Raw genomic sequence first — 108402 nt, forward strand, 5'->3', positions numbered from 1 at the left:
TTTTTAATATCCTCTGCGGCTGAGCAGTGGCCTCACAAAGAGTTTTGCAAAGCTTCCAAATGACTGCACATGTCTGTGTGCAGAGAAGATGGTAGAGCATTACAAACTGCAGTTCCATTTTGAAGCATCAATTCTGCCGTCGTTGAGAAATAAGAATAGTTGTTAGTCTCCAATCTCCTTTTTCACAGAAATAACTTGTCCTGAAAAGCTTTAAGTTTTTCAGAAGCGTCCGTAGTTGTAACGGCAGGGCCTTGAATCGAACGATTTACCTCATTCATAGGGAGACTGGGGTAAAGTGTGCAATGGGGTAAGATGAGCAACCCCTGTTTTTGGAAAAACGAGTTGGCGGAATTTTTTTATTTTTATTCTGGATGTATCACTCATAATGCCACTTCATTCAATGTATTTGTTATGTCCACTGAGAATTGCATTTTACAATGGCACGCAATTATATCAGATTATATTGCTTATGTCGAAAATTCGAAATTTTTATTTTTTTGCCAAAAACTGAATAAGTTTATTGTTACACTATGTAAATCAAATCTGTTTTTTTGTATTGGTAAGTATAAAGTGTGAGGATGTTCAATAAAACGTTCAGGTTGGTTAGTCTTGTAGTTTTTTAAATATTTGTAATTTGTCACAAAAATCAGGATGGGGTAAAGTGTGCAATGCTAGTTGAAGTACTGTATCTTGGATCAGTTGTTCAACTTACCCCAAAAGAAATAGCCTTAGCTTATTTAATGTTTGAACTGTTGAATTTGTGTCTTTTTAGGTTCGTATTGGATAAAAAAAACTATGTTGTGTTGTGAAGCATAATGCCTCGCAATTATACAAACAAACTGACAGGGGAATGCTTCAACTTAATCGAATTGCTCAACTTACCCCAGGTCATTGCTCAATTTACCCCATACAATTTATGCCGGGGTAAGTTGAGCAACACGCAAATAAGTATCAATATAAAAAAATATAAAAATCGCAAGGTGATAAAACTCAATCTAAAATGTAGCTGATTTACTAGTGCTTTAAGTTTACCCTATTAAAATTTTCCAAAACAAACCGTTCTTTGGTAAAAGCGACTTAAGCAAAAAGGTGCTCATCTTACCCCACCCTCCCCCAAGTAAGCTAACCCTTGAATAAACTCTTCACTGTTAAACTGCTTTAAGAGTTTAATATTTTTGTCTCTTAGAAAAAAAGAAACTTCCATTCGAAGTTCAAATAAGTGCTTCAAAACTTGTCCCCTTGACAGCCAGCGAACTTCTGTATTATAGAGGTGAACTTCATGTTCCGCTCCCATTTCTTGACATAACCTCTTGAATATTCGATGGTTCAAAGCACAAGCTCTGATAAAATTAACGATTTTCACACTACCAGACAAAATTTCTTTCAAATTTGTCGGGAGAGTTGTCGATTCTAATGCATGGCGATGTAAAAAGCAATGAGTAACGATGACTTGAGGAAAATCATCAGCGTTATTTGAACTTAATCTCTTTTCTTTTGAAAAATTTATTCCATTGTTGAAATTATACACTAAGATTTCCATTGAGCTTTCATGGTCCCCCTAAAACTAGTCCGCGGACCCCTTGGGAGTCCACAGACCCCAGTTTAAGAACCCCTGTTCTACAACATGACTGAATGAATATTTTGTTTTTGTCGTCAGTTACATTTTTTCAAAAAATAAAATCGGTGTAAAATAAATTTCTTTTGAAGTTGTCTGATCTATGATGCAGTGGCGGCTTATGGCAGTGGTCTAGAGGGCTGGGTTGGCTTTTCCCATAAAATTTTGAAAAATTACAGTTAATTTAGTGCATGCTAAGAGTATTTTCTGCTTTAAGTTGTGATAAAAAGTTAAAACAAAACTTTTGCGTTTTGAAATTTTACATGCAGACGCAACTGTAAAAAATTAAATTTTTACCGTTTGCCAACTAAAGCATAACTTACGGTATACCTATAACCAGGGTATGGGATGGAATGGAAGACGTTTTTTCCATCTTTCATCCTAGCGCAGGCCCTTAGGGGAAAAAATGAGCATCTTTAGGCTAAACGTGTTACACGTTGTTTTTTTGCATTTTTTTGTAGTTGATGAATCTAACTTCAATTTTAGTGGGTGCCGCAACTTTTTGGGTCACGTGATCACCCCCAAATCGGGGATTCCCCCCAAGTCAATTTTAAGCTCTTTTCACGGCATTTTTATGCAATTAGATACGTTATTTTTTTACATTTGGACTGACTGCCACTACAAAATACACGAGATAAAAATCACACAAAATTATGTTATTAATGACGTCATTGTGACATCATGTATTAATTTTTTGCTTGTTTTTTTCTTATTGTAGTCGCTTGTTTGTTGTTGGTGTTACTTTTTTGGTTACAATAAGTTACCAATGGTTTTTCAACTGATTTGATTAGTATTGAGTGTCAGTACTAACATATTCAAAATCTTAAGGAATCCAACTTCCGAAAAGTGGTTATTTTCAAGATAGCTTCCAAGATGGCCGCCAAACCATTGAACAAAACAGTAAATTGACCATAACTCGGTCATCATATGACCAAAACATGTAGTTTTGGTGTCTATATCTAGGTTTTTATACCCTGTGAAGTCAATGAGACTATTCTCAGAATTGTTGAATTATCTGATAGCCTATAAATTCAATATGGCCATCCAAGATGGCCGCCAAACCATTAAAATAACAGTAAATTGACCATAACTCGGTCATCCTATGACCAAAACATGTAGTTTTGGTGTCTATATCTAGGTTTTTATACCCTGTAGTCAATGAAACCATTCTCAGAATTGTTAATTCATCTGATAGCCTATAAATTCAATATGGCAATCCAAGATGGCCGCTAAACCATTAAAATAACATAGTAAATTGACCATAACTAGGTCATCATATGACCAAAACATGTAGTTTTGGTGTCTATATCAAGGTTTTTATACCCTGTGAAGTCAATGAGACTATTCTCAGAATTGTTGAATTATCTGATAGCCTATAAATTCAATATGGCAAACCAAGATGGCCGCCAAACCATTAAAATAACAGTAAATTGACCATAACTAGGTTATCATATGACCAAAACGTGTAGTTTTGGTGTCTATATCTAGGTTTTTATACCTTGTGAAGTCAATGAGACCATTCTCAGAATTGTTAAATTATCTGATAGCCTATAAATTCAATATGGCAATCCAAGATGGCTGCCAAAACAATTAAAAATGTACATTAACAATGTATTGTTTATTAAAAAACCCGGTAAATTTCTATATATATTTGGGGTAACTGAGCAGGCATAAAGAGCTCATACAATGTGGTCATGTATACTCTTGACATAATCAGCGTAAAGAAAGCAAATGGATCAAGTATTATTAATGCTCATCGCTGTCACTCTCGATGTCATCGTCTGTAATTATGTGATTGCTGTATGGACACATGAACCAGTTTGGCATGGTCCACATCCAGCATGGTATGGTAGCACATATCTCCGGCAACTACAGTGAGGTGAACACGATTCGCAATTGCAGTGATCATTTTCAGTAGGTTGTCCGGGGCAGCTTTCATGTCCGTCATGATTGGAACCATCTGATTATTGTCTACTTTCCATCCCCAGTCTAGAGCATCCATACCATCGTCAGTAGCCTACCCATCCTGACCATTATCTGGTAGTAAACTCTGAGGCAGTGGAATTTGGTAAAGGATGATGTTAGGTGGCAAACGTTCAGGGTGAACAAAGGATTTGGCTCTTTTAATTTTCTTGACCAATGTATTGTATCGCTGAGTTACTAGGTTACTACTGCCATCGTTGCCAAACATAGCGGTCATAGCTTTGTTTCCAAGATCCTTAATGATGTGGTCTGTCTGATTTGGGAGAATAAAGCATTGCAATTTGCACATTCTTTGATTATTGGTTGACTTTTCACTAGTTTCTTGAAAGCGTCTTCTTCCCGATACCAAATATCCTTGACGTTGAATCACAACCGGTGAATGCATGAATGAAGAGGAGCTGTAGCCTATTTGTAATTTATATGTCTGGTCCGATGATCGCTTTAAGTTTGTTGATGTCGTGTATCTTGGTTGCGTAAGCCTTTTTGGAGCGGAAGTAGAGGTCTTTAATGTCTGGGTCAGTGTCAGCATAGCGTAGTATCAATATTAAAAGGTCCGTGTCTTCACCAATTATAGTCGTACTATGTCAATGAGGGCTGTCCATCTGCCATCTTGACGATGTCAACATCTGCATCACCTGGAGCGTTCATCACATTGCAGCTTTCTATTCCTCAGTTGAGCAGAAATTAATCCTTCCTTGTTGGAAGCTCGAGGCAAAAACTGCTCCTTCTTTCCAATGAACTTGGTGTCTACAGTAAAGTGAACAACCGGGTAGACGTTCATGCCGCGTCTTTGATGGGTATTGTCTTTGATAGACGGACCACCATATCCATCAAAGACCACCGTTGCTAAGCGATAATGACGATGGTAAAATCTGCATACGACTGTGCAATAGATCTATGACTGTCTCCAGTTTCCATGGCACTCGATGCAACAAGAACCCTCCATCAAGGACGTAGTGATCGGTTTTCGAGGCAGATTCTTTCACTACTTCATAATCGGCTGACATCACACTGCTGGCATGTTCTGTGATGGCAGTAGCTATTTGAGGCTTATCTTCTGCAAGAAACAGGGTCTGGATGTTACGTGGCTGTCACAAGTAATACTCGTCTTCCTCTCAACTGGTCTGAGTTTTTGGGAAATGACAGCAACAAAACTGCGTTATATCAACTGGTTCAACAAGCTGTGATAACTTCAGTCGATCCAAACTTGTTTACGATTGTTGTAACATCGTTAGATACAGCTCTTAACAATCAAACATTGGACATGTCTGAGGTTTCCCCATGTGATCACGAAGAGGCAGACACCCGTATGTTTCTCCACGTGAAACATAGAAAATCCGATGCCGTAGTCAAAACAGTAGATACTGATGTGGTAATTATTGCAATTTCGTGTTTTGACAAGTTTGGTCACAACGGTAAACCATAATTCTTCGTGGGAAAATTGTAACATAAAGTTCCCGGATCCGTTTGTCTGTACGTAATGACCAAAAAATAAACACACCTTCGAAACGTCTATTCAAAGTGTATTCCAGTAAAATTAGCCCGCGGCTATCGAAATGACTGGTGCAATGCCTACACCTCTAAAACTGTCACTACGATACAGATTACTTGGATAAAAGACGGAGAATTTGTCCAGCTAGCAAGCACCAAATAAACCAGTTAAATGTGCGACCGACTTCCAACAAACAACTTCGAGAATGAATCAGAAAAATTTGTGATAACTCAAAGGCACGAGAGCAGTTCGTGACGCAATATTTCATGTCCAAACAGGTCTCAAACTGAAACAGGTTTAAACCGGTCTGACACGAGTCTTACGGACGATGGTGCAATTTTGGCTCATGTTTTAGGAATTTCCATGACGTAATATTCAGTAGACCCGAACGGTTTCTACATGACGTTTGACCAGGCGAACAACCGTCTGTAACATAGCGGCCCCTAGTTATGACAGTCTGACATGGCATAACTAAAAAAGAATTGACGACAATTGTGAGCCAATGAATAAAAACACATGATACACAAATTGTTTGAATCACTCACGTTTAAGTTAATACGCAAATACAAAGGGCATGCAAAGAATGAACAGCAATAAGAATAAACACGACGATACATGAAATTGGTACCATGGGTAGTAGGTACACGCAAAAAATGACGCTATATACCATGGTTGCGATAATAACCGACTGTTCTGGGCTCAGACAAGTGTCGGCCACCGCAGACAAAACCAGGCTCAAACCCTAACACTTAGGTGTTCTTTACGGGGGCGAGGCACGAAATATCCCTCAACACATAGTCTACTTTCACTTTCCCCGTACTCTCATCATAGTTGCAGACGGCAACTTTAGCTCTACGAACCACAGGCTTCCCTTTCCTAATTTGTGGAACTACCTCATGCACCCTCCCAAGTTGATACTTCCCACGTTTACCAATGTCCTGGAGAGAACCTACCACTACAAGTTGACCAGGCTCCAAATTCTCGGCCATTTTTAGCCATTTTTTCCGGCCCTGAAGACCTGGCAAGTAAAAATCGATCCATTTACTCCAAAACTGATGAGAAAGTGACAAATTGAACCGATAATCCCTTCTTAGTTGGTCACGATCATGTGGTTGCCCAACAGCACAGTATGGGTCTAAGTATGGGGTCAAAAGTGAGGCAGGGGTGATGACAGTAAAATCCCTAGGGTCGTCACTCAAAGGTACCAAAGGGCGTTCGTTCACAATCCGAACGGCACTGCCTGTGTACGTAAGCAGTTCAATAAAACTGGGCTTACGTATTGAAGAGTCCAAAATGTGAAAAAATGCGATTTTAAATTGTTTAACCATTGCCTCCCAGGCGCCACCTTGCGCCGGAGCATACGGAGGTATAAATTCCCAGTTTATCTCTCTCTGTCTCAGGGCGTTGTGAAATTCAGCTGATTCTATCAACTCGGGTAACTTTTTAGATGCTGCCTGAAAGGTACTTCCATTGTCGGAATAGATAGCATTAACCTGCCCACGTAAATCTGTAAACCTTGTAAAGGCAAGTAAAAAATCACTCAGCGACAATGACGTAACCAGCTCAACATGAATAGCGCGAGATGCCATACATGTGAACAAGAGTCCCCAAGCTTTTTTGTGACTTCTACCTTCAACGAAAGTTAAAGGTCCAAGATAGTCTAAGCCGCAATCAAAAAAGGGTTTCCTATGCGCAGTTGTGCGAGACAAAGGTAAATCAGACATGAGCTGCCTTATAGGTCGAGCTTTCTCAATCGCGCATACACCACAGTCATTAAGATACCTCTTCACGGAGGCATTACCATTAGCGATCCAAAACTTCTGTCGCGTAGACAACAAAGTGTGCTGTACTCCACAGTGCGCATTTCCATTATGATGCGACAGTACAACAAGCCTAGTGAAGGGGTGCTTCGAAGGCAAAACAATCGGATGCTTTGCTTCAAGAGAGATCTCGGGAGAATTACTTAAGCGCCCTTCAATGCGGATTACACCAGCGTCATCTACACAAGGTCTGTACTTTTTAAGTGAACGTAATTCTTTCAACCGTTCCTTCTCACGTTGCGAAGCGCCAACACTACCTCGCTTTATCACTTCCTCAAGGGCATCCGGCGATCGTTTGGTCATTAAATGTACCACATCGCCATACACGCTCTTCTGAACAAACTTCACAGCCAACTCTGAAGCACTGTTAAGATAAGATGCATCCAGTTTTGGCTTCACAAAGCTACGCTTTCTCGTTTTACAGCACAAAAATTCAACAAAAGCAACCAAATAAGCGATTCTCTTTTTCATAACATACAAAGAAGGTGCGGCCTCGATCAATCTGTGAAGACCACCCTGTCCAACGTCAAGCGACTCCTCTTCGTCACGAAGATATAGGCTATGGACAGGTACTGGAGTGGCATTTTCTACAGATGGAATTTCCTCACACTGGTAGAGAAGACTAGAACCATTTAACCACAACTCTCGAAATTCTTTCTTTGTAATAAGATTTGGCCTTGTGCCAACATCAGCTGGGTTCATATCGGTAGGGCAAAAACGCCAATCCTGGGCTCCAGACAACAATAAAATATGCTCAACTCGACGCGTAATAAACTTATTCAAACGTAAATCAGGGTTTTTAACCCACTGCAACACAGTACGAGAATCACACCAAAAATACTTAAGGCAGTCTGGCATCTTCAATGCCTCGTAGGCCTGCTTCACGAGTCTGGCTGTATTCAAAGCGGCAACAAGCTCTTTCCTAGCTATCGGCCAAGAAAACTGATTTTTTACAACAATGGTAGATTTACCCAGAACGAAAGACACACTCGGAACTCCGTTAACCAGTCTACGTAAGTAAACAACAGAAGAGAAAGCTTGATTCGAAGCATCACTAAACCCATGCAATTGATATGAAACAATATCATCCGGACTGCACACACCAGAGTTTGCAAAATACCATCTCGGTAACGAAAAATCCTTAAGCAGGTCCAAAGAGCGAAGCCACGACTCCCACTCTTTAACAAAGCTATCAGGGACCTCGGTGTCCCAATCAAACTTGTCTATCGCCAATTGCTGAAGTATAAGGCGTGCTTTTAGAAAAAATGGCGCTCCAAAGCCTAGCGGGTCAAAATTTTGTCCAAGCTGACTGAGCATACTTCGGCGCGTGTGTTTAGCTAAGGGCTTTAAGGAACATGCGATACGCATCTCGTCAGACTCGGTTTGCCACACACAACCCAATGTCTTCGCTGATGGCAAAGTCATATTTTCAGTCTGAAAGTCAATGTCACGAATCAAAGGTGAAAGCATCTCATTATCCAAATTTGACAAGACAATCATAGCCTCCTTGTTAGCATTCCACTTACCAAGTTTAAACCCACGGCTATCAAACAAAGCAATTGATTCATAGTGATTTGCTGAGCTTCCTCTAAGCTATCAGCCGAAAATATAAAATCATCCATGTACATATTATTTGCAATATTGCAGAGAGTCAATTCACCAGCACTGCTGGGATTCTGCTCGATCATTTTCTTTATAGCCAAGCAAGCGATATACGGGCTACTCTTTATTCCCCAAGGGTGTACACAAAAACGAAACGGCACCATCCTACCATTTTCAAGGTCATCATCTTCAAACCACAATATACGAAACAAATCCCTTTGCGACTCAGGTAACTTTATTTGAAAGAAGCATTTAGTCACATCAGCCATGAGACCAAATCTACCAAGCCGAAATCTAGCCAAGACATCTACCAGAGGGTTTAACAAGTCAGGACCCGAAAACATTACATCATTAACACAAGTTCCTCGAAATTCAGACTTGCCATCGTAAACAATGCGCTTTTTTAATTGTGACGTAACAAAGTATGGTAAATACCATTCAAATCCCTTGACATTTCCTGCTTCACCAGTACGCTCAATATAGCCATTTGATTTAAGATCTTTCATGGTGTCAGTAAGGAAATCACGAAGTTCAGGTTGTTTTAAAGCTTTCTTTCTTAAAGCAGCAGCTCTATCTGACGCCAACACAAAATTTGTTAGGTAGATCAATATCTTCCTTCAACGGAACAGGTATCTCAAATCGACCATCTTTCAACTCAATATTCGGTTCAACAAGTTCTCTAGCCAACTTATCATTGCGAGACAATTCACAGGTTTCATTTTGCAACGTCAAATCCTGAATGACTTTATTCAGGTCTGCTATTTCCATATCACGAGACTCAATTTTACGCTGAAAGCCAGAGATGACATCCGACTCTGAAGACGTCTGCACTCTGCACACTTTAGCAACGCTTTCATCTAAGGGTGACTTACCACCACAAGCCAACCAGCCGAGAGGAGTGAGCAAAGCATGTGGTTCACTACGATTTTCACCAACACGCTCTTTTTTGCACACATCAAATAAGCGTTGTCGTTGCCAATCAGTACATTTACAGTACTACAATCATTCAAATGAAACATATTCACGTCATGAAAATGACGGAAACCATTTAAATCTTGTTTATGCGGTAAAGTTTTAACATCGTCAGCCCAAGCTGGGTTAACCACCGAGGTTATATCACAAAACAGTTCATTCGTCTCTAACGACTGGATGTTGAGTTTGACAAGGTCAGCACAAGTAGCTTTCTGACCAGCCAGGGTATCCATTTTAAACGACGCTTTATCGTACGGTTTAAGATCAAGTTCACACACCAAATCACTCGAAACAAACGTCAACTGCGAACCAGGATCATGCTGACAATACACCAACTTCGATTTGCCAGTCATTGGATTCAAAACACGAGCAGCAGTAACGCGGTTAAAAGCTGCTTTAACATTTCCAATCTTAACATTACGCACAGGAACTCTGGCACGAGCATCATCTTTCCCAACCGAATCCAGAGAATCACGTGACGTCACATAAAAATCATGCAGAAGAAAATAGTGTTTCCTATCGTTGTTAGGCCCACACTTACGACAGTTATTTGCATGAACGCAATCCCTAACCATATGCTGGCGCAAACAATTCAAGCATTTGCCAGCTTTCACAATGACATCTCTCCGATCTTTAGGTGTCAAGCGCAAAAATTCTTTACAATTAGACAAAAAATGATATTCAACTTGACCACGTGACGAACAACAAATGCATGCCGGCAGGTCTTTACGTCTAGCCTCACCACCGCGCGGTGCGCCAACAACAGTCGAGTACTGCGAACTCCCTGACATCACATCATCATGGGGTTTTACGGACGTCTGCCTAACCGGACATGAAGGCAATTTTCCTTTGCCAAACTTTTTAAATTGCTGCGACTCACCAGAATCGCCCATTAGCATAATGCTAAAATCAGTCGACTTACGCGTTTCCTCCCGTACTACAAATTCAAACAAACTCTGAAAAGTAGGCTCATCAGTGCCACCATACTGATCACCTAAAAAGTCAAGATAACGCTGCTTAGCGTCAAACGGGAGTCGCTTAGCCAAATCCAAAACAAAACGTCCTTCTAATTTATCACGCTGACCATAAGCTTGCGCGTAAAGCAAACACTGCGACAATTCATCTTTAAACTCTTTCAGATCACTGGAAGAGGTCGAAGTCAATTTGCTACCATAGCGATACTTTCTAATTTCTGGTTCTGCGAAAAGACCTCCACGAACCCCAAAACGCTGGGACAAGCGAGCTAACGACATTTCTATCCTGTCTTCCTCTGACAAGCCAGGGGTGTCAGAAACCAAATTAGCAATCGTTTGCGCAGCTGTTCTAACACAAGCTGCTTGTAACAAAGTCAAACGAGTCCCCTTAAAGGGCGAAGCTGCCATTAAGGCCGTAACACGATTTTTAAAGAAGATAAATGGCATATTATTACCATCGTAACCAATCAAGGCCGCCTTATCGAAAAACGTCCTACTATTTTGGTATTCAAAAAAGCAATCCTGCTGTTGAGAACTCGATTTAGCGGGAGAAGACAAGCTATATCCCTTAAGGGGCTGAGTGGGCTCAGTCACGTGCACAGCCCGATCACGATCCTCACACACGTTAAAATCAGGAGACGCGATACGCCTCTCACAACCACCCAAATTACGTGTAGCTGGGCGATCAAAACCTAGCGGCGCAGAAAACTGTGAAGGGGGCAAACCATTACTAATGGCGGCCCCGTGACCTGTACGCTCTGGGGGAGGAGTTCGGTTGTAATTCGCAGGCCTTGGCTCTACAGCATTCGGAAGACCCTTAGCCGCGGCCCCGAGACCTCCTGAAACAGCTGGAAAACGTGTGGATTGCCCTGGTCCACTCACAGGTTGAACGGGCGTTTGGAAAAGGTTATGTAAATTAAACTGCGATTGATGTTCATTTCTGGAATGCCTAGAAGAGCCCTTCTTAGAGCTACGCCGAGAGCCCACTTCTGATCGATATTCAGCTAAAATTACCTCTTTACGTTGTTCAGCCCTCAACTGAGCGTCTTTGAGTGCGAACTCAGCAGCTCTCGCGGCTGCCTCAGCTCGAATGGCCTCAGCTCTCGCGGCAGCCTCAGTTCGTATGGCCTCAGCTCTCGCGGCAGCCTCAGCAGCTCTCGCTTCGGCCTCAGCTCTCGCGGCAGCCTCAGCTCGAATGGCCTCAGCTCTCGCGGCAGCCTCAGCAGCTCTCGCTTCGGCCTCAGCTCTCGCGGCAGCCTCAGCTCGAATGGCCTCAGCTTGTATCTGGAGCTCCTCTCGTCTTAGCTGCAGGTTAATTTGTGCCACTATCCGAGACGAAGTCCTAGACATCCCAGTGCTTACATTTGAGGCGCTATCCTCAGGATGTATGTCAGCATCCAACATATCTGAGAACTCACTTTCTTTTTGTTCAAAGTTATTTTTTAACGAGTTAAATTCGGGATCTACCCTATCACGAAGTTCTGCCAAGATTGCAGAGTTAAAGATTTTAGTCAAAAGAGCATGGAAATGCCGTAATTCCTCTTCTAAAGTAGATAACTTAGATCTAAAAATTAACAGTTCCTGCTTATCACTCAAAGAACCTAGGGCTACAGAAAGTTTCCCAATTTGAGTCAAAATATCCCGTCTAAGATGCCGGGCCTCTCGAACTGACTTAGCCTCATCGTTAATGGGTCCCTCCCCAGAATGGCCTGCCCGACCGCAAAGAACATCATCAGGCTTAAACTCAGTCGAGTCTACGGCGGTCGAGTCCTTGTCGCCACCGAGTGTAGACATATTAAATGTTGGGGCTAAATTAACAATTAAAAAAATGAAGTTACACAAACACACAAAATTATTAGGCTACAGTAGTTATAAAAAACTTAACTGCCAAGACCGTAAAAATACAAAAAAGAATTTAAATGCACGATACCGTAGCTGTACGGGTATGAAGTCCTAAAGTCCACAAAACTTGCTTGGATTCTTCCACTTGAATCTACAAGCACAGATGGATTGTCTTTTAATCTTCTTTCTTGCCAATGAATGTCAAAGTTATTTTTCTTCTGTACCAAACTGAGAAGAAATGTCTTTACTTTTCTTTGCTTCTGTAAGAGTGTAGACTACCAACCAACAAATCTTCTTTTATTATTTCTTGTACTTCTAAGTAGTTTTTCTGCACTAGCTGACAACAAACACGTCGTTTATTTTTATGCCTTCAAGTGCTTCTTGGCCTACCAGCTAACAAATTCGTTTTTTATTTTTCTTGCTTTAATTTCTTCTTGACCTACCAACTGACAAGAACTCGTCTTTTATTTTTTATGGTCACAACGGTAAACCATAATTCTTCGTGGGAAAATTGTAACATAAAGTTCCCGGATCCGTTTGTCTGTACGTAATGACCGAAAAATAAACACACCTTCGAAACGTCTATTCAAAGTGTATTCCAGTAAAATTAGCCCGCGGCTATCGAAATGACTGGTGCAATGCCTACACCTCTAAAACTGTCACTACGATACAGATTACTTGGATAAAAGACGGAGAATTTGTCCAGCTAGCAAGCACCAAATAAACCAGTTAAATGTGCGACCGACTTCCAACAAACAACTTCGAGAATGAATCAGAAAAATTTGTGATAACTCAAAGGCACAAGAGCAGTTCGTGACGCAATATTTCATGTCCAAACAGGTCTCAAACTGAAACAGGTTTAAACCGGTCTGACACGAGTCTTACGGACGATGGTGCAATTTTGGCTCATGTTTTAGGAATTTCCATGACGTAATATTCAGTAGACCCGAACGGTTTCTACATGACGTTTGACCAGGCGAACAACCGTCTGTAACAAAGTTAGAAATCTGTAAACTATGGGTTGAATTTGGAGTTGGAGAAAAAACTCGCTTCATTCCAATCCATGATATTGTTTCATCTTTACCTCAATCTCCGATGATTTGCGCTTTTTTACCTTTGTTTTATTCTATCACAATCTGTGATACTGTTTCGTTTTTGGAAAAAAAGGCTTGGGATTGTTGGATGCTTAATCTTACCGCAATGTGTGGCTTATTTAACTCTCTGAATTTCTCAAGCTCACCTAGTTCTATAAATGACATACAAAAGTATGTCATAGCTCTTTATGGCAATGGTCCTACTATCACGGATGTAGACGAATGCCGTTATATGATGTTCATCAATGGTTGCACTATTGAAAAGCTGCCACCAACGTCAGCTGCTCTGATGCAACATACACGCAGAGCGATATATCAAGCTGAAATACGGAAATCAAGCCTCGTAGATGTTCAGCAACTACCTTCTCCTTTAGATTGGGGTTGGAAACATAATGATGCAAATCAGCTTGTTCCGTTTTGTCAGTCTACTTGTGGTTCTCGATGTTCCTGTAAGAAAAAATCCATAAAATGCACAAGTCTTTGTTCATGCGAGTATGAAACATGCAATTCGACCACAAAATATCCAATCCTCTCTGATGTTTCATCTTCAATCCACATTGACGTTTCATCTCCAATCCACACTGATCATTCAAGAAATGCTTTTGACTTTCTAAACTCTATCTTGTAACTTGAAAAAACTTGTCGTACACGAATTTTTTTAACATCAAATTACGTATGGTAGGAATTTAACATCGAAAACCGCTAGTTTTTTCATCTTGAATTAACAGTGTTAAGACTCTGACATTGCATCATCTGGGGTCGTGCATTAATTTGATTTGTAGATCATAATTAGGCCTACATATTATTTTAAATTTTAAAGTGGCATGACCAAAAGAGAAATTCACCCCTGGTAGCTGCTCTTCTGGTTATTCCCTTGATGACGTCGTTATTGCGTCATACTGTACTGGAATTATTGTTATTGCTTGCAATTGTAAAATTTTAAGCATTTGCAAAACTTATAATGAGAGTATTTGATCGCTTTTTTCGGAATAAACTTACCTTTGGTTCCTGAATTTGAAGTTGTCTAGTTTTAATAATGTAATGATGACGTCATAAAAGATGCAATCATGTCGAAACTACTTTTAGGAATTGTGAAATGGTTTTAGTAACCGGTACTCCAACTAAAACCAACAGCAAACGACCAAAATAGATTAAAAAAGCAAAAAATATATGTGATGACGTCACAATGACGTCATCAATCAAAATATTTTGTGTTTATTTTGTCTCACTTATTTGTATGTGCTTTTTAAGTTAAAATATACAAAAATCAAATATGTAATTGCACAAAAATGACGTAAAAAGAGCTGAAACATGATTTCTGGGGAAATCCCCGATTTGGGGGTGATCACGTGACCCAAAAAGTTGCGGCACCCACTAAAATTAAAGTTGGGTTGATCAACTGCAAAAATATGCAAAAAAACAACGTGTAACACGTTTAGCCTAAAGATTCCCCTAAGGGCCTGCACTATCCTGAAATTTTCTTCCATTCCATCTCAGAAATCTCTTCCATACTTCACATTTTGTGATCTCCGCGTTGAATACGCCACAAATAAACCTAAAAACCATAGGCTAAATTTAAGTTAAAAATTTAACAGCAGTATTTTCCTAAGGATTACGTACCGTTTGGTGTTAGAACTAGAAGCGTAGATTGATTCCATAAATACAGAAAGAAACAACACGTAGCAAAGTTAAAGAAACTGTAGTAGTAGTCTAGGCTACGTTGGAGAAGATAAAAAAGTAACCAAAATACTTGAGAAGCATCGCGGACAATTGGTGCAATAAAAGCACAAGTTAAAGTCATCATCATCGGATGATATGGTTGAAGCTAGTACTGCGTGAGTTTCACAAACAAAAACACTAGTAACTTACTGATGGGTGGCAGCCACAAAAAGTTGCATAAGCTGCATTGCATGTATCAGAAGCTTAATGGCAACAAAAAGAAAAAACACGCAGGAAATTAAAATTGCAACGAATAAAATCATTCACCCTCATCCAAGTAAGTTGAGATAACAAAGAGATAAAACAATTACATAATATTTATTAACGTCGGCCCTGTGTTGGTAGCTCAAAGCCTCCATAAAAAATAGCCTATGCGAAACTGCCAGGAATAACCTATCAAAGGCTTTGTCAGTCCGATGACAAAGATTCAAAACCAACCAACCTATTGCACAAGTGCACAACACTACTTTTGTTCAGATTGCAAATACTTTCAAACGTTTACTTTTGAGACATTTTTGTTTTGTTTCCTTCTGTTTTCTATCAATTTTGCCATTGTAGTTTTTCGTTTCGAAATGCACAAAAATCTACTTCGTTTAACTGCCTTCTCGAAACAAAACCCACAAGAATCTCCAAACATAGATGGAATGCTGTCAAACGTCAAGAAGTTTCCTCCTTTTGGGAGAAGTGTGAATCGTTTATTGCTTGCTGATTGGTCAATTCTGCCTAACGACAGTAGGTTTGACAAATACGCGTCTGGCAACAGTCCCGTTGTTTAATATGAACCAAAAATCGAATTATTTCAGCAAGCAACGTAATATTTTGCATGTCTTGATAAAGCGTTAGAAAGTTAATGATGGAATTGGGATGGATTGATGGAAGATTGCCTTCCATCCCATCATCAAGATCTTCCATTCCTTTCCATCCTTGACATCTTCCATCCCAAAATCTGTCTTCCATTCCATCCTATCCCATTCCCTGCCTATAACTGAATCACTGCTAGGCTATTAAAATTTAGCGCCGGATAGCTCAGTTGGTGAGCGCGTGACTTCACGAACAAAGAAGCTTCAAGATCACGCGGCGCTTGTTCCGACTCTCGGGTGTGCGCTTGAACAACGCATTATAAGAAGTGTTCTCCATTCAGCATCATCTAATGGTAAAGCTTTGGTAAAGAGTTTGCTTTGTTGAATCATAGAGAAATAAAACAAAGTAACTTCAGCGGGTTTAACATGATGTATTACATAGCCTACACATTACACAAATAAGTTACAACACAATTAAAAATACACTCTAACGTTTTCGACACGTACGTGTGTCCTCATCAGGAATTACATATCTGCAATATACATAAAATAAAATTGTAAGGTAAATTTAAAACTATATTAAAATTTACCTTACAATTTTTATTTTATGTATAGCCTATTGCAGATATGTAATTCCTGATGAGGACACACGTATGTGTCGAAAACGTTAGAGTGTATTTTTAATTGTGTTATATTTGTGTAATGTGTATGTAATACATCATGTTAAACCCGCTGAAGTTACTTTGTTTTATTTCTCTATCATCTAATGGATGGAATAATTTTCCCGTTTTCCACCAACAACACTTCAAGAATTGGAAACTTCACTCTGTCAATCTTGGTGACCAGGCTTACGTCAGTGGTTCAAAGCTTTTACAAGTAGGCCTATGCCAAACTGCCAGAATTCAGCTCTCAAAGAAGCTTTCCCAGTCCGAGGATAAAGATTCAATCAATCAAGTTCTAAAAAATTTGATAACAGAAATGTTACATGTTTTCAAGGCTAATTAACGTTCCCCTTTTACTGTTGCGTGGGTCAACTGTAGCCTACTGTATCCCGTAGCTACTATAGCCTACTGTATTATTGTTTTTCGTTGTGATGGGCAAAAATATAAAACAGATTGATTAGCCAGTAGATTATGGCAAAAAAGCATAGCATACAAAAAAAAAATTGCAAAGTTTGTTGAAGATCTTTCAATTGTGACAGCACTCAATTCATAGTAAAATAGGCATACATGGAAAAAATACAGTAGGCTACGTTGTTTCGGTCTTTGGTTAGCCACCAAAGTTGTTCATCATTTGAGCTAATTATCTTTTCGTTCTATCAAGTTAGATTGTCATGCAATCAGCGAGGATGTCGGACAGCATCAAAATGAAATTTGGACAAATGATAAAACTATGTTTTATTTATGGTCTATCACTTCACTGATGTGACAGGAAATTAAACATTGGCAGTTAGCACAAAATTTCTAAATAATTTGCAAGCCACCAGATACAGCATATGAAATCAGGCCTACTTATCTTTTTGTCCGAATTTTAAGCTATCTGGCTTCAACCTTCTTTCCACACTGTTGATCTAGGGATATCTATCCGTGGGTGGAGTGGGCCAAAGCCAGGGTTGCAGTGCGCAAGGTGTCAGCACCTGCACCCCAAGTTGTGTCTGCCAAACATCTCAGCAAGGCGAACCACGCTTAATATCTGTAAAGCATAACTTCCCTTGATAAAATTGAATTTCCACAAGATGATGTTGTTTTGCTTGTTTGTTTTTACTTGTTTTGTTGTTGCTTCGTACCGTCAAATTCTAACAATCTTGTGAGTCGTGCAAGGCCTGGTGCGTTGCGATTGGTAGGATTTGGCATTGCCCGTGGTGGGATTTCTTTGTGTGGTTTTCTTTGCCTGCCTTGTTCTTTTTTGCTATGAACTAAACCAGAGGTGACGAACCTGCGGCCCGCAAAACAATTTGACAATCGCTCATGCATTAAAAACAAAAGACATCTCAAAGCTGTTTTATGCCTTCACTGGTACACCTTTCTTTTGCTACAGGTCGAGGCTGACAGATGAAAATCTTAGTGTGCAGTTGAGAATTGCCACATCGTCTGTTCGACCTAATATTAAGCGCTTAGTCAAGCAAAAAACTTTCCAAAAATCCCACTAAGCAAAAAAATTCAATGTTTCAATGTTATTTTTTAAAATTTTATGCTTCAATGCTGCATTAGATAGCTTCAGCTGTATGATTCGCATAGAGTTTTGTTTGTTGTTTGAAAAAGAAATTTCATTAACTGATTTGTTACTTCGGAGCATAATGGTCGAAACATTTCGTCAAATTGAGCAAAAAGGATAGAGCCAAAAAAAGAAGAAATCACACTCATATGAAAGCAAACGCTTAAATTGGAAAATTAAACTTTGAAAATCAAACTGTCTTCAGTGCAAATAGCAGCCTATAGGCTATTGTTGCTCTGTCCTTTTTGCTCAAGTTGATTTGTTTTTATTTTTACTGTTGTATGTTTCGATTCTGCGTAAGATAATTTCAACTGTGTGGTTTTATTACTTTCATCTGCCGTTTGTTACTTTTCATGAATAATATCTTGAGTCGCTTCTAAAAGATTTCATGGTAAGTTACGATTAAAAAGTTGTGTGGCCCGATAACTCATGTGTAGCCTAATTGACAAAGTGGCCCGCGACCGCAGAAAGGTTCGTCACCCCTGAACTAAACGCATCAAGATGTGTTCCCACCACGACCATCAGCACTCTTTATGATTCAATTCAATCCAATTTATTTTTCTTTGTCAGAATGCAAAAGAAATGATATTGTGAAAAAGAAATACAGTAACAAAACCAACAAAAGGAAAAGGTGGCAAAACCTTAATGGTTTAAGACGTGCATGAAAGGATCTAAGATTTCGGTATGTCATCGGCAAATAGCCTGTAGTTAAGCAGGGCCACCAAACCTGATACTTTAAAACAAGTAGATGGATTAGTTAAGAATCAGTCGCCTCCTCGTTCCTGGGACAACTGGAGAGCCAATTCTTAAAGCAATGAGAACACGACTGAACCCAACAACATCACAAACACAAACTAATACACATGTAGGGTTTTGCCTATCTTACTGTCGTAATTTGGTTAAAAAATAAAAGGATAATTTAAAAAGGATAATTTAAAGGGGTTTTGAGGCTCTCTGTCTCTAATTAAAAAGATAATTTAGGCTTCTGGCTGTCTAGTCTAGGGGTATGACTTCCTACAAAAAGTAAACCAATCGAATAGAATCATACATTTTATTATTTATCAATGTTACAAGTTTTAGTATTTGGGGAGTTGAGAAAATATATAACTAATTTAATTTATTGAGACGGGTGTCGGATGAGTGACATTCTCCCGGCGTGCATTTAACCTTCTCGTTCTAAAAAATTCAGTCCGTTCGTTTTGCCAGTCAAATTTCGAATGCCTGTCATTTTCAATTCCCCGCTTACTTCATAATATACCGGTAGAGCCTTTTCATCAATAACAGCTATCGTAAGAATCAAGGGAAAAGCTATACCGGTTTCATAGTTATGTCGCTTTAGAAATACAGATGTGTTGAGCTAGATTCTGTGTGAGTGGCATTTGTTACAGGAAGCTTGACTTATGTTCTGTGAGAACGCTAGGTTTTGAATTTGCAGCATTGAAATGCATTTTGCAATACTGATAATTTTCGGTTAAATGTTAAAATATAATTTTGTTAGTTAAAAACATGGTACATGTTACACACTTCCCTCCTTACGGCAAAATAACAGATAAGTAATATTACAATAACTCGGTTATACATGATGCAATAATATATAGGTGTGTGGTTATAAGATATGTTTTTTACAAAGAAAATTGACAATTGTAGGCTAACAATTGCTAGGGGAAGACACATGACCCCCCTCCTTTCGTGGGATGAGGAGATTGGACGCACACATAAGTTAACAAGTAGTCGATAACGTGATTGCAGGGATAACAGTCGTTTATCATAAGAGATAAGGCGATGTCTTAAGTTCCCTGGGAGTCATTTTGGCTTAGTAGGCTACGATACACAATAATTGCAGGACTGTAATAGGCTACAGTAATTGCGGTTACAGGGGTAACAGTCGTATATCATAAGAGATAAGGCGATGTCTTAAGTTCCCTGGGAGCCATTTTGGCTTAGTAGGCTACGATATACAATAATTGCAGGACTGTAATAGGCTACAGTAATTGCGGTTACAGGGGTAACAGTCGTATATCATAAGAGATAAGGCGATGTCTTAAGTTCCCTGGGAGCCATTTTGGCTTAGTAGGCTACGATATACAATAATTGCAGGACTGTAATAGGCTACAGTAATTGCGGTTACAGGGGTAACAGTCGTTTATCATAAGAGATAAGGCGATGTCTTAAGTTCCCTGGGAGCCATTTTGGCTTATTTAGGCAAGGCAGCAGTGGCTTAACTAATGGCTTGGGTACAGTTTTACCTCTTGTCCAGGAGGGATGCAGTTTCACCTCATGCTCAGGAGGATTTATGGGTTGCAGCTGCTACGTTGCTGCGTCATTCTTGATTAAGCATTACGAATCATTTTAAAAATAAAATACACAAATATAGTAGGCTAGGCTATATAGGCAGGTGAGTGTCCTTGATTGTTCATGCCCCGCGTCCGGGGAGATAGGCTTGACACTTCATAGAAGCAAACATAATAATAGAATAGCGGTGAGCTACGCGTGCGCGAAGGTTGTACTAGCTAGACAAAGATGGCGTTTATGAGAGTAATGTCTTTGAGGACCAGTTATGCTATACAGTTCAAGCATGTTGAGTTCGAGACTATGACAAGCAGTGCTGATGAGCAGTTCAGTTTATGTCTGTTGACGAATGATGAGCACCTAAAATTGTAATTAAAATGCAGTGAAAAACAGGTGGTGATGCGATATCAGTGAATGAACAATGTCAGTGAGACATGGCGTAGCTTAAAGTACGATATGTAAAAGCGGTAAATAATAACATAGGATCAATGGGAATACTACGTAACATGACAGTGTCATGGCGTAGGCTAAGCTTACGGCTAATAGGGTGTATGTAACAGGAAAAAGCAATGGTTCAATAGAACATACCGAAATAAAATCGGTAGGCATAAAACGTCTAGCATGTTTTGTAATGGTTAATCAACGTTTGAACGACGTGGGATGAATGTTGCTGTTTAATCGATTTTAGAACGTGGCAGCGCTCCTGCCTTATCAAGAAACAAAAGAAATTACATGGCCAAATGCCAACCAAGCTTTTGCACACAAAGTTCCATATTTAGGGTAAATAACTGTGCATATACTGCAATTCCGAACAAAAGAAAAACAGCGGCTAAAATAACTAAACAAAATTTCTCAAATCATGCTAGCTCCTAATAATACTAAAAAAAATGGGGGGAACGATAACAACCTTATGTGTCCAGGCAGCTTCGCATGATTTCCCCTTTCCTTTGCCCCAGGGAGTTGCACGAACTGATTGCTTCAGCTGAGAACGTATAAGGGTACCAAAGTGTCTCCTAGCCGGAGTAAAAAGACGCACAAAAATTACGATGGTTGCTTGGGAGCGAAACCACAACGCTTTGCAGAGCGGTGCCTGCACGTCTGTATAAAATAAGATTGGGACGGGGTGTCCTGCAATCTGCGATGCCGAGTAAGGCAAAATAAAAGGAATATTAAAATGAGCTAAAAATTCAAGTTACATTTGCCACTGCGATTTTTCAACAAAAAATTACATGGTTATGTTTCCCTGAAAAGGCAACTTGTAGGCAATTAGTAAATATAATTTGAACGTTTAAAAATATTAAAAGTGGCAAATGGCGCTTCGGTATGAAAATAAAATTTTCGACATCGGCGGCTAAATAAGCGGTCTACCGCTGAACAATTCGCTTTATTACTTCCCATGATCAAAAACAGAAATCAGTTACGTTTGACAAGCAATAAATGCCGGCGTTGCGCTTAAGAGTAGGCTACAGTAGGCTACACAAAATTTATTGTCGAACTAACGTGTGAAATGTTATCAAGTAACATGTTTTTAAAAGATATTTATGATAAAAATTGTAGCATAGGGTACTTACTTACCAGATTTTTTTATAGCTAGTTTGGAGAATATTTCTAAACTTACTTGTCTGAGTGTCACCAATGTGGTAGGCTAACATTTATAGCCTATTACATATGTCAAATTAAAGGTTTAATAAGTTAACTACATTAAGACTGTCTGACTACCTGATAAATATTCTGTCTAATTTGGTTACACTAAAAAATTTTTCACAAACTAAAAATTTTTTACTTTGTTTGGACGAGCCCCCAATGTAGGGTTTTGCCTATCTTACTGTCGTAATTTAGTTAAAAAATAAAAGGATAATTTAAAAAGGATAATTTAAAGGGGTTTTGAGGCTCTCTGTCTCTAATTAAAAAGATAATTTAGGCTTCTGGCTGTCTAGTCTAGGGGTATGACTTCCTACAAAAAGTAAACCAATCGAATAGAATCATACATTTTATTATTTATCAATGTTACAAGTTTTAGTATTTGGGGAGTTGAGAAAATATATAACTAATTTAATTTATTGAGACGGGTGTCGGATGAGTGACATTCTCCCGGCGTGCATTTAACCTTCTCGTTCTAAAAAATTCAGTCCGTTCGTTTTGCCAGTCAAATTTCGAATGCCTGTCATTTTCAATTCCCCGCTTACTTCATAATATACCGGTAGAGCCTTTTCATCAATAACAGCTATCGTAAGAATCAAGGGAAAAGCTATACCGGTTTCATAGTTATGTCGCTTTAGAAATACAGATGTGTTGAGCTAGATTCTGTGTTAGTGGCATTTGTTACAGGAAGCTTGACTTATGTTCTGTGAGAACGCTAGGTTTTGAATTTGCAGCATTGAAATGCATTTTGCAATACTGATAATTTTCGGTTAAATGTTAAAATATAATTTTGTTAGTTAAAAACATGGTACATGTTACACACACATATTGTAATTACGTAACGGACTATCAAAACAAGGACTATTTACAGATTTTATACAGAAATAAAGTGTTCGCAGCAATGATATTAAGTAGCCTATAGATTGTAGAACAAATACACAATATGGCAGCTCATTATCAAGATAAAATACTGTAGTTAAAAAAAGCTTGTTTTTTAAATTAATTTCCTGCACATGTAAGAGCGTAAGAAGTGTGATTATATAGCAGCGTGTTTTTGGTATTGCCAATAAGAGTTGAATCATCTTTTATAGCGTCAGTGAGGGATGGATTGTTTTTGGTATCGCTACTGAGAGGTGGAGACTCTTTGGTAGTGCCGATAAAGGATGACCGATCTTCAAAGCATGTGTCTATTTTAAACAAATCTAGAGAATACCAGCCAAAAGCTTTATGGGCTCATAAAGCTATAGCCTGGATATAACCCTTGTTTTTGTTTGTAATTTCTTCTCCTTTTTATCCTAAATTTTTGTGAAGGTGTTGCGACCGTGCCAATTTTGTTTTAAATTAATTACTTATTTCAGTCTCAAGCACGATAGGCCTATAACGTTTGCGTTTTGTCGCTTCTACTTTTAAACCTTTGCTATGTTGACGTGTATTGTTTTCGCTGTGATAGTCAGAAATCAGAAACAACTGAACTGAAGTATCTTGATATAGTCGGTAGGCATTTTAACATAGGACAGTTTTCCGTGCGAACCAGCTACCACCGTTGCGCCGCATTGGTTAAGAAAGGTAGGACAATTTTCCTTATAAACTCAATTGATTACAGTCATTAAGATCCTTCTTGCACTCAGTTCAGTTGCAGAAGAAAAAAGAACATTAGCAGAGGATGGGAATCGAACCCACGCAATCGAAATGACTATTCCCTGCCCTAATCTTAACCCATTCGGCCACGCTGCTTGTGGCGATACATTCACTTAATTTTCGACGTATCAAAAATCTTTCGAGTAGATCGGTCAGAATATCACGTGCTGAGTCGCATGACTGAAATCAGCTGATTCGCAAGGAAAACTGTTCTATGTCAGTGCCTACCGATATAGTCATCATGTCTTGGCTCAACGTCGCTTCTAGTGATTGCCAGTCTTTTGCAGAATGGTCAGGTCATCAGCTGCACATGAATATTTGTCAGACGTTGCAGAATGTAAATGGTTGGTCGTGCATATAAACGTTAGAAAGGAGGTGTGCCAAGACTAATCCCTGTGGGACACCGTATTCGAGGTGCCCTGGTCTATTAAGTTTTCCATTCCGGTCGGGAAGGGTAAAACTTCTAGTGTGGATGAAATCCATGATTAGGCTATTTTAACCATTTGTCTGTCATAAAGTAGGCGGAGTAGTTTGTAGACTAGGCCACGGTATCATAGGCTGCTGTTAGGTCAACAAACACAGCCCCGCTTTCTTTTTTGCCGAAAAACTCTCCTCAATGTCTTGAGTTAATAATGTGACTTGATCTACGGTTGACCTCCCGTGCGGCGATCCCGCTGTTTCTTTGAGAAGCAATGGGTCAATTTATCGGTTCGATACGAGCGTAGATCAGTTTATGGCTGCTATGAAAAATTCCATCCATTTAACACCAATCAGTGCACCAACTGCCAGATGCTCCATCGAAGCTATTTTTTCATGCAAAATATAAGCAAACCCATGGCTACCTAAAGATACGGCCTGATTTGTTACATTTTGCAGAAATTTCCAGGTTTTGCTAACTTTTGGCGAATGTTTAAACAATTTTTTCTAAAAATTATATTTTTACGCTTTCTTTACTGTTTTCCCCAGATGACACAATAGGTTTTAACATCCTCAGATGTTGAAAAACAAAGAAATTTTGATTTCGAAGATTTTGTCAGACTGTTAACTTTTCAATAACAGTCTGATTCAGCGTTTTTCAACTTACTTTTTCTCATTTGCTAGTGCTTCCCCAAGGCAACAATCCGCTTTCATATCATTAGGAGACAGCAAAAAGTAAAAATATCTCAGAAAATGTCAGTCAAACACTAGCAGTTACCGCAAAATGACTTCGAACCTTTTTGCGTACTGCAAAATTTACGCCAGTTTGTAGCTGTGCCTTTTACATCAGATCATACGACTAACATTAAGCATTATGTCAAACAATGCAAAGATTGTGAAAAATGTGAAGAAGATTTTAATAATGACAAAATATTAAGAATGGTCAATTGTTTTTATTGAAAGGTTTCATTGTATACAAAATGTTAGATTTTCTTGAAAATTTAGAAAGGTCCGAAGTCATTTTGCGGTAGCTGTAGCAGTAGCTCTAATCAAAATATGCAAAATGTGACAAATCAGGCCGCATCTCCAGATGGCCATGGCAAACCATTGGAATATTTTTGTCTGAAGACTCGCGCGTCATCACGTACTATCTCCGCCCCCGAAAATCTACTTTAGGCTATATCACGCATGAGTCGGAATAGTACTTTTTTACACCGACTCTGTTTTTCACACCGGCACCGAATCACAGCTCTGTTAAAAGTTGCCACTCTCACCTAGCGATCAGTTTCCAGGTCAATTAAATTTCCTTTGTGTGACCCTACTTTGGAGCATTTTATTGCATACAGAAATTAGATCTAAACTTGAAATCAATATAATTACCCCTTTGGACGAACTAGGTTCCGCGCAGCAACATTGATCACGCATTTACCTCAAGTCACTCGATTGTTTATTGTACAGTTTTTGAAACGAAGACTTTATTCCACTGACCATTCTGGTCAACAAGATCTGTTGTATAAAAACCATCAACTCAGATATGTTCAAAGCTTCAAACAGCGACCACTCCACCATCGCGAGGAAAGTTCAAATCAACCTGGTCTGTTGCACACATGATCAACGGAATAACAAACATAATCAAGCAATGAAAGTGAAAATACGTACGCTTGCAGAACAAGAACCTCATGGTTTCACATCAACACAAATTTGTCTCGCATTAAATCAACATAAAAACGGACGTGTCTTTGCAAAAGGAAAACAACGCTGATCAAACGAGATAAAAATATACAAAGAACGAAAAAAACATAAACATTATAAACAAAAAGGTTGGTTGTCGAAATACTATTGAGCAAACATTACATCAGTTTCTTAAACAAACTTCCGCACAATATTACGTAGAGTTCAACGGAAATAGACTTTGACGAAAATTCTTAAATGAATGCCTGGAGATGACTTGCAGTTTGCATACCGTTAAAAATGTACCTATGTAGAGCGTGACGTTTTCCGCATGACATAAATTTCAAACATTTTCATTTGTTAAACGCCGTAGAACACAACCGAATTGCTCTCCAAATTGATGAGCCCAAATGAAGACAAACTTTCACAAAGGTGGAAGGCAGCTGCTCAGTCATTTGAGCGAGGAAATGACAAAACACTGAATCCAACTTGCGGCTATTAGGTTGATAGGCAAAAATGTGAAATCGTGTTGCTACGAGAAAAGGAACATCTTTCATCATTTAAACACATCGATTAGAGAAAAAATAATACACGCTAATTGAGTGATGCTCACGTGGTGACATGATTGACCATATACGGTCGTAAGACAGCACCTGTGACGTGAAGTGAAAGAAAACAAATATTGCAACACTCTACCCTACAAAATAACACTGGATATTCTTTGCTTCTGCTGAAAAAGTTGGCGCTGTCTTGCTATTAGCTAACATCGTCTCAACGCATAATTGGCAGAGTATAAGAACGATTATTGGAGTGATTTATCACAACATTGCTACCGAAATAAATCTCTTTGCATAATTTTCAAGGCACTTCTCAACATGTGTTTAATCCGTTTTATGAAAAAGGTGGGGATACCAAAAGACAACATTTATGTCTAAGAATTTAGCCACATCTAGCAGCTATTTTGAAAGACATTTTTCCAAAGTGCTTTGTCTCATTAAAGTTTCTGGTACCGCAATAAACTAACGAGTGTGAACAAACCGTCCAATGTTAATATAAACAAAGTTCTCTAAGATTAATTTGAAACATTTTCAACCATAAAATTTATCTTATGCGTAATGGGCACACTTTTAGTGCTGGCCCAGGTAACCATATGCGTATTGCGTAAGCCTTCCACTTTCTTTAAAAGTGTGTCAAACTTTGAAAAAAAAGTTGAGAATTAATTTCAAAATTTTCTACCAAACACAAATTTGACAACTTTTAGCAATTATAGCTCAAATCATGATTATACAATTGCGGTTGGTCGCCACGCAAGGTACTTTCAGCAACAAGGCTCAGTGATAGAATTCGATAAATCAAATCTTTCAATCAAGAATCAACAAGTGGAAGAGTAAGGCAGTAAAATGAATAAAAATCAGTTCTTAATGAACCGTTTGACAACAAATAAAATTCGATTCTTTTACAATTTTTTGTATCACGAACCCCATCAAGTGTCATAGATGACCATCCGTAACTAACCCAACAATAAAACCGTTCTTTCTGACTGATTTCGTGAGCTTGGCATTATGATAAACGTATGTAACCTGAATCAAAAGGCACGACAGTGGATGATAGAGAAAAAGTGTAGGAGGGCTATGACTAATTATGTTGAAAAATTGTAAAAGATGTGTGTGGAGTTACTGGAAATAAACTATGTACATAGGAGACAACATAAGGCACTGAAATAAAATTTCATTAAACGCTAAATCTTTAACAGAGCTTTCGCTGTTTGCATAAAATTCAATGTCGATTGGAGGGTTCTACAAGGACGTGTTCAGAATGACATGGTTGATGAGAAGGTACCTGGACATTTTGCCGAAAGACATTTCGCCGAATGGACATTTTACCGAAAGGACTAAATGCCGATTGGACAAATTGCTGAAATTATACAAATGTATTATATGTATTATCATAACCTAATAACACATAAATATCATTCACAAACAGATTTCAATCACAAATTATGTGCGACAGCGCGTAAGTATCCGACAGAAGTGTTATATGTATCGATATTCTCCACAATGTGTTTTAGTCTATCGTTCACAACGTTATATTTTTTATTTGGTGGCGCCAACTGAACGCCAGCTGAAGCAATTAGTTTCAGCAATTAGTCCTTTCTGCGATTTGTCGATTCGGCAAAATGTCCTTCGGCATAATGTTCTTTCGGCATAATGTCATTTCGGCAAAATGGGTTTCGGCAAAATGTCCTTTCGGCAAAATGGGTTTCGGCAAAATGTCCGCGCACCGATGAGAATGGTCCAAATACGACTGTTTATTCAGCCCTCGTTACTCGTGGGAGGTTGATTAATAATGTGACGTTGGTCGCAATTGGGCAACAAAAAAACAAGGAAAATGGCGGCCAATACCAAAATCTAAAAAATTGCTCGATGAAACGTAACGACAGGATTTTAAAGCTTTCCGAAAAACGTGGACCCAAAGAATGTCAAACACTAATCCAAGCAGCAAATCAGTCGTTTGAATAAATGTAAAAAACGACTGCTTTGCTGCCTGCGAAACTGGTGTTGACGAAAGAAGCACATTTCACATTGAAGCGTCACACATCCATGATCGGTCGCGCGTGCACAACATGAACAACATGTACCCAAGCAGCAACCCGTATTTTGATATTGTTTCAACGTTTGTAACCGTAGAGTCAATGTTCAAAGGCGATTTTTCCGACTTGGTGAGGGCAATAATACGTATGGTAATATGAGGAAGTTCACTTTATAACGAATTGTATCTTTCACTCTGAAAAACAAAAAATGCATAATCGCTGATGGTCAGTGGGTATTGCTTTTCTCTCCCATTGTTACTTTCAACCAAAGCGACGGACACTTCTATTAGACTTGCATAGTTCACACTACTTTTGGCTTGGTATCTGATCCCAACAGGTGATGATCGACGTCCATACCCATGTGGTTCTTGTAATCTTCATTTCGATGCTGCAAATGAGGAGGAGACAGGGATGAATGTGAAGATGTTCCAGAGAGGCAAGGTTTTATGTCTTCCTGAACTCTCATGTGCATCAGATTGGGGTTCTGGGACATCTGGGGCTGTATTCCCATATGGAGAGGACTTTGCATATTTACGGGACTTGTTGGGATGTTTCCGAGAGGTACAGAAGCCGACACCATGTTTGAAGCACTGTCGTTTGCACCTGAAGGAACATATCAAAGATATGAAGATGCTCTTTATAATTCCTTACAATCAACGAGTAAACATACAAATGTGTGTCTTTATTCAGGCTGTATCCGTCACAGATATGCCTGATTCTCAATATTTTAGAACTAGATAGACCGCTTCAGTTGAAGCCAGTATATTTTTCACCTAATAATACATTCTCTTAATGTTGAGTTTCATTTGTAAGAACAGAATTTAGTACACCACCAGTTTCTCGATATGATCCAACAAGACATCGAAGCCATTTCTACCGACTCTGAAGCAGACGCTTGGTCCATTGAGCCAGCGATGCGATATGATAATTGTCGTATGCCGGCAGTGAACAATTAAACTGGTCTAAGGCAAGCGCGTTGCTCCAGATACAAACCATTCCATGAATTTCATTGAAAAAAACAAAAAGCAGAAAATATAGCTTTTTAGTTTATGGTAAGTTTTAACTATGAACCGTGACATTTTAAAACTTCAAGTATTATTATGCCTTTTAACATTACAAAAGCTTGTCCACTCACTTCCAAGTAGCATCTCTTGCAGCAAATTGTCTACTTTGGCAACACCGAAAAATTTCACAAATTGTATCTGCTCGATCATCTGCCAAGTGATGCTCTGCAAGGTGGGAAGGAACAAGAGAATCTCGCCAAACCTATTGGAAAGTTACAAAGTTAAGAGTGTGATAAAAATTAATTTTGGCACTTCAGCGCTGCAGGGGTAACAAGAACAATGTCTTATCAAGGCAGCATGTTACAAATTGAAACCATAGCGCCTTCTTCTGGTGTGTATAAGCTAACCTCCTGCAATGTATTGCAATTTGCAAGTGGTGTCAAGCCGAATCAAAGTTTGCTGACGTCTAACCCTCACAATACGGGAAACAAAGAACGGAAGCGGTGAACCAACCAACTAACATAACTATATCTGCGTTGATACCAACATGTCGAATAAGCAAAATCGACAGACCATGGAACACAGAACCGTGTGGCTCTTTCCTATGTAAAATCAGTTACCTTCCTCGCGAGTCGTACTGGCGATCGTTGATGTAATCTTCTAGGTTGCACATTACTTGAGATCGCATTGATTTGATCTTAGCCGGGTTGCTCAAGCCACGAGCATCTGTGGAACGAGATACAGTCAAACGTTGAAAAAAAACGAAAAAAAAAACACTGCGAGTAAAAGAAACTGTTACTTACCTGGGTCGAAGAAGACTATAGCTTTCAAGCAGGCGAATTCGTTGTCGTCCAAGGCGAGGTCATTAAGAGGTCTAATGAGCTCGTCCAGTACTCGAACAGCTACTCTGTTGATTTCAACTTCGGGACAGTGTCTACAAATTAAAGTAGAAACGTGTAATTAGTCGAACCAGTAGTGAGCTACGAGAACGTACACCCGGCAAAACGATGACGTATTTCGATAAAACAGTTTGAAAGTTGTCGGCAACGTAAGAAATGTAAAAACAAAAAACAGAAGCCAACACTTCTTGTGAATGGAAATCGTTGATTGTTTCAGCACTATACTTAATATCGAAACACTTACAAGTCGTCACTTAGGAATGCGAGCACAGGTACACATATATCACACATTCTATTCCTCACTTCACAGATTAAAAGAGAGTGAATTAACAGACACAAATACATGTCGAACAGCAGCAGCAGCAGCAGCAGCATACTACCTTGGGATGATGAAGTCATTTCCAAGCAGAAGAACGTCTTTGAGCGTCAGTGAGCGCTTTGCAACTCCCATAAGCAGATTTTCCCCAGCATGCGCTCTCAACAAAGCGACCTGTCAGCAAGACAAACTATCAATTCATTCTTATATTAAAAAAAGAAAGAAAATGAAAACCTCTCCGAAATACAGCATACCAATTATGCGTTGCATAACACCGGTTCAACAAAGGCACAGTTGCTTTTGCCATGAAAACGTAGTTTAAAGTTGCTAGGAGTGAGCAGGATGACATGAAATCAGTATCGTTGTTGTAGGTGTCTCCAACTTTGTAACGACCAAATCGCAAACCAATATCATTGATTAGTTTTGTTAAACTGGTTACACAATTACGAAGTAGAATTTAAATATATGTTTGCATAAGAGGAAACACGATAAGATTTCGCATTGCAAAAGTCATTAGTAATGAAGCCCTTCCATGGCTGGACGACGGCAGCTTCGCAACATTGCATGTGCAAATGACGTTTTGAAACCTTGCCCAACTTCGTACCGTCCAAACAAAACCAGCAAAATCAACAAAAGAAACTCGTTGGCTCTATTTCTCATTCTCTTACCTGGTCGTCTAACGATAGTTCTGAAAACGCGGGAATGTATTTGGCCCACTCAACCAGCACTATGAGCTGCTGCCTCATCGAGTCACATACATCATTTACCGACGCTATCTTCTTGTTTGCGATGGTCGACGAGTCGAGCGGCTCGTGAGAAGTTGAAGATGGCTGCAAACAAATCAAACATGAAAGATCAGATCTAAAGCTTTCGCGGAAGGCGAGAATTCCGCAGCGTTGACTAATTCGTTGCATTAAAGGTTGCTGCTGCGCTCTAGCTATAGTGGTCAATGGCGTTTGGTAAAACCAACCGGGCAATGGCGAGCAAGAGTCGACAAACTACGCACAACAAACAAAACGAAGCTTGCAAGACGATGCAGTGACAACATTTTGAGAAAACATTCTAAAATCCATCTCTTTAAAGTCTTGTTGGATAAGAACATAGGCAATTTTGGTTTTTCTATGATTTTTATGACTTTAACGTTAACGATCATTCTTCTTCTTTCGTTTGAGACTAGATCAAATTTCAGGGCAGGTGGTGGAGTGCCAGGTGAGTGTAGCTTCGTCCAGCGTTGCTATACCATGCGTTCCATTTGGTGCCTTGTAGATGGGACATTCGAGAACGACATGGTCAGCAGTTTGTTCCTCCGCGCCACATTCGCAGGCCGATGAGGGAGCCAGACCCCACTTGTGCATGTTGGAGTGGAAGTGACCGATTCCGGTTCGGATTCTGTTGAGCTTGACCCAAGTCGGCCGAGGCAGGTCCATACCAGGGGGGTGCAACATTGGGACTCATGTTGTCAACCGAGGAGGAGGTTGACAATATTGGGACTCATGTTGTCAACCTCCTCGCGGTGAGTCCTGGTAACTGCACAAAACAGGCTAATGACAACAAACAGAGACACATCAGGGCGTCTCTGGGGTGGTAAAAGGATAAACCCTCGGCCCTAGAGAACGAAGAAAGAAGCCAGAAAAAGTCCCAACATTCTTAATGATCATGATGTCAAGTCACTAAAAAATTTTTGCCAGATACAGGTGCTTTAGATTAAAATGTTGAAAATTTCCATAAAGCTACATTAGTTTTTGCACTGAATTTAACAAAAAACACAACTTTTAAAATCAACTGGTCAAATTTCGTCCCTTTAAAAAGTTTTTGCCGCCAGACAAGCGTAAATTTTTAAGAGCACAAAAAGGCGTTTATTAATATCGTGCATAAAGTAAGAGGAAACAATCCCGTTTATATCACATCCGCATGAGCCAGACGAAGTCGTGTCCATGTGGGCGGTAAAATGAAACTTAATTAAGAATATGCCACAACCTTTCTTGTTAATAAGGCTAAATTAAACCTTTAACGTATTAGCTGGGTAATTAATAACTTGCAAGCCATCCTGAGTACGAAAAGTTGAACCCCAAAGGCTGAAGTAATTGTTAAAAATACGAAAACGTTGAGGTTGTTAAAAATCTGCCACTAAATAGGTCACAATATGTTACGAAAAACTGAAACTCTTAAATTATTAAAACTTAAACAATGTTCATCAATCATCAACCTTGGAATATGTAATTAATGCGCAATTTACGTTTTATTTCGGTAAAGGTTAAATTGTAATAACGAAAAAGAACAGCAGACAAGTATAGTAGAGATCTGGTTCTCGTAATGAATGATGCTCAAGATTCCATGCACTAGTTTCATGAACAATAGCAAAAAGGTGCTTCTGGAGTCACGAGTCGGAGCAAAATTACTTTTTAATAATTCAACGAAGCAACAGATATTTACATTAAAAAATGTCTTGTCACAGAAAAAGAAGTTTGATAAAAGATCTTGGTCGGCAGCAGCCTTAAACAGTGGTTATTCCCATAAGTTGACAGCAGGGCTTTTTGACACCAAATTATCTTCTACATATATCTACACCAGGCAAGCACGAAAAAATATGCGAAGCCTATAAGTTAGTCAACAAATCTCACGAACACTAACAACCCTGAAATAAAATGTTCGTGGTATATTCAAACATTGTACAGTATCAAGAAACTTGTCTAAACGTCCAATACCATTAGTGTTAAAAAGTCTGGCATATATGCGTCGAAAAAATCTGTTTGTTTTTAAGGAATCCTACCTAGCAATTGCGGGCCAATTTAATCCACGAAAACTGAAACGCACCATATCATGCTGATATTGCAGATTAAGGGGCTACAGATATGGCGATCACTACGCATGAGAACAGAAGTGCTGGAGAACTGTATTTTTATATTAAAATTAAGATTGTTTCTCAACAAGAACTGTATGACCAAAGGGGTTAAAAGTGACCAATAGTTTTATTTCACCAGAAAGAGTTTTCCCTGAACACATAACCTCAGCTAAAACAAAATCATGGGCCAGTTCAACATAATAATCGGCACAATCCGATCAGAGGTGGATCATGTCCACCTGGAGATGCGGCCTGATTTGTCACATTTTGCAGATTTTAATTACAGCAACTGCTAGTGTTTGACTGGCATTTTCTGAGATTTTTTTTACTTTTTGCTGTCTCTTGATGATATAAAAGCTTTTTGTTGCCTTGGGGAAGCAGTAGCAAATGAGAAAAAGTAAGTTGAAAAATGCTGAATCAGACTGTTATTGAAAAATTAACGGTTTGACTAAAATCTTCGAAGTCAAATTTTCTTTGTGTTTCAAAATGTGAAAATGTTAAAACCTATTGTGTCACCTGGGGAAAACAGTAAAGAAGGCGTATAATTTTTTATATATATAATTTAATATAATTTTTAAACATTCGCCCAAAGTTAGCAAAATGTGGAAATTTCTGCAAAATGTGACAAATCAGGCCGTATCTTTAGGTAGCCATGGGTGGATCTGATGGGGTAACGAACTCATGATTACCGAATCGGAAACATGTTTTGATTTAGTGGACTGTCAATCAATTCGCTCTTATTGGTTACAGTGTACAGAGTACACCCAAAATAAAAACGTGACCTTGAGCTCCACGTCTTGAGAAAAGGCTGAGCCGAACACCAGCACCATTTAAACTTGAACAAAACAAATATCTCAAGAGAAAAAATGATCTAAAAATGAGAACATTATAATTGGATCATGTGATTGCAAGAAAGTCGTGCTGAAAAATACGTCAAACTCAAAGACTCACATCACGTCTCTTCAGCAGATGGAGAACTAGATAAATGAATCCAATCTCGGAAAACTTGGTTTATTTCACATTATTTTAACGTTTGAAGACGTTGAATCAATGCAAAAAAAACAATTTTGCTAGTGAGGATGGAAGATAGAATTCGCCCATAGCTAAGGAAAAGCTACATATGCTTATCAACGTTTTCAATACTTCCTATTAGCGGAGCAGCATGTTTGGTTTTCAATATTATGACCTCAATATCGCCACAGACTGCGACGTAAACGATTAAATTTTGATATCTCGCAATATAAAATCAGACCGGTGAAAATGTGTTGGCGTTAATTTCTTAGCTGACATGCCAGTGTCGAACAGGGAAGACACTAGAAAGAGGGAGTGTGCTTTGGTGAGAAAAGTGACACCAGAAAATGGTAACGGCTGATGGACAAACTATTTTGCACGGATCTTAAACGTGAAACCAATGCCTACGCCGGGTGATACCGGTGCACAAAAATATGATACCGATGAACAAGGATCGTTTACAAAAAATCCACGTCGATCCAACGTCGTTCAAAAGGCATGAGACGCATGTTAGCTTCGGCAAGCTTCATTCTCTTCATGCATCACGTTATTGCTTGAAAAAGCTTAGTCAGAATATACTACCATTAGACGTTGGTAAAGCAACCTACCTGTTTAGACATGGTGTCAGCATTGAGCAATGTGGTAACAGACAAAGAGGCCGAGTCATCCACACTTGTCTTCTTTGTGCTTATTCGATCTCGCTCATTTTGGACAGCTAGATGAAGGGGAAAAATGTAGTAAAACAGGAGTTTGAAATTTTTGCGTGACTGCTTTCATAAAATATCTTCTTTTGTTTTATAATCCAAATAATTGAGCATTGAGCAGTGTAATAAATTAAAAATAAAGAAATGGAGAGTACCACACTAAAATGCTAAATCCAAATTTAATGTAGAGCATTTGACACACTAGTGTGACTTCATCAGTATATATTTTTCTTATTCAAAATATATCTGAATACGAATGCTGTGTACTGACGAGGCCACCCTTGTGTGACAAAAGCTCTTCAATGAGTTGAATTTTTCAATTTAATGTGATACTCTCTATTTCTTAACCATTTGTATAAATTCGCACAAATCATGAATGAGATGTTGGTTGGGTAGCTACAAGAAGTGAAGTCGCGGGATAGAAAGGATTCGGTTTTTCAGCTTCAGAAAATTCGCCGGGTTGGGGATCATTTTCAGACATGACAGGCCAGATAACTACACTTGAACTGTCATGAGGCGACAACTAATTGTATAGACATTACACACATAGCACAATGTTGATTTTCAGAAAAATATTTACATGATCAGAAGCAAATAAAAGAAAAAGAAAGCTGGTCATTCATTATGATTAATAAACGATAGTGACCAATAATACTCCACAAAACCATACCTTCTTTTTTCATGCCTGCTCGAAAACACTTTCTTAATCTGCAATATCTACATTGATTTCGCTTGTCTTTGTCCACCGTGCAGTTGCGATTGAACCTGTGACAATATCGTGTTTCTTTTACTTTTCTGTTGTTTTTGTTAAAAAAATACAGCGACAAAAAGTTAACAATAGTGCTTGGCTGTTACGTTGAAACAAACAGAATAATAAACAAATCTTCACTTCAGGAACTTCCTTGAATGAAATGGTCACGGCAGCAACACTCGGCACAACAGATCAACGTCTCTTAATTGGATTGACAAGCACTAAATTTGAAAAAAAAGTGTAGGATTTGATGCTTTGATGCTAGGGCTAACAGTATAAATTGTGCAACGTGAATGCTCAAATGTACAGTAATGGTAACTGTTGGCTGTTTGATTCAAGTTCCGCTTAATTAACCTCATTATCTAGTTTGAAGACATAAAAATTGCACAATTTGCAAGCTAAATAGTAACACAGGGTTAATTGGACGTTTTGCAGAATAATGACTCACAAGCTAAAAGTGAATTAAAAAAATTCACGAATAAAACTTCTTCCTTAAAGTCATCATTGAAATCAAAAACAAAGTATTGTCCAGTCATTTCAAAACGTACAGATCACAAAGCATTAGCAAAAAATAAAAGGTATTTGCACACAAGCTAACCTGCATTGGTATTGGTGGTTTTTCCGCACGCTTCTCCGGAAAAATCCTTTGCATCCGTCACAACTGCTAGCTCCGTAATGTTTCCCCGTCGCCTTGTCACCGCAAATGGAACAAACTGGAAAGTAACTGACATATTAACATGTGTTTTAAAACTAAATGTACCTTTGGCTTTAATAAGTAGTTTCACGATACTTTCAAGGTAAATTAACGTGTAAACAGCAATTTTCTGTATTGAACGATTGTGGATGATAGTTCCGAGTGCGATCGATTGAAGTTGCGCATTTTTCTCAAAAGATCAGCAAGCAGACGAACACTGTATAAAAGTAGAAAAATCTGTTTGTTTCTGTTTCTATCCAGATCAAGCAAAAGGAAACTAAGCAGAAAAAACCTTGTCACAAAAAAACTGATATTTGAAGGTGTAATTTTATTTAAGCTTGCAACTAAACAATCTCACATGCACGTTTTTGTCCTGCAAGCGCTTCTGCAGCGAAATTCTTTGGATCAAAACATGCAACTTTATGAGTCGAGTTGTGCCATGGATTCAATGCTAGCCATGTTCTAATTCAAACGGTGTTAAAAATTACTCAACTGCAAGTCGAAACAAGTAAACACGCGGTCGGCGATTACACCGAGCAGTTACGAACGAAGCAACCTTAACTGAATAAACACTTTGCTTTATCGAGCTCTTCTGATTACAATATCGTGCTGTTTGTTGAGCGTACAAAGAGTTGGTGTGCTGAACATTTACGTCAATTGCCAACAAAAATCCAGAAAATTGGTTCTTTTTGACGTCAATTCAACGTCTGCAGACGCTGTGGAATCAATGTCAAAAATTACAGAATTAATGCAAAAGAGGACTAATTTGTTAGCAGAGAAACTCTGTCATCCAGTTTGGTGTGAAAGGGTCAAGTGGATCATAGCAGTGTGTGATCATACCTGTGATTGAAAACCCTTCGTGTACAGGCTGTCAACTTATAGCAAGAGATTAAAACAAGGCTAGACAGGGCACAAGATACGAAAATCACATTGCGTGACAATAAATAATAAAATCAGTGAGAAATTATTAACTTTTTAAACCGTTTGTTTGACAAAGATTGAGTACCGGTTTCGAATTCTTCAAGGCTCTACGCTCAGAAAGCAAAGAGACGGGTATCTCTTATAAAGCGTACCACACAATGTGCAAAAAACAAAAACTCGTTTGTTCGGTTGATTTGATTGTGAGAATCTTTATTATCAGACAGAGAAAGCCTCCTTGGAAGCTTAATCCAAGCAGTTTCGCATACTTCTGAAGATTTGAGGCTAGGTTTTATTCAATCTAACAGGGGATAGAATATGAAACACCCGTTCTGCTTAAACAGTGCTGCAAGTGGGGCGTACTCACACCAATTCAAACGCAGGCAATACACAACCTTGTACACAGCACACTTACATGTACGAAGACCGTCTCCGCCGTCTGGCATCAAGACATGTGATGTCATATCGACATCATGGCCGCTAACCATTGGTTGCATGGGGTGTCCTCTCTCTGGCGACATTGAGTGAGCGGAAGGTGATCCTCCATTGACCATTCCGTTGTTCAACATGTGGGTGGGGCTGAGAGAGTTCTCGAAGCCGTAGCCGGGAACAGGTGGGTTGATTTCTCCGTTCACAGACGATGGCGAGTCTGTTCAAAAAAAGATACTGTTTAGTTGCAGGTTTTTTTCAATCATAAAAGTGGAAAAATGTTAAATGAGTCTTCTCTTATTGAAGAGAAAGCAGGAGAGTAATGTTACGGCGATTAACATCTGATAAAACGGAGCTTTTCTGAAACATGTTGGGATTATCACGTATTGTTACTGGAACATTGGCAAATCGCGTATCCATTCATATTTCACAACAGGTATCTCGTTTTTCATAATAGCCAATTACAATAAAACAACATACAATGCTGTTCAAACAATAAATTTCCGAAAACATTAACTAACAAATATAGCATTTACAGATTTGCATTCATTTACATGAGTCAATGAGTAGGTCAGTATATCACAATTAAAACAAACAACCGAAAAAATTGACATAGCCATTAACAATGCGAAGAAAAGTATATCGGCCCTCAGGACTTGTAATACACGATGCAGTAGTTAGTCTTCGCTTGAGCCAGCTCACTTTGTTCATAAATAGCGTTGATCTAAATTCTAAATCACCTTTAACTCATTGAAACAAAATTTTAAAAAAAAATGCAAAACATTGGTAGTTTTCTAATCAAAACTATTATTTGAAAATAGTCAAACAACATTTCTTCGATAACATATCCCATTGCATATTTCGCGAAAAGTATGGTGAGTTAGTATTGATACACTATACGGGAAAGTCATCGTTGCTAATGTTTGCAATAAGATCGTGACGTATTGTAGTTAACGCAACCGCCTTATGCACAATTATTATCAACAGCACAATATCTCTTTAGAAATCCTTCTTCGGCTACGCTTCATTAAGCTGAGCCTGGGGGCAGGCCTTCTACAGTACGTATACATATTTTAAAAATGTAATATCCAGAAAACCTGAGCAAACTGACTGTCTACAATCCACAAATTTAGGTACCTTTCTTTGCTCCAATCATAGAACATAGCACTGAGATAAAAATAAAGATATTTCAATTTGCTATAAACATATCGCAGCAGATTGGAATTCCATAAATCGAATGAAAGCATCTCGACCGCAGAAAAGATTCCCTAACCTACTCAAACCTGTCACGTTCGCAGACGATGGATCAAGGCAAAAAGGATCGATTTTTCTCATCAGATATGTTGAAGAAAATCGACAACTAACTTTTACAAGTCGTGTCATTGATCCAATCAAGCTGTTTAATTAATGGCTTGATTGTGAAGAAAAATATGGGGACTTGTGGAAAAAGTTGAACAATACACGGCGTAGATAGAAGCCACAAGCACCAAAATATTTCACTGGCTTCAAATACAGGATTTCAAGCTTTTAGGTGAAGATTAAAAGGTGAAATTCCAACGCGGGTGATGAGAAACAAACACACTGTGGCAGGCACGACAACAGATTTGGATGAAGATTCACAATCACTGCCACAGGCAGTACGAGAAACCACAGGCTCTTTACTAAATATTTCTAATCCATTATTATTGAAGATTTTTTTCTGTATTTTATCACAACAAAACCTTTGCAACACGCGGAAATTATGATGTAAATCCAGCTAAAGAAATGATGTCATTAGCACCGTAGTGAGAGTAGATAACTTGTCAGTTCGTTAATAAAACTTTTGCATTGTTTAAAAAAAAATAGGCGTTAAAGCGACATGCAAAGTTTTTTGGTTTTTTTAATCAAATTGTGTCACCCGGAAATTCAGCGAATGTTCAGATTACTAATAAGACGATTTTAAAAGAAACTTGGTCTACACTAAAATTTCCATCATACACATGCCGCGAGTCATAAGGAAGGAGTCATATTACAATGGTATAAAAATAGGACATTTGTACAAAACGTTCAAGTTAAAACATTTCCTTAAAATGAAAAACTATTTAAAAACCCGCTTCCTCTCTGCAAACAAAATGCAGAGGATAAAACTATTTCGTTGACATCTAAATTCATCATGTAAGCTATCACATTATTAGCACTACTAATTTATACTTCCACCGTCCAGTAAATCGCAATTACAGGGGCCTAAAAGGCTGGACAGATAAGATTTTTATGTTCTAGCCTTTTACGAGCGATCTACTTTCTTGATACAACTTGTACAATACCATACCTTCGAATCTTGGGTCGATCCAAAATCCAAATTGCATGCGCTTAAAATGAGTGTGTGTAGATCTATAGCTTGTCATGGTGCCGTTTAACATACGATATTTACTTGTACAAAATGTTCAAAAATCTAAACGAAGCAATAAAAAATCGTAAATAGCAACTTATTCTTCGGCTTTTTAATTAGTTAGGTTATACAAGAAAATTGAGGTAATTCAACACTGTTGCCAAATACGCAACCTTCATGAGCCATATAGAGTGAAAAAAACAAGGTCAAAATTCATCAACAAAAGGAGTAAAAAACCTCTTGTTCATCCAACTTACAATATTGCTACAAACTGAGATTTTTTTTGGAAGAACCTTGCATTACTTATATATATCCAACAAATTTAATTAAATTTATTCACTATCTCACTTATATGCAGTGTCACGCTGTTACGCGTGATGGGGCAAAACTGTTGAAATGCTCATAATTCAACTTGTATGGGAGCCACAAGCCAAAGCGAAAAAACATTTAATATTTTTAAAATATTGCTAATGATCTTGTGTGTTTACTGTTTATTGGTCTTGTCAATGTGAGGTAAAGTAAAAAATAGTTTATTGTGCGGTCTACCATTGGAGATTTTCTTTGTATAGGCTATCATTAAAAAAATACATAAAAAATATTATAATTATAAAAATGATTATGATTATAAAAAATAACACAATATTTACTGCTATTTCACAACAAAATTTAAAAAAAATTTCCACTGTATATCAACAAGCTTCTCACATTGTTACATTGTTCACACGAGAAAGAAAGGGAGTGAACAACAGAGCGAACATGCATACTTGATTTGAACACTCAAGATATGAACTTGGTTGGCTGGACGTTGAACTAACGTTAATTTATGAACACTACTAAGCTTCTCAGTTCGCAAGCTAATCTGCACTCTCCACTTGGTTCCTGAGGGTCTGTCGTCATATTCAACATCTTAAATAACTATAGTGACATACCTGACTTTGCAATATGCTCATACTGTACATTAAAAAACGTACTTCAACGTGCAACAAAACCAAGCAAATACTTTGCGATCAAAACAATTTGCGACGTGGTCTTTGAAATAATCATAACATCTACATTTTTGCTTTTGAATTGTCTGTAATTTACTCTAAACTAACACAGGAAAGGTTCATGAGAATTAACGGAAAAGGATGCAAAAAATTACCGGCTTTTCAACAATGATTCACATTCGTGGCATTGAAGTAGGTTAAGGCAACACTAATCTAAGCAGACACCAGTTGCAAACAAATGCAAAAAATTGCAATGCGACACACGCGCACAGTTTGGCAATATGCCCGTAAAACCAATAGAATTGAAATGCTGCATAACGTTTAACTTCAAACTTTTAAAGCAATAATGCTTTTGGCGGCGAAATTTTACATTTCTTATTTTCGGTGTGTCATTTTAACATCGACCCCAAAATATAATTTTAAATCTTTATCAAGTACTTTCCTATACAGAGCACACTCTTCTACTGACTGTTGCTTCACTAAGTGTCATAACACCTCACACTACAACCAAAACCCAACCGTACATGGCACTCTCAGTGCAGAGAAGAATTTTGCTCCAGTTAATTGAAACGGCAAGAGAAAGTATGGCATTTTGTAGACAAAATACCATCGCAAATGCAAAGAAATACTTAGACTGCCTAAAGGCAAATATCTGAAATGTATCATACTGTATTTGAACTAGTACTGCGAGAGATTGAAATTGCCGTCAATGTTAGCAATATGTTAAAAGCAGTGTAAACTGTAAAATATTTTCTTCTTGCAAACCGTACAACGTGAAAACTACAAATTATTTCACAAAAACTCTCAAACATATGGTGTTGGGTCATTGGATGTTCGTATGTACTGAAGATATCTTGTATTGTCTTGGTAATTTGATAAATCCCTGTCAAATAACAAAAGGGTTCCAAATTTTCACGTCAAAAGTCATAAGTGCCATTGTTGATGCATCTAGAGCAGGAGGTAGCCGAATGCAAAATCATGTTGTAGAATTATCTTGTTTGTTAAAGCGTATAGAGCCGAGGGTCAATCCTTCTACCACCCTAGGTTCACGACTTTCCCAGACTACGCTAGAAAGCTACTAGAGCAGCAACCAGTCTTTGGTTTCATCATCCAAGATACACAGACCAACTCCGTTAGGTAGATTGAAGATGATACAATCGCTGATGATAGTGTCTGCGGTCTGTTTCTCGGCACCACATTCACAAGAAGAAAAAGATGCCACTCCCAATGTGGCAGGATTATGATACAAAGTGACACGGCATGCATGAACACTGAACAACCTTGGTACACTGTACTACAAAAACCATTGGAATACGTAGTTTAATACCTGTCAGATGTCTACGTCAGGAAAAAGCAACATGTCAAAGGTTCTGTTGATATTTGTCTAAAATATAAAGCAATTGTAGAAAACTGGGCATGTTCGCCGTAACAAGAACTTGTCACATGACAATGCTGATTGCTGAATTCACGATTTTCAAGGAGTTGAAAGTTCTAATTGCAATTGGATTGGCATAATGCACTACTTACTATTATTTTCTGAACCACATTCATTGTTAAAGTAGAATAGCCGTTACTTGGTTGGCCTTCACCAGTTGTTCTAAGATGTCGATTTTACACTTGGTCAGGCCTCCCACATTCAACTGCAGCAAGGTGATGCCTTCCCATACGACAACCGAAGTTGCCTGCCCTAAACAGCTTTAGACATGAAGGGCGCATGCTCTGGGTCGGCATCACTCTGTATGGAGTTGCATAGAGCTCTGTGAGCTACCATTGCTGTCTCGATTAGTTGTCATTCGCTTGATTGCAAGAATCAATTACCATTACACTATGTGACTAGGAGGTTGACAACTTGAGCCCAGAAGAAGAAGATTGCTAAAGTGGAGATTACTTTGATCAACCCAACCAAGGGTTGTTGAAAACAATTACTGCAGAACGATATTATACTGTCTACACCTACAATACTGCGCATGACGGTAGACAGTACCAAGTTGAGGTTGGCTGCTATGACAGGATGGAATAGGACAAAACAAAAATTTACTAAATGAATATGCTTTCAATTTCAGACAATACCAGTTTCGCATTTTCCGTGTCGTATGCGCTTGGCACTTTCCGATATAATCACACACCAATTAATTCGTAACGTATATTTTTAATGTATTTATGATTATGATTACCAACTACAATTATCTCGCCGATATTAAGATATTTTCGTACAAATTCCGATTTTCTTATCCATTAGTAATCACAATCAGTATAATATATCCTATTTTCACTCATGGTTGAAGTAGTAAATAAAATTTGACTCGAACCAAGAAAAGAACTAGTCAACACCATTTTGCAGATTTCAATAATAAATATCGAGAGAGCTGAATTTGAAGTGCAAGAGGTTTCTAATAAGATTTTTTTAAAACTGAACTCTTACATCTTCATAGATTTTTAAAATCGTTTTATGAGCTTAATTCGAAACACACCCAAACGAACCAAAAAAAATTCCCATCGAAAAAAGCATATTTGAAAAATTTTGAATGTTTCTATTCCGAAAAGCCTTACAATTATTTATAGTATATACATTATACACGTTTGAAACTAAATTAGACTTGAAAAAGAATAAAAAAGCTCCTGAGAACAAAGTTGAATTTTTTACTGATTTTGAAACTGTCGTTTCGCTGCTGTAGCAAACGAGAGGATCACACCAATGCTCGAAAGATTGTCAGTTCAACTACCACCAAAAGCATATACCTAGAATACATGGCATGCTTGTAGGTCGATGCATGGCCACTGTCGATGCAAAGATGGGTCCCTTATCTTTCCAACTACAGGTACCGTAATACAAGTATTCAACCACTAGGTATAAACCAGGAACAGTTGACCAGCAAATCAAAACTAAAGTTAGCAAAATTGTTCAACTAAGTATCAGGTTTGTAGGAGTTACTCCCAACCTCAAAAGTAAGAAAACTGAAGCTGCTAATCAAAGCTTAACGGACCAAACTCACATGTGTGAACGATATAATGCATGCAGGAAAATCAATAAATTTCACTTGAGAATGCACATCAAAATTAGAGTCGCTAAAGCTTTGAACGTCAAAAATTGGGAAAATGTGAGTATTGCATCGGACTAAAAATTACAATATTAAACATATTTTAAAACAATAGACTTTGAATCAAATTAAAAAAACGCTTAACTGTATGTATACAAAGCTCCTCACACCCTGTGCAATCTGAAGGAATGTGGTTCACACCCTGATTCTCTACCCTCTTTCAAGATAATTAAGCTTCCTGTGGGGACTAATAACTTGAAAAAGAAGCGATAAACGTCACTACAACGGTTATTGAGGTTCTGGTATAGCGTACGAGAAAAAAGTTATTATGTTTACGTAAAGAGCTCGCTTCATAAGCTAATGTATTGCAAGCATCTGCATGTCAATCTATCAAGTTTAAATTTTTAATTAATATAAAAAAAGGAAATTAATAAAGTTTGAAAAATTCGCTAACATCCTGGAAAACAGCAAACACCACAGTCGTTCATGCTTTGCAACCAACTTCATAGTCACTGATAGAATAATCCGATATTTACATGAACTAATAAGGTAATGTGATAAAAAGAATTGTTACCTAATCCGCATGCTATTCAATGTACGTATGCGAAATTGCTTATATACATTATACACTGAGTGTTTACTGTTTATGAGGTATGAAGGCTCGTCATACCAAATAAACAGTCAACAAAATGACAGTCGCAGCATAACGTTCTCTGTGGAAAGCGTCAAAAGCAAAACTATTTTGCAAAATGTTAACTAATGAAGTTGACTCGTACGATCAAGGCAGTTAATCGTTGATTCGAATTCTTAGATCGCATTCTCTGATACCTTCTTGTTCACGAAGTGCACGAAAAAGTTGCATATTTACCTAAAGTTTTAGCAGAATGACGAAATTTTATAACTGTGAACAAGCAACCCCAAACGTTTGGTCTAAAAAAAATTATCTTTCCAACACAGTTCAAATATATCGTTCACTCAGCGTAATGTATTGCTTTGCAACTCAACAAATACCTCAGCACAGCTTTTGAACTACGATGGGTTATTGGCTTTTCGATCTGCTTTTGCTGTCATGCCTTAAACATTGAAACAAAAGACCTTTGAAAAAAGATTCAATGTAGTAGAATGTTCACAAAGTAGTAAAAAGTTATTAAGTTTTACTCTCCCCTCAAACCCACACTGGGGTTTGATGTTAATAAAGTTACGTGTCCGTATGAAAAAGCATGACATATGTGCCAGTCAAAGATCCAAGAAGTCAGATATATATCACCACATCTTTCAAAATTCTTTATTTTTATAGGTGAAATTACTACTGGTAGGTGTTTCGATCAAATTAAAGGCACTAATGCTTTGTTACTAGTCCAGTATCACTTGAACGCCTTCAGACAAGGCATCGGTAAAACGGGTCTGCTACTATTCGGTGAGTCCGATTCGGTGAGTTCGATTCGGTGAGTTCCTAACCTCTAACCCCTAACCCTAAAACGGCAATGATAATTAGGTTACGGTACCCGATAATTAAAAAAAAAAATTGAAAAAATCCCCCATTAAGAGATCGGACTCACCGAATCGAACTCACCGAAACGGGCCATTCCGCGGTAAAACACACACAAAGCCGACTTGGAAAGGTATAATAATTAGCAAAAAGTTTGTCGAGAAACTCCGTAAACACTGAATATGTGCAAGAAAAGTTTGGTGATATTACGCAAGCGACTCTGTGTCTGAAATACAATAAAAAATATCTTTAAAAAGCCGATGGCGCTGATGGTAATCCCAACCTTAACCACAAAAATGTTGCATAACCTCATTTTATCACAACCTGTAATTGACATGAACTTTTTGTTGGCAAAATTGAAATTAAAAAAAAAACAGAATGTCACCATAACTAAAGTCTCAAAACAGCACGAAAAAATAAAAGCATGAAGCAAAAAACCTTACCGAATATAACAAAATATAAGGTTGAACTAAGACCCATCATTTGATCCCAAGCCAACCACCAGCTGTATTTAGTCAATGTCGCACTAAAATTAGATGAGGTCATCGTGACGTTTCAAATAACTTTAATTGGATGACAATGCATTGATTTCTATTCAATTCCACCTGATACTTCGTTAACAATCGCAGAGGCCTTGCGAAGTACACAGCTATACAATCTATAACTATACGCCAATTATGTCAAAGATAAACAATTGAAAACTGCGATTCGATGTCAACTTTTCATTCAAGCCTACAGAAGAGCTACCAGCAATACTCAATGTTTTGTAGCACACATTACTGTGTGCTTGATAGTACGACAAACAATAAAATATAAACAAATAACCTACACAGTTCACGATGTTAAAGGTGCACATTGGACTTTCTGAACAGTGGGTACATCGGGCGTTGGACCCGCTACGATTAAGCGTTTAACGTCTTGGGAGTAGAATGGCAACTCACTGTGCATTGAAACGTTGGCATTGTCATCAGTCACTAACACAGAGTAGCACACAGAAATCGCAAATAACAACTTTGTTGGTTCACACACAGGGATACTAAAGATTATTTCAATGCATCTTGCATAAAAACTATTCTGGATGAGCTTTTACGCGAACGTAGCATTTACCTATCCTATACCTACCAAGAAAAAGAGGCTGAATAATAATTAACGCTTATAATTAACACCTTTTAGAGTGTACAAGTCAAATTACCAGTCATATTTTATGAAACGACGCCAAAATGCCATTTAAATGGATTTTAATCTGGTAGAATAAATGTCTTGGCGATACAAAGTTCACTTTTGTAAAAACAAACTTCAAGTCACTCAAATCTCAAAAAAAAAATCAGCGTATGTTGATTCAACAATGCAGCCTGATCTTTCAATGAATTGGCAAACATAAAACAGCAAAGTCATTATTATCAGCGGAAACTTGAAGTGCAAGTTTTAATTTCAGTGAAATAATAAAAGGACACCTTCCAGTCAATCCAGTGCTTCAGCTCGAAAAAATATTTCCAGTCCGTGGGATAAATTTGATGCAGTTGAAATGATCACAAAATAATACAGTCAGAATTTGAAAACAATTTTCAAAGCAAGGAAGGTTGCTTCAAAAGTTTTCGCACTGGTTAAGACTAACTTTTTAAGGCTATTTATTGTTGCAAAGTTTGTGAGTCAGATTTCTGATGTGACGCAATCAAAGCAATAAAAACATGAATCAAGAAAAATTAAAATGAGGTAGATTGGGGCTGTGAAAAAAGCTTCCCGAGCTTCCGCTTTACACTCCATCTCCAGTTCAAGAGGACTTGAATACAATGAAAGTAACTTCTGCAATACGACTTCATTTGGATAATGAATACCCACGAAGTCGAGGAGACACAATTTCCAGTAAACGGACCAGACAGCATTCACAGAAACTAACCACCTCAAGGATATCCTCGAGATAATTTTACTTTGGTACAACCCATGTGACATCGACATCAGCATACGTTAAAAAATATTAGAAGTACTAATATAAAATACAAATATTTACTTCCCCTTACAATCATCTGTACTCCGAAGTAAACTTTGGGAAGTGTTGATGTGAGCAAACCGGTGACGCAAAATTTAAATTAAAACTTTACCTAATTGTCTTTAGTTGAAGGATGAAAGATTCGGACTTACCACTCATATTGTTCAACATCTCCGTGTACAGTGGTTCTGGGCTGTTGTAAATCCCATAATTACTTCGAACACTTGCTTCAGTCATAATATTGGCCGTTGATAATTATTTTCTTGAATCTCTTAGGCTTTGCAACAATGAATTAACATTACCACAATCCAGCAAGTTATTTCGACAAGCTGTTACGATAAAACAACAGTCAAAATGTTGTCAAGGATTAAACTTGTTTTAAAACATACTTCACACTCCTGACAGCAATGCTTCATGAAAGTTAATCTTTTTACAAGAGGATCCTTCTGTGAAATATCTTAAAACATGTATCTTTAAAGTTGTTGCCTCTGGTATACCTTTTTGTGCTCAACTTTAAATCTTTTCGTGAAATTTTTTTTCCCAAGGCTAAGGTTCTAATCGATTACAGATGACTCCACGTTTATTATTATACAAGTACCAGGCCTTAAAACTCGTGTTTTTTTCCGGCAGTCATCGTGGCCTACCGAAAGCTCCTTCTCGGCGGCCAAATCTGCGTGCTTGGAGGCCAAAATACAATAACGATAGCACAAGTAAATAGCATTAAACTGCAACAATGTTAAAATAATCACTTAGCGTTGTTGAAGTCTGGGCGACGTTCTGCAATAGAATCGTTGTACCACGCAGTGGCGGCTCGTCATAAGGGACTACGGGACTGCAGCCCCCCCCAACATTTTTGTGCATATGTGACTTATATTACATATAGATAGTTTTGCCATGTTTTTTTAATTTATTTCGCTTGAAAAATTAAAAAAAATCTTAATATTAATTTTTTTTTGTAATAAAAAAAAATTTGTGTTACAAAAATTAATTGGCAACTCTGGGTCTGCAAATTCTGCAGGTCCGGTGTTGCTTGTTCTTTTTTTATGACGTAGGTTTTTCAGAAAAAAGTTTTCTAGCGTCACTGATCAAGCGCTGTAGGGACTGCAAATAGAACAGACCCTGGTCAGGGATTCCAACTTTGGTTCTCGTAAATCTTTAGGGTAAGCGTGTGGAAGCTATCGGTGATTAGGTGAAGGGATCGTAGGTTACTCTACTTGATCTGTGTTTTGAGAAGTCACTGAGACAGACTAGTTTTGATGTGAAGTAAAGCCAATTACTGTAATTATTGGTGCTCTTCACAATTCGTCCATTTGGGATGATGACGTCACGATACGTCACACAGGTTGGAATGGACTATTATAAAGGAGGAAGTACGGAAAATGCACTGAAAAACACCTGAAGGAAATTGTCTCCCATTTATTCATTTGTTGTTTAATTTCAACAAATTTGCTACCGTTGGAAAGCACAAGCATAGATCTAACCAACTAAGTTAATACCAAGTCCCAAAATAGTACTAGCTCCATCTGGTGACCACCTAAACTTGACCAAATTCAAGCCATTATCAAAAGTTTACTTTAAATGATAAAAACATTAAACGACAGCCAATTAAAAGAACATGTTACTGTGTTACTAACCCTAACTCAGTGCATTTATAACTCAGTCCGGTACAGGTTTATAATTATTTATATTAGGTTAGCCTACTGGTTGATGCAGCCCCCCATGTTTTGAGACCACGAGCCGCCACTGGTACCACGCATTAAATGCTTTATCGGGATTGTAATCCGGTACTGCGTTAACTGCTCACAGATCAGTAAATTGTTTCAACTGCATACCGCCTTTCATAAAACCTGACCATTTATTCCGTTATGATGTCACCATTGAGGGTGTGAAGTCACTAACCCACAGCGTTCTCAACTATGAAGACACGTGTTTTACCCACGGCTATCAACTAACCTAATTCTCCTTTTTAACAACGATTCAATGTCCGACAACATTGAATCGATATAAAAACGACAATATTGCCAGCCGATGTAAATTAGCACTTCGTATTAACACTTCGTTAAAATAAACATCGGGAATTGCAAACAAGACTTATAGCGCTGGTGATCGCAGCTGGATATATCCAATACAACAGTAGTGACTATGATGCGCTGACCTAATTCTGCGTCACTCTTTGATACTACATAGTACATATTTTCGACATTTAATCCACGATCATTCTATTGCGAAATTAAACAATTGGCTAGAAGAAACCGGCGGCCAAACTTGGCCGACGGAGGAGGTAGCACAGGCGGTCATTCAAGCACTACTTAGCGGCCATGGCCGCGATGGCCGCCGGCTGCTTTAATCAATCAATCAATCAATCAATGTTTTATTTGTCAGTAACAGGAACATAGGTACATGTTTGAAACATGCAATATACACAATACAAAAGTTACACAAGTTCCCATACCGACAGGGAGACAACGAGACGACCATACGGTCTACTTGTCAATTGCCACCCTACGGAAATTACGATTTTGCCATTTAAAGTAATTAAAACATTATTCCAAGATGAAAACTGAAAGCTGCCAGTTGCAATGTCAGAATTCCTGACCATAGCTCTCGTTTTTACAGCTCAGTTGCAGGAGCAAAGAACAGCGAAGGTACCGCCTCCGTCAAAACATTAAAAACTCAAGTCAAACACAACATCAGTCATCTCACTAGACCGTCATCACTCTCGCATCCGCTCTCTATCCGCAAATGCCGTAGTTAGTAAACCGTTAAAACACACACATCACTGCAACGTTTCTAGCCTGGTATCCGGAGATGGAATAATGCTTTTCCTGGTTGGAAAGAAAATCTAACTTCTACCGCACAAGATTAATGCTAAAGGGAATAAGAAAACCTTTTTATCTGCAATAACAAGCCAAAACATGTCAATGGAACAAACGTTACTGCCATAACAAACTCATTTGCTTCTTTCTTGACAGTTACTGGAGAAAGACAACACGTACTATTCTAAAATGTCTCCATCGACGAGAATCCCCTGCCGCTTGAAACCAGCCGTTCTGCTTTTTCTGGTAACACTGGAACACCTTCTCTTAACCTCTGACGTCGGCGGCCACGCTATCGAAATATCCCGGTCGAAAGGGACAAGATTGTAAAGGGTATTATACTTGAACCGAAAACCTCGTTGAAAACTTAATCCCGGAAATTTTGCACACACTTGTAGAGGCTTTGAACCACTGATGCAGGTCAGGCCATCAAAATTGACAGAGCGAAATTTCCGCTTCTGAAGTGTTGTGCGTGAATTACTGTACTGTACTTTCTAAATGGAGAGCTGTCTTTGAGGAGCGTTGCGCAACACCACATCCCACAGCTAATCCAGCACCAATTGAACTTGCCGTTTCTTTGCTGTAACGTCGGATCCTTATCCAACTGAGTTATCTGGGAGAATTAGGATAAAAGTGTAACTGATTTACCTTTCTGTTCAACAACGCACTGATGAAAGAAACAAGCTTGTCCTTCAATGAACGTGGCACTGAAGCACAAACCTCAGATCACATTACCAACTAGACACACAGTCCTTCACAACCTAAAAAGAGAAGGTTATGCAATTCTACATGTTCTCTAGTCCATGTTACAACACACAAGATGGCTGCTCGGTGCTCACCATAAGCTTTCTCGTATAACCTTATCCAACTAATCCAAGTCAAACTCATTCTGCTCTGGAGTGATGAAAAAGGTGCACTGCTCAAAAGCTTATCAAAAGAAATATATTTTCCCATTCATAAAATTGCTGTCAAAACTCAGAAGAATCACTTTTTTGCTTGAAGAGTGACTAGTTCGCGCATCTACTATTGCAGCAACAAGCAACCCGAAGCAGCAAGTGGTACCGTGTCCAGCTTCTTTCATACAGCTCCTATAACTTTTAAACCCAATGACTTTAAAAGCTTCCAAACAAACAAAACTACATTTATCCCCAAACCAACAGCATTCGTTTGTCTTAGTAATCGCAACGTGTCACAAACACTTGCTGAAGCAAATGTTTGATTACCAGACAAAAGCTAACACGCAAAACAGAGTTCACAATAATCAACAGGGAACTACAACCACAATGGTTACGCAAAAACTATTAATGAGTTACACAGAACATCAAATTGGCAAATATATCATCTGTTCTTATCCGTTCGTTCGTCTTATGATCAACTAACCCTAAAACATTTCGAGCAGCAGACTCTTGCAATACCAGTGATAGTGCTGAAAATTGAATGAGGCTGTTCACCAGGCATTAAATTAAATGATATGAGATGTTCTACTGGTGCAAATTAAGCTAAACTATCACAAGATGTATACAGTGACAATCTGCTTTTATTCCGACGTTTCGTCAATCAGACACGACTGACTTCTTCAGGGGGCTAGACCAGGTAGTGACTACCTGTCTAGCATGGCAAAACATGGCATTGTTTTTAGCAATATGTCCTGTGTTTTGCCATGCTAGACAGGTAGTCACTACCTGGTCTAGCCCCCTGAAGAAGTCAGTCGTGTCTGATTGACGAAACGTCGGAATAAAAGCAGATTGTCACTGTATACATCTTGTGATAGTTTAGCTTAATTTGCAACAGTAGAACATCTCATATCATTTAACCAGTGATAGTGTTAAATAAATATCTAACTGTAATTGTAAGTTAATATACATAGTTATGATAAAATTAATTCCGAAACCATTGATAGCCTTAACGTCTCTAAACACATGCCAGATTGCCAGTGCAAGCATTTTTACTGTTGTCAGCCTGCATGATAGGTGCTAAACTTACACCTCTTTCGGCACTACTAAGATACGAATAATCGAATATGTTCACTTCTACCCTCTTTCTTTGATCGAATATGCCATTGCCACCACCAAGATTCTGCTTCTGGTGAAATATGTCTTATTGGTGGTCGTACAACGGTAAATCAGGAACATGAAAACTAATTGCAATTAAATTTAACCTACAAACTTACACCCTTAAACCAAGAGAAAACAAAATGAGAACACTTGATTCAAATCACGAAAAAAAAATGAACACCTAACCTACAATGGAAAAGTCTTTATTCGTAACGTTAATTGCAACTTGAAGTAAAACACTAACCTACAATGGAAAAGTCTTTATTCGTAACGTTAATTGCAACTTGAAGTAAAACAATCATCACCCTTCTTTTGTGATCAATCCCCGCACAATATACGCTCAACTCCTGGCATAACTGACTCAATGAGGAAAATTTATAAGCTTTCTATGGTTAGCTTTAACTAACGTTTCAAAATAAATCAGCCAGATTCGTAAAACATTTTTTCAGAACTTGACAAGAGCGTACTTTATCGTATGGCTAGGAAACATGCACAATAACTTCTGTAATACTTATCGGCATCATGAATCTGCTAGTGCTACTGTTTTTCAGAAGCCCATCGGCAATTTGTTAACTCGTGACTTTATGACGTCATATTTAAACCAAGCAGTAAAAGTTTCAAGTTTTACTTCTGCAAATATATATATCAAGTCAGCAAAAAGGACTTAAACAGATAGAAAAAAAGGAACGGAGCCAAAAAAAGCCTGGCGTTGAATTTTTTTAGAACACGATTTTAGTATTTTAAAAGATGATCTGTCTAACACTAAAGCAACACCGATTACGCAGATACAATGCCTCTCATCAGTGTGGTCATATGCAGACCGATTTCAGTGGAAAATTTTGTTTGCGATAATTTTATGATAAAACAGTTCGGTGGCGCAACAGATCAATTGTAACAAAGCCTAAAAATGAAAACTTTGTTTTCTATTTTCACTACCTGGCGTTAGATAAGATCCAGAAAGGACTTGCTTCGTTTGCAGAGTTTTTTATACCACCTCGAAAGACTCTTACGGATTCTGCGCCCGTCATCTTCATTTATTTCATGATTTATAAAGATTTTACATACTGTTATAGGCAGTTGCGTGTAAACATTGCTGACAAAAACATAAAAAACAACATCTATACTCTACAGCCAAAGCGGCATGGAACAATCATGTTATTCATTTCACCCACAAGATTGCGTTGTGGTGTTACAGAACACCATAAGCAGTCAGTAACGATTTATTAGTCATTCACGTATGTTGCATTTCAGTAGCACGTGATAAATGGGTAACAACCCAGACAGCAAAATTCGCCATTTTTACGTTTTACATAATGTAAAAATAGCGCACTTTGCTGTCTGGGAAAGCACCACCCATAACACTCGACAAGGTGAATAAAAAAGGTGAGTCCCATACTTGATCCAAGCATCGGGAGATGAGAAGACAAGGCTTTCATTATAATAAGCCTTCAGCACTAAAGAAAGTAGGGTGGCCAGTTCCTTTCTCTCGGCCGCCTTTCCTTCAGCAACTACGCCCACCCAATTTATTACACCCTGGGTAGAGCGGTCTTTTTCAACAACTAGCTGAAGCCAGGAGTCGAACCAGAATTGCATGATTAGAAAGCGAACGCCTTATCCGCTGCGTAATCCCACAAGGTAAATATATATCGAAAAATGTGTCCGAAACTTGACCAATTTTGCAGCCTGAAGAAACTTCACACAATGAGCTTGGGTTTCACTATAAATCAAACTAAGTTTAAATGCAAATAGACAGTTTGCTATGCAAAGCTATTGTTTACAATTTTTGTTCTTAAAGTTAAACCGGACTATCGAAATCGTTTGCAAACGGCCTTCAGAAACCACAAACGCACGCATTTCTTTCGTTACAATTTTCGAGCCAATCATGAAACACGCACACACAGAGTGTGCATTGAAGTGGAACAAAGGCAAAAGGAAAATCTTCATAAAAACTCTTCAGTGCAACTGGGCCAACTTGATACAAACCCCAGCTCAGAAATTTTAATGCTGGTCGTTGACAAATGGACATTACAAGATGACAACAACAACAAAAGTTTTCTCAAATTTCTAATAAACTTAAAATTTTTCTAAAACTAAAACATTTTAAATCTTCCCGCTTTTGACGCTGAAAAGTGGCCTCCAAATCTGCAGATCACAGTTATTTCATGCAAAAACCAATTAACAAGCAAGATGACGAAATTTCTTGACACTTGTACATGCTGTGCATTCATATCAGAAGAAGAGAGCTATTGGTATCAGAGGTGGCAAAAGCGGCCACTGGTCAACTTTGTTGAATCAACTGAATTGAATTTACTTTCAGGTGATATTTTCACATCTGATGATGTTTAAACAATGTGTGAATGTCACATTTTTTCAACATCGTCATTTTCAAGCAATTGATTATGTTTTGCAGTGGTCTAGCTTTGCGTTCAACAAAGGACCCAGATTCTCCATAGCTTTGTTTGCTGGATGTGCAATCACTGTGGTGTTACTTTAAACAACGAACAGTTTGGAAACAAAATAGCTGACTATGCTCCGGTGTATTTGCTGAGTCGCTGTCAGTGATTAACCGCTTGTATGGGCAAGTTATCGCTGAGTAAACAATGACCAAAATAACAAGACAAGTTTCGCAATAATGTCACATATTCTACAACGTGATGGTTAGTTAATGTTCAGCCACCAATTCACATCTAAACGTGCCCGCAATGTTGGCAGACAACAAACTGACTTAATGACATCAATAAGGTAACAATCATTATTTTCTTATCTTCCACTTTGCTGGCATAGTGTGACACCAATGAAAGCACTTTTCATTGCCAAGATGAAAAGTTAAAAAAGAAACCACAAGTAAGCTCTACAACAACCCTAACTTAAGTTTTCTATTCCAACAGTATAACCCAGTAGTTCTCAAACTGTGCGTCGCGACGCCCTGGTGCGTCGTTTCACTTTTCCAAGGGCGTCGCAGAATAATTCCGTTTCTTGGCTGAACTCAATTTAAGATTATAAAAATCAGGTTAACCCTATGTGGACCGCTGGGACGCATGTGTCCCATGCATTTAGCCGATTACACCGCAATTAACTAAACAATTTGCCACTGCTGATACCATAACGTAGTATTGGATGTCTATCCTTCAAAAAAAAATTGGAAACTCTAAATCATTTTTCTAGGTGTAATTTCATTTTGAAAACACTGAAGAATTGAAGTTGCAAGTGCGTTTTTTTTCCCTTCATATTTGCGAAGTATGGGCCTATTTATTTACATTTGTCCAAGCTCGAGTCGAAATTTGCAAAATACTTCCCGGAAAATTTTTCCGCCAAATTTTTGGATTCAATGAATGACGATTATCCAGGTTTGGTAAAAGAAAGCATTGTGAATTATTATCCCATTCGCCACGTCGTATTTATGTGAAGCAAAATTTTCTGCCTTGGCTGTGATAAAACCAAATATCGATCACCAATAAACAATGAAAGAGAAATGCGGGTGGCAATTTCAAAAATTCTCCCAAGATTCAATGAACTTTGTGAAAACAAACAAGCCCACACGTCACATTAAATAATATGCATTGCTTTTTGCTGTTGTATCAATAAACAAAACTTTAATCATAATTTTCTTCATTTACTTTTATTTGCTGGTGCGTCGCAAGTCCAAAAAACTTTTCTAGAGGCGTCGCAACAAAAAAAAGTTTGAGAACCACTGGTATAACCGAATGGGCATAAACGATAAATCTTCTGTTCAATTGAAAACAAACAAGTCCCAATTCTTTTGCAGAACAGCTTGCATAAAAACCGTTGTTTGTGGCATGAGGCAAAGCCCATCACCTTACGTTTTCGTGATTGAAACATTAGACACACCTAAGGAATTTTTCTCTTGTACCTGTGATTGCAGAACACACTCCACAGAGCAGTTCCAAACAATACGCATTTCGTATAACACTTTGAAGCTATCTCTATTAGCTTCCATTGTTCGTATGAAAGAGACCATCAAACGCCATGATCGATGGCTTAGTGGCGTCATCACCATCCACAATGACGTCAAAAAAATTAATCGTATCTTCCTTTTTTGAAATTTGATGCTGAACTTCTTCTTACAAAGGGTTGTAACACATCGCTTTTAGTCTTTCGTTTTATAAAAATATTTCCCTGATGACCAAAAGATAAAAAATACAGTTGTTTTGTTAACAAGTCTTGTTTGCGAAAAAGTAGTGCCATCTGTCCTTCTTCATGCACGAAGAAAACCAGGAGAGTTCTAACCAAAGATACCCGGATGTAACTCGCAAGTTTTCAGAGACAACCACAAAAAGCCTCCCACTCTGACTCCAAACTTATACAGTAGATAAATAGTTTATTGGTCTGCAGTAGGTTGCAGTCATATTTCACAAATAAAGCTTCGTACACCATTCGCTTTAACGCAGTGGTTCTAAACCTTTTTGTTTTGGCGAACCCCTTTTGGTACCTTCGAAGCGGTCGCGGACCCTTAACAAATTTTTATCTGAAATTTTGGTACAGTATATCGTTTCTCCTATAATAATGGAATCTTAGAAGAATTTGGATAAACACTGAGAAGAATTTGCAGAACTCGCGACGCACTTATGACGATTGATGACATTGACGAAATTATGTTATGAGCTTTATGTTGGCACACATCAGCATCAAAAATCAGCAATCTTATCTATATGTTGATTTGGTGCTTTTCTATAACTTTTATCAAACATCCATAGAATTTTGCGACCGCTACAAACAATTTCTTCCTTCTTTCATATCTAATCAACATTAATTCGTTACAATCTTTGTCATTGCAAAACTGTGAGTGGTGATAGAAATGCAAACGTTAGTGAGCAGTCTAAGTTAAGCATTGATCATTAGACTGCTGTCTTAAATGAATTAAGTTGAACATAGCCTTAGTAAATAATTAAGTCATTTATATGATATTTTTTTTAATTAAGAAACCAAACCTTTAAACTTTCAAAGGACATCGCACCAGTTCTTTGAGAAGCACAGTCCTAATACACAAATAAAGCACAACCAACCAACTTTCAAATTTCGAAATTCATCAATCCTGCTGTAAACTCGAAAACTGTCACGGACCCCCGGTTGAGAACCACTGCTTTAACGGGTAACGTGGAAGCACGGTGACCCGGTGAGGAAAGAGCTATCAAACCAATAAAAGCTTTATTTCTGTTGTTTATAAACTCCTCAGACGCGCATAAAAAAATATATAATAAAACACAAAACTTATTCGTATTATGTGATTTTCATCAAGAAATACAAGATTTCAACAGTCAACATTAGTGGCCGTGAGATACTGCAATACAGGAAGCATGTAGTGTGACATGCAGACAAGACATAACAGTATTCTGGTTTTTGATGATGGCAAATTTCCAGCTAAGAGTGGCTGGTTGTTTTTACCAAAGAAAAGATCTAGGTCGACAGCACTTCATTGCATGACGGTAATCGTGATATATCGTCCTAAGTAAAGAAAATGTATGGTAGAAGTAATTACATAACAAAAACATTAAAATACACAAATTTGTGAAAGCACGTCAGCAAATCGTAATGTGTACCTAGTACTGGAAACGTTTCAAAAATATTAATGTAAAAAAACAATTCCTTCAGTGACATGTATCATGCGCAGGTCTGGAAACACGGTTGTGCACAAAATGGCTAAATAAGTATTCTCATAAACTATTGTTTAATACGTGATACTATTTATCAGGCTACATAGTGCATTTTGAACTGCGTCCAAGGCAGAAAGATCGATAATTGCAGTAAAAAAAATAACCAATATTCGACCGTTATTCAATGATTGTGCATCACCTGTCCTACAACATCCTGCTGGATGGTAGATTAATTTATAGAGAAGAATCTCAACATACACAAGAAAGCAGTGGCTTCAATTGCTCTAAATGCCTAATCTCAAGTGTCGAATCTGCTCCATCATATAAAAACCGAAGTCTGTCAGATGACGCACTGCGCCCTGCTGTTTGTATTCTGCTTTGTATAATATACCTTACGTCTTAGAAAGTATTTCACTCCGTTTTCTTTATTTTATTATTATGTAACTGTATCTTGTAGTGTTTAGATCTCTGTTTCTTGTGGCATATCTTACGTAGTGCTCCATATTTCCTTCATAATAATAATGTTATGGTTTTATTTATTGTCGCTCTACAACAGCTAAGGTCTTTTAGCGACAGGGCTCATTTATAATTTGTATCAGGTTTACGATGTTATCACATTATTACCCGACTCATTCTCACTGCGCTATGCAGGATAGAACACAATCGGTACCGTTTTTAAAGTCTTCGGTTTGACCCGACCTGGAATCGATCTCAGATCTACCAGCACCAGAGCCGAAGGCGAAACCACTCGGCCACTGAGCTGGTTTATTATTTCCTTCATTGTATTATCATACAATGCATATTACAATGTGTTATGAAACATTGTAACACCACTATCATTCAGAATCATTATGATCATACGGGTGATGACAGTTCAGTTTGCCTCAGTGTGCATCATTTTCAACAAAAACCGCTTATCAAATGGTGAAAGATTTGTTAATTCCATTGATAAAACGAATTTCGGATGAAATATGCTCTCTCATGTAAGTGTGATACAATCTCCATAAATGCTTGTTTCGACAATACGTTGGTTGAGCACGGCATACAGCATGTAAACCTTAAAATAATAACGATATGGTCTTGATAACAACAAACTGCTGATGCGTATCAGTGGAGCATCAAGCTAGGCTAAGCTGAATCAGTTGCACAATAAGCAGAACTGCCAGGATTGTTACGAAATATAAAAACGCGCCTGTTTGCTCTTCATGCAGCAGCCGCGTGATTATGATTCACGAGTTACGTTTTTGCATTCATTAGTCAGAACGAAAATCACAAAAACCATGCCACCGTCTTTTCAGTTATGAAAAGTGGGGATCAGCAAAGACCAAGGCGCAGTGGAGTGCTGATTTACAGAGAAAAAATAATTTCTCCCTTTTTGATGACATTTTGGACAAGGTTGTATTAAATCTACATGCAATAATTGCAACAGGTCTGATGATTCATGTATCTGCCTGACCTTGATGACTGGTTCGTAGAAACAACATTACCATGAACCGGTTTGCAGCGAAACGAAAAGTTGCAGACGCCAGTTTTAATGCATACGTGCAAGCGTTAGAGCCAGACCGATCAACAAAACCTGGAATAGAAAACGATCCGCGGGTCCAGAAGCTCAAACAATGGCATCAAACAAAAAGTGGTAGAACAGTCCAATCAGAAGAAATACAAAGCATCGTTAAAATTGTCTGGCAATAGGATGTATATTCAGCCATACGCGCCGACTTCCGGGGGGGGCGGGGGGCGGCGCCCCCCGTAAATTTATGGCTAAGGGGCAACAAAAATGGTTTATTACAAGTGGTGTTTCAAAGATAAAACACTTCGCGAAAGAGATTTTGATCATTTAAAGTTAAACGGACTTAAAGAATGCCGAAAGCGTAAAATAGCCTACGTTGCTCTTGCCCGCAAAACAGCAGTTGATCGCGTGGCTTTCTCATACGGTATGGAAATTTCAAAGTAGATGGTAGAGTAACTTACGCTGCTGGAATAGGCACGCAACTATTCACGGCAATATTAAGTAAACCAGCTAAATTAGACGCGCTATTTTCAACAAGGTCTTCCCCGCTGTGAGATCAATTATGATTCAACAGAACGCATTGTTTTGTTCGCAATGTGTGAGAATAAAATCGAAAACCGATAAAAGAAAAGGTGTTTAATGGTCTTGGTCGCAGATATTGCTTGCATTAACGACGTCTCTTACCGCTATTATCACCTAGCTAACCTGACATCATTGTTTTATGCGGCCGTTCAGGTTTTACATCAACTTCAACGATCATGGAATGTTACGTAATAAGAACGATTATATCCTACACGCAAAAATTAAAAAAACTGATCTCTTAAAACAGCTCCTTCCGCTGTTTTGTGTCGTGAGCTTTGCATATTGTTCAACAAGTGCATAAAGTTTAGAATTGACAAGATATCATTAAATTTGAAAATTAAGTTTGAATCACCACAAATAAACGTATTCAAAACTTTTAGTTCGGCCGACGCCATTACACACTCGGTAATCTACGTCGGCAATGATTTTGCCGCAGCAAAAATGTGTTCATTTTGAAAACTGCCGAGCTTGTCCCGTGTATAAGTTGAATCTGTCTTTGTGTATAAGTTGAATCACTTGCGAACATCAACCTATACTTGAATCTTAGCTCTTTTTTGATAAGCTTCGTTTCGCATACGTATTTTGTATAATTTCGTATGTTACTGACGGGGGGGGACCACGTGAAGGTGCTTGTCTTCCTCCCCTATACTTGAATATATACGCCATACGGTATTCGATAAATGACTAAAGACTTTCGATAAAAAACAGAAGAGAAAACACTTCGCCGTTGTTAACGCTTTGAAGGTAAGTAATTAACAAAACGAGCGAAACGAAGCTAATAAAACTGATAGCGGGTTTCCACTCTGCTTGAGATCATGATTTTTTGCGTTTTATTTCGATAACTTCACTGTCTTGATCGTTGGTATTCACTCGCATGAAAAGGAAATGAACCGGCTTGTTTTCCAACTGTTCCAATTATGAGCTAACAATATCAAAATTTTTACGACTAGGCGTACTGCATGCGTAAAACTAATCGTTTCAAGCAGCGGTTCTAATAAATTCGGTTTGCTACCTAGGTGTCAATATAAGCAAGACACTAAGCTTAATCAAAGACTATTTTAATTGAGTAAAATAGCGATATGGTTATGACGTCATCACCTTTCTCGCCCCGCAAGGTTTTTTGAAAAGTCGGCGCCTATGTATTCAGCGCTGGTGTGGCCTTTGCCCTTTAGGCAATGAGCGCAACACTCAGAATTGCAAAAACAATTAAAAATTACTAACACTGTTTTGCACAAAAATGGTCTTAAAAGACTTTCGGGTAAAATTCAAATATCGACAGTCAGGTTTATTTTATATCATTCATATACTAAACTTGATTTCAAACTGAAGATCATCACCAACAAAGCGATCATTTACACTTGCTCAGTAGATGATCGAGAAATATCAAAACGAGCGAAATCATCGAGCAACATGTGCTCAAAAAATAAAACGCAAAAAAGTTCGTTGCTCTCATTTAGACATTAAATTAGCACAAAAAAGTATACATCGTTGGCACAAAAGCTTTGAAAGAACTATGCGTAATTTTAAATTGAGTCTAAACAACCCAACATGGTGAAAAGATAGGGATCAATAACGCAAGTATGTCGAAGGCTATTTCAAAACCATAACTTTCATTTAAAAACTGATCCAAATTTTTAAGTTTCATGGGTGTCATGTGCTGCTGCTAAGATGATGACACAAAGAGGTTTGCAACTTCTACAAATAGTTTGCAATTTGATTCAAAATAACGCGCAGTGAAGCACGCGTGAGACGGCTATTGTTAAAAAAGCTTGGTGACAAACGACAGCGCTACCACACGGACAGATGCAATAAGGACATTTTATCGCTTGGCGGCAAAAAGCGCTCAACAAATATCGAAGATGGCCCATGTGACAATGCATTGTCATTAGTTAACCTAATGCGTCGGTCAGACGAAATTGACACAACCTGTCATCCCACGATACGTGATTGAACATTTAAGCAGCAAAAATGACTAGAAAGCGAATTTCACAATAAAAGACAAGCCAAAAAGATTTGACATCAATTTAAAAAGTAACCTTGAACAATAAATATTATTACTAAGTCTACAAAGAAATGCTTAATGCCAAGCAGAGTGAATTTTATCAAATGCAGTTACTACTTTTTAAAACCTTTTACAGGCTGTTTCATCCTTATTCGGGATCATCAGAAGGTTCTTATTCAAATACAAATCTAAATAAGTCTATTTGAATAAAAACCTTCTGATGATTCTGAATAAGGATGAAACAGCCCGTAAAAGGTTTTAAAAACTAGTTTTAAACCAGTAAAAAAAAAAAATCTTGCATGCAAGGCAACGTCGACCAACGGGAGTGAGGACTAGCGACCCTCCCCCGCACTGGTGACCCCGACGTTCAAAACAACGCAGGGCACTACCTTTGCGTGTCTCGGGCAAACCCAGCCCTCAGACACTGGTGGGGTGTTACGTGGCACGAAGCAGCTAAATCCGTTTTCGGAATTTTGCTTTACTTCGTTACGTACGTTACACAAACCTAAGTTGTTTCTGATAGAACACAAGGGTCGACTTACCTTCGCTGAGCACCCTAACATCGGGAGCTCTCGCTTGTAAGGAGGCAATGTCGACCAACGGGAGTGAGGACTAGCGACCCTCCCCCGCAATAGCACGCAACTTTTAAGAGCGGTAGCGGTGCTAGTGTTACATTTCTATTAGAGTACCGGCCACAGTAGCAACGCTATGTTTGCTTCAGTTGTACTTTTACTACTTTCCGATCCAAAGTAGAAAAATGTGAATTGTTTTTAGGGATTTTTGATGGAAACACTAAATAAGGCATTATTTTTTAACACCGCTCTTTTGGTATATTGTAGCTAGGATTGGGACCCCCGGAAATCCCGGACTTTTGACCCATTTTCTGATCCATATCCCGGGATTAATTTTATTGAAATCTCTGGATTTCCAGAAAACATTTACAAAAGCTGATGTAGCGCCACATCACATGATGCTTATATTATTTTGGTTTTAAATCAGCTTTACAATATCAGCTGGATATCTTGAACACTCCACATTAGTGTGATAATAATACCAACTATGGCAAAACAATGAACTATGCAATCGCTTCAGTCGTAGCATTAGTGCAACTGGGTATCGTAGCGTTAGAAAGATGGTTGTGCCATTGTGTTGTTAGTACAGTTTCTGCTAATTCTGCCCTAGCATTTTGCAAAGGAGAAATTAAAATTAAGCTCAGATTGGCAAATTTTGAAGATGTAAGTTCAAAGACAAAATCCAAGGCGTGGCAAAACATTTTGTATTGTAAATCGAGGGAAAAAGCAAAATGTAACTTGTGTCAAGCCATTTTGAAAGCTTCAGGGTCCAGTACAAAGGGACTAATAACTAAATTCGGAAATTAGCAAGAACTTGAAAAAAAGCTTTAGGTTTCCCAACGATCAGCGTTAGAATGTCGAACTGGTTCACCTTTTTGGGTAGCCTACCTCAAGAAACCTTCATACATCTATCAACTGCAAAATCAGCTTGGTCATAACATAAAATGTCAGAAAATTGCTGTTCTGGCCCAAGCCCAACTGTTGAATTGAATCGAGGCTCTACTGAACAGCATGAAGATGCCATTACAGAAGATAGTAGCCATGACACTGAAATAACATTAGTTCAAGGGCTGCATGCTTTCATAGCAGAAGATGAAAGTGAAGCACAAAACTGTGATGTCGGGCTTGTCGGCGTAATGCAAAAAGGAATGACTGCTGTATGCAGCAAGCAAGAAATGGTTAGAAAACCTGAACAATTTCTATGCAGCATTGAAAAGTATGGGTGGCAAGGATGTCGTCTCCTGCCGATTATTTATGCTGCCAGAAAAAGCTTCATATGCTGTTGTATTTTAGCTCGAGCGTCAATGCTCATGCCGTCCCCCGAAATGGCCCGTTTCGGTGAGTCCGATTTGGTGAGTCCAATTCGGTGAGTCCGATTCCCTATTCGGTGATTTTTTGAATTTTTTTTAAAATTATCGGGTATCGTAGCCTAATTATCATTGCTGTTTAAGGGTTAGGGGTCAGGAGTTAGGAACTCACCGAATAGTAGCAGACCCCCGTCCCGGGTGAGTGATTATGAATAACATTGCCGAAAATACTTGATAAGCCTATTCGCTGGGAATACGCTTTTTTGTTGAAGTGTAGGCCACAAAAGCAGTACTGCAAAAGTAGACTATTATATACATTTTCAATATTTATTGTGATGTACATTATACTTCTAGTTCGGTACAACTTGTGGGATTAGTTGATGAACAAACAAAAAAAACAATCAATTTGGTAGGCTACCATTTTTAAAAGTCTTTGACTTTATTTGATTACATTTCAAAAATAAAAATTAATTTCTAGACTAATTGTTTTTTCAGATGTTCGCTAAAAAAAAGAAAAAGGTTGCAAAAATGTCGTTTCCACTTGAAAAAATTTGTTTCAAACAACCCTAATTTTTACCTACATCTAAATGGACAAAAAAGTTGAACATCTGGCCACACTGCTTTCAAGGGACGACATCGACGTGGGATGACATTGGGGGGAACGCCGGGACGTGTTCAGGGGACAACATCGGTGGCATCCGAAAAGTATTAGGCCAACATCTGTTGAGGCTGAACAATGAACATGCATTTTCAGCTCTTGATTATTTTGCCAACAAAATTAGAAATCGTCTTAACGATGATACACTCCATACTCTCATGTTTTTGCGCCAGTATTACAATAAATAAATGTCGTTTGTGTAGCTTGGATAATGTGTATATATTTTCCTACTTTGCTAATCCCGGGATTAAGGAGTAAAAATCCCAGAAAAGCCCAAATCCTGCATTTCAAATTTGATCCCAAAATCTTAACCCTAGTTGAAGGAGTAGTGATAACATACTACCTTTTACACCATACACTTTTAAAGTAGTAAATGCCTACATCTGATATTTATTGATAAATATAATGTCAACAAAATTCAAACAATGATTCATGCTATAAAAAATGCCAAATACAGTAGTAACAAATATATATATATATGGTTGCTTTATTAAAGCAGCTTTTAACTCCTGGTAAAACAAAATTACTACATGATTGTGTGCTTCTCTTTGTTTTTGTTTTATTTTTTGCTGTTTTTTTTTTGGTTTTGTGGCCATGCTAACTACAGACATATAGCCTACTACATGATTTTCTATTCAGGCATGCTTTAAACCTTTCAAGGTTTTGCCACCTTTTCCCGTTTATTAACATGCTGGTAGGTCTATATCGACTATTGTAGTTAGTAGTACTTATATTTTTCATCAAGGACGCGTTAATGACGAAAAATAAAATGAATGAATGAAAATAAACAGTTATGCATAGCTTACCTGTAGAACAGCCTGGTGAAGAGTTGTACACAGACTGCGATATGTACAGTCCTTCTGGAGAGTGTGCATTCTTGCAATTTTCTTGAGCCATTAGAATTTGTTTATAACATGATGATAATTCACGCCATTCACTATGCACTTAAACAAACAAGTATAATATATGTATGGCTTTCTTATATTCAGAAGTACCGGATATCACTAAAACTACCGTGCACTAAAAAAACAAAACATCTCGGGTAGAATAATATGCAAACAGTTGAAGTATATATACTGCCATTAAAAAGTAATAATATAGTACTGGTATCAAAAAAGAGAAAAGGTTGAAACTAGGCTATTAGTATTAGTTTCTTGTGTCATTTGGATATTAAACAAAAGGCAGTGGCTATTTGACCAGCTCCGGTCTTTTAATCTAAAACACTATTTGACCGACATGACGTAGCGTATTTTTTCTTTCACCTTCTCTTTCAAAGCAAAAGACGAGAAAAAATGAAAAAAGTGCGTATATATATAACTTCTAAATTCAACAATTCCATTCAATTGGATCAGTGGCACGCACGATATTTCTCAGGCTGGTGTTCCCGAGGGAATGAGTTGATACTAACCGAAAGCATTTTTTTAAACTAAACTTTGACCCGAAGTGACTCAATCGTTAGGCTGCTGCATTTTTGTGGTCAATTTTTAATTTGAGTAGCCTACAGCCCAATTTTTTATATCTTTTCAAATGTGAGTACTGAACTCTCATGCTTGTTAACCTGTGACACACTAACAGTCATAAAAGTATGTCGAATAGAATACGAATATAGTGCTGGTACTAGGATGACAGCGAAAGACCAAAGGGTCAACAAGGTCAGCTGCCACCCTCATACAAGAAATAAAAACTAGAAAAAGAAGAGGTGAATAACAATGAGCCAACAATCACCTCAAAGCTAACCTTTCAAAGACACAAGTATGTTCTTTCCACCTAAAAAACTGAGAAGCTACAAGGACCCTCAAAATCTCCTGGTCGGGAACAGAACTGGAGCATTGCCCTAACCCTGTCTACCTTGGAGTGACACTGGACCGTACTCTTAGCTACAAAAAGCACATTGAAAACACAAAGGCTAAGGTTAACACCACAAACAATATCCTGAGGAAGCTTACCAACTCTGGGTGGGGCACTAATCCACAAACCCTCAGAATGACCGCATTGGCTTTGTGCCACTCCACAGCAGAATATGCATGCCCTGTTTGGAACAGGTCTTGTCACTCATTGAAGCTTAACTCGGTACTCAACCATTCTTGTCGTCTTATTACTGGGTGTCTAAAGCCCACAAATACCAACAAACTTTATCTGCTTGCTGGTATTGCACCACCACACATAAGAAGAGACGTTAACAGTCAAGCTGAAAGGCTAAAACAAACATGTGATGAAAAACATCCTCTATATGAAAAAACTGCTGCACAAACCCGGTTGAAATCTAGAAAAAGCTTCCTAACACAGGTTCAGCCACTCACCTCAACAAAAGAAAAAAACAAGACTTAAGCAATGGGAACAACAATTTGAAAATGACCCGTCATGCACTAAAATGAAGGTCCCACCATCAGACTCCCTCCCCCCAGGAGCAAACGCTCCTTGGGCAAAGTGGAAAACATTAAATCGACTCCGAACCGCTGTTGGACGCACTAAGTCTGCAATGGTGGAGTGCGGATACGACACGACCCCAATTGCATGTATCTGTGGCACCGAGCCCCAAACAGCGGACCACCTTCTTGTTTGCCATCGGCTTACCACCCGGTGCAGTAGGTGGGACCTGTCAGTGTATAACTTCGTTGCGGAAGAATGTGTCAATCTATGTTGTGTCAACAAACTTTAGAAGACTCGATAAAAGAAGATCAAAAAACAAAATAAACAAAGGATAAGGAAGTAACAAAGACAGAAAATAGCAAGCAGAAAACTCATGGTAAATAAAATGATTAAACTGTCCGTGTTGGATTTGTTGAGTTGGAACTCAGTAAGTATATAAACAAAATTTTCTGTCTAGTGTTTTGACAATGAAGCTGCGATGGACGACAAGTGGCTCCTTGTACCCCATCTTGTGAGTAACATTTGCACCTATCCAGATGCCAAACAAAACTTGTCAACTAAGAGCTTCCACCCAGATGGCACAGCTGCAAAGGACAATGGAAAAAAAGCTCATTTAAAGACCATGAAGCTCATTTATGTTTTTTAAATATTCAGAGACTTCATCAGGAAACGTATCATGAGCAGATTTTATACACACCACATTCACGATTAAATATATCGTTTAGTTTGATAACGTTAAATTGAGCATATGAAAAGTTTGTGGAGGAGAAAATAAGTATTTTGATGGTTTGAATTTGAGAATGTGACGTTGTGGAGACTTTACCCCAGTTAAGATTAAAATATTGTGGGTCTGAATGAAGGCGAAGTATATCGTACCATTCACAGAGTTCCAATAGGCACAAGCTGCCTTAGCTTATCAGCAATTCCGCAAGCTCTAGACGGTGATCTTTAAATCAGACAACTACACAGTACACTACACACCCCCACTTAAGTCTGAACATTGAAAAAATATGAACTACACGCAGTACTGTACAGTATTTTAAATCATTGGCCTGCAACCTTTTTTTATCTAGCAGGCCTACTAGTTTGAGATTCATTGCTGCTGTCACTTTTCAACAAGTTCTAAAATTCAAAACTGATATTAAGCTGCAGCTGTTTCTCTTCCACAAGCTAATTCTTATGGGATGCAATTGTAACTATGCTCACAACCCAATGAAAGTCATGACGATTTATAATAAAAAGCATGGGAAGACTAATGGCTGTAAAATACTAGCATAACCTTATGGTTGGTACCAGTAATAACTTCAACAGAAAGTACAGTACTCTCATCGTCATCACTTGTTCAGTTTGTGCTTTTCAGGTCAGAGTGTCGTTAAATTTAGCCTAGTACATAGTCAGATTTATCTTATATTTTTCATTTTATGTATATTGCAAATTTGTAATTCCTGATGAGGACACAAGTAGGCTACATGTCGAAAACATTTGAGTTTATGTCAATTACTGGTAGCCTATGTTAAATATATTTTTTGTGTAATACAATATATCAAACCTGTTAAAGTTGCTTTTTTGTCTGTCTGTACTTAGTAACATTGAGAGCCTAGGTTACTAATTGGTAAGCTGCAAATACAAACGTTCCTTTCAAGAATGCAGTTCTTTACTTTCTACAGTCAAAATTGTTTTGCAAGTTTTCTATGAATTGGCTCATACAGAACCAATTTAAAAAAAGTGGCCTACCTAAAGGTTGTTTTCTAGTTAAATACCAACTTAAATATACCAGTACTACACCCACAACAACACAGCTACCAGTAAATATTATTATTACTATCCCCCCCCCCTTAAAATAAAGTGCAAGAAAAACATCGCTGTTCAGAAATAAATACACCTATGGACCTACTTTGCAGGACAAAATTTTTATAAATGTTCCATAAGCAGGTAAGTTAAGACTGACAAGTGAATGCCTTTTTATCAGACTGTTATAATGAAATTATTTTTTACAGCGGCGATCTACCCAGGGTTGTCAGACAGCTTTTGAGAAAAAGAGCCAAACAATGTCGAAAAAAGGGCCAAACTGGGTAAAAAAGAGCCAAGTTGTTCAATAATGTTGATAACGTTGCTAATAAAACATAATAACGTTAACAACGTCAATAACGTTACAACTAATACAACATTGCAACAGCACAGTCTACATTCTACAAGAACAATTCCAAATCTTAATCTTCTACAGTGTTTCCACTCGAATCTTTGGCATTGGCATAAACATTGTCAGCTAAACACTGTCTAAAAATCGTAATAACACTTTTCAGTCTCAATTTCCGGAAGACATTTATTTAAATAGCTAGTTTAATATTTTTGTAGTATTAATAGTTTTCATTGTTTTAGTTTAATAGTATGTATCAACTGCTAAGCTAAAACCTCAATTGCTAAGGTAACAGGGATCAGTTGTCAGTAGATGTTACAGAAAATATATTTCGCACTTATTCAGTGCATCGTCAGTTCTGATAGAGGGCAGTTAAAACCTACAAGTAATGTTTTAAACAACATTACAGTGACGCAATAATGTTAAAACATGAGCGTAAAAAAATTGAAAAAGCATAAGCGTAAATATTGAAAAAATGCTGAATGAAAACTGAACCAAGCCGGCAGTAAAGTAAATTACGTATCAAATATAAAATATAAACTAGAATTGATGAAAGAGCGATGAGCAAAGCCTGCAAATGTAGCATTGTGACAAATTACGGCAAAGAAAATAAAGTATATGCGGAACACGGCAGTCAAAGGCAGTGATAAACAAACTAAGTACAGCGATAAATAATTAAATGGAGCGTCTTGGAAAACACAAAATGTAGCGTTGTGGAAAAAAGAGTAGGCAAAGACGGCAGTGAATAATAAGGCAGTAAAATATTGAAAAAATGCCAAAAATGTAGTGGAGCGTCAAAAAATTAAACTTGTGGCAGAATTAATTTTTGGATATTTATTTTGGCATGTATCCTATGTATCCATTTATCTTCACAAGCATCTAGATTATCAATATTGGGTTGTTCAACAAATGTGACATTGTAGCATTGGGAAAGTTGTGGTTCAGTACTTAGATCATGAAATACAGCAAAATGTTTTAATAACGCAGCCCTGTCATTATTATGCGGGGTTCACACTGAGCTTGTCTAGCATTTAGCATATAGCGGGTGGGCGTGTTTTCATGTCTGGCGTGTTTCGGCTTTATGATTTGCGCTGACATGTTCACATTGGTTTCCATAGAAATAAGACGTTAAGCGTGTGGAAGCCATTGAGTGAGTAAGCTTGTTCATATATCCGTTGACAAACTTTCAAAGTTATAACAAAGCCCGACATTGCATTTAAATCCGCTCGGATGCTTCGTCAACAAGAAAATTTGGTATTTTTTTTTTGAAAAGTAGCCTATGCAAGACTACTTGCAAATAACAATGAAGTTTTTCTTCTGGCATAGACCTGGGCTACTTTAAAAAAAGTTTGTTTATTGTTCTTTACAAGTAGGCCTACTTCACTTCCTGGCTGATTAACCAACAAAACAAACTGAAGACGGTAGCCTACGGTATTTTTAATAAATTTTTCACAAAACATTTAGATGGTTGGTGCACCCATATTTCAAAGAAGGGATGACCTGGGTCCTGGGAGAACAAAATTTTGTGACATAATGGAGGAATGCTTCCATCGTTTAGAATGAGTAGTAGTAGGTACCTTAGATGATCTGCTTTCTTGACAAAACGTGTCAGCACCGCTTTGTCGCTTCTACCCTTTTTTGGACCTCTGCTATGTTTGCCATATATTAACTTATATGGTCAGAATAAAAACAAATTGCAAGCGCAGGTTACTTTTATTTCAGCGATGTTAGAAAATACAATTGGTGGACCAAGTGGACCATTTGTGAAATTTCATTTGGAATCTTGTGTTAACTTCCCCGCTTCTCTTACAACTTTTATGGTTTGCCCTTAACCAAGACGGTCTTGCCTTAACATATCTCCGCATCACAACTGTCCAAAAAGTACAGGCTGTGGCTGACATCAGATGCTCTGCAAACATCAACAGTCATGTAAGACTGGCAATATAGGCTACAGCTACACGCGTCGGGCTCTTAATTCTTTGCTCTAAAAACTACCAAACCAAGCACGGATGTACCAAAGCAAGCAACTACGGTGTACCAGTATATTGTATTATTGTAATAAGGCTTCGAAGTTGAGGAAAACGAAAATTGACGATAACTACAACGTAAAAAAACGAAAAATCAAGCCGCAGATAGTGTAGCTACATTCATATCTACAATGGGCAAATAGGCCTAGCATAAGGCTTAGGCATATGATGAAACCAAGACCTGAACATACACTGCAATATTGAATCCTTTGAAAAAGAACCTACACCAATCATCTTAAACTTACTCTACTCTAACGACTAGAAATATTCATAATAATGATAAGTGATATCAATCATACCAGTGGCAGTAAACGTTCTAAGTCTAAACTAGGGATTGTAGATCATAGGGATGCGAAACTTCATCCGCTTTTGGCTTATCCGCAACACTAGAAGGGTTACGTTTTTTTGTAATTTACAAAATATTTTACTTTTTATGGGTCATACAAGAAGAGTGAAGTTGGTTTTAAAGTAATTTAAGGTTTTTAGTTGAAAGAAAGCCAGCAGTAAAGCGTAAAAAAATTGTCAAATTGGCAATTGACCCTTCTAATGTTGAAGGAACAACGGAGTTGCGCGTCCCGTAATGTACCGTCCCTAGTCTAAACACTGATTGAACCAAGTAACACAACGAACGATTACTATAGCAAGAAATAATCTAATCTGGTATAAGCATGAAAATGACGGTACAGTGCATATATGTAAGTCCACACATCATTGTGAATGCACAGTCCACACATTTGCAGACAATAAGCACTTTATCAGCCACACATATCAAAGTAAACTAGATATACAAATTCAAATAATTGCAAACAATATACAGAACAACATATGTAATGTAACCAGGGCTGTGGAATCGGAGGAATTTTGGCGTGTCCGGAATGGAGTAATTTAAAAGGCTCACTCCGACTTGATACAAAATAACGAAAAACAAAATTTTTGTTTAGACTCTTTTTAAAAGAATATAATTTCTTGTTCGCCGTATTTGGGTCTAAAACTTCACTCGAAAATAGAAGTGCTTGTTTTTGTTAAATTTGTAAAAGTCGCTGTATCAATTTCGATCATAACTTTGATGAAATTAATTTTTACAAAAATGGAAAACGATAAAAATTATAAAAAAAATGGAAACTCTGAAGCCGGAGTTGGCTAGTTATAAAACGAGGAGTCGCATATTTTTCGCAAGACTCCACAGCCCTCCCAGACAGCCACTTTATCTGGTCCAAATCTTTACCAATTTGGGTACGATTTTGGCCAAATAGAGTGGCTGTCTGGGTTGCATATAATAGCTTCTTTACGATGTTCAAATAATCTCAAATGAACTGAATAACGTCAGTGCAAACCATATTGTCTAAGCCAAGGCTTACTTCAAATTACTACAATACATACAATACAATTTTAGTGCCAAACTCCCCTCCAATCTTTTATCACTTTTCAAACCAGTCACATTGCAATTTGCAACAAACTGATGGCAAGCAGGGTGATCATTTGATCAAGAAGAAAAACACAATTAATTTGATTTTCACGTGCGCTCACATATCGTGACAGATTATGTAGCGTTCTAAACTAATCATTATAAGTTACTCGTAAACGATTAAAACAAAAAAGACGATATTTATGCAACAGTTACAAAGCATAAAAAGACGTACAGTATGAGCAAAACAGAGTATGGTTAACAGTCGTTGAACATTTATAAAATAGCGATTTTCATTTGTTGGCAATGCAGCAAAGTGAGCGCATTTGCCGCAAAATATCCAGTTCATTAGACAAACAGTTACATGTATATTGTATACACACCTAAACACTTAACCGACCCAACAAAGAGAAATTTCTCAGGCTCAAGCGAGTGTGATTCAAGAAAGTTTGAAATGTTGAGAAAATAACACCCAAAAGATTTTTTACAATTACAAACAATGCCATGTCTGGAGGCATAACCGATTAACCGACACAGTAGTTTAGAAGATATTTGTTTGGGACCATGTAAACTGGGGGAAGAGTAACAAATATCACCTGCAAACTTTATGTGATTAACACAAATATTAAAAAATCCGACAAGACAAGTTAAATCACACTTATGTGCTTTTCTGTTGAATGGTGCATACATACTAAACACTGTGTGACATGCACATATCAGAGGCGTGTTTGTCAAATTCAAAGTTTGGCGTGGTTAATCAATTGACCAAACAATGCTTCTTCATCTGTATTGTATGTAGCAGTAGACAGTGCTGTCCCTATTGCTGACGAGTTTTCTTTTAACATGGAGAGCAAACATTCCTGAAAAAAAATATAAGTTATGATGCAGGCCGCATAAAAAAGAACCACAAAAAAGTACTGAAGTTCCTTGATTTATGTCAAAAACCTTCAACACTTAAATAACAATATATAAATAACACGCTTGGTCGACCTTGGATGTAAACGTTTGTACAGTATATATGTATACCTAATTATGTATACCTAATACAATTAATTTTATGTATATTATGTATACCTGTATACCTAATACAGTATATAAAAACAATGAAAACTATCAATACTACAAAAAAGTGCTCAATGCTAAGCAAAAAAGCAAAGCAGAGCAAATTAAATCAAATATAGTTATTACTATCTGAAGCCTTTACAAATTGTTTCACCTAACGGATCATCAGAAGGTCTGTAAAAACATGTAAACAGTAAAGAATCGATAATTCTGAAAAGATATTAAATATTACAACTGTAATTTAATCTGCCAAAAAAAATCTCTAAACCTGTACTTCCTGAGGAGATATTAAATATTACAACTGTAATTTAATCTGCAAAAAAAACCTCTAAACCTGAATTCCTGAAAAGATATTAAATATTATAACCGTAATCCAATCTGCAGAAAAAACTCCAGAACTACTAAGGACAGCCTCCATCCGCCACGATAAAGTTTCAATCAATTTGTCCCAATGGAAACCAAGCAACATGATGGCAACATCTATGACATCACAAAGAAGCAAAATGCTTGTTATGATGGGCGCATCCTGTAGTAATCTGAACAGAATGAACAAAAATTGTTTTTAAACCTGTAAAAATTAAATGAGATTTACAACCTGTAAAAATAAAATGAAATTCAATTTTTTCAAAATTATAACCTGTAAAAATCCCAAGGAATTGTGATGATGTAACCTGTAGTGTCCTGAACAAATGAAATAAAATCTGTTTATAAACCTGTAAAAATTAAATGAGATTTATAGCCTGTAAAAATCAAATGAAATTTTAAAAACCTGTGAAAATCAAAAGGAATTTATTTTATTTTGAAGTACTTGAGTTTAAATTTGTTTCTATGACGACATTTGCCGACCAGTTCCGAACGCTTGTTCAAAAGGTGGCCACTATCAGCCTTCAGAATGGCCAGCTTTTCAGCCAAACATAGGCCACAATTGTTACGACCACCACCACTATAAGGCCGAGCACAGCTGTGGATGGACCAAGTTATTTTAGGATCAACACCCTTGTCCTTAAGGTCCCAAACTGCCTTAGATAGTTCGGTACTGTTTCGTTTAGACCTATCCATGAAGGTACATTTATGGTTGGAAAAACGTTTTTTAAAAGTAGTTTCACAACAACCAATGTAATTAAGAACCTTCGGGCTGTTATCAATGGTAGCTTTGTAAACAATGGCCTTCTGCAAGCATTGCCCATTCAAAGGACATTCTGGCCTCACCCTACAATTGCAACCAGGCTGCGATGGTATATTATCAGCCTGCAATATTGCTTTATTGTGGGAGGATATGACGCTTGCAACATTCGGAGTACAACTGTAGCTCAGCTTAATAGTATTACGGTTGAATATTTTGTGCAATCTATGATGGGGTGGAAAGTGTATGGAAACAAGTTTGAAAAATTCCTTACCAATATTGCTATCAACCTGCAAGCTGAAAGGAGGGTTAAACCATAAAATTTTCCGGCTCCTTTTCCTAGATGTTCGTAAGTTATTAGCAGGGTTGTAGCAAACTCTCTCCGCAAAACCACTTTTCAAAAGGGCATCGTTATAAACAGATGCGGTCTTATCAAATTCATTTTGGCCAAATGATGTGGCGGACAATCGCTTTGAAATCATAGTCGGGATTTGTCTCTTAATGTTGGGTGGGTGATTGGACTGGGCATGGATGTAAATTGGATCATTATTGGGTTTTCTATAAGGCCAGAATTTACCAGATAGCAAATTCAAAGTGACGTCAAGAAAATCAGTTTCAATTAGACCAGTATCCACAGTAATATTTAAGCCATGTTGTTTAAATAATTGAATGACATTCTTTCTCAAACGATCAATCTTAGGGCCGGATAAATTACGCAAAATAGCCAGACCATCATCACGATATAAGCCAAGCATGTCTCTGTCAACAATAGCAGAAAGTTCGTTCAAAAGAAACAAGCCGGCCAACAGGATTGCACTGTTGGAAAAAAATAGTAGTATTATACTTGTCATTTGAAATCAATATTTAATGATTCGAATATTTTTTCAGAAAGTAAGCAAATGATGATTGCAAATTGTTGACATTGGCAGTTCCTCTTTTTCAAGTTCAATCCCAGATCTCCATAGAACTAACTTTGTTTCAGTTTCAGAAAGGTCAGACAAAGCTATGTAGCTGTCCTTACGGCTATACCATTTCAAATGACAAGTACTACTACTTTTTTTTCCAACAGTGCAGTCCTCCATCTCAATACCTTCTACTCACAACACCCACTAACTAACCTACACAGGGTGTTCTCAGATAGAAAACACAATAGGGAAGCAGTCAGGTTTAAAAGAGCAGCCATTTTGAACCTCAACTAACAGGCTGATTGTTAAGAAATAATAACCATTATGATGTCATTGGTGTGCCTATTATTACATGACACAAGAACAACAATGTAAGGCTTGGAAATGGACAAATTCTGTGAAAACCATACTTTACTTTAAAATTAAATTAAAAAAAAAATAACAAAAAACACCTCTAATTTTTTTCTTTTTTATAATAAAATACATCTTTGATTATCTTACAAAAAAAAAATTTTCACTCTACGTGGATTCCCACAAGGCTTTTTGGGCGTCTTTTTGCGACCACCTAAAAACAATATAAGTTGCTATAACTTTTTTTGTGATAGTAATACACAGAAAACACTTGCATTTTTGGAATCCTCACCCTTAAAAATAGTGAAATCGAATGTTTGATCACCTCTCTATCATCAGGGGGCGCAACAAATGACATTTTTATGTTTGAGAGCTCATCAGCGCCACCAAGTGATCAACAAATTTCAAAATGGCATATCTAGTGAACTGGTTGATCAATTTTCATAATTTTTTTTTTGTTGCATTCAGAATTTCATGCACATCAACATATTTAGAAACAAAAAAATTCCAAGAGGGGCGGGTTGCCTTCACTTGTTGAATTATAATGGAATGACCCAGTGACATTGTTGAAACAATACTATAAAGTCACTCACTAAGTATAACCACACTCTCTACTTCATACTTTGTGAAGATTCTTCCATTAAAAGCAAGAAATTGAAAGCATTTCCAACAAAGCTGTTGTGATCTTTCTTGTGCAAGTTTTGTGAAAAATATCCATTTAAAAGACTTATCTGCACAGGACTTACACAAACAACTTTTCAATTTCTGTAATTTTAGGTATGGTATTAATTATTTTCTCCCATATCATCATTTTAGAAACTAAAATCCTCACTCACAACATAGTTGTAGTATCTGTGAGCTTACAGTAACAGTACTTATTCGAAGTGATTATATTTACAGTACTAGTGTTACCAGATAAGAAATTTTTCCATAATTTAGTAAAGTTTAAAGTAGTTGAAGACAAAACCATGGATTACCATGGTTGCAATCAAAAAGCATTGTTTTGTAAAAAGTGTTGCCAAGGATAGGTTTAAGCTAAGAGTTTTGCCCAAGATTTCAAAATCTCATAAATCACAAGTTTTTGTCTTCAGCTACTTTAAACTTTACTAAATTATGGAAAAATTTCTTATCTGGTAACACTAGTGCTGTAAATATAGCCACGCCTTTACTTCGTATTGCTAATTTCAATCCATGTGTTTATTCATCATCAACATCCCTGATCATCAAATACATAAATAAAACAACACAAAGTTTGTTTAGATAGCTCAGTTGCTACCCTGTAAATAAGCATTACGTACAGTCGTACACCTGAGATTAGTATGATGACACAAAAGCAGTAAAACACACAGTGAAAAACCAAAACATTACAGTTTACAAAAATATGAACAACACATGTTTTCACACTAGAACTAGATTTCTCTTCAGCTCACTGACATCAGCAACAGCAGAAACGTTTTTTTACCATGTCAGCAACGTTTTCTACCTACCGTAAGTTGTTTTGTTATCAATCATTATTTAATATTTTTTAAGTCAGAATATAAATTAATAATTACCCGGATGGCCTATATCTTTTTTCATTTCTTTCCGTAGCTTTTTCTTCAACTTCCTACCGGTAGTTCCTATCTTTGTATCTATTATGCTTTTCATCGTACAGGGCAGCAACATTTTAAGTTCTACCAGTTTTTTATTTAATTGTATATATGTTTTATTTTTTAATTGAAGCAATATTAACTGCAATATAAAAAAATTAATACCACTTGATCATGTACCATTGACATAGCCTAGTCTATGTCATGACTTAGGTTTGTTTGTTAAAGTAGGTACCATACTAAATTTTACTTTTAAATCATAGACCTAGCCTATATCGAATACCGGTACATTGTGTTATACCGGTACGGTACTGCCCTGTATTGTAGCAGGCCAAGTCAAATATAGCCACTCGGCCTTCATAGATTTAGGGCTAATAAAACAGCATAGCCTACGTACAATACTGTAGCCTACATATTCTAATTCAGTATAATGCATCTAAACCTGAACTACGCTTTCATTTATTTGCCAATTATATACCGTATAAAGTTGTAAACTGTATTAGCCTTATTGATCTTTTTGCAATGAGGTTGTTTGGAAAAAAAAGGTTAACTTACGGTATCTTTGATTAGTTTTAAAACAAAAACAATCTGGTTTTTCTGTAAATTTGGAATTATTTGTCAACTATTTAGTCTCACTCTCACTTAAGTATTCTAGTGAGATCTGACCCTGGTTTATGTTACAGCAATATTATAGGCCTAGTATTTTTTCCTAGGCTTTGATCTTTAAATGCCAGTATGTTAAATCAATTACATCTTGCTGCTGGCTAGAATTTGAACTGACTGCTGATAATAATGTGTTACAAAATATCTACAGAGCCAAAACTGCTGACAAACTATAGCCTAGCCCTAAGCGAGTACAATCAGCCGACCTCTTCCAAACCTCGACTCGAAAGTCGAACAGATCGAGTTCTCAACTTCTCATGTCAAGCGCGAAAGGGAAAAGTTGAAATAATTCAACTTCTGTTTTCACGCTTGAAATCGAGATCTCCAAACCGGTGGCGCGATTCGGTCACGCTTCACGCTCTCAGTGTGAACACTTTTTTTTCAGTGTGAACCATCGTTTTTTTGACACGCTTTATGATTTGCGCTTATGCTTTCCAAGTTGCACGATGGCCTGACCAGCGAACCGAAAATTTATTAACCGTTTGTCCAACATATTGTTCATGGCAAAGTAAACATGTTGCTACATAAATCCCATAATTGCTGCAATTGAGTTCCTGTTTTAACTTAAAAAGTCTTTGCGGAGTGCTCAATGTCGTTGTACGTGAAACCGGTGAAACCATTGACAAACGATGATGACCATGGTTACCACACAACGCACAGCGACCACAAGGGGCAGAATAACCTCTTTGTAGAACAGAAGATTGGATTTTTTTTGATAGATCTTTGTAGTTTGTAACATAATTTCCAATTGTTTTTGGCCTTGTGTATGTGACCATGACATCAGGTTTAAGTTCCTTTTCTTTTTCACTCATGAGTTTAGTTTTCATTCAGCATTTTTTCAATATTTACGCTTATGCTTTTTCAATTTTTTACGCTCATGTTTTAACATTATTGCGTCACTGTAATGTTGTTTAAAACATTACTTGTAGGTTTTAACTGCCCTTTATCAGAACTGACGATGCACTGAATAAGTGCGAAATATATTTTCTGTAACATCTACTGACAACTGATCCCTGTTACCTTAGCAATTGAGGTTTTAGCTTTTTAGATATGGAACAGGGATCGTTTCAAAATAAGACTAGGTCAGAAAGCGAGGCAGACTCCGACGCAGCTCAGCATCAGCCAAGAGCAGTTAGCTATGTATCAACTGCTTCCAAAAAGAGCCAAATATTGAAAACAAAGGGCCAAGGGGCCAAACAATTTTTTTTGGGGCCAACTACCTCTAAAAAGGGCCAATCTGGCAAGCCTGATCTACGCTGCACAATAAAAAAAAATAACATTTATTTCTGGCAACACTGCTTAAAACCAGATGACTGCAAAGGGTAGGCACTTTAACAAGCAGATTTCTAATAATCCACGCGCGTATCCAATCCAACCACGAACCAATGATGTGCTACGTTATCTGTACTTTATCTACGTTATCTGCTATTGTGACCATTCCAGCATTCAGCCAGAGAATTAATAATTACTTTGAACTTTGTTTGGTAATTACAGAAGAAAAAAGAGCTATAACAGAGGTGGGAATCAAACCCACGTCATTGTAATGACTACTACCGCCCTAACCCAATGCGCCAAGCCAATTAGTAGTTGTTTTACCAGTTTTACTGTAGTTGTTTTCTTGCCTCGTTCTTGTTGTATTGTACCTGTTCTTGTGTAGGCTAGAGTGTATCTGCTTTGTCAGGGTTTCTTGCGGGATGTAAAACAAAAGAAATGGATGCAGAGCAATGGCCGAGTGGTTAGCGCGTTGGGCTCGCAGTCGAGAGCCTGTATGTTCGACTCTAGCCACCCGCACTTGCTGTTGTTTCTCTGGGCAAGAAACTTTACGATAATTGCCTCTACCCAGTGATCGATTTCGAGTAATGGGTAGTACCAAATTTAAGTCATAAATAGAGTAGACAACCGGAAACAGACATTGTCGTCGGCTGCAGCGTGGGTCAGGTGTACGTCGGAAGGCGTACACCGATGCATAGCGCTCAAGTCCGCTTTCCCGCAATGCAGGATAAAGATAAACAAACAAACAAAAATCCTTGAATTTGAAGTGAAGCAGAAGAAAAAACATTTTGTAAAGAAAATGTCATGCATTTATAACCGACATGTTGTTCGCAGTCATCTGTTCGTCGCTTCCTGCACTGTTGGACCAGTTTCTCATGTAGTCGCTTCGTATAGCTATTATGTTGAGTCAGTCCCTGTACTTGCAGGTTGTCCTGAGGGCTGAGGCTGGGCACTTCTTGCCTCGTCGCTCCCCCTGATTTGTCTGCTGGGCGCTGGCGCTACAGTCCTGGTCTGGTTTAATTAAAACGTTTGTCCGTTTTTTCACCTTTCCCGTTTAGTTAGAGATTCCCATCCTGCTGTCATGACGCTTTGCTCTCGCGCCGCGGTGTGTGGCAGTTCGTGCGACTGCTTGCACGGCCGTTGTTCGGACTGTCTCTCTGTTTCGTAGAGAGAGTGTGCTCTGTGCCCTCTGACATGCTTCGTCACTTTTCACAACCACTTAGGCTTCGTGTACTGCATATAGACATTAACTGCTTCTGCAGTGTTAACCTGTAATAACCATAGCGATTAGATTGTCATTGCGTAATGCGTAGCGTTTAGATTGTGTTTGTCATTGTCAATAATTGTAACCTTCCACATTTTTTTGAGTTAATTTAGAAATCATCGTGGCCGGATGACCGCCGCACGAGACCTCTGCTTCAACCAATCGAGAGCCGGCCAGCCGCTCCATGGAATCAGAGGAACTGTTAGCCGTGCGGAGGGGATCCGACCCCGTCTTGTTCACCGTGTGTCATTTCTGCGTGATGTATTATGTGATGTTGTAGGCCTACTACCGGTACGCATTGTGTGCTTCTCCTGCTTTATGTGCTTGCTGCAGACAGAGATGGGCGTGATCTTGATCTTGAAGATCACAAGTGATCTTGAAAATCAAGATCGTGATCTTGATCTTCAAGATCACTTTTTTTTTGGTGATCTTGATTTAAGATCACTTTTTTTGTGTGATCTTGATCTGGAAGTACAATAAGATCAAGATCACTTTGAAAGTGAGTTTTACTTCCTAGATAGAGGCATTTTTTTAGAACTCGTACTGTACAAAGTAGTTAGTGGCAATTACTAACATTAAGCCACTGGTCTGTTAATATGATATGCGTCCAACAAAAGACGATTTAAAGTCTCCATCTAATCTGGTCAGTGTTGCCATTTTAAAATTGAAAAAGTTTTCTGTGTTGGTCATAATGAAGAAGTCAACTTCCGTGTACTTTATGTTGACGTATAATAAAAAATGAATTAACTTTGTTCACGATTTTTATGTGTGAATTTTAAAGAAATGTTTGCTTTCTTTGATCCAATTTTAGATGTTTCAAAAGTCTAGAATGGCAATGTTAAAAAATCTGGACTCCAGCCGACTTTGGTCATGTAAAGTGGTTTATTGCAGGAAATCAACCAAACCAAGACTTGTTTAGGGTCTGAGTATGGAGCGGTTTGTCTGACCGCAAACCTCAGAACTTTTTTGATAACAGACAACAATATCAATGTTGCCAGATGGGTAAATGGTGCAATAAACATTGACATAATACAGTGAAAGTTAAAACTACTTAGTAACACGAATAAAAACTCCCACATGAACCAGACAAAAATTTGGTAAAAATTGATGTAGTTCAAAGTTTATTTTTATTTATTTATTATAAAAAAAGTATAAAACTAATTGCAAATTTTGCGACTTTTTCAGAACTACTGTAATTGACCTCGGCCTTGGGTGTGACCAGTAGCGTATTTAGGGGGGAGGATAAAGGGCGATGGCCTCCCCCAAACGATCAGGTAAAAAAATAAAATACAAATTTTGCAACAACAAAAAAAGTTGTAGCGCAATAATTGCTTGGACGATTCATCCTAGCGCGGGGGGCCGGAGTATAGCCTACTTTTTGCAATGTAATTTGTCAACAGTTTTTCTTCCTTTTCTTGACAATTGCATGGCACAAATTCACGAGAGATTCAATGAGCACTGCTCGCTAGCTTTTAAAGTCAGCACATTTCTGCCTTCATTGATTCATGAAGATGAGGACTGCACGATCGACGAGATTTTCGACTTCTACCAAAAAATGCTGGATGTTGAACAAAGCAATTGCTTTGCAGCTACTATTGAATTGCGAAGATGGAGAGCGAATTGGCTTGCAGTTTCTGTGGATAAACGACCTGCGACTCTTGTGGATGCGTGTCAAGCGGCTAAACAACTCGGCACTTATCCGATTTAATTATCCATAAATTACTTCGAATCTTTGCTACGCTTCCAGTTACAACTGCCTCCAATGAGCGATGTTTCAGTTCACTAAAGTACCGGTACCTGACAAATTATTACCGCACGACCATAACCGAGCCACGTTTGGATGGTCTAGCTCAGATGTATTTAAACAAGGATATTGTACTCGAGTATGATGCAGTCATTGATATATTTGCCAAGCGCAGCCATCGCATTAAACTGTAAATTGTCATTGCGAATCGCCGAGAATGTTGAAAAGGTATTCGAGGTCGGAAGGACTAACTTATTGTTTATGTTCTGAAGTGTTTGATATCTTTTGTTGGTTTATTGATCGGAACAGTAACTTACTTCTGCGGATTCGCTCTTGATTTTGGACCCCCTCTCCCTTATCTGACGGTTTCAGCTAACCACCTCCTCCCGTTGTGACGCATCATATGAAATTTTGATATAACCTACCCCTATTTAAAGGGTCAAACAAGTCTAATTTTAACCCAAGTAGAAAAAATTTGAACCAATTAACTGCCATTTTCATCAACTTTGAGCTTTCTGTGTAGCCTACTACCGTTGACTACCCCGTGTGTACTACCCCCAGACCCCCATTGGCCTCCAACCGCCGATTCAACCGCTACGCGGCTGACTGACACAATGTCTTAGCCTCTCCCTAACAAAATTTCTAAATACGCCACTGGGTGTGACGTTGCGATTCTACGCAAACTACGTCAACAATTTATAGACCTAATAGCAACAGTCACTAACTTATTACAATTCTTAGGCCAGCGATCGAGTAGTTAAAAGTAAAAGTTAGCAATACCAACTATAAGTTATACCTTTACCCAGAGGTGGGCAAAGTTACTTTCAAAAGTAACTGAGTTACAGTTACAGCTACTTGGCCAAAATAGTAACTGAGTTACCGTTACAGTTACCGATTTCAAAAATGTAACTAGTAACAGTTACTAGTTACTTTCAGTTACTCATAAATCTCAACATAAAGTTCTGCACCTGGCCAGCTCTGCATGTAAGTCCAGTTTAACCGCAATGTTTGATATATAGGCTATTGATTGACTAGTGTTAGAGCCATCCATGCTAACATAACAGCACAAGTACAAAACCAGCAACGTTTTATTTAAAAAAATTACTCAGTATTGTTCCAGCCAATTGTTCACCAAATCAAACGTCACATAAAAACCGCTATGGTCTACTTAACCTAGCTGGCATCTTACGTCATGGAAATTGCTAGAAAATGTCCAAATATTGCACCATCGGTCGTAAGACCTGATGAAATATTGCATCACTACCTTTGAACACCGGTTTGAATTGCGTGACAATGTCTTTCATTATTGCGTCACAGTACTGCGTACGTGCATTTGAGATATCGCAAATTATTCTAGTCATTCGTAAAATTGTTTGTTGGAAGTCAGTCGCAAGTTTAACTGTTTGCTTGGTGCTTGCTAGCTGGACAAATTTTCCGTCTTTTATCCAAGTAATCTGTTCTGTAGTGACAGTTTTAGAGGCGTACGTTGTTGCGTCCCATTTTCGATAGCCGCGGGCTAATTTTACAGGAATACACTTTTGAATAGACGTTTCAAAAGAGTGTTTATTTTTCGGTCAATACATGCAGACGAACGGATTTGGGAATCTTATGTTACAATTTTCCCACGAAGAGATTATGGTTTACCGCTGTGACCAAGTATAAATATGTTTATTTCCTTTGAGAAATACGAGCATTTCAAAGTGTTCGTCACTTAGGCCTGCCCTTTTGGGCTTTAAAATGTCCTTGCCCAATGAAAACAACCTTTCCACTGCAGCACTTGTGTTTTAAAAACAGTTTTTTCATCGGTTCGCTTGTGAATCTGGAACCGCTTAACTTGGGCTCATGGTCAGCTTCCAAATACTCCTGCAACAGATTCAACGCGCATTGCTTTCTCTTCTTGTGTTTTGCATAAAGTGGTGCAAAAAAGTCCTCTGTGGCTCTATCACCATCCACTTCAGTGTCGCTGCTGCTCCCCTCTTCAGCAGAGCAGTTCGCTTCTTTAATTGCTTGAAGCATGTTTTGTTTTATTGTGGTCTTCAATTCAGCAGTGTCGCTTGTCAGCCATTGGACGGAGGTAAGTCTAAATTGTGGGTGGAATGCAGTAGCAAGCTGAAAGTCGCTGTCCTCGAACCAATGACTAAATCTGGTTTGTATTGCTTCCACAAGAACGTCCACTAACGGCAAGCAAACAGCAATGCTGTTGCTGGTTTTAATGTCAGACAACCTTTTTAGAGTCATTGCAATTTGCAAGCGTGGGTAGCAATACCCCCAGGTATGCCCCAAGTATGCCTCCTTCTCGGAAATAATTTGTTTTCCCTGCTATGACTTGAAGTTACTTAGACATCGACTTTCGATTTTGAATCGAGAAAACAATGATGTAGTAAGGGTGCGAACAGTGAACATAATACCGAGACTCCGGGTCCTAAATACTCCAAAACTACGGCTTCTGTACACCTCTGGCAGCTATACGACAAGCATGAACTGAGCTATCAAGTGTTGCCAAACACTTTTGCTAAACATTGCATAGAAAGTCACATATTGATCAATCCACCAAAAGCAATTAATTTAGCCAAATCAGTTCTCAAAAAGCGCCAAAAAAGAGCCAAATCGCCAAACCATAAATATGAAGCCAAACATCTTAAAAAAATCGCCAGATTTCTGGATTTTGGCGATGAATTCGCCAATATGGCAACCCTGCTCCATAAGATCACAAAACAAGAGCGCCGCGAATGGGCAGTGCTGCTCCGATACAGTTGCGAGAAGAAGGCATAATGGCGCAACGCGCAGCAAACACGCATAAAGCATGATACAAACATGTGCAGAGAAATGGACGGCAATTAGAAACAGAAATTTCAATACAAAAGTCACTTGTAACTGTAACTGTTGAAAAAGTGCTAAAATAGGAACTAGTTACCGCGTTTCGTTACTTTTGGAAAATAGTAACGAAGTTATCGTTACAGTTACTCAAAAAGTAACTAGTTACAGTAACTAGTTACTTTTGTAACTAGTTACTGCCCACCTCTGCCTTTACCCAAGTTGCTTATAGCAATTATTTTTTGCAACATCATTGATCAAAAACTTCATTTTTTTTCAAGTACACAAAAAGTGATCTTGATCTTCAAGATCACGATCTTGATCTTGATCTTCAAGCTCACATAATTTGGTGATCTTGATCTTCAAGATCACCAATACTGGTGATCTTGCCCATCTCTGGCTGCAGACAGCTTCATCAGAAGCCAAACGGCCACCCCGTTTGCCTTCTTGAGGGGGTTCTGTAGCGCCTGCGGCCCTTTTCGTGTTTGCCTTAGTATAATTACCATTGCCTTTTCGTGTTTGCCTTAGTATAATTGCCATTGTTCGTGTTTGCCTTAGTATAATTGCCATTGTGAAAATTGTACTTGTTAGGAATTTGGAACGCTGGCTGAAGATTAGGGCGTTTCCTCGGTTTGATTTGCATACGTAGTTTTACGTTGTTGTAGCGTTGCGCATTTGACCATTTGACACATGCTGCATTGCTTGAAGCAACAAGCCCCTTTAAAATCAATCTTTCAGCGTGAAACACAGTTCAGTTAGTGAGTTTTCAGTATGGTTTTTTTGTCGGCCAGTTGTGTGGTGCCTTAATTTTCTCAGTCAGTTTGTCACGGATTCCTTTCTTGGAAGTCACGGTGTTAGTTTAATTATGGTTGTAGTGTAGTTTTTATGCTCTGAATTAGTTTAGCTCGTTCTACTTGAATTCAAGGTATTATTTGGCTACAACGTTCCGACGTGGAAGTTCATTCATTTCTTTGCAATAAACTCATACTCGCAAAAGGAATAAGATATTGTTCTCAAGATCATTCCCGTTACACGCTGGTACCCGGGATGTTGCTGTAGCAGCTACAGCTAGGTATGGGCAGATGTTCAGACCACTCGTCGTCCGCTACATGTGCATCTTGATAAAAAATATTGCTCATAAAAATGCCTAAAAAGTCATCGAAACGAGATTATATTTAATAAAATTTTCTGGGGGGCAAGCAAATTTTCTTGCAAGGTTGCAAGTTTGTTTTGCAACCTCGTAAACTTGCGACCTGCAACCCCGTGACTTTGCGACTTGTAAACTTGCAACCTTTCCGCCACAATAAACCAACAAAACTCAAGACCGTGTTCAGATCAATCTACTTGGCCTGTTTCTCTGTCTTTGGAGGTCGCAAAACCGTATTAACTAAGCGACGCATATAATAATCCGCTCCACTGTTTGGTGCCAGTGAGAAAAATATTCTTTAACGCAGAAATTGCGTCAAAATTCTACACGGTTTAACAAACTTAGTGCACAGATATAGGCTATACTTCAATCCTAAATGGAGTTGGTGGAGTCAGTTCAGTGAATTCATCGATCAGCAGGGCTTGAAGTGTACCAAATTAGTGCACAGATATGCTTCAATCCTAAATAGAGCTGGTGTAAGGGACAGTTTAGTCTACTCACTAAGGCAGCAACAAGGCTTGAAGTGACAAATCCGTACAAATAATAATCCAAATGATAATAAAGTCCTAACAGTCATACAGCAATTGATTCTACTAGTGCGTCTTTCAAAGAATAGAATACAAAATTTACAATTAGTAAATGGTCAAGAAATATTTAACATAACGTTTCTCAATTTATGCTTAAGAATTAAGATTGAACAGCTCGCTTTACAAAATGCAGCTAATACAAAACTCAAGAGAGTTGCTCGTCTATGCTTTTACAAGTAAACAAACATTCGCTTTGCTACCGTAGCTATTATGCTGATTGCAGCAAAACACAGAGAAGGTGCGTTATTTAAAGACGACAAGAAAAAAATAGCTTCAAATAATATGCCTTGGTTGAAGCAAGCAAGCGGATAACAACCCTTCGCTAACGTTGATACACCATTTTTCAAGATGCTGCAAAAGCTTTGAAAAAATATTGTGCTACACCAAACATTTACGGTCACATACAGACAAACAATATTTAGACGTTAAATTAACGTTGGCTATGCTATGCCAACGTTTGGATGGATGATAAAAAACGCTGATTAATTTTCAGTCCACAGGATGACATAAAATTGTTTTTACTGCAGTAAAAGTTAAAAATAGCGTTTCTAAAGCAACACAATAGCCTACAGATACTTTGGCGCCCTGTTATGAGTCAGGTCCTTACAAGCCCAGTTTCTTATCTAAAAACACTGACAGCAATTATCTAAACTTGTTTTTCGGAAAGAATAAAGAATTGCTAAAAATGTAATTGTTTTTGTACAATTCGATTGACCACCAACCATGTATATGAATTTAAGTAAACGCAAGCTTTATGTCTGTAAAAGGAACGTAACATTTTATCAACGCGAAGACACGATTGACGTTTCAGAGATTTTCTTAAAACAACAAGATTTGCTTGGTCTGCTGATACTTGACATGATATTCAAGGCGATTATAAAATAACACCAAAGATTGTGAAATCGGATCAAAAACATGAGACTCTAACTCGAAATCTTTTTAGCCTGGCTTACATCTTTGACTCCATTATATACATCTATATAATCGTAGCCTATAGGTCGCTATGTTTCATAACAATGCAAACAGCTATGTTTGTTACCGTACCACCAACACACCAAATTTTTTTCCAACTAAACAGCCTTTACACTGTGAGTTCACAACAACCACAACGTCTACACGCACAATTCTGTTACAGTAGGCTATGTAACCTATTGAATTTTCATTTCTTTATCCTTTCAATGATCAATAGCCTACATTTTGCAGACTGATGTGTTTTCTCTGTTTCAACAAAGCATTGGAGAATTTGTGAACTTGGAAATTGAAAATAAGGAAGTAGACACGCCGTGCGTAAACCAGAGTTATAATTTTCTTAAAACCTCAAAGATTTTCTGGCAACAGGTCTCACAATGTGACAAATGGGCCAATTGTAAAAGTTACTGCCAGTATGAAACATCTTCGACATTTTACGAGCATGTGGGGGAGGTGTACTATCGATGGGACACTATCACCTATGGGACAGCTCATTATTTCTGAATATGTGAGAACATAAGAACTGAAATTTTTGTCATGGAATCGAGATTAACATTACATTATTACAGCGTGGTTTACTTACTGGTGTACTGTGTACTTAAGTGGTGAGATCAGTTAATTGTGTTTTAGCTTTCAGAGTAAATTTAAATGGTTGACTGTTGTTAATCGTTTCTATACTAAAGCAGGGTTATAACAACTGGGGCCTGGCAATAAATTTTGAGTCATATGATTAGCTTTAAAACTATAGCAACAGAAAACTAGATATCCAACTGTGACAGATTTTCAGGCTAGTTGAACACAAAATGGTGGTTGGTTGAGCAATGGGACAATACAATCGATTACCTTTGGGACATGTCCCATTCGACACTCGACGAGTCAGTTTACACTATTTCCCCAAGTTCTCAAGCATCTCTTTCTTTCCACCATACCTTCAATGATCAGTAACTCAGTTGATGTAGGCTAGCCGGGAGGTAAATTTTTCAGAACTTGTCCAGCAAATTTCATCTTCTGTTTTGCTAAATATTTGTGCATTTAAATGTCTAATAAACATGTGATGTGACTTCCTTTATGTAGTGCTGTGAAGTATTGTTCCGTAAGCATTGAGGTTAACAACACTATTTCTCATCGCGATACGTCAGACACCGCGTTGCTATATCTAACTAAGTGTCCCAAAGGACGTACTCTTTTGTCCCATTGGTCAGTTATGCAATCAACCTATGGAACACTTGAGTGACATTTTTTAATGAGATAAAAAGCAATAAACTAATATTAAATTTGTTACTGCTTGGACTTCATGTTATGAAACAATGACTAAACTTCACAACACAATTCCTTTATTTCATAATTTGAATTAAAAAAGCATTTTATCAATAATGATGTCATTTTTGTCCCATAGGTGGCACATCTCCCCTAATATTAGACAAGTCTTATTCCATCAACCGTTTAAATAAACTTCCAAAAAACGAAAAGGTAGGCTATAGTAGACTAGTAGGCTATTTCTTCTATCATGATCTATTTTATAGGAAAACTATAATAGGCCTAACTAGGCTAATTATCCAATCAAACATTTCTGTTTCTGTGAACCAACCCAGCAAACTGTCCACTTGAAGATTTAATCTAAGTTTATAAACGTAAAACCAGATTGATGCAGGCCAAGTTATGAAATGTCGAGCTTTTGTAGCAAAAGGTTGTCACTTTTTTTTAATTTTAAATGACCAAAAAATGCTGGATCAACAGAATATGGATAGGCCCTAAACAGAGGTGGGCCACGCAAAAGAGGGATGGGAAATAATAAATATGGCTTAATTAATGTGATTTAAGCCAGTGATGAGCAACCTTTTTGTGACTGTGGACCATAATTTTTTTTTAGAAATCTCTGTGGACCATAGCCTTTTTTGTATATCAGATTTATAATTATATCAGATTTATAATTATAATTACATTCTTGCCCCTTGGGTAATCGACCGCCGCTTTGTGGCAAGCCGACGCCGACCGCCGCTTTTACCCAAGTGGCAAGAATACGGTGCGATACTGATGAGCCCAGCCTCATGGGAGAAACACGTGTCTATCGCTGTCTATTTGATGCTACAATTGGCTGCCCAAAAACTTATCGTTTATTGGAGGTCTTAATGGCTAGCGTGGAAGCTACACCGTTATGGTTAGCGAAGCGTTACTGCTGCTCGCTGTACTAGCGAGTGATCACCCTTGTGCTGATGGCCGGGAAGAACACCCCTTCTTCACAATTGACCAAATATCATAAAATTTTACGTCAGTGACTGCCTTATTCTTGCTGTTTGTCACACATTAAGTCATAATTACAAGCAAAAGTTTGATTCAATCTTAATCTTACTGTAGCCAATGGTATGTCACAAGCACATTGAATACGGAGTTAAATTGCTAATAACTTAGCATTGGTACAATACTATAACAATATGGAAATAACTTTACCGAAAGTGTGTGTGTCTTGAATTATTTTATCCGTGGACCACAGAAAATTCTCTGTGGACCACTTGTGGTCCACCTGGACCACGTTGCTCTTCACTGATTTAAGCTATTCTAACGTAGCCTATAGGCAATCGCACTTTTGCAGCAGTAGCCTATCCTATTTAGACTACATCATTTTTTCATTTCAAATAGCTAAAAAAATATTTAATACACTGCCCGATTTAACTTTATTTGCGTAGGCTATAGGCTACGTTACTTTTAGACGTATAATGGGTAGTAATACAGTAGTAATAGCATAAGCCTAAGCAATTTTTCAACTTAATTTTAACATCTGAAAATTGATTGATTGAATCTTTATCGTCGGACTGGGAAAGCTTCTTGCAGAGCTTAATCCTGGCAGTTTCGCATACTTGTAGAGGCTTTGAAGCTTGAAGCGCTTGAAGCTGCAGAAATGTGGTTTTACCGAAGAATTCTTAAAAATCCATGGACAGCTTTTCGAACCAACAGAGCAGTTCTCCAACAGATGGGCCAGGAGCAGCAGATAATGAGATCTATAGAAATGCGGCAACTAAAGTTCTTGGGTCACAGCCAGGGGCTCCGGACACTTCCTGAGAGTGGGGGGGTAATTTAAGCAGGGGCGGGAACGATGTTTTGGCATAGACAGAAGGCTTATTGGATTATTGCATCACATATACTTCTGGGAGGTCGCCCCCAGACCCTCCTTCGCATTACTAGCGTCTTAGGCGGCATGTTTCTCGCCGAAGGCGCAAAATTTTTGCCTTTTAGTACGATTTAAAATCAAAAAATTATTTCAACGAATATAAAATCGCGAGAAAAAGCTCTTTAACATTTGCCACATTTTTTGAGGTTTTTAGACAATTTTGACTGGAAGAGGGGACGTACGCAAAAATCCCTCTCTGTATTCTTTCTTCGCTCAAGTCCTCCAAATTTTGCACTTCAGACGCTAAATGGTTAGATTTAAAAGATCAAAAGCGTTAAGGTCAAACCTTTCTATAACTTAATTTACAATTGCATGAATACAAAACGATAACCTGTGCCATAACACTCGCAATGGAAGAAAAAGTTTCAGCATCTAGGGTCTAGGCCAGACGTGTGCAACCAGTGGCCCGCGGGCCGCCAGGTTGTTCCGATCGGCCCGCGTGGTGCTCAGTTAAATCTTAAAAGTTCATACTAGCCATCACTATTTGATGCAGTTTACATCAAAGCAATGCAAATTTTCGCACGCTGTGTACAAAAATATTGCGCTTTGTGATACAAGAATGCTGCGTCACATAATTTCGCAATGACGTTGTATAGTAGGCTACCGCAGTTGATACTTGATGGAGTTGTTGGTGCAACATAGATAGTCTACTGTTGAAAACGATTTGGTGAACTTTTATAAAAACTATGTTAGGGGGAAGCATCAGAATCTTATCGACCATGCCTTAAACACCATTTCGCTTTTTGGAAGCACATTGCTGCGAGCAATTTTTCTCTAAAATGAAATATTGCAAAGGAAAGCAAAGAGGCCCAATTATCAGACCAACAATTGAAAAGTCAACTTCGAGTTGCTTGTAGTTCTGTGAAAGCAAACATTCCAAAAGTTTGTAAAGATCTGCAACAACAAAAATCACATTAATCTGTGATTAAATACGCTTGACTGAATTTAGTTTCCTCATCTCCCATCGACAATTATTCACAGTTTTTCAATAAATGTCGCACAAGTGTGTCCTGGACTGCATTAAATCTATTTCTTAACTACATAAACTACTTTCATAAGAAACTAGTTTTATGATACTATTTTTTTCTGAAAAAATCATGTGGCCACGTTATCATTCAAAATTTTGTATTTGGCCCTCCAGTGAAAAAGGTTGCACATGCCTGGTTTAGGCGTACATTCAATCAAGAAAAAAATAAAATAAAAGCTAAAATGCATTCACTTTTACAACAACCGAAAATAGAAAAACATTGAAACAGCGCAACTGTGGTGGGTTTCGTTCGTGAGTGGTAAAAGCGAAATTAAACAGTTTGTAGCAGCGAGAAACTATGACATCACACATAGCGCATTGTGATGCGCATATTTTTGACAGGATAGTTTGGCCATAGATGACTTGGCGTTGTCTTGCGATTTTCCAAGCAAAAACCTCAAAAAGTTGTGCAACAAAACAAAAAACGGAACATGAAAATAAAGCACAAAAGTAAAAAATATATTAAAAATTAAATTTTGATCTCTACATTAATGGGGGGTAATTTTGCATTAGTTACCCCCCCACTCCGATTGGTGGGGGGGGTAATCACCCCCGCGGCCCCCCCTCTAACGGAGCCCATGGTCACAGCACAAGGAAAGGCGAACTTGAAGATTTATCTTTAAGTGGAAAAATAATAGGAAAACGGTCAAGAGGAGCTCAAAGATTCACATTTTTGCACCATTTTCAACCACAAATCAAAAACCCTACTAAAATTTGGCAAGACGCACGAGATCGATCAAATTGGAACATCATTGTACATCGAGGGCTGTATCAGCCATGATACATACAGAGAGAGAGAGTAGAGGCTTTGAATCACTGACGCAGGCCCGGTCAACGAGATTGACAGAGCGAAGTTTCCGGTTGTTGAAGTCTTGTTGCCGGGGAATTATTCCATTCATTACAGTAGATGCCGCTGAATGGAAAGCAGTTCTTAACGTGCGTTGCTCAAGCACACACCCCGAGAGTCGAACCAGCGCCGCTTGATCTTGAAGCTTCTTCATTCCAGAAGTCACGCGCTAACCAACTGGGCTTTCGGGGCGGATTTTGCCAAATATCCACATGCTTGCAAATTTTATGAAACATAAATGATATATCCTAATCGAGATGTGCCAATATTGACTTTGAAAGTGATACTTTAAACCAGGCATGGAAGTACTACATGGGCCTGGGCCGACCTACTTTATTTTCTGGGTGGGCCACCCACTTTTGAAAGCCAAATTTCTTTGAAAAGCTAGCGAAAACGGCAAATCAGAGAGGGAGTTTAAAAAAAAGTCTTCAATCATTTGATACACACTAGTTTGATTAACTTTGATAGCTCAATGATAAAATCCAATCTTCAAGCTTTTCTGTTGAGCCCATTATTGATAGGCAGCACGTGTGGGTGTGGTTGCGTGTGATTGGTGGAATGGTGGAGCAATCTATCAATCAATATAATTGTCTATGGTCTGTATGGTTAAAACAATGATATCCTTACATATGCACGTACTGTATAATGCTGCAGATTATTACTTCCAACATCCCAAGTGGTAGCCTATTATAGCCTAACTGTGTGTGCATTGTTGCCTTTCTATTTGTGTGTACATCGCCATATTTTGTACAGCGCTATAGACCAATTTAATAATTTTGTAAATCTTTTGGCCAAGTCTGGCCCATCGTAGCTCAATCAGTTAAACTACTAACTTTGTGAGTGAAGTAACATCAAGATACAATAAAGAGTGGTTCGTGCGGGGTGTGCGCTTAAGGAACGCACTTCAAAGGACATTCTTATATTTAGCGGCACCTAGTAGGCCTAGATGGAATCATTCACAGACAATAAAACTTAGACAACAAGCAAAAGCTTCACTTTGTCAATCTTAGTTAAAGTGCCTTTGCATGTAAAACTACCAGGATGAAGGTTTTGAAGAGGTTTTTCAGTCCTATGATAAAGATTATCAAAATCATTCAAGCATCAATAACAAAGAAATTAGTTGATAGGCTATATCTATTTTTGACAAACAACTATCAAAATGTTTGTTGTAAAATGCAAATCACACAAAGGAAAATCAACATGTGTAATGTAATTGCAATATTGTATCAATTTAATATTTAATCAAGTTACCATACATTAAAGATGAAACATACGATTCAAAATTTTCCCATATCTAAATATCACTTCATTTCCTTAGAGAAAATAAGAAACATACAATATCGCGGTGTCAAGAAAATTGTGCTTCATAGTTTTGATAGTTGACGACACAAACGTTGTTTTCGTAGTCGACCAACCAATAGGTTGAAGAGTGGATACAAAATAAAGTCAGAATTAGCTCAAACTAAGATAAAGAAAAAACATCACAGTAATCTACCAAATATAATTTAATGACAAAAAATAGCGATTGATATGATTGTCTCTATGCCAACATGAGACTGTCTTCTGCTATTTGTGAGTCATGTCGGTCTTTTGCCCAGTATTGCTTCAATGCCTCCACGCGGTAGCAAAGTTTAAAAGCAATAAATAGTATTGTAATCAAAATGCATGCTGAAAGGATGATAACAATAGTCATGTTGGATGAAACAAGCATCTTCCTGTATTCCTCGTTTTGTCCGATTGTCCAGTTCTGGAAAATTAAGTAGCCTATAGCAACTAACATTTTTTGCAACTCTGAGAAGACCATTCTTGGCCGAAGAAATTTGCTTGTCATAAAATCAAAACAGCATGTTTGGTACACTAACTCAACGCTGCAATCTCTTTTCAAGTTACAAATATCGATAAACAATTTTGTAAATTATCGCTATTTCGCAATTCTAATTAGAGGTCTCAGATTTTGTCTTATATAGAAAGTCTCATGAGAAATCAAAGAATTATTTGTCTTATCACCATTAGTAAAATATCCTACCATAACAATATCTGTTTCAAGTAAATTCATAACCCAATAGTAGATAAACTAGCCTACAGGCGAATTTAGTTTAAAGAGCGCATGTCGAATTCATTTTTTATGCTTATTCAAATAGACCTAGGCTACATGTAAAAACTCGGAAAAAAATAGGACTGAGCTAGTAAGTGCAAAACATTAACTGCAAGTCACATATCTAACATGCTCTCTAAGAATTGTAATCTAGTTTAAGATTTACTCTTACTGAATGGTCCCATAAGACTTCATTCGAGTTTTTCATTTTGTACATGGAAACTTTCTGAATATTGGATTCATCAGGTCCTATCGCTTTGGAGTAATTCATATTTCAGTTCATACGAAATTTTATGCAGTGCTTCCTAGATTAGGAAAGTTCAGTAAGTAAAAATAAAACATCAAAGCTCAGATTGATCGATCTTGAAATTCATTATTGGTTGATATTTTTAAATTCCTTTACCATGAGTAAAATCTTTTTAGGTGAGGAAATATAACTTGTGAAATACCAGGCAAAAGTTAAGTTACTGGAAAATCTTGAAGATATTGAAAACTGAAAGCTTTTTTAATTGAAAGTTTTTTTTGCAGACGTCAATTATAGTCATGAATAAATAAAGCGAAACTCTGACGATTCTAAAAAAGGAAACATTGTCGTTCGTAATCCTTTACTCGCTTTTGGAAAGTTTACAGCACGCAGTTTATTTCCGTCAGTTTAATGTCAAAAATACAACCGCTTTTACAAGTTCCTTCACTAGTGCTTTGTTTTGCAGAAAAATCTGGTAGAAACGACTTTATAATAGATTTACAAGTTTTCTGGCAAGACAATAATGGTAGTGACGTATGTAGGTAAAGGTAATTGGAAACCTCTTGTCACAGTTCATGACACACCACGTCACACAACTCAACAGTTGATAGTCCGGCAGCCCGTGACGTTTTTGTAACATCATAAGGTACAAAAGGTTTGAGTGTTTTATCAACCTTGCCCCACTGTGGGATGTTCAGAAACCCACATCCGAGGTTTCACTGCTGGGGCGTTTGGGGGCTACGGCCCGGTGAAAAACCCATTTTGGGGGTCAAAAAAACATCATAAGGTACAAGAACAAAACCTATGCCAGAGTTTATGCCTTCACTTGTAGACTTTGGAACAAGTCGATCTGGGTGCCCCAGGTGGGGCATTCCCGAATAAGGGGCCCCTAAAGTTGGGGCAAAATACGTAAAAATAACATCATAAGGTACAAAGATGGAACTTCTTTCAGCAGTTGGGGCATGTTCCACTGAGTACGAAACAACTTTTCTTATGGTCCCAAGGTGGGGCTTAACCTCATTTTGGGGGTATAACCCCTAAAATTCACAAAATTAACATCATAAGGTACATGGATGAAACCAAGTGTAGGTGATAGTACCTCACTTACGGATTTCAGAACATTAAAATTTGGTCGCCCCAGGTGGGGCATTCCCGAATAAGGGGCCCCCAAAGTTGGGGCAAAATACGTAAAAATAACATCATAAGGTACAAAGATGGAACTTGTATCATTAGTTAGGGCATGTTCCACTGAGTTCGAAACAACTTTTCTTATGGTCCCAAGGTGGGGCTTAACCTCATTTTGGGGGTATAACCCCTAAAATTCACAAAATTAACATCATAAGGTACATGGATAAAACCAAGTGTAGGTGATAGTACCTCACTTACGGATTTCAGAACATTAAAATTTGGTCGCCCCAGGTGGGGCATTCCCGAATAAGGAGCCCCCAAAGCTGGGACAAAATGCGTAAAAATAACATCATAAGGTAGGCTACAAAGATGGAACTTTTATCGTCAGTTGGGACGCGCTCCACCGAGTTCGAAAAAACTTTTCTTATGGCTCCAAGGTGGGGCTTAATCTCATTTTAGGATATACAACCCCCAAATTCTAGGTTGTAGCCTATTTGGATGGAACCAAGTGTTTGCAAAACGTCAAAAATTTTTTGCTTTAGCTGAGGATTTTTCCTAGCACAAAGACTGATACCGGGTGCGAAAGTCATAATTCCATAATAAGCAACTATAATTTAATATTTCACCGGTTGAAGACTGTAGTGTACAGTAGCATACGTAGGCTACATGATGTAGCAAGAGTACATGTGTGTTACATACGATCTGGCCATTGCAAAACATGCCCTCACCATTTAAGAGCAAGAAAGTTCAAAAAGTGACCGTTTGTTCACATTACTGGGTGGTTTCCACATTTGCATGGCGTTCTATAAAGCTATGAGTAAGTACTTGGATGGTTCAGGTGGTCTATGCATCCTAACAGAAGCTGGTATTCTTGCCGAAGGATCCCATAACGGGTTTCTGCGTGGTAGGCTACTCATTACAATAGGTGCAGACGAATACACGTTCTTTTCGGAACAGCATTAGAAATCTTGTATTTTAATCAATTCCTGTTACGATGCCCTGCTCTTGAAAATCTGGACGAAGAACTACGTCGTTTATGTATTCGTCCACCCCAGTCAACGATTGGCTTTTTGGATGACGATGTTAAAGACTTTTTGAGTTCCTACCAAGAATTTTCAAGAAAAACCGAAACAGGAGAAAATGGCAAGACTGGCCAGTACTGGTTTGGATACTTAAAACTTGTCAAGACGTACCTCCTCTTTGCTCGGAGTATTCATTCTGCAAATCATCAGTTGTTTGTGCACTGCATAGGAGAGATGTCAAGCGTGTTCTTCATTTTCAACCAACCAAATTATGCAAGATGGAATTTGCGAATGTAGGATAACATGCTAAAAATGGAAGAAACTCACCCTGGAATAAGTGATCTGTTTGAACAAGGCATCTTGTCCGTAAAAAGAACTCAAAAAAAACTTCTGTGGATGTGCTGTTGATCAAACTTTGGAGCAAACAATCAATGCAGAATCCGCCAATCGACTCACTGGGATTTCGTCTTTCACCAATTCAATTGGTGCCAGACAGAGATGGGCACTTACCCACTTTATGCGCCGATCGATCCTTCACAACTTCTATGAAGATCTGGGGATGACATCAGCAGAAGAAGCATCATTTGACCTTCGTCCTTCAAGCATCGATAGAGACCGCAGACATTTGGATAAACTAATGCAAAAAAATATGCAGTAGGCTACAGTTAATTCATTAGTGCAAGCTTCGATGTATCCTTTCTATTCAATATTAGCACAGGAAAAGCAGTCGCTCCTGCCACTTCAAATTTTCTTTTGAATGTTTTTCAAAAAGGAACTGAGGAGTGAGGATAGAAACAAATTTACAAGTCAATGCCACCAGGACGCTAGCACCTTCAACAAGCCAATACGTAGAAACAACATCTGCAACTTTGCTTCTAAAGCTGTCGTTGTGAAAAGCATAACCCGCGAAGGCAAATTTTCTCAGTTGAGAATGGAACGCAATTTGATGGGAAGGCTTCTATGTTTAGCAGTAGATCACAAGGTAGACGTGGAATTGATGCTGTCTTACCCCCTCACACCAGTACCACTGTCTTTGTGCCATATGGATGCAACGATGAAATCAACCCAAATATCAATGCTTTTGAAGGCTCTTGAAATCGAGGGTATGTTTCTTCTTCACACTCTTGGAAATTTGCCGATGACGTTCGGAGGTGTTGCAAAGACAACTTTGAAGAAATTGTGCAGACACAGTGGGAAAACAATACACGTTGTTTTCGATAGAACTGTATCGCCGTCCATCAAAGATGCCGAGCGAGATCGCCGACCAATTCATGGCTTCCGCGCTCAGCAATACGTCATCGAAGGAGAGGCTATAAAACGATCTGTTAATTTTGCAGCCGCAATGAGGAATGACAACTTCAAGCAAGCATTGGTGCATTTTCTTGTTAATTATTGAAAATCAGATGAGTATTCCAGCTTCCTCGACTTAAAGGTTCTTTTATGCTACACTTGATAAAAATGTTATGTTTATCGAAAAGATGACGAAAAAATGTTGTGTGGTGAAGAGGAGTCCTTGTTATGCTATCACGAAGAAGCAGATACGCGCCTAATGTACCACATCGTCACCGCATGCCAAAATGTGAAAAATGTGGTAGTCCGCTCTAATGACACGAATGTTCTGATTATATTGTTGGGAAATTTGTCGTTCGTACAAAAAGACGTAAACATATGGATGGAAGTTGGTGTAAAGGCAAACAACACTCTGAGATATATTGATGTATCAAAGCTTGGCAGTACTTTATCTCCAGACATGCTTCGGTCGCTTCCCGGTTTTCATTGCTTTACAGGCTGTGATTGTACAGCTGCTTTTTCGGGTAAAGGGAAGGCTCGACCCCTTAATATATTGGAGAAAAATGTGCATGCTCAACATGCCTTTGCTGCTTTGGAATATTCAAAAAATCTTGATGAAAACATTGAAAAAGGCATTGCAAAATTTGTGTGCCAGATGTATGGATGTAAAAGTGGTCATTGCGTTAATGAATTACCATTTAAAAAATTCATTGAGACATACAAACCGAAAGGTTCCAATCCATTGCGACGACTGAAAGGTTCAGATGGAAGCAACTTTTCCCCGTACAAAACTGTGCTCCATCAGAAAATACTCAGAGCGAATTACATTTGTGGCATTTGGAATCATGCTGCTGAAAAAAGAGGCTTTTTCCAGACACCAGTTGAAAGCGGCTGGCGTTTGGAAGATGGTAAATTCACTGGTTTGGTTTCATGGAGATCCAGTTCCGTCCACGCTGGACAACGTTCTGCAAAGTGAGAAGGGTTTGGACCAAGACGGAACAGAATCAGATGATGAAACAACAGAAACGGAGGAATGTGACTTTTCTGACGACGAACCTGCAGACCTTTTAATTAATGAATAGATGTTTTTGCCTTTCTCCACCTCAAGCATAAATAAACTGTAGGCTATAGCCTACATAAGCAACTTTTTACCTTTATTCATGTAAACATGGGGATAGAGTATGATTTGAACTTGTATTAATTTTACGGTTTCCACCAGAACTCACGAAACCACATAGAACAAAGTGTTAGGATTGATCTTTTCACATGACTGCAAACCGGGGCCAATGGTGCATAGCCTATCCGAGAGAGATTATGCAGGAGGTATGCTTTTTCAAGAAGCCTTTTGACTTGATGAACAGGGCATACGTTTTTAAATAGTTTAATGTGCATCTTTTCGTTCTAGTGTCTTATAATTTAACGTTTCTTTCGCACGCCGTTCCAGGTTTCGTTATTTTGTAGCGAGCAATTTTTTCATTCCTTTCTGCACAAATCACATGTTATTCTAGAAGTCCTCTCAGTTGTTTAAATGAGACCACATAGTGTGATTTGTTTCTGTTCAGTGTTTAGTCTGAGAGAAACTTAAATGTAGGTAGGCCCACGTAGGCTACAACCAAGGGCGGATTAGCAAACTGAATTAGCCCGGAAATTTAAAAATAATAACGGTCCACTTCTATCAAAATAGATTTAGCATAAAAATGCTCGTTTCACAAACAATTTACTTCATTTCAGAAAAAGTCTTTCACCGGTAATATGATGTAGGCTATAAAGTTAGACATTGTACGTATTTGTATAGCAAGCTTCGATTTGTAACTTGAATCATTGTCAGTGTTATTCAAACAAAGAATAAGGATATAGCGCTACGACTATTATATTTCAAATAAAATTTTCTTTTGTACATAAAACAGGACAGTGACCCTCTGACCGGCCAACGGGGAACGTTCTCGAATTCCCAGTAGGCTAATGATTAGACGCCAATCCACCCCTGTGTACGATATGTATTTTCATAGTTATAAAATTTAACCTATTAAGCAAATGTTATGCTGTGTAGATATTATATCTTACATGCTTCGTTGATTTTCCAAAATATTTGCAGACGTTTTGAAATATAACTTACACGAGAGACACTTGGTTTTATACCTTATGATGTTAATTTTGTGAATTTTAGGGGTTATACCCCAAAATGAGGTTAAGCCCCACCTTGGAGCTATAAAAAAAGTTGTTTCAAACTCAGTGGAACATGCCCTAACTAATTGAAAGAAGTTCCATCTTTGCACCTTATGGTGTTATTTTTACGGGTAGGCTACGTATTTTGATCCAACTTTGGGGGCTCCTTATTCGGGAATGCCCCACCTGGGGCGACCAAATTTGATGTTCTGAAATCCGTAAGTGAGGTACTATCACCTACACTTGGTTTCATCCATGTACCTTATAATGTTAATTTTGTGAATTTTAGGGGTTATAGCCTACCCCCAAAATGAGGTTAAGCCCCACCTTGGGACCATAAGAAAAGTTGTTTCGTACTCAGTGGAACATGCCCCAACTGCTGAAAGAAGTTCCATCTTTGTACCTTATGATGTTATTTTTACGTATTTTGCCCCAACTTTGGGGGCCCCTTATTCTGGAATGCCCCACCTGGGGCACCCAGATCGACTTGTTCCAAAGTCTACAAGTGAAGGCATAAAATCTGGCGTAGGTTTTGTTCTTGTACCTTATGATGTTTTTTTGACCCCCAAAATGGGTTTTTCACCGGGCCGTAGCCCCCAAACGCCCCAGCAGTGAAACCTCGGATGCGGGTTTCTGAACATCCCACAGTGGGGCAAGGTTGATAAAACACTCAAACCTTTTGTACCTTATGATGTTACAAAAACGTCACGGGCTGCCGGACTATGAGAGGTAGCCTACCTTTCTCTTAAAGTAAAAACAATTGCTATTTTATTTTTATTTTTATACCAATAAATATTGTATGTTTCACTCTTTTTACACCACATTTATCCCAGCTAGAAACATAGGCCCATTTCGAATCGATTTTTACGTCTGCAGTCGTTGAATCAATGCAAAAAGGACCAATATTACTTTAGCGGTAATGGCCATCTGGTGCAAACGTGCTGTGTGTTGTTTGGAAACACGACATGTTATTTTTGCATATGGAAACTTTTCATTCTATAATGATAATGCGCTCTAGTCACTATCGATTCCAACAGATCTAAATCTAACACGAATGCACTTCATAAGTTCATAACTAATCTTATTTTTATCTATTTGACTGGCTCCAACCCGATAAAACGATATTAGTGATAGTGATAGCCTTCGTAGAGTCTTAATCTACGCTGAAAGTGTTTACCATGGATGTCAGAAATAAAACGAGCTGCTTAAATAAGTTTTAAACGACTTCAGGCTGTATGTTCAAAAGTTCATTCGACAAAATAACTACAGTATAAGTTTGGCGACGCAGCAAGTGATGTTTCCCAGCACACTGACCCGTCATTATTTTTGATAACCCACTGTGGCCGACCAACATAGAAATTGTATGTATTGTTTTGTTGGGCTTTCTTTGTTTCTTCTATGTAGTTTTTTCAAATTTCAAAGTTAGCCACATTTTCTTTACATTTTAAATTTATCTGAAAGTAATACGAGTTGCAATCGTGCTAAAATGCTAAATCTTTTAATTATATCAGTATTGTGAAGAAAGGGGCGTTCTTCCCGGCTATCAGCACAAGGCTGAGCACTCACTAGTACAGCGAGCAGTTGCGATTCGCTAACCATAACGGTATAGCTTTCACGCTAGCCATTCTGACCATCCAATCAACAATATGTTTCTCGGCAGCCGATTTGTAGCGGTATGGCTAGAATACGGTGCGATACTGGTGAGCCCAGCCTCATGGGCGAAACACGTGTCTATCGCTGTCAATTCTTGGTACAAATCGGCTGCCGAGAAATATATCAGTATTGTCGCAGTTCAGTCTGAAGCAGTATAAGCGTTGACAGGATGGTCCAGGTCGTACTTTTGAACCCGGACGGGGGATGATTTTAGGGACCTGGATCTGGGACCTGGATACTTTCCTAAGCGGCCGGGAAATTACGTGCATGTTTTATCACTGCTACCTGTTTGTAAATTTCAGTATGTTACTTAAACTGCTGCTTCATTACTAAAAAGATTTTTTTTCAACAAACCAGTCTCGTACTTTTTTATAAAATTCGTCAACTTATCTATACTTTTAACCAAATAATCTTTACAATTTAGGTTTGGGGTTGGTTCTAGTCTGGCCTGCTCATTGATTTTATTTTTTTAAATCATTGTTTGTTTTATGAAACAAAAGCGTCTTTCGTGTAGAAAGGAGCGTTCTTCTCGGCTATTAGGCTGAGCATTAGTACAGAGAGTAGTTGCGATCCGATAATCAAAACGGTGTAACTTCTACTCTAGCCATTTAAACCATCCAATTAACTGCATGTTTTTCGGCAGCCGATTGTAGCAAGAGTCGACAGCGATAGACACCGTGTTTCGCCCATGAGACTTGTCAGTATCACACCACTAATTCTTTCCACAAGGGTATTCGACTGCCGGTTTCACCAGTTAGTGTAACTCTTATTTTTGTGGAAAGAAAAGTGCCAACAAAACCGAGAAACAAAAGCGTCCTTTATTGTGTAGAATTAATACAAAGATTGTGACCTGCAGACTTATTCTTTCTATGTCGCGCTTTTACTAATACTCAAGCGATTCAGCCATAATAAAACACTACAACCGAAACTGAAGCAACCCACGAATGAAAATACTATTTTTCAGAATTGGATCAGCTGCCGTCTGTCTCGCTCACGCTAACACTCTGAGGACGAATCACGTAAGCAGTTGTCACGTAAGCAAGTGTATCTGCGTGTATCAAAAACAAGATAAGCTTTGAAATCGCTATAGCAAAAACAATTCATCAGCACCACTACAAATTTGGAAAACATCGATTTCTGGAAAACATTGAGTAAAATCTACAAGGGATTTGATCTTAAAGATTGGTCTTGAGCTTTGTGTAAAACAATCATTGTCTATCTTGTGTTCACAAAAATAATAATTGTGTAAAAATCTTTATTGTGCGTTGAGTTGGCTCAAGCTATTGACAGAAAGTAACTGATGTAGCTGATAACAGAAAATAACAAAATAATATGTTCTATTTTTTACCAAATATTTGACGGCAGAACATGGCAGGATTAGCAAATGCGAACAAAAACTATTCACTTGACAAAATAAAATTCTTCGATTACAAAAAAGGAAAACATAACTGCAATTGGAACTTATTTGAAAATCCCAATAACTACGATATTTCACAAAGCGACTTTATTTTTTAATTTAATGCTTTTTCAATATTTGCACTAAAAAAGAGTAGCCGAACTGCCATTATCATTATCATCGGTCATGCCTGAATAAGGCGTCAACTATCTTGAGTCTCCACAACGATCGATTGTCCATAGTTCTTATTAAGTTTACAAAATTGTGGTTTGTCTATGTTGAAAGATTTTTGAAAATTTCCAAACGTGGACGCCCCCGTTGCCTTTGACCAGGATTTGTATATTTGTAGAGGTCTTGGCGCAGGGCCGGTTACCGAGATTGGCAGAGTGAAGTTTTGGATAGTTGTCGAGATATTATTCTATCCACTAGGTGCCGTTTAATGGAGAGCAGTCCAGAAATTGTGGGCCCATTTCGCTTAGTGGTTTCGTGCTTGACTCAAGATCAAGTGGCGCTGATTCAGCTCTCCGGGTATGTGCTTGAGTAACGCATTTCAGAACTGCTTTCCATTCAGCGGCACCTAGTGGATGGAATAATTCTCCAGCAACAACACTTCAACAATCGGAAACCTTACTCTGCCAATCTCAATGACCGGTCCTGCGTCAAAGCCTTTACAAATATGCGAATCTACCAGGAATAACCAATCTCTAGAGAGTCTAGACTTTATCAGTCCCAGGGTAAAGATTCAAAACCAAATCAAATGCATTGCTCAAGCGCAAACCCCGAGAGCCGAACCAGCACCTCGTGATTTTGGGTAGAGCGCTTAACCACTAAGCTAACAAGTGGATCACACTTTTCCGAAATAGGAATAATCCTAATGGTGACTGGGACTCTTGGTCACTGAGGTAAACTTTGAAGTGAACAACTTTAGAATGATAACAGTAACTTGTCATTGTAACAGGCCCGTAGCCAGAAATTCTCAAGGGGGGGGGTCTCCAAATCCAAAAATATGGAACTTTTGAAAACATTTTCTTTTTGGCGTGTCCACAAGCAAGCGATCAAAACGTAAGAAGTTGCAGTACATAATATGTAGACCAACGAACAAAACAAACTTCAAATTATCAACATCACAAAAGCGAAATAAATACAAACAATTTTCACATTAACAATAGTTAGTAGAACCACACCACAATGACAGACAACAGTTTAAACAACCGAATGTTTGCGACCATTCACAAACAGGTGATGGATACCATTGACTTAGAAGCTGTTGCAAATGAGTGCATTCGAGCAACCGACGCGCATAAAATATACTTCGGATTGGTTTGATATTTGTCTATACACAATATACAAATTATCCGGTGGACACATTTTATACTTTGCAATAGATTGTATGAACGTGAAATTTATTTTTTGTTTCTAATTGTTCAAGCTATTTCAATATATTTCATTCATTTATCTTCATCAGTGTCACATTTCGATTTACATGGCTCATAGGGGAAAACAATTAACGAATTGCCCAGCATTATCGCTATATCTTATCAAAACTTCAAAAAAAATTGGCTTTTTAGCAGCAAAAGTGCCCTTTTTTCATAATCTTGTCCCCCAGTCAAAAATCGTTTCGGCGCCCCTGGAAACCGATGTGGTCATCAACAAAGATTTTACGTAATCAAAAGAGCACTTAATAAAACATCACAAGCAGGCAGCAGCTATGATAAAAGAACGTTGCCCAAATCCATTTACCTCGGGTATTGCGCTGTGAAAACACTGTTATGACCATTCAGGTCGATGTTTCGGTTGTAGTGAATATGAAGCAGGACAAGCCAGGTCAAGCGTTCTTTTTTCATGGTAGATCTGTAGAAGGTGTGAAGCCGCCGAAGAACACTTGCTGCCCTCTCGCATGCACGTGAAGTGACTGGAGTTGTTGCTGATATCCTTAGTAATTTGTCAATATTTGGATACTGAGCACTACACTTGAGTGCTTCTGCACAAGTACGAGGGAGGCGGGTTTCTTTTCTCCAGTAATTCACTCACAATATACTTTCACAGCAATAACGCCTAACCACACAGAAACTCAACAGCCAGCAGCCTTAAGCCAAACAAAAGAGCCACATTAAAGACTCACATTTGACTCACTGATTTCAACACCATTCGTCATAGCACATGACTAGGGAACTGTGTTCCGAAAGCTAGTGCAATTTGCTATTACTACAGCAAACTCGCAGCATTAGGCTAAAACAGGTCGTTAAAATCTACATTGTAAAAAAAGTTTAAGACTTTTCTATTGTACAATCTTCTAGAAACCTCTTTTTCAGAACTAACTGGAAGGTTCCAGCTGATCCTGTGATCGAATGTACACTACACCTTCTCCAAAAATGTTGACCTTTTCGGCTCAAGGGGGGGTTCCGGGAACCCAGAGAACCCCCCCTGGCTACGGGCCTGCATTGTAATGTAGCCATCAAATTAATCTTGATCTTCGCAATTTACGTTCTGTAAATACAGATTTCACTTTCTCCTCTGACAGAAATTAAAGCAAAAGACAAAAGACTTTTTGGAATTGACGAAGAAATGCTGGTGTGTTTAACAACAACGAAAACGTTTTGTTTCTAAGAATAAGCACACCCAACACAGGGATATCTAAAGAAGGGGATACGAAGGCTTTTATTACATCTGACAATAGAAGGGCTTTTGTTTATGGTAAATAACCTGTGTTTATCATAAAATGACAATTGGCACCGATAGTAGTTTAATGAATCTTGTTATGATAACTTGCATTGCGCTATTAGAATCAGGCCTGGATATTCACGGCATGCTCATGGTTGCTTGTTAATTCAACTACCCATATACTTGCTTTACATCTAGCCTACTGCAAAGGCTTTGTTAAAAAAAACAGCTTACTGGTAACTTTTTAGCTGTCTTTGTGAACAAGTATTCTTTAAATATGCTCTACGTAACATTTGCTAACTGTTTACTGTAGCTCATTGTACCAGCTGCACTATAAAACTTTCTACGATTTTGAAAAGAACCACATGTTTAAAGCACCACAAACTACCGCCCTGGTAGTGTCACGAAAATAAGGCAATCGCTGCGAGCCTTCATATCCCCTTCTCTAGATATCCCTGACCCAACATATTAAAATTTCTAGCATAAAAACGTTTAAAGCAACATTATTTTTGCAATGTGTTGGGCAATTTTTTTTGGCTTCCAAGTGCACACGAAGCTAAGCTGAAAAAGTTTAAGAACCACTGGTCTTCTGGCTACTAGTTGATTGCCCTATCACTAGAAGTGTTTAAGGAGTACTTTTGGGCCAGATCCCGGGATGACTTTAAGGGCTCATAGCCTTTCTGAGAGTACGGGACTTGAAAAACTACTACGACAAATTTTTGGCTCATAAAGCACATTTTTTATAAAAATGGCTTCATTAAGTGTCCAAAAATCTCATTGGTACAGGGCCCAAATTGTCCTCTCCACGGTTCTGCTAGGAAAACACCCCTGTTCGGAAACGCCCAGTTTCGAGTCATACCTTTTTACAAATAAGAATTGCCCAAGCAAGCAATGGTTCTTTTCACAAGTTTGGTCTAATACTAATCAAATTGCTAAAAATAGGCTTGTCTGGTTGCAAGAAAATGTTTGAATTGACAACCTTCTGTGAAAGTTGATGAGGTTTAAACTGATACACAATGTTTTGTATTAATGTGCGGAAGTTGGACATAGTAATGCTTGGAAACTGGCACATTTCTTCGCCACGTCGCACTATATAGGCCCTGAGGCAAATACGTCGGTAACAGCGCCGCTTTTAGCCATACTAAGTAAAATGTTATCAGTCAGTTTGAAAACAAGTAACAGCACAGTTTTACATCTTGACCCATTGTACTGTGCTGTCAAAACGCCTATTATCAATAGCTTTGTTTTTAATCATCATTACATTAATCTGCTGGAATGATTTTAATCTTTCCTAAAACCACTATCTCACTAAATCAATGTCATTTTGCAATTTGTATGTTGAGTATTGCAGCTTTT

General features: G+C 38.1%; 2 protein-coding genes across 3 annotated transcripts; both read right to left on the reverse strand.

Moving 5' to 3' along the window:
- Positions 1 to 25542: 25542 nt before the first annotated feature.
- LOC145775289 (hepatocyte nuclear factor 4-gamma-like) lies at positions 25543 to 48101 on the reverse strand. 2 transcript variants are annotated; one of them, XM_082586549.1, is made up of 11 exons: positions 47962 to 48101; positions 37928 to 38161; positions 36499 to 36613; positions 35820 to 35914; positions 35054 to 35160; positions 31261 to 31422; positions 30657 to 30766; positions 30181 to 30311; positions 29998 to 30103; positions 29509 to 29639; positions 25543 to 28976 (listed from the first exon to the last, which is right to left on the reverse strand). In XM_082586549.1, the coding sequence occupies exons 1-11, from the start codon at positions 48044 to 48046 to the stop codon at positions 28675 to 28677; spliced, it is 1578 nt and encodes a 525-aa protein (XP_082442675.1). In that variant the 5' UTR covers positions 48047 to 48101; the 3' UTR covers positions 25543 to 28674. The 2 variants fall into 2 exon arrangements, with proteins under 2 accessions (XP_082442675.1, XP_082442674.1); XM_082586548.1 differs by lacking the exon at positions 47962 to 48101 and adding an exon at positions 40250 to 40374.
- Positions 48102 to 70223: 22122 nt separating this feature from the next.
- Positions 70224 to 79174, reverse strand: LOC145776102 (uncharacterized). The gene is made up of 3 exons (XM_082587507.1): positions 78986 to 79174; positions 71007 to 71098; positions 70224 to 70418 (listed from the first exon to the last, which is right to left on the reverse strand). Exons 1-3 carry the CDS (start codon positions 79172 to 79174, stop codon positions 70232 to 70234), a joined length of 468 nt encoding a protein of 155 aa, XP_082443633.1. The 3' UTR covers positions 70224 to 70231.
- Between the last annotated feature and the right edge of the window lie 29228 nt (positions 79175 to 108402).

This window comes from Aplidium turbinatum, chromosome 8, assembly GCF_918807975.1.
Source record: "Aplidium turbinatum chromosome 8, kaAplTurb1.1, whole genome shotgun sequence".
NCBI lineage: Eukaryota > Metazoa > Chordata > Ascidiacea > Aplousobranchia > Polyclinidae > Aplidium > Aplidium turbinatum.

What these genes read in the sequence shown, in the direction of transcription:
- LOC145775289 (XM_082586548.1), bottom strand. Translation starts at nt 40,340, where the DNA reads ATGTTAAACGGCACCATGACAAGCTATAGATCTACACACACTCATTTT. An exon ending in GATCGACCCAAGATTCGAAG is followed by an intron (nt 38,162 to 40,249) that starts GTATGGTATTGT and finishes TTTTTTGAACAG; the next exon opens with ACTCGCCATCGTCTGTGAAC. An exon ending in AACTATCGTTAGACGACCAG is followed by an intron (nt 30,767 to 31,260) that starts GTAAGAGAATGA and finishes TCTTGCTGACAG; the next exon opens with GTCGCTTTGTTGAGAGCGCA.
- LOC145776102 (XM_082587507.1), bottom strand. Translation starts at nt 79,174, where the DNA reads ATGGTTTCACCGGTTTCACGTACAACGACATTGAGCACTCCGCAAAGA. An exon ending in GCCATCGTGCAACTTGGAAA is followed by an intron (nt 71,099 to 78,985) that starts GCATAAGCGCAA and finishes TGACCATATAAG; the next exon opens with TTAATATATGGCAAACATAG. An exon ending in AAGAAAGCAGATCATCTAAG is followed by an intron (nt 70,419 to 71,006) that starts GTACCTACTACT and finishes TAATAATGACAG; the next exon opens with GGCTGCGTTATTAAAACATT.